General features: G+C 37.8%; 7 protein-coding genes and 1 long non-coding RNA gene across 12 annotated transcripts; 4 read left to right on the plus strand and 4 right to left on the minus strand.

Annotated features, from left to right (window-relative positions):
• Nucleotides 1-8873: 8873 nt before the first annotated feature.
• Nucleotides 8874-20735, minus strand: LOC579411 (serine/arginine-rich splicing factor 7). The gene is made up of 6 exons (XM_030979104.1): nt 20561-20735; nt 18047-18124; nt 17078-17188; nt 13827-14252; nt 12788-12964; nt 8874-11463 (listed from the first exon to the last, which is right to left on the minus strand). Exons 1-6 carry the CDS (start codon nt 20692-20694, stop codon nt 11364-11366), a joined length of 1026 nt encoding a protein of 341 aa, XP_030834964.1. The 5' UTR covers nt 20695-20735; the 3' UTR covers nt 8874-11363.
• Nucleotides 20736-22375: 1640 nt separating this feature from the next.
• Nucleotides 22376-36000, plus strand: LOC752743 (palmitoyltransferase AKR1). 2 transcript variants are annotated; one of them, XM_003724411.3, is made up of 11 exons: nt 22376-22592; nt 24345-24651; nt 25633-25879; nt 26754-26813; nt 27417-27489; nt 28138-28316; nt 29442-29681; nt 30711-30793; nt 31822-32027; nt 32558-33083; nt 35370-35450. In XM_003724411.3, the coding sequence occupies exons 2-10, from the start codon at nt 24483-24485 to the stop codon at nt 33056-33058; spliced, it is 1758 nt and encodes a 585-aa protein (XP_003724459.2). In that variant the 5' UTR covers nt 22376-22592; nt 24345-24482; the 3' UTR covers nt 33059-33083; nt 35370-35450. The 2 variants fall into 2 exon arrangements, with proteins under 2 accessions (XP_003724459.2, XP_001180028.3); XM_001180028.4 differs by lacking the exon at nt 32558-33083 and having other exon boundaries at nt 22380-22592; nt 35370-36000.
• Nucleotides 36001-36307: 307 nt separating this feature from the next.
• Nucleotides 36308-39607, plus strand: LOC105437749. Its single transcript, XR_004062994.1, has 2 exons — nt 36308-38232; nt 38299-39607. It is a non-coding gene; the product is annotated as an uncharacterized LOC105437749 (long non-coding RNA).
• Nucleotides 39608-44647: 5040 nt separating this feature from the next.
• On the minus strand, nt 44648-63643 carry LOC579280 (rap1 GTPase-GDP dissociation stimulator 1-B). 4 transcript variants are annotated; one of them, XM_030979106.1, is made up of 17 exons: nt 63515-63643; nt 59835-59881; nt 58915-59013; nt 56771-56905; nt 55691-55816; nt 54689-54841; nt 52711-52839; nt 51671-51796; nt 50836-50997; nt 49916-50050; nt 49060-49197; nt 48349-48474; nt 47692-47794; nt 46862-47025; nt 45979-46061; nt 45613-45818; nt 44864-44971 (listed from the first exon to the last, which is right to left on the minus strand). In XM_030979106.1, the coding sequence occupies exons 2-16, from the start codon at nt 59836-59838 to the stop codon at nt 45648-45650; spliced, it is 1854 nt and encodes a 617-aa protein (XP_030834966.1). In that variant the 5' UTR covers nt 59839-59881; nt 63515-63643; the 3' UTR covers nt 44864-44971; nt 45613-45647. The 4 variants fall into 4 exon arrangements, with proteins under 4 accessions (XP_030834968.1, XP_030834966.1, XP_030834967.1 ...); XM_030979107.1 differs by having other exon boundaries at nt 63511-63643; XM_030979108.1 differs by lacking the exon at nt 45613-45818 and having other exon boundaries at nt 44648-44971; nt 45933-46061; nt 63515-63642.
• Nucleotides 63644-76723: 13080 nt separating this feature from the next.
• Nucleotides 76724-79003, minus strand: LOC592736 (progestin and adipoQ receptor family member 3). Its single transcript, XM_030980050.1, has 3 exons — nt 78860-79003; nt 77845-77935; nt 76724-76899 (listed from the first exon to the last, which is right to left on the minus strand). The coding sequence occupies exons 1-3, from the start codon at nt 79001-79003 to the stop codon at nt 76724-76726; spliced, it is 411 nt and encodes a 136-aa protein (XP_030835910.1).
• Nucleotides 79004-81310: 2307 nt separating this feature from the next.
• LOC100888275 lies at nt 81311-86761 on the plus strand. The gene has a single exon (XM_003731204.2). It carries the CDS (start codon nt 81311-81313, stop codon nt 86759-86761), a length of 5451 nt encoding a protein of 1816 aa, XP_003731252.2.
• A 9321-nt stretch (nt 86762-96082) lies between these two features.
• On the minus strand, nt 96083-100661 carry LOC579219 (28S ribosomal protein S24-A, mitochondrial). The gene is made up of 3 exons (XM_779347.5): nt 100622-100661; nt 97780-97966; nt 96083-96622 (listed from the first exon to the last, which is right to left on the minus strand). The coding sequence occupies exons 1-3, from the start codon at nt 100646-100648 to the stop codon at nt 96339-96341; spliced, it is 498 nt and encodes a 165-aa protein (XP_784440.1). The 5' UTR covers nt 100649-100661; the 3' UTR covers nt 96083-96338.
• A 109-nt stretch (nt 100662-100770) lies between these two features.
• LOC100892778 (poly(ADP-ribose) glycohydrolase) lies at nt 100771-115469 on the plus strand. The gene is made up of 15 exons (XM_030979110.1): nt 100771-100921; nt 101095-101270; nt 103219-103324; nt 103888-104355; nt 104998-105151; nt 106794-106913; nt 107731-107814; nt 108443-108610; nt 109232-109392; nt 110631-110722; nt 111153-111289; nt 111869-112016; nt 113831-113909; nt 114419-114527; nt 115308-115469. The coding sequence occupies exons 2-15, from the start codon at nt 101129-101131 to the stop codon at nt 115452-115454; spliced, it is 2115 nt and encodes a 704-aa protein (XP_030834970.1). The 5' UTR covers nt 100771-100921; nt 101095-101128; the 3' UTR covers nt 115455-115469.
• The last annotated feature ends 28710 nt before the right edge of the window (nt 115470-144179 follow it).

Below are 144179 nucleotides of genomic sequence, written 5' to 3' on the forward strand. Positions count from 1 at the left end.
TCTCCTGACGACGTCAATCCGAACAAATGATATATCTAACGTGTTCAATTTCCCAAAACATAATTATCTGTTTGCACTCTAGCATCATATGCCGTGATGTTTCAATGGTGTTACAATCTTCACAAACATAATCTTCTTTAAATTTTCCATTAAAATATAGATTTTATATTTTGACTGTAAAAAACATATGCAAATGTAAAAAAATTAAATTGTGTTATTAAGACGGGTTATACATTCGAAAATGGGACGGGTATTAATATATTGGTAAAACTCCGTGTTAAAACTGGGATCATCAATAGTTTGAGATTGGAAATCATAAGAATATTTCAAGATTTGTATTCTTTTGTGGATGATTATAGTACTACCGGAATGCCAGCTAGAACATGTATCCCTACTGTAGGGCGGGTTTTTTAGGGGAGGGGGGGGGGGGGTAGAAATTAGGGTGACATGATGATCATCATCATGATTAAGTTTTAAATGTTCATACAAGGAACAAATCCCTCATATCTCTACTGTTGAAGACGGGAGCCACCCCCCTCCCCCATCTCAATTCGGATATAACCCCCAAATCAGCTTTGGAAGGGCATACAAATTATTTCAAACTTCTCCTTAACATTGGCAGGGATGACAGCAGATCTACTATGGAAGATGGGGAGGGATGTGAAAGAAGCAAGGATCACCAATAATAAGGCGGACAAATCATTATGAGGTAGGCCTATGTATATATATATATATATATATAGCGCCCAATTTATCTAAGCGTCTTACTGGAGCTAGGGAAAGTTAAGGCAAAAGGAAATGATGATAATTATAACTCTCCTCCACAGTCATGTCACTCGGTAATTCATTTTTCTCGATCTGTTAACTTAACCATGTTTATTGTTAGTTTTTATACTTGTTATCTTCTTTATTCGCGTCATACGCTAAAATGTTCAGAAACACAATCTTGAAGTAACCTTTTTTCGAATTTTGCGATAGAAAGAGATATTTCTTTTATAATATTTGTACAGTAATTAATGTAACACATAATAATCGTGAGTAATGATCTAATTTGTGGTTTCAATTTCAATTCTTACATGGAACTTTTGTTGTGCTTCTTCATGTTTCACTGCGGATATAGCCTGTTGATTATTCTAAGCCTGAAATTATCTACATTAGTCCCTCCTGTATTGTTTCCATAAAAAGAGTTTTTTTTGTTGTATGTACAAAACTAGGAGGCGCGCAGGTTCCTGCTTATTGTTTTGAATTAACTAATGAGAGTCTGATCTATACTTTCAGTTTAACTGGTCTAACTCAAACACATGGGCAATAGTATTGTTGAAAATGGAGTACAGCCATTGGTCAGTGTCTAATTGATCAGTTATTGTGACGACATCAAACGCGCGCGTCTTCCGGACCACTTTCCTTTAATGCATGCGTCCTGCTATTGTTGGGATGTTGCACGGTCATTCGCTGCAAGGTGTAGTCTGATTGGACATTGGGCATTCAACTATATTATGACGACATCAATCCGAACAAATGATTATCAAACGTGTACAATTTTTCCATAACACAATTATCTGTTTGCACTCTAACACCAAATGCCATGATGTTTCAATCGTATTACAATCTTCACATATATAATCGATTTTAAATTTTCCATTTAATTAGTTTTTATATTTAGACGGTAAAAAAACACATCCAAAGGTTTAAAATTGAATTGTTTAGAGTTATACATTTCGAAAATGGCACGGGTATTAATGGATTGGTGAAATTCCGTATTAAAACTGGGATCATCAATAGTTTGAGATTGTTAATCATAAGAATCTTCAAGATTTGTTTTCTTTTGTGGATGATTATAGTACAACCAGATTGCCAGCTAGAACATTCAATTCATTCAATTCAATTCAATTCATTTATTTTTTCCTCTTTCAATAGTTCATATTTACAATGATGGTATATTTTAACATATTCACATATTTATATACATATAGATCAATTTGCACAATACAATACATTAAAAAATAAACATGAAATTGAAAGGGAAGGAGGGCCGACTAAAAAGCAGAGCTTGTAGGGTGTAAGCCCCCCTGTAAAAGTAATTATCATGAATTATCATTTTATGAGAAAACAAAACAAAAACAACAATAATAACAGTAACTGATTCAGTAATACAAAAAAAATAAATAACTTTTAAACGCAAAACATTGATAAATACATACATGTTTATAAAAAGAAATAATCAAAGTTGCATAAAGTCACACTACAAATTATATTTGATTGGGGAATGCAATAGCCTAGTAACTATTCAGAAGAAAGCTTTTAAGTCTCCTTTTGAAAATTTGTATCGAATTACACTGTATAATATCATTTGAAAGAGAATTCCACAGTTTTGGACCTGTAAAAACAAATGTCTTTTGTGCAAAAGATGTTCTATTTAATGGTAAATGAAAAGAGCTCGCCTGGCGAGTGAGGTAACTATGAATCGAATCATTTCTTACGAACATATCATTAAAAGGCAAAGGTAATTGTTTAGTGTTGAGCTTGTACATTAACTGTCCAAGCTGAAAAATATACAAGTCTTTAATTTTCAAAATGTTATTATTCAGAAAAAGATTATTCGTGTGTGCCCGGAAATCTGCATTATTAATAATACGAATCGCTCTTTTTTGTAATATAAAGAGTCTATTAATTTGGGAAGTTGCTGCACTGCCCCAGGCAATAAGTCCGTAATTCAAGTAAGGAAGAATAAGCGTAGAATACAAGGATAACATAATATAATGGGGTAGGAAGTGTCTTAATTTACTAAGGATACCAGTGTTGCGAGCAATGATTTTGCAGATATTGTCAGTGTGCGCTTTCCAAGATAGTTTTTCATCAATAACTAGCCCCAAAAATTTAGTTGTTCGGGCCCTTTGAATGACAGTACCATCAAAAATTATACAATTAGGCAAAGTTGCAACCTTATTACTAAATAGCATGTAACTAGTTTTGTCTAAGTTAAGTGACAGTTTGTTTGCTTTTATCCAATTTGCCACACTTTTAAGTTCGTTATTTAGTATTTGCGTCAATTGCTCTGGATCGCGATGTGACAAAAAAATATTTGAGTCGTCAGCAAAAAGTATAAATTGAAGCAGACAAGATGACCTCTCGATGTAGGGCCTACTCCTACCGTGTAGGGCGTTTTTTTTAAGGGGGGGGGATAAAAATTATGGTGACTTGATGATCATCATCATGAGTTAGTTTTAAATCTTAATACAAGGAACACATCCCTCATATGTCATTTCTCTACTGTTGAAGTCGGGTGCACCCCCCCCCCCCCCCAGCATCTCAATTCGTATATAACCACCGAACCAGCTTAGTAAGGGCAAACAAACTATTTCAATTTTCACCTTAACATTATCAGGGTTGACAGCTTTGGCAGATCTACGATGAGGAGGGTGGTGAAAGAAGCAAGCATTCCCCCAAAAAGTCAAACAAATTATTATGATAATATTATTGGTCTGCGTATATCGCTTAAACTTGTCTTACTTGAGCTAGGGAAAGAGCGAAAGAAAGAGCAAGACAAAAGCAAATGATGATATAACACTCTTCCACAGTCATATCACTCGGTTATTCATTTCTTTTCTTTCGCTATGTTACCTTAACAACAACCCCCCCCCCCCCCCCACTCAGTGCTATTTAGGGTACGCGTATGCATGTTCCCTAATTTGAAAACACCCCCTGTCACATGGCTGTCAACATTTCTGAACCCCCCTTTCGCGGGGTTTTCCTGCCTTGGAGACCCCCTAAATCCGGAACACTACTCAATGTAACCCCCTATCTATGATATTCAAGATATTTTATAACCCCTTTTTTAATTTCTCAGGAGGCCAAAGAGAGAGAGAGAGAGAGAAAGAGAGAGAGAGAGAAAAAAAAAAACACCCCCTTTTTAAAGAAATCTCCAGGTGAAAAGTCAAATACACCCACTTTTTTTTTTACAATTCTCGCGCCGGACCTGTCGCGCGAAAAGTACCCCTTTACCAGGGATTTTGGGAACACGAATGCGATCCCTCCGACCCCGGAGTGGGGGCCGGGTCTTAACCATGTTGATTTGTTACTCTTTATACTTTGTATTAATTTCAATCGCGTCAAACGCCAACATGTTCAGAAAGACGATCTTGAAGTACTCATATTTTTTCGAATTTTCCGAAAAGAAAGAATATTTCTTTTGTAATATTTGCATAGTAATTAATGTGAGAATAAACGTGAGTAATGATCTAATTTGTGGTTTCAATTTCAATTCGTACATGGAACTTTTGTTGTGCTTCTTCATGTTCCACTGCGGAAATAGCCTGGTAATTATTCTAAACCTGAACTGTTACAACTCCCTCTTGTGTTCTTTCCATAAAGAGAGTTTTTGTTTGTATGTACAAAACTAAGAGGCGGGTCTGTTTCCTGCTCATTGTTTTGTAATAACTATTAGGAGTCTGATCTAATCTCAGTTTAACTGGTCTATTATAACTCAAACGCATGCACGATACTTTTGTTGAAAATGGAGTACAGCCATTGGTCAGTGTCTAATTGATCAGTTATTGTGACGACATCAAACGCGCGCGTCTTCCGGAACACTTTCCTTTAATGCATGCGCTCTGCTATTGTTGGAAAGTTGCACGGTCATTCGCCTGTGTCTGATAGGACATAGGGCATTCAACTATATTATGACGACATCAATCCGAACAAATTATTTTCAAACGTGATTGTCCAAAACACAATTATCTGTTTGCACCACATGCCGTGATGTTTCAATCGTATTACAATCTTCACATACATAATCGATTTTAAATTTTCCATTTATATAGGTTTTATATTTTGACGGTAAAAAAACATATTCAAAAGTTAAAAATTGACTCGTTTTATTAAGAAGGGTTATGCATTTCGAAAATGGCACGGGTATTAATGGATTGGTGAAATTCCGTATTAAAACTTGGATCATCAATAGTTTGAGATTGTTTATCATAAGAATCTTTCAAGATTTGTATTCTTTTGTGGATGATTATAGTACTACCGGATTGCCAGCTAGAACATGTAGGGCTCGAGGAGAGTACATGAATACAATCTTGAAACTTTAACAATGAAAATGAAATCATATAATTAAAAATAGTGGGGGAAAAGTAAATATGATGTGGAAAAAATTGCGTTGAGAATTACATAGAACTACAGAATTTGTTTATTAATTCGAACGTATAACGTGTAGTGTGATTAAAAATGAAAATGAAATTGGTATTAATTGATATCGTTCGGACTTGAACGCCTATTCATCAAATTATGTAGAACTTAGCAGTAATTATGAATATGTCACGTATGTCACGTACGACCATTAGGTTCAAGGGTCTAAAAATCTGACTCTATTCAATTTAACGAGCGCGCTCATTAAATTCGATTCGACAACTAACAGGCGTTATTTTCCAACAAAAAGACATTTTCAGGCCCTTCTGTTTTGAGGGAAGTTCTAAATTAGTATTATCTTTCAAATGCCATTGGAATTGAACCTTTTCATTTTTTTGGCCTACAAATGGGACAAACTACGTTTGAAATGTACGCTCCTATGACATTTTTGAGGAGGCGCGATAGCTTAGTTGGTAGAGCAGTGGTCTCGTAATCCGGTGACCCGGGTTCGAAACCAAGTCGATGCGCTAGTGCCCTTTGGTAAGGCATAAAGTACCATTACCAGGTCCCTCGGAGAGGACCTAAATACGTCGGCTGTCTGGTTGTTTACCAACAAGCATTTATGCTTTCTTAGGTAAAATAACCACCACCACCTTTAGACACAATCACAATCAAATGAAAATATGCCCGCTGCCGAACCAAAGTGTATATTTCCAGTAATCAACATACCAGGGTCAAATGTAAATAGGTAAACATTATAGAGGTAGCACTAACGAGAAGAAGTGTTAAATCAATAAGTGATTGATACACGGTATTAGGAGATACAAAGTAATGTCAGGGAGTGGTAATTAGTACACCTTTTGACGACCATGTAAATATGTTGCAAAAATGTATTACCTCTAATTTGTAGTTGATTGTTGTCTGAAATTAGTATTTAAATTAAACATTGTTTTAGAAAATAATATATTTGGATGTCATCCACAACTGGCAACAAATTTCTGTTTCCCCATCCATATCTCAATCACCATCATATTCATAAGGCCTAAAATAAAAACTTGTTGTATTGCCCTTTGCGACCGGCCCAAAAATCTGAAAATCTATGGTCGACATTTTAAAAAAGTTTTTTTTTTTAAACCGTTTTTTAGATTTTTTTTATTAATTAATAAAAAGACATGTATTTTGTTTGTTTAAATGATGGGATATAAACGCATAAAATCAAATTATTCCCAAATTCCTAGTTTCAAAATTTCTAAGTAGAACCCGGCCTCGTGTACGTGTTTACACCATGGATTATTATGAGGTGAAAAAGATATGAATGGAATGATGACGCTTAAACACATGTATTAAAGCATTACAAACTGAGAAATATCAGCCACTAAAGAGGGCGGGAAAAAAAAAATCAAAACGGAACAATATCGGGCCAAAGAGGGCGACAAAAAAAAGTTTAAAAAAAAAAAAAAAACTTTTCCGACCGACCGACCCATGTTTTGGCACCCAAAGGGCAATACAACAAGTTTTTATTTTAGGCCTAATCATGATGATCATCATCGCTTTCGCCATTCATTTAGCCGATTTGCTACGTTGCTTATTCATTCTATGGTATTGATGCTGGTAATTATAATGAGAGAGAGAGAGAGAGAGAGAGAGAGAGAGAGAGAGAGAAAGACACACAGAGTGTGAGAAAGACAGATGTAGAGAGAGAGACAGAGACAGAGAGACAGACAGAGAGAGAGAGAGAGAGAGAGAGAGACAGACAGACAGTCGAGAAAGTGTGAGAAAGACAGATGTATAGAGAGAGGGAGAATGCACCGGGTTGTAGTTCGGAGTAAGGATCCTCCCCTATGCATTCCCATTGTCAAATTTAATCATTACAAGTATTCAAAATCTGTAATAAAATCTCCTAAAAACTGACAACCCCTTTTTTTGAGGGGAGGGGGGTTGATTTTGTTTGGAGACTATGGATTGTCTTTTTGTGTTGACTTTGCAGAGATAGAGAGGGAGAGATGAACAGAGAGAATAGAGACAGCAACAGAGAGAAGAGCAAAGGGGATGGGATAGTCTGATACGGTCATCTGAAGGGGGTGGGGCTTATATCATTTGTATGATACTCTAATTATCTTTGTTAATTTACATTCTCTCAGATATTTTAACAGCAGAACAGAACGGGTAAGGCAATTGCATTTTTAATACAACTTTATTTTATAGCAGGCATTTATAAAATTAAATTCTTTATAAACATGCATGTATCACAGAAAAATATGAGACCATCGATATCACAATATGATTCCCTTTACACATATATTTAAGTTACTCATGATGAATATGGATCAAGAGTTTTTAGAAATATTATGAGCAGTGATTCCAATATAAGAGTAGACCAAACCTTGAAATATCGATGTACGAAGAAACTAAGTTTGATAAAGTGAAATAGGAATATTGCTCCTTTTCTTATACTTTGAGAATTCTTAAGATATCTTGGCATTTGAAACTGTTCACATATATATTACAATTACAAAACCTTATGTACATCAGTTCATGTCGTGGGTTCCTTAAAAGAGTTTTAATGGAAATACATCAACCCATTAATGTATCATCAGATTGAAATAAAGAGAAAGTTTCAAGGTTTCAGAGGAGCAATTACAGATGAATACTTACGAAAACAAAAATAGTTCAATTAAATTTAAAAACGTAGTACATTCTATGTCCAGACTTGTGTATTGTACAGCCATTATCTGCAAAAATATTTTGACTGTACATTGCAGTTAAGTAACTTAATTTCTATTTACCCTGGTAGTCAAAAGCCATGGTTTTCTTCCAAAAATTTTCAAAGGGAACCCAATATCTCATTATTACATTTAAAATGTATTTGTTTAAAAGATTTAGTTTAAAATGAAGAGAAACTTAAAGGGCCACTCTAACCCAACTAACATAGCTTTTCAAAACATGAATTCAACTCTACTTATTAATATTCCAGCCTCTGATTTTTCAGAAAATCTCAACATTAACCAAAAAATTATAATAGCCATCCATTTTTCACAGTTCTCACGCTTGCTAAGCTACGCCCCTCGAAAAAAGGTAATACGGTCACGTGGCTCGATGACGCATTTGACTAATTTGATAATTTCATAATTAGGAATGACGAAATTGCCAGAAACGTACTGGGATTATCATGTGCATATTATTTTTTGGATAAATGTCTTTTTTTTCTTCAAATATCATAGTTTGCCTTTTTAAAAGACATTTTAATGCCTACATCGCCCTCCTTTTCACTGGAGAGGCGTCTGCAGTGACGTCAAATGCGTCATCACGAAACTGGGCTTTTTTTTCCTGCGTGTTCTGAGTCGTCATTTTTAAAGCTAGATTCCAGAATTATTGATGATTTCCAAGAAAACTCATTGTCATGTTCGGAATCTCCGCCAAAAATTATTCTACATGTCTTTTTTTCATTTTTATCCCGTTTTGGTTAGAGTGGCCCTTTAAGAAGATGACCACCAATTTTACAGGAGGTGAAATGCCAATGTTAATATTAAGGACTTGTCCCCTCTACATCACATATCAAGAATAGTACATACATTTGGATACATTATCTGCCATTTGCAGGAATCTGCTTTGAAAGCGATATAAAAGGCAAAACAAATATTAAAAATAACATATTTAGCATCCTCCCTTTTTGAAAAAAGGGAAGGATGCCTTCTTTTTCTTCTTTCAAAATGGCCACTCGCCATAATAAAAAAATAATTAAAAAAAAAGGAAGCAGGCAGGGACGCTAAAAACAAAGTATTTAAATTTCGCCTAATGGCATTTAAAAACTTGAAATGATAACACTAACACGTCCTCAAGTACATGTTTATCACATGGAGTAGAAGGAGATGTGAGTACGAGGTAAAAAGAGTTTTTCCTCTTACCAGTAAATGCTGTCAACTATGTGTAATCTTTTCAAAGGAAATCATGTCCAAAGCTCAAAACTTCTATAAATGAACTGTGAACCTATACTCTGATACAACTATTATTTTAGTACTTCCAGGCTAACAAAACACTGTGGTTTTCCAAAAAGAAAGGAAAAAAGTTTGTATCTACCAAAGTTGCAACACGGAATGAGTGATTGCATAGAAAGCACAAGCATCAAGCACAAGCCTTTCATTTATGTTGGATTTAAGGTCTACATTTTCAATGAATCAACAGTTACGATTGATTTCAATACAATCATCAACATTCTATCATTGTTGACCTTGAGAGGTTGAAGCCTTGCTAGTCAAAGCCTTGACTACAACACTGCATTCTATCAAAGAAAATTCTGCAATTCTAGTATTCTACAACAGTGATGTACTTCAATTGATATGATCGTGCTAATCTTCAGAAACGGAAGTCATTAAGAATTTATTGGATCAATTAAATATCTATCATCAAAAGGTATCGATCCTAACTCGAAAGCAACAAGAATAAAACACTGAAAATGGTTGGTTGGTTTGAAGCCAGAGGGGCGTCAACTCTGTATATGACTGAATGCCCTATTGACATCAAACAGATGAAATAAACACAAAAACTAGAACTTAATTTGATAAAGAATGAAACTTGTATAAATGAATCAATTTTAACACCAAAAGCTACAGTTAACTCTGCATAAATCAAACTGTAAAAGTCTAATTTCCCCAAGTCAAATCACTTACTATACAAAACGTGTTAATTTACATTCCTTAAATGAAATTTTGCACAAGTCTGATTGAGTCCATTATTTTGTTGGCTACCCAATAGAATTGACCTATTACACATAGTCACCTGTACCTCATCATCAAATTTAGCTGAAACATGTTTATATAAAAATAGACAAATCTATTCATAACTCTTGGAGATCAAACGGTTAACAGTTCTGTTCCGTCTACATATCATTTCAAATAATTGGGAATTTATATAATAATACTAGTAGTCAATCTAATAGTACTCAATTCAATTTTTAGAAATCTTAAGTGTCTAACATCTATTTCCATTTTAACTCTGCCCCTGTACACCCATAAGGTAGAATGCTATTTCAACAATGAAATAATCTATTCTATACTAAATTATGAGAACTACATGTGATAAATGACATTGGATAAATGACAACTAGCCAAGACGAAGACAAGGAAAGCATCCACATCCAGAAAAAACATTTCTAAGAGAAGTTAGAGGCTAAGTTCTGTCACTGCTTCGCAATGGGTGCAGACATGTTTTCAATCATTACCACTGGCATAAGATTTAATCATCGGTACAGACACGTTTTCAATCATTACCACTGGCATAAGATTTAATCATCGATACAGACACGTTTTCAATCATTACCACTGGCAGAAGATTGAATTTAGACATGTTTTCAATCATTACCACTGGCAGAAGATTGAATTTAGACATGTTTTCAATCATTACCACTGGCAGAAGATTGAAATTAGACATGTTTTCAATCATTACCACTGGCAGAAGATTGAATTTAGACATGTTTTCAATCATTACCACTGGCAGAAGATTGAATTTAGACATGTTTTCAATCATTACCACTGGCATAAGATTGTATTCAGACATGTTTTCAATCATTACCACTGGCAGAAGATTGAATTCAGACATGTTTTCAATCATTACCACAGGCATAAGATTGAATTCATATACCACGGATCAAGGCTCTAGCTCGTTTTAAAATTCAATATTCCTGAATAAATTGTTTTCAGATCAATATTTATGCCTATAGCCATTTTATGTTATGACTGCAAAATCTGTTGAGATCAAGTACACCCCAATGCTTTCTGCACTTCAGCCAAATTAGGTTGGAATTATGTTACCGATTACAAGTACATGTATCTCTTTATGTTACAGAGGTGTTGTGGTGTAGTGAATCAATCACTTAACTATCTATCCAAGGGTTGAGGGTTCAAATCCCAGCCCGGCACTAACATCTTTTGGTAAGGCATTAATCCACATTTGAAGCTCTCCACCCAGGTGTACGATCATTAATTATTTATACATATCACATAGATAGATAGAGCACGGCACATAATTTTGAACATATTGAAGGGGGAAAAGGAGTAACTTACCACTTTTGTCTATGAGATCCAGGAGGATAATGTACTAAGTCTATGGAACTGATAGTATTCAGAAGCCATTAGGTTAACATTAGATATTGAAAGCATACAAACAAACATATACATATACATCTATTAGATCATGTACAGATATGTGACAAGTATTAGCTATGAGCAGGCTAAGGTGTTTTAGCTTTCTTCAATTTGTTGGCTAGGTTGTTCCTTCTCTTTATCCTGTTTCTCTGCCCTGTTTTCAGACTTATCTTCAGAGACTTGGTCCAATGGATTCCTGTCAAATAAGGAAGATAAATAGATATCAAATTCAAAGTTTGGTTCTGAAATTACACAAAATAAATCATCAGTGAATCAAATGAAACTTGAATGCTGAATGTTCATGAGGGCAACTCAATGATTTTCACTTCATTATTTTTGGGAGTACCATAGATGAATAACAGGGGATTAATGAGCACAAAAGGGTACCGAAAAAGAACTAGTGCTATGCCTGAATTACATGTTTATATATCAGTTGTGCTGTTTAGTGGTTGTGATTTTTTTTTAATTTTATTTTTTAGATTAATTTCTTTATATTTTGCTGGTCCAAATAACCTAATTCTTGCACACAAAAAAATTCTGAATACATCATAGCCCTTTCTTTCAAAATGACATTAAACAAAAAAAAGTAGACAATGGTGATAAATATTGACTAGAAAGTCACAAATGAGCCACAAAATGGATTTCTTCAAGTTCGTCATTTTCTGGTAGCACTGTTTTGAAATGACACGTACTTGTATGACATGTGCTCTAGCGACAGTTGAATTGTGATCCAGCGGTCATTTTCCTAACTCAGGACTGAAGCTATACTTGACCCTCACTTCGACCATAAACCTAACTTAAATGCAAACTGTATCTGCAACCCTAACCCTCCATCTATGACGAGATAAAGCCCTAGATAAAACAAGTAAAACACAACCTCATACAATTTGGCTCGGAATACCTATATTTATTATTTTTACAGAACAAAAAACTGTAAGCCAATTCAGAGATAGCACTTGTACAAATAACCCCCAAATATCCACAGATCTTTTACACGTGGAGACAACCCACTTTGTAGATTTCAGAACAGCCAACTGCTGCCAAAGTGATGGAAGTGCCTCATGAATTCCTTTTGTTTGCCCTCTTGAAAAGAATACTTCCGCCCATCTGTTTATCATAGAATGTACTGCCGGTTCATGAATTAATAATGATTGTAAACATTGATGAACACGTATCCAGCAGTCCTCTAGGGTTTTACAGTTTTGTACAAATCCTTAATCTACCCATGCGCATATGGAGGGTTCAGTGACACAAAGACGTAATTCAATATTTTGCCAAAAAGGGTATTTGATATCAAAATGTTCAAACAAATGTGGGCTTTCCAGGAAACACAAAGACTTAACTCTACCCAACACCCCATTAAAGTCAATGGCTAGTGAAACAAAGATTTAACTCCTTAAGGCCCAAGTGCTCAGTGACACATAATCCACTTTTTCTCAAAATGGCCAAAATGGAGTATACGTCTTTGTGTCACTAACCCCTCCATATATAGTACCTCCAAAGTGCCTTTGTTATCTTACCATTCTATGAGGTCTTCAACTTGTGGTTTGGCCATAGCTGCTTCGGTCATCTCCACACGTCCATTGTTCTCTTCCTCCTGTCCCGTCTCTCTGTCCCCTCCGCTACGATGACTACCGGTACTCTTCTCACTACCACGACGCCTCCGAGTACTTGACAGCTCCTGGGATAAGCTCTTCCTGAAAATGGAGAGATACAAGACAATAAGCCAGTTAATAGATACAACTGGCTCATACCATCTATATCCCATATAATTTTGCTTTCCATCGATTTGAGACTGACTTTTCAACTTGTATTAAAAAAAGTTTAAAAAAAATTTAATCATTGATAAATATTTAGAATAACCAATTAACAAATTAATTGCAACAATGCAGAACCCACAGGCAGATCAGTACTAGACAGATGGGTAATGATTGCGTGTTAAGTGTTAAAAGGCAATCCAACCCTTGTAATAAGTTGATTTGTATGAAAGTAGAAAATAACAAACAGAATGGCAAAAGTTTTAAATGAATCAGATCAATATTGAGGAAGTTATGAAAGTTTGTAAAATGAGAGATACTAAGCCTATGTGAAATCTCAAATTGGTAGTTTGATCAGTGGATTGTGACGTAGGATGAGGACAACTCTCCCATTTGCCGTGTACAAAATCATTCATTTATGTTTTTTCTTGTAAGTTCCTTCTCCCTTGGGGCTTTACTCAAAATATATCATAGGTCCTCTAAAAAGAATAGACCCTCCTGAGCGATGAATTTTTTAGTCACTTTATATGTTGGAACAGTTGGGAAAGTCGTCCGGCACTGCATCACATTTCCATTACCGCTTCAGCCAATTTGAAATGCCCATACGTATAGTGATTATTACTTTCTTATATTTAGTTGGATTTCATTGAAACTTTCATCAGTTTGCTTCTCTGATTTTTCTGCTTACTTTTAGAGTAGTTCTCTCTTTGGGTTGGATTTCCCTTTAACACAATGATCCAAAATAACCATCTTCATTTTGTTACTCGTATAGTCCCTTTACATCTAGAGTGACATTACTCACTTGTCTTCAGGAGAAGTTAATGGAGACTTGGATCTAGGTCTAGATCTAGCTGGAGACTTGGATGTGGACTTGGACTGTCTTTTCTCTGGTGTTCTGGATCTATGCGACTTGGACCTGGACCTGGACTTCCTAGGAGTCCGAGTCCTAGACCTAGACTTCCTAGGGGTCCGAGTTCTAGACCTAGACTTCCTAGGAGTCCTAGTCCTAGACCTCCTAGGGGACCTGGACTTGTCTCTAGACCTGTGTGGGGAGCGTGATCTCGTCCTGGACATATGACTATCCCTTCTCCTTCGGCTGGAACGCGACCTCGATCGGGTTCTCTTCCGTAACGGTGACCTCGATCTAGTTCTCTTTCGTAACGGTGACCTTGATCTGGATCTCTTTCGTAACGGTGACCTTGAACGCGATCTTCTCTTGTCCCTAGATCTAAAGTGATAAAGAATTCAAAGAAATAGAGACCATATTGATAAAAAGTAGACACTGATTCTAAAAGGTTTCAAAGAAGTGCAGGTGCAGAGCTTTTCCTATGGATAAAAGAGAGAAGGGTACATTATCAATGTTTAACAACCTGATAGTCTTTGTGTGTATTTTCTAAAATCATAATACCAAGATTTTCAAACTAAAATTGTGCAAAATTTGTAATTGCAATGAGTGTCGTATTGTTTGACTTAAAGGAAACCGAACCCCAAGTAATAACTTTACTCATACTGAGAGATTTATTATATTATTGCCCATAAATCTACAAGATTCCCCACCAAAGTTTATGAGAGAGGAATAAAGCAAAAATAAAGTACAGTTTCTCAGCAAGACATTTTCTTCATAATGTGACGTACTATGCGAAGTCGTTTATCAAGTAATGTATTCAAATTTATGGATGCTTCTTTCCCAGACGTGTGCGGTAATGAAGCATTTCATTCACCTGCTATTATCCTTTGTACTATAATTGCCAGAACGCAAATTGCATAAATAAGTTAGTGCTCTTCTGGGGTGAAGGTTTCTCATAAATGAAATAGATTTGTTAACTTCTATAGTGTAGTATTTATAAATGAATTTTGTTACAATTGTGCCCCTACTATTTATTTTTCACCTAATATAATTTCTATCATCTCATTTATTATTTTTTTAAATTGAAAAGTAAAGGTTTCGTTATTGATTTAAAAATTCTTTCCAACTAATGCTTGGTGCATGATACATGTACAACTTCAACAGGTACGTCACATTTTCAAGAAAATGGCTGCGCCCATATCATGCAGAAAGGCATCACATCATGCCAGGAATATCTTCATTTATATATATCTTGTATATTTTCGTAAGGAATATTGGACATCAAAGGGCAGGAATACATCTCATTTTTCAGAATACATACCCTTATTTTTGGGGTTTAGGTTTCCTTTAAACAGATGAAAAAGCTCTTTGTAGACAGAACTTTCATTGCCAGACCCCCTCCCCTTCAAATTGATATGAATACATTAGGACTTTTGTTAACATAAAACAATATTGTGTTGTTGATGCTCACTTTCATTTTTCGGCGCATCACTTACGTTTGCTGGAAAGACACTTACAGATACCGCCCGTCTTGTTTTTAAAGTCTTAAATCTCTTGAAAAAAACATCACAAGCATGATTTCAACATCTGAATGTTGACATTTGAGGTGAAGAAATATACAAGTAAAAACTAAGGTCATACGACATATATACACTCAGGTCAATAAATACCATGCACTGTATTTACCTACTCTGATCCTGCGGCTAGACAATATTAAATCAGCAGCCAGCACGAGTGGCTAGGTACAAATGTCAGAGGTTAAAGGTGACTTGAAGGTCGGTGCACTTTGGGTCATAATATAGCAGGGAAGCCCTAGCAGTGATTGGTCAAGTTTGATTGGTGGGAGATGTCGGGTCGCAGCAATGAGGCAAACTTGTGTAGGATCGAGGTAGGCTTGGTAAGACGATAGAGGTTGGGTTTGCGTGTAATTGGTTGGGATTGAGAGTGAGTGCGCCCTCTGTAGGCAGGCAGCTTGATTGTGTTGGAGGATGATGTCGCCGCTGCCAAGCCTTGCACCAGTTATTTCTCACCTGTCTACATGTTCATGTAGTGCATGCTCTTTGAAGCTGCAAGTCACTGATTGTGCAAATTTTTGAGTAAAATTGAGCACATTTTTTTCAAGTTAAAAATTAAGATTTACTCATATGGTTTGATGCCCAAGGACTTAATTTTCAATGAATATCTTGGTAAGCTATTTGCACTCCCAAAATAAATTGCAAAAATAAGTTTACTGCAAAAATGTTTTTTCAAATCCTGTACACATAACAGTTAACACACATATAAAGAGAAAAATAGCGGATAATCACAGCTTTAAAAAGAATTTAATTTTTTTTTTTTTAATTCTGTAACCGCGAATTAAGCTGGATGATATTTAATGAATTTGACATTTACTGTGTAATGGTTGTTCTATTCCAACACCCTGGGCAAGATACATCATAACAAGTAAGGGCTGTAAGGATAAATTATAATATGAATGCAGAATTCAAAACTGAATAAAATTTGAAATTAAAAAGCCTAAAATATAACACTGGGATGTTAGCTTTAATCATGTTTTGTTTACTGCATCTTAAATGTCAGGCTCAAAATATGTTTTACCATATGATGATATGCATCCATAGATTTAGTAAACATACCACTAGATGGGACCAATGCTGTAAAGTAAACGTCTGTGATGTTTCACCTAATGGCTCCTTTATTCATTAAAAAAAATCAGCGTCAAATTGTACCAAAATGCAAATTAATAGCAAATTTGAAGGAAAAGGACTAAAATTCTAAGTCCAAATGTCTTTAATATTATTCAAGCATGCCTAATTAGGAAAGTTTCATATGTTCAATATGTAATTGGGACTGGAGCTGCTAATACTAAACCCAAATACAGTCATCTCAACTGATTCCAAATGAGTAATGATGACAAATTTAAAGAAAAAGATCACTAGCACAGCATTGTGACAAAGGGCTGATAAATCTGTAATTCCTCAATTGCTTTATGTTTATCTGTCCCCTACAGTGATATGCCTTAATTGCAGCTGAGTTCTTAAGGCATTTTCATGATATATCCGATCTTTTTTGGGGGTGTTTCCCAGAGTATCATAAAAAGAAAGGCTTGCAGAGTAGACTGCTTCATGCCCCCAATTCTCTTTGTGAAAGAGTTAAAGTGGGGGGGGGGGGCACAAAGCTTATTTAAAAAGCATGACAGGGGTACATACCTGCTTCTGCGTCTGCCCATACTTCTGCTGGAGTCATAGCTTTTACGTGGCGGAGGCACGCCAGGGTAGGGGCGAGCGTGTTCAACACGAACCCTGCGGCCACACATCAGTCTGAAACAGCAAAACAAAATTATCAAGCCATCATGTATCTGTCCTGCATATTAAACGTACCATCAATAAGATGATCAATACTGCTTTTTAAGTGTGATCATGAGCACTAAAAAAAAAAGCTTGAGTAAAAATTAAACATCCCCCCCCCCCCTTTGAGTAAGAAAAATTGGGAAATAATAGGGAAAAATAGGGAAGAATGGAGAAAATTGGGATAAAATCAGGTTTACAAAATTTAAATAAAAAAAAAAAAATTGGGAAGAAAAATTTAAAAAATTGGGGGAAAAGAAAAAATCAGGAACAAATCGGGAAACTGATTTATATCAGGTTTTCATCAGGCCTGTTTTTATATGGGTAAATTTTTTACTCAAGAAAATTCTAGTCTGGCAATTACATTGTCTCAAAACAGTTGAGAAAGGTTGATGACGTAGTACTTTTATTTGATGTACATAAATGTGTGAATAAGTGATGCTTTGAAGTTTGGAACAATCCAAACACATTCTTCTCTCTAAGATTCTAAACTGAAATAAAAAGAATTAGATAGCTCACAAACAATTTCACATCTATACCAGAACTCAATCTTTATGATCCACTTTCCTTCTCTGAAATATAATAACTTTTTTTTTTTTGACAATCCATTTTACAATCCATTTTAGAAGTAACATATTGCTTTGTTTAACAATCCCACAGCAACAGAAAAAATGAAGTGTTTGCAAATTATTTGGGCACTGCTTTTTGTTGGTAAACTTGTACTATGAACGGTTCTGTGAAACGATGCCTAGATCAATAAAAATAGTAAAAGCTATATCATTCTAAGCTGACTTCAGAAAAAAAAGGTAAGTTAAGAATATTGGGACATACCTTCCATCCAGTGATCGGACTGCTTTGTCTGCATCTTCACGATACATGTAAACCACAAAGGCAAAACCGGGAGGATTCCTGTATTAAGAAACAATACCAATGACAAATTTTGATTAATAAATGGCAATTAAATGGATAATCAAATTTGGCACATGGAACGATAATGAAAATTTATGAAAACGTCTTTCACTGAATTGTAGCACTAACATAATTCTGGGATTTAATTTTTTTTGGTTTTTTTTTTTGTAGTAATGAGAATCTCATTCTAGATCTACATGTACTTGTCTTAATAAATGTGCCATATGCCAAAGCACTCATCAGCAAAAAAAAAACCCAAAAAAATGAAGAATACACATTCAATCAAATTCATGAAGGTTCTACTGTTCTAGTAGTAGTAAGCCTATTGAGGAAATATTAGACAATTCTGAGACTCTGAAAGAACCCCTGGAGATGGTGGAACCTGGGATAATAAGTGTCTTCAAAGTTCATCCAAGATTTTTTGAAATGCTATGCATGCAATATGATACAATTCAACCTGGGCAAAGACATGGGGAAATCAAGTTTTTGGGGATAAATAGTGAAATTAATGGGAAACAAATATATAAAGCAATTGTTGAATAGTGAGGCAATGACATCACAAACTGATAACCAAATTGGCAATTTGTTTAGTGATTTCCATTTTTCAATACTTTTCCAAGCTTAATCGTTAATGTGTTGCACCGTCTGCTTGAAAAGTTCCAAAGAGGTGCAATTGACGACAGCAGATGGTATTACTATTAGTGCCACTTCCACAGTCGGATAGTACCGATATGTTAAAAAAACATCAACAACAATTAAAAACTAGACATGTTTACATAGTCTAGGGCGCGGTAGACCGAAGTAAATGGAACCGACAAATAATAGCCTAGATTAGCTAGGCCTAATTTACAAATTAAATAAATCGGATATGCATCAGGTAAAATGCAATATTTTGGGCAAAGAATATGGACATAAATGGCCATAATTTTGCAAAATGTTTGAATATGAACGCCTATAAAGGTTAGCTTCTGTCTCTAAAGAGAGGAGCCGTAGCTCGTGCACAGTTTTTCCTTCATAATCATTTTGCCTTCGGCGTAGACTAGAAGGAATGAGATTTAGATGACGTCATGCGCAGCGAGAGTTAAAATACGGCTTGCAAGATTTTCAACATGGTTGTCGATTTTGACCCATAATTTCCTGAAAATGGACCATTAAACAGATTTATTCAGTCAAGTTGGTAAGTGGAACCGATGTATTATAGCCTAGGCCTAATTTACAATATAAAACATATTGGATATGCATCCGGTAAAATATAAAAATTAGGCATTAGTTTGGCCAAGTTTGGTGTAAAGAAACGTTACACCAAACATGAACACTAAAGCGTATGGGCCTGTTCTGTCTATAAAGAGAGGAGCCGACATAGACCGAATTTTTCTGTCTCACGAAAGAGACAGAAAAATTCGGTCTAGAGCCGACCCTACCCAAATCGGAGGCTAACGAACGAAAGACATGAAAGAGACAGAAAAATTCGGTCTAAGCGCGCGGTAGACCGAATTTTCCGTCTCTTTCGTTCGTTAGCCTCTTATTGGGGTAGGGTCGGCTCTCTCTTTAGAGACGGAAACCGTCTAGATCTATACACATTCCCTTGATAACGCCACGGCCATTTCAGGTCGTAGCGTTTTGCCCCCAAAATCCCCCAAAATGTCATTTTACCTCGTGCATGTTATATTGTAAATTAGGCCTAGACCTCTAGATCTAGGCTATAATAAATCAGTTCCACTTACCAACTTGACTGAAATAATCAGTTTAATACTAGTCCCTTTTTAGGAATTTATGGGTCAAAATCGAAATCCATGTTGAAAAAGATTTTCAAAATGGATTTCAATTTTGACCCATAATTTCCTAAAAAGGGACTATTAAACTGATTATTTCAGTCAAGTTGGTAAGTGGAACTGATTTATTATAGCCTAGAGTCTAGGCCTAATTTACATGTGGATATGCACGAGGTAAAATGACATTTTGGGGGATTTTGGGGCAAAACGCTACGACCTGAAATGGCCGTGGCGTTATCAAGGGAATGTGTATAGACGGTTTCCGTCTCTAAAGAGAGAGCCGGCCGACCCTACCCCAATAAGACTAAGAGGCTAACGAACGAAAGAGACGGAAAATTCGGTCTAAGCGCGCGGTAGCTAGCTCTAGACCTAGCTAGTCTGGTATCTAATTCTAATGTCATCATGCTCATGAGATTGTGGTAATGCTTGTATAGTCTCTGTCTCTCATCTAATCGCATATGTACCTCATAATCATATGCTTTCAGTTTCATGCCCAGGCATAATGGTGGTAATGCTTCCACATCCTACACGCACACCACACGTCGTCTACACATCTATTTGATCGAGTTGATTCATTCACACATGCACAAATTAACCAAACATGTCGCTCACGCAGTCACAGAATCATGACATTCCATTATTCGGGCTTTTCTTGAGAACATACCTTGCTACCCAGACATCAGTTATAGGGCCATAGCGATCAAATTCTCTCTCCAAATCATTTTTGCCAACTCTTGTTCCAATATCTCCAACAAACAGTCGATAACCACCAAAAGCTCTATCTGGTGGAGGAGCCATATTTGCTTCTCGAGCGAGAGCTAGAGATGCGCGCACTGAACAACTCGGCCGCTGAAAAGCTACCGATAGTCGACTCGCTCTACATGATGAGATACACTAGTAGTTTGTCACTTTGATGCGTCTCTAGCTCTTCATTCATCCAACCCCCCCCCCCCCCCCCCACTCAGTGTTATTTAGGGTACGCATATGCTTGTTCCCTCTTTTTGAAAGCACCCCCTATCTGAGGACTGCCAACATTTCCGAACCCCCCTTTCGCGGGCTTTTCCTGCCTTGGAGACCCCCTAAATCTGGAAAAATGCTCAATGTACCCCCTAAATTCGGAATATTTTCTCAGGAGTCCAAAGAGATGAGAGAATTGAAAAAATTCACCCCCTTTTTAAAGAAATCTCCGGTTGAAAAGTCAAATACACCCCTTTTTTCACAATTCTCGGGCCGGACTTTGTCTCACAAAAAGTACGTACCCTTTACCGGACATTTTGGTAACACGCATGCGGTCATTCCGACCCCGTGGGGGGGGGGGGGGCCAGGCATCCAACCCTTCCGCCAGGCGCGGATCCAAGATTTTTTTTCAACTTTTTTTTTTGCTCCCGAAAATTTGGAAATCGTGCCGGGTGAAAAGTCGCTCAGTGGGGGGGGGGGGGGGTGGGGGGGGGGGGGGGGGGGTAGTGAGCACATTTTTTTTGGTTTTGGTCCTCGAAAATTTAAAATTTGCACCCCCCCCCCCCACCAAAGGTAAAAATCATGTGTTTTTACATGATTTTTTTCTCAAGGGGGGGGGGGGCCAGGCCCTCCTGGATCCGCCACTGTCTTCGGCCCCATCTCTCTCTCTCTCTCTCTCTCTCTCTCTAGCTCTCTCTCTCTCTCTCTCTCTCTCTCGCTCTCTCCCTCTCTCCTCTAGCTCTCTCCCCCTTCTCTCATTTCCCTTCCCCAGCTTCCTCGATCTCTCATCTCTCCCCCTCGACATATCCCTTAATTTCCCATACTCTCCTTATTGTACCTTAATTGTGTTTGTCTCTTCCGAAAGGTCTGCTATATAGGAACTATAACCGGAAGTATAACTTGGTGTGACGAGAGTATAAATTTGTGTATTTCAGGGGTAATGCTATTTGGTTTAATTTTTGGGTTGCAGATTTGAAGACTGTGCTGGATTTGATGTCCATGTTAGGTCATTCGAGAGTTTTGCAACTTCCCTGGCTCTCTCTCTCTCTCTCTCTCTCTCTTATTTTCTGTCCACCTTTTAACATAAATACAGAGTTAATGGGCTACCAGATTACCAATAATATTTCAACAAACCAAAAACGAAAAAAACACAAAAAAATCATTCTTTTCACATTTGGCAATATGGGTGAAAATCAGATCAGCATTTCAAAACTTTTTTCCCTACAGAGGTTTGGTTTTTGATTCAAAAGTTAAAAACGAAGGAACTTGGTTTGAAATTTAACTTCAAACAATTATACAAATTTGCTGACCGATATAGTAATCGATCTACATATTTCTATATTACTATTTGTTTGTCTATTTATTCAAATTCAATACATCTATTTTTATTTTTATTTACAGCAAGAACGAGTCACCCGAAACTGTGTTAACGGTCGACTTTACGTTGATTGAGTTGCTTGTGGATGAGCTTGAAACCCATACAAGGTAAACACCGAAGTAGTTAGAGGTCGTGAAGCAGTGTTGGAGGCGATTAGCTAGCTAGCACTGCACTGCACTGTGCGCACAACTACTCGATCGACTGCATTGACAGGGTACGATTGTGGACTACGGACCGCACCCCCACGGCCTAGCGTTGACAGAGCAGTGTTGTCTGTCGGCAGCTAGCTCGGCAGGCAGGCCAGGCTAGGCGCAGGCACACGACGTATTCAGTACCCGGAAATTTTCAACCTGAGCATCAGGTAAACGTCTTTAATTATGTAAATAGAAAAGAGCTTTGAGACCGCCGATTTCCAGACTTCTCAATGTAGCACAGTATAATTTCTAAAATTGTTAGTAGATCTACCAGGTACCTTGTAAGTTGTAGACTCTAGATTTAGGGATGTTACAAAAAAATTAAATCTCAAAATTTAAGCTCTTGCTTTATTATGCTATCAAACAGAGCTTGATAGATCTAAGACCTTTTATTTGATGCCTCATTTATTCTTATAGCCCCAGACAGTAATACGAAAGTTATGCCAATTTTAAACGCCCGGAAATCATGTATTTAGACCTAGATGATAGATCTAGATCTAATTCTTTGTTTTCCTTTGTTTTTAAAACAAAAGTTGTGATCTCAAATAGGGTCTAGACTATGTGACCGAAAGATTCTATTATTACAAAAATCACCAAAAAATGTAGATCTATGTAAATACGTGAAAAACGCTAATCGGGCCGTCATTTTTTGCATGACATTTTCACATTCCTCATCCAAAAAACATAGACGATAGATTTTGCTGAAATTTCACCAAAAGCAAATTCACATGTTAATCCTAGATCTAACTTGTTAGATACCTTTTTTCAAATCCTGTTGGCGGGATAAGCTAGGTACAGAATGGCACTAAACACGGCTCCTGTGAAACAGTGCAGCAAAATAAACTGCCGAAAACATAAATCTTAGAAAGTTTAGTATGAAATGAAAGATAACAATGTCATTCTTCTCATCCGATAAAAATCATGAAACAAACATCTTATCAGCCCATCAAAAGATCACATTTGCGTAGGCTATCCAAATGGTCTCCAATAGTGCATAACAGCCCCATGGCAGAAACCTTCATGGCGACAGCGCACACATTGTAACGTACCTATAAACCTTGGCACGGTATTTTATTAACTTGTCATTAAAATACATCATTGACATAGATGTAGAGAAATCGGCGCTTGTTCAGAAACCTGTCCAAAATTTGACCCGTAACTCCGGCGTGAAGATACCCTACTAAAACATACCCAAAATTAATTAAATATTCATTAAATGTCCAAATAAAAATCATGAGTTAAAAGTTGTTATGTTTATTACCTGTCTCGTGTCAATTTTCTTGTTATTTTTGGAGTATTTTTCGGAAAAACATTGATATTAGTACATTTTTCACAGGTTTCACGGCAAACTGCTGCCCAATACAAGTACATACCGATGGTGGGTTGCGGGCGGGCGCACGCCTGTGTGAAGTTATCCACCGTTATGAGGATCGCTGAGACATTTACGTCCTGCTACCAATTTTTGATAGGACATGAAATGTGGAATATCTTAAGAAGTTTCAACATTGAGCTAACAGGGTTTTTTGGTTAATGCAAATTTAACCCCTATTTATTGGGGGGGGGGGGGAGCCTACATAATATAATGCATGGACAGATCTGTTTTTATCATGCAAAGAATATTTTGACATGGACCACATCACATGCCCAATTATATGTACAGGATACAGTATGTAACATATTACACTTTCCTTATTTTCAAACAGTTTCAGATGAGGAACTATATTTCCATTTTATATGGCCTTATCTTCAATTTGAAAGATAGTCTTCTCTTTAGGTAGGGTCACATTTCAGTATCTTAACCTAGATCTAGCACCACAGGCTCATTTCACTATAAAGCCAAATCATAATTGTATTCAAATCTACATGCTATTATTAAGCATGCACACTTGACAAGAAATGTCTCTGTTTCTTCATTCCAGATAAGAGTCACAGAACGAGAGTCAATCTTCTTCAAATTAGAAGATTTGGATCTGCAGCTTACACTCTGATGCTGTCAAAACTCAAAACTCGAGAGGATGGTTTAAACAAGACTTGAGAGATATTACCATCTACAAGAAATGGCTTCTCCAACAAACATGTTTGCTCCATTTGCTTCAAACGTTAATAAAAACTCTGTTGGAGTCAACTTTTTGACAACTAAAGTCGTTGATGCCATCCAGAATAACTGGGTCTACGAACAGATTGTCCAGGTTATTCAAGCACAACCGGATGGAATCAATGAAAAGGGTAAGTTTACCCCCAAAGGAGTAAAAAAAAAATACTAATCGGTTTGTGTAACCTCTTTCAGAATTTGGTGTTTTTTATTTTATTTTGGTGAAAAAAGTGTGATTTTCTCACATTGATAAAAAAATTGTTTTATTGGGTTTTTGTTACCAGAGCTCTTTTTCAATTTACCGATCACTTTTGGAGCTTCGAGAGCTAAAGTGCTCACCACTCCCGTTGTGTTTCTGGCTTTCCATTTAATATTCCAGGAACCATTCAAGCGGTATATACCGTTTGTTGACAATATTATAAATTAAGGCTGCGACGGGTTGTCGAATGCTCGAGTACCCGCACGGTTGACAATTACTCGGGTACGATTTCTCTTACCCGAATATTCAGCCGGAAAAAAACAAACTGTCCAGGCCAACGCTTACCCATGCCAGGGAGAGCGGCGGCCGCTGGCATGGTACCGTCTGTAAAAATGTTTCCCAACTCAAGCACTGTCAAACTCACCACTCAGAAACTGGGACCAAATGTCCGGATTTCTGTTTGGACTTGGAGGACAATGGATTATTCTGCCATCTTTGGTTTTTAAGACAGCATTGTTTACTGTTATTATTATTATTAAATCAGCGCCTTCAACTGCAACTCGAAGTAAAATTGCATGCGTTTTCGGCGATACTGGGATACTGCACCAGTGGTATGGTGGTGGCAAAAAAAAATTAAAAATTAAAAAAATAAAAAAATAAAAAAAATTCAAAACAATTATAAAAAAACATGGCGTCCGAATATTTGAGTATTTGCTTGTAAGCCTGGGAGTGTACTCGGGTACCTCATCACACTGTTGTGCACAGCCTTATTATATATGAAAGATGACTGTAATCAAAACTTTTAAACGTTAAATTATTATATGTAGTGGCACAATGTCTGGCATCGTTACTGAATCTCACAGTTTTCAGCAAATCAACCTAACTGGTGTTCAATGATTTTCTTCTTTTCATATAGGATGGCACGGTTTTACTGCCCTACATCGAGCTGCACTGAGAGGGGATCCTGCCATAATAGCACTTCTCTTAGAACATGGTGCAGACGTCAACCTGATCAATGACTATGGGGAAACACCTCTCATGTATGCTTGCAAACGAGGCAACCCTCAGAATGTGGACTTGTTTCTAGAGGCTGGTAGTAATCTAGATACAGAGGACCACCAGGGGCGTAAGCCTGTACACCATGCAGCTGCTGGAGGCAGTGTGTAAGTCCATCAACATAACATATTAATAATAGTAATAGGTCTATTTATGTAGCGCTGCCACTATATGAATACTCTACTGTGCTTAATACAATTACAAAGTATAATATTTCACATCAGATGTAGCTGACCTGCTGTTAGCGCCGTAATAAGTCGCTAAAGCATTTAAGGAATTTTTTCCTACCGGGGACAATTTCACTGGTATAATGATTGAATACCTCACCTGGGTGGAGAGTGGCAAATATAGATTAATGTCTTGCCAAAGGAGATTGGTGCCACATCAGGACTCAAACCACAAACCATGTGATCCAAAGTGTGATGACGTATCCACTAGAACACAACACCTCTACATTGTGGTATTGCAAACTAGAAAATCTTGTAGAAAAAGTCACATAACCAGTAGCTTTTGTGTAGATCCATAAACTCTACTTGAAAAGAGATTAAGTACCAACACTTGACATTGTTTCCATTTTAAGACTCTGAGTCTGAAGTCTTATGGCATTTTTGCTTTGAGATCTCATAGTCATTTGTATATTGAATCAGAAAATGTATATATTTCTGCAACATTATTTCTGATGTGTTTGAATAAACATTTTTTCTTTAAGGTATATTGTTGCAATGATATTGTAGATTAACAGGAAATAATTAGGACATTATGTCAATTGAAATTAGGAGAGTGAGCAAAACACTGAAATTTTGAATAATTCTACATGAATACTTTATACATGGCAGACCTAAATAATTTCATAAGCATTTAGAAATGGGATATAAAGATGTTTATTCATAACGTAATATGCATGATACAAAGCTACAAACACAGAAAATCATATTTGTTATTATCAAATCAATATTGATGTTTATTCTATTTCTTCCCCAGACATACGCTGCATTACTTGGAGCAAGTTCATGGAATTACATTCGACGAAAGAGACAAACAGTAAGTCCTTCATCCTCTCACATATCTTAAGATTTCCACCAAGTTTGACGCTAAGATGCTTTAAAAAGTAGAATATCTGCACAAAATATGTTATAAGCCACACTGTCCTACTGGTAGCTACTTGCTCCCTATATAGAAAACTTCCCCAATTGGTGCCTGTTGATCTCCCATGATCCTCTTTTTTTATGTTAATTGAGAGCTGAGTTAATGAGATAGCCACCTGTCACAGTGACCTCACTGGCTTGCTGGGTGGTCTAATTCCTTCTGGCTGAACTAGTACAGCCGTCCTTTAATCATGTATCGGTATGCTGATCCAACATTTTCTCTGCTAAATATTTGCTGTGTCAAAGGTGTAGGGTTAGTAGAGGTTTCTGTTACAATTCTGTTTAAAGGTAACGTCGAGTTCTGGTCATGCAATTGCATTGTGAAATAAACAAGAATTTTGCAATTGACAGGTATGTGGAGGAGTTTTAGAATCACAATAACATTGGCAACTGAATCAACTGAATCAACCATTATACATCAGTAAGGTACAAGTACATGTGTAGGTGATAATATTCTATTAATCAGTCTAATTCATCTATTATTCCATTTGTTTTACAGTGGTCAGACACCTCTCCATGTGACATGTTATCAAGGGTTTCAAGATGCTGTCAAATATCTTCTAAGGAAAGGGGTAAGTTCTGACTCTCTAGTTATCTCTGTTTTCACTAGGAGAATGCCAGTCTAATGTATACTTATGAGAAATTCTTTGTAATACAGACTTTGTTTCCATTTTATGTCCGAAAGACTACTCTCGGATCTTTGCTCTGTATTAAAAAGTCTGAGGATATATTGTGTTCTGGTGTAATGAGTGCAAGATATCACAAAAGCCATTTCATGAAAATTGATATAGCTTAGTTCAGAGCACACAGCTCAATTATATAACATGAAAATAAAATAACAGGTAACTTGTGACCTTGTTACCTTTACAAATCTAGAATTTAAAACTCATTGAATTACAGAGGAATACTGCTTCAATGCATTCATGATATCATAGAGTTGCCAATTTGGTAGGAGCAAAGACCAGTTATATTTGTTAATTAGAATATCAATTTTTTGTTGTCAATGTACGCAGACTTTGAAGCTTCAAACTCTATTGTACTTGGTATATCAGTTATCAGGGTTACTGATACCTACTTTGCCTTTGGCATATTTTTAAAAAGCAAGTTGTGCTGATATATGTTTTGTTTCTTGTTTTTGTCACTTGACAACGACACCTCTATTGTTAGTCAAGAATAATTTGGGGTACCGACTCTTACTTTGCCTTTCTTTTTGTTTGTAGCGGTCAGATGTAAAATTGCCAGACAGCCATGGAAACTTGCCAATCCACATAGCTTGCCTGAATGCTCTCTCTGAGACATGCTGGACACTGCTAGAGATTGGCTCTTGTCAAACTCTGCTTATCAAGAACAAAGAAGGAAAGACCGCCCTCGACGTGCTCAGAGAGGGCAGGGGCATGTCGTAAGTCAAGCTAAAACCCTCTTAAATTCTATACACCAGTTTACGGTTACAACAGTGCGCATGCACAGACATGTGCGCCATTTTAACTTGCGGGTAAACAAACCACTGACCTCCAGCTGAGGTCAGTGGTTTACGCGTAAAGTAAGACGGCGCCCATGCAAATACGATGTGAATGCACCGCGCAGGCAGTGACGCATCTGAAATAATGGATGACATCACTGCCTGCGCTGTGCGCTCACATCATATTTGCATGGGCGCTATCTTAATTTACGCATAAACCACTGACCTCTAGAGGTCAATGGTTTGTTTACCCATAAATTAAAATGGCACCCATAACCGTAAGCTGGTGTATTGTGAAGAATTTACCCATTAACACTTGTAAATACACTCAAAGCCGGGGTTTGTGCAAAATTGCACCTGTGGCAAAGAAGCGACTGTGCAGAGGGGCAAAGATAGCAACCTAAGTGTTCAATGTAATGCATGCAAGTTTGGACATTTCAATTTCATATTTTTTTTCATTTTCAATGTACAGTTGTGTAGAACCTTATCTCTCTCTCTATAATTGCCATATCGATTGACTTTGGCGATCATGCTGTTCCACAACCCTTGGTTCCTAGCCTTCTGTATTAGTACCACTCCCAGTTCTTTCACTCCTCTCTCTTCCAACAATTTCTGCAGACTGTCCATCCAAAGTATCCTCCTTCTTCCCCTACACAATTTTCCCTGTCAAAGCAAGATTCTCTAGGCCTTCTTTACGTGTAATGTGACCCATGAACTTCAACTGCCTAATCAACATCTCACGTATCATTTTCCTTTGCACTCCTGCTCGTGTAAGAACTTCCTCATTACTAACTCTGTCAGTCCAGGGGATTTTCATCATTCTTCTTAAGAACCACATTTCGCAACTTTCCAAACGCTTTTTAGTATCAGAGGCTAAAGTCCACGTTTCACTACCATACATAAGTACTGGGTATATGTAACAATTCAATACTCTTATTCTGCTCCTCACACTCATTGTTCGATTTGTCAGAACCATATAGCATGATAAATACTGGCAAGTATTTCAAATGACATAGTAAAGATATTCATTTTGAATTGGTCATTTTATTTTTTTTCTTTTAATAGACATCAGTACTTATTCAAGGAAATGGACTACTGGGCTCACTCTAAGGCACCGCACTTACCTCCGAAGGGACCCCTCTTATCGTGGTATACCCTCTTGCTTGGACCCTTTGTATACTTTGCTCTTATCATTGCCGTCGGAAGTCAGCTAAGGCAATACGGTGGTGTATTCATGGCCGTATTCACTGCTGTTCTAGTCTTTCTGGTCAGCAACCAGCAGCATAGAATCTCACATATCAGCAGGTAAGCAAATCATCATTTTGTTGTATCACTTTGTTGTCAGGTTAACTGAAGAACAGCCATCTGGCAGAAATTCAATTTGATTCAATTTTATTTGTCCAAGTTAAAAACATGGACATGTTACATGAGATTTTTACAAGCAATAACAAGCTCAGCAAAAAGAGTATTAATTGGAATTCATGAGTGACATCTTAGACAATAAAAAATAAAATTGCCCATGGCAGGAGCACTAAGAAATAGTAAGAGGAGAAAGAGGGTGAATAGACAAAGAAGGACAATAGATTGAGGTGGAGAGAGAAGGGAATGAGTCAGAAGAAGAGGAAAGATAGAGAGAGAGAGAAAGGGAACGACTTGATGGGAGGTAAAGGACAGAGAAGTATGTTTTAATGTGACAGAAAGACTAAAATGAAATAAAAACTATTTTCTTGTCTTGTAGTAAAAGGAGTAGGAAATAATTACTGGTAAGTGACATTATAAGCCATCAGCGAAAATAATTTAGACAAAGTAAAGAAATGTTCTGTGGAGATATAGTCAAAGAAAAGTCTAAACTTTTGGATTCCATATTTCTATAAATTACATTTTGTTGGTCATTCATCCATTCATGCATTTTGCTGGACATTCAGCAATATACATGCAAACATATGCTGAGCTGCCAACTCATTTAAGTAAATTAGCTGCCAATACAATAATAATTATAGTAAATTTGTAAAGCGCTTAGAGACATTTGTATTAAGCGCTATATAAAATATAAATATTATTATTATTATTATTAATAATACATTTTGACAAATGACTGATACATATATGTTTCTTTCAAAATGGGAATATAGTATGAACCTTCAGCATTTTCATATTTCAGTACAAGATATTTAGAATCATTAGTTCTTTGCAGCTCTCCATTCATCGTTCCAAAGTGAAAGTACTCTGTAACAAGTCAGAATGTTCCATTTCTTAGTTAACATACTATACAAGAATTTGTATATTGAATGACCCTGTGCTTTCTATCACTTGTTGACTTCTCTCACAATGTAGATGGGCCAATCCTGTACAAGCTGGAGCCTTCTTTGCTGGAATCAGTCACACGGCCATCTGCTATTTCTACAAAGTACTACCAGATATCCTTTTCAATAGGGCTGAGACGAGTAGTCGAATGCTCGAGTAACCGCACTGTTGACAACTGCTCGAGTACGATTTCTCGTACTCGAATATTCGGCCGGAAAAAAAATTCCGGTCACCTGGCACTGTCCAGGCCGACGCTTAGCCGTGCCAGGGTGAGCGCCGTCCGCTGGCATGGTACCGTCGGTAAAAATGTTTCCCAGCTCAATCACAGTCAAACTCACCACTCAGAAACTGGGACCAAATGTCCTGATTTCTGTTTGGACTCGGAGGAAAATGGATTATTCTGCCATCTTTGGTTTTTAAAACAGCATTGTTTACTGTTATTATTATTATTAAATCGGCGCCTTTAACTGAAACTCGAAGTAAAATTGCGTGAGTTTTCGGAGACGGACCTGGGAAACTGCTCCTGTGGTATGGTGGTGGCAACAAAAAAACAAAAACATGGGGTCCGAATATTCGCTTGTAAGCCTGGGAGTATACTCGGGTACCTCATTACACGGTTGTGCACAGCCTTATTTTTCAACGATCAAACTCCTGTTCATTTATTTTGTAAAACTGATTTGGAAAAGGCAACAAACAGGACGAGATGGAGAGCGGTAATGAGGAGACCCGACCCCCTCCCCCTCCTCCCATAGATGGGACCCACGGGATGATGAGGAGACCTGACCCCCTCCCCCTCCTCCCATAGATGGGACCCATGGGATGATGAGGAGACCTGACCCCCTCCCCCCTCCTCCCATAGATGGGACCCACAGGATGATGAGGAGACCTGACCCCCTCCCCCCTTCTCCCATAGATGGGACCCACGGGATGATGAGGAGACCTGACCCCCTCCCCCCTCCTCCCATAGATGGGACCCACGGGATGATGAGGAGACCTGACCCCCTCCCCCCTCCTCCCATAGATGGGACCCACGGGATGATGAGGAGACCTGACCCCCTCCCCCTCCTCACATAGATGGCAGTGCTGTAGAACCCTGCCCATATACATGTATGCTCAATTTCCTTGACTGTTTGTCTTTCACTGTTATGGCCTGAGACAGTCAACCTATCTCTTCTGATTCTAATCCCCTTGGCCTTCATCATGGTTACGCTCTACTACCGCCTCATCACGGGGGACCCTGGTACTTGCAAGACCTCGCAGCGGCACAGTCAAGATGGGTCAGTTTTGACCATCAAGGATATCGTCAAAGGGAGATGCAAGATAGACATCTTCTGTGTGCATTGCGAGGTAAGTTATGGAGGAGGAGGGAAGTGTATGTTGAAGGTATTGTTCAGTTGTGTTTCATGAAGCATACTCTGTATTCGTACCGATTCCTTTATGAGAAAGGTGATAGCAAAATATTGTGAACAAATATACAAAATTGATGAAGACGATTTATTTTTGTTTTATATGTATCATACTTTTCCTATGAGAAAGGTATTCAAAAATGATTTGTTCTATCTAGATAACACTTTCTCAAAAAAATAAAAATGAGTGCACATTTTGGTATGTTCTTTGATTATTTACAGTTTTTTAAAAATTAAAAAATGGTTAGGCGCAACTGTCAAAAAATGAAAGCTCTCGTGAAAGCATTGTTTACCAATACCTTAAACATGGCAAATATGTGTTTAGTCTCTGTCACTTATGATCTCTGTATTTTGAAGACCGAAGTATATCTTGTTTTATGTCATTGTGCCATGTAGTTTTGAGTTTTGTATGTTTAGCTAACCACTTGATTTAAAGGTAAACATCACTCTTTCTCTTCCATGATCCTCAAGCTGTTACCAGCGGAGAATGTGAAACACTGCAAGATGTGCAGGCGATGCGTGAACAACTTTGACCACCATTGCCAGTTCCTTCTGTCTTGCATCGGTCATCGAAACCATCGCACTTTTGTCATCTTCATCCTCATCACCACTCTCATGCATGTAACGTTTGTTATCCATGCTGTACGATACATCTTCCAGATCAATAGCGGTCTTGACTGGATACCGTTTCTCAAAGCTATTTTAATGTACGAAGGTTGGGTTTGCATGCTCATCATCATGAACGCTGTATCGTTCTTTGGGAATCTCAATCTGTCCCGTTTCCAGCTGAGTATGATATCGTACGGGTGGACGACCTTTGACATGATCCAGCGATCCAGGCGAACACGTTTCCGTTTGTCATCGATCAATATGAAGTGCAGCATCAGACTGAGGAATATTCAAGCGTTTTTCATGGGACAACCTTTCTTTGAATCCTACCAGGGAGGTCATTCAGGGTCATCTAGTGTGTAACCAGGGCAACCATCATCTTCATCATGTAATGAACGTCTGTATTTCATACATTTTGTGTAGTTAATTTTTAGCAATCTCATTTTGTGGATGGACGTAATGAAGACTCTGACTTTTCAACAAATCTTTTGAGTACTTTCAAGTTCTCATGCCTTCAGTAGCTTTTATTACTTGCAAAAGATCTTTAGTGGTATTGTTAACAGTGAGATGTACCAAGACTTGAAGATTTCTTGTGATAATTGTATCATTATGTGTTCTATCGAATATAAAGTAAATCCTCATTTATATAATGATAATACCAATAATAGCAAACTTTGTTTACCAAAGGAATGCTGAAAGTGCCTAACAAACAAACAGTCCAGAAAATTACGTATGAGGATTTTACCTACCGTATTTGCCGGCTTAAAGGCCGCAGCATTTTTGGAAGAAAAAATATCAAAAAGTCGGGGTGCGGCCTTTGCGGTGAGTAAAAAAAAACAAAAAAACGCAAGTCAAAACCATGAAAAAAACAGCACAAGTTTGCACATATGGGACTACAATAACTATACCACTATGGTACAGGACATTTCCACACATCTTACCGACAATTTTATCTTGCATTGTTGACATGAAGACGTAAATAAACTTCCTATAACAACATTTGCCGATAGATCTTGATCTAAGTTCGTGCCAATGCATGGCAAAAGTAAAAGAAGGGACCGTTACGGAGCTGCCGCGAACGCAACTGGACATCCAGCCGAAGTCACCATTTTGTATCCATTTCATGCAATTTCGCATTACACCGTACATTGTGGTAGGTGTATATATCGGACACCAAATCTGCCTGCGATCATTTTTTAGCTAAACTTCTGGTAATTTATAAGAATATTGATGAATTTGGTATAAGTTTGTAAAACAAAAATAGTGTTCTACGAGAAAATTACAATTATTTTGTTTTGTCCGTTTTTTTTTTCCTCTTTGAAATGTCATAAGTTGGGGGTGCGGCCTATGCGGCGCTGCGGCCTTATCGCCGGCAAATACGGTATTACTAAACTGCAAAATGTAAAGTTACATAGCAGTAGAGGAAAAAAATTGTTAACATACTAATAATCATAGTAGAAACGTACGTAAACGTAGAGTAGAAAAAGACTGTGTTATGGAGTTACAAAAATATAATACTATTCTATTGTGATCAATGGAATCTGTGTCTACCTAGTTTGTAATATTGTCATGAAGACACTGATGGAATTCCTAGGCTGCATGATATTTGGCCATTGAGAATTTTAATAATAATAACAATAATGATGATGATGATGACGACGACTCTATAGCGCATATTACTTTTAGTCCCTATGCATAGCTGCCAACTGTTACCAAAAAAAATTGTAATTGTTACGAATTTCCCACCCTCATTACGAATTACGAATACCCCTTCTATTACAATTTTTTTTTTAAAGAAGATTTTTGTTGTTGTTGTATTTTGTGTGTGTGTGTGCAAAATGCCCATTCTGTCCTGTAAAGTATCCTACAAGCATCTCACATTGGCAATTTGGGGATGTCTTTTGGTTCATCGCACACACCAGTCATGACAAAATCCTGCATATTTAACCAATGATCCATAAAAAAATTTCTTCCTGTATGTAGGATCTGTAAGAGGCATTGATCCATGTTTTTTTTCTTAATATAATTTTTGTCAGTAAAATACAACTTTGGGGATTGAAGAATACAGTTTTTGAACTCCAGAGGTTGGCAGGTCTGACATAGATGTGCGCTTCACGCACATGATATTCAGTTTTACTTAAATGTTACTAATTAAAATGTCCAAATGTTGGCAGCTATGTACAATTCAAATCAGAAGCCAACTAAATCTAAACTTTATAAAACTGCTCCTGAACAAATGGTTAGCTGTGACTGCCTTTAAGGGGCAGGGCCCCATTTCATAAAACTTTTCATCAATGACAAATGACAGTGTTTGTTATAGAAGCTAGTGAAATTCTTGCTTTTTATTTGTTATCAGCAGATATGTCATTGATTTTTGTCATTTGTCATTGAAAGAGGCTTTATGAAACGGGTCCCAGGTTTAATTGTCTACCCCAAACCGTAACTAGAAGCTGCCGTACGCTCAGAGCTTTCACATATTTCGCGCATCGTTTATACTGTAAAAACGATGAGTCACAACATCAAAATGTACCTTGCACACATTTCTTGTCATTTCATGGGTAATACTGCATTTACATTTACAATGCATAACAGTTTCTGGTTGTACAGTACTCATTTCCCCCCATCATTTCAAAGCTCATGAAAACTATCTCTTTCCTTCCATGATCTGTTTCAGATCATTCGGCCTGCCGGAACGAAGCACTGTCGGTTGTGCCATAGATGCGTCAGTAATCTTGATCACCACTGTCTCTTCATCGTCAACTGCGTGGGAGAACGCAACCATCGATCTTTCATCATCTTTCTCTGCGTCACATCTCTTGCTCATCTCGTCTTCATCTTCCACTCCTACCTGTTCCTCACCTCCCTGTACCCCGACGCCGACCTTTGGCCTCTCCTAGTACAGACGTTCTACGACCAGACGTGGGTTCTAATCCTCTGCTTCCTCAACACGTATACTGTCATATGGGAGATGTTTCTCATACAATACCAACTCCAATATATCTCTCGTGGTTTGACAACAGCGTACGACATCTCAAGGAGGAATCCAAACTATGCTCAGATCATGGAAGTCTCATTTCACGACAGATTGCGAAATATTAAGAACTTCTTGTTAGGAAGGAGGACAAAATCTGCATTTGAGTTGCGTAAATCCCGAATAGTGTAATACTGAACTGTTAAATAACAGTCACATTTTAAAGGCATAGTTGAGTTCTATTTTAGACCGCAAATGCCTTCAAAGTGCATGGTTATTGCTCTTGCTATGAAGGTAAATTCAGACCCCAAAATGTGAAAAATTTAGCCAATACGATCATACAAATTTAGCTCCACTTTCAAAAAAATATGGTGACTGTTAATTGATTATTTAATTAAAAATAACAATACATGGGCCGGCTGGTTGTGCGTAATACAAGCAACACAAAAATGCCAACAAAATAGACAACGTTGGCATTGGCTGAAATACGACGTAAAAGGCAGTATTTCATTTTTTCAACGGTTTTTTTCAAATTTGTCAAAATATCTTATATTTGTGGTGGTACACAAGTATTAGAAATCGTTATATTTTAGCTGTCTCTGAACCGATTTTGATCAAACAAAGATTTTTGTCATTGATATTGTTCTTTCAAATTTGACACTCAGTTTTTCATTATCTTACAAAAACATTATTTTGTGTAGCGCCCTCTGCAACAGAACTCAACTATCCCTTTAAGCGTAGTAAAGCATTGTATAGAGTGGAGAGGTACATTAATTCAAGGATTACAAGGTGCAGCCTCTTCGCAATGTGATGCAAGGGCTAAGAGTACATTTTATTGAATCTGTCCACAAAAAAGGGGCATAACAGAACACAGGCTTGGTGAATTATTGAATCTCACCTGAATCTCTACTGAACAAAATACCTTATGGTATATGCATTTCATTTTCAAAGTGGTTCTTTGAAATTGATGGAATCGATTGGTGGTGTGGCTTCAAGTCGTACATGTATGTGACACCACACATATGTACATTTAAAGTCACAGAGTCAGGCTATTACGAGTGGACAAATTTATGCAGAAAAGTCAAATTGGTTAGATAGTGATACAAATCAGTCGTCGGAAGAAAAGAAAAACCTGTGGTAATAGGCTTTAGACTTTAAAGCTTTGTTTAAAACTAGTATACAGATCAGGCTTACATTAGCTAGTGTAACATATATTTATGCCTATTTTCATCATAGAAATTGATATATGCCATGTATGTAATATTACATTTGATGAGTGTGTGTAGTTCTATTAAAAAGTACTACCAAAATTTATGTCAACAATTTAACACCAGTACATAGGAAAAAAGACCATTTGGGATTTTTTTTCCCAGACCAACATTGTAACAAAATTTAAATGATATTGCAATATTTATTTTAATATCTTTGTTTTGAGATTTGAGTAGAGAATTTTCTTTGTGTTCATGCAATGCATCTCCAATTTAATTTTCAAATAAGCCTGTTCTATTTCTACATTTATCAATGTAAGGCTTTTTTCTTTCCTTTTTAAATATTCTGGGATGAAAGCAGTTTATTCACTTGACCTCGATCAGAATGATAAGAATTTGAATCCTTATTGCCCTTGTAATAAACCAAGACTTGTTTTTGTCTTTCTCTCTCTCTCTGACTCTATCTATTCCTTCTCCCCCACCCTCTCTCTTTCCTAATAAACTTAGATGTAGTAAATAGGTACCTGGAAGGAAGGTTATCGATAACATATCTATAAAATTTGTTTTCTTGAATATAATATACATGTACATGTATTTTTTTCATTGAATACACTGACCGAGCACAAAAAGTCATTTTAGCCCAGCTAAAGCTTGGGTTGTGAATGGAGCGCCTCGTGGGGCCAACAATGTGAAATTAATTGACATATTTATATAATGAACTTGATCCTCTATTGTCATGTGTTAATGAGCTGTGAATAACAAATACTAGAACAAGCATTTTGATCAAAAATACTATGTTATATTGTATTGTAAATGATTTTAATTTTTTTTATTTTTTAGTTTGTTTGTATATTTGCTGAAATTTGTGATGAGATCAGTACTCTTCTATTTAATGAAAGTCAATTTGATGGACTGTGAATTTGATGGACTGTGAATTTGATGGACTGTGAATTTATATGACTAGGAAAGGTTCTCGCCCTGCAGGTATATATTTCCCCTTGGTGTTAATTGAACGAGCCACTTCAGAGATACTATTTGGGCATGGGCAGATAAAGGTCATTTGTTCATAACGAGATGACTGCTTGGTATGTGTTCATGAAAGTTATGCAATCATCATTCATTTATACACCGGCAGTACTTTCTATGATACACAGGTGTATCTTTTCAAGGGTGCAAATAAAAACTATTGATGAAGCACCTCCATGACTTTGGCAGTGATTATGCTATAATACATCAAGTGGGACGTCTCCATGTTTAAAAGGTCTGTGGATATTTGGGAGTCATGTGTACAGGTGCTATCCCCGTGGGACGTCTCCATGTTTAAAGGGTCTGTGGATATTTGGGAGTCATGTGTACAGGTGCTATCCCCGTGGGACGTCTCCATGTTTAAAGGGTCTGTGGATATTTGGGAGTCATGTGTACAGGTGCTATCCCCGAAGTGGTATGTTAAGAGGCCATGGTGCATTACAGTTTGAAGGGTTTAAAATGACTAAAGCCGCCTAGCATGTTGTTTGATAGTGTTGTTGTCAGATTTAGTACTGTTGATCTTGTATTTGACAAAGAGAATCCTCCATCTCTTTGTTGAGGTTGAAGTGTGTATGGAGGTGTCGGGTTTGAAGGTCATAGAAGGTAGCTAGAAAGGGAAAAACATCGAGGTCCTTTTTCTGAAAAGGAAAGTTTTTAATAGGAGCCTCTTTTTCAGATCTTGTCGTGACAGAGTAAAATTGCTGTTCCACCATATTTATTTTAATGACAAAGAAGTTGTAGGGATTGGTAATTTGTCTTTCAAATAGTTACGTGCCTCCTTTGCGGAAATGTGGCATGGTATTAATTTTGTTCAGTAGTTTCGCCAATTTATTCCTAATGCATATTTTTTTTTTTTATTAAAGTCTCTTTATTCTAATTTCTCGTGTTTGTATGCAATGATGTTAGAAAATTGTAGATACATGTATTTTCTATTTTCTATGAAATATTTGTTACTTTTAATGATTTCTACTTCTTACGTACGTGTACATACTCCACATGCTGTTTACAATCATTAGCTTTATATGCTAGTTAGGTTTACAAATGACAGATAGGTCAACAATCGATAGTTATTATTTCTAACTAGATAATAGATTTTCATTGTCGTCATAACCTTGTTTAAAACTGATTTCATGTTTTTCATTATTCAAAATTCACAATCCGTTCTTCTTCTTCTTCCATTAATCTTATAAGGGTAATGTAGCCCATCACAAAGACATGTAGAAAGATGTTTGTATGCAGGCACACTTAACACCGGATTTACACCCTGCTCCTTGCAAGAGCATATTAAAGTGTAGTGTATTAACGGGCAAAGGGTGTGACTCATCTACACACAGGGCCTCTAGTTAACGTTCTAGTCAGAGGAACAGAGTTTGTTTCCTCTGAACCCAAGCCTGCATCGATAAGAGAGGGAAGGGGCGCAGCGCACTTACACACTATGCAACAACAATCATATTTTCATTTTTGTCTGCTCGGCCAGCGTGGGACTCAAACCCTCGCATGCCAGAAGTCATGCATGAGAGACAGACCGCCTCGAGTAAACTATACACTCAATATTAATGGATTCACCTCAAATGTAAATGGCGATTAGTGTTTATTACAAGTAGCTTTCGATCTCTCAGTGCTATCTAAATGTATGGAAACTCTGATGATCTAATATATATTGAAGTTACAGTAAATAAAACCAGTAGAAATTTCAAAGTCATGTAACAAAAGAGCAAGGAGTTGATAGTTCCACTCATCAGATGATGCCTTGCGTGGCTCTCTAACCTGGATTTGAATTTTGCTGCATAACGTTGTTCGAAATAAGAAAAAGAAATTGTTATATATTATTAACGAAATATTTGTAATCATTTGGCAATTGTCCTTTAATAGTAGAACCTTGCAGCACATTTTCTTATTTATACCCTCCATCTCATGTGTGTTTTGCTTAATTTTTCAATGAAAATGATGCAATACAACAAATAATGTACCGTACTTAGTATATGTAGATCTCATCTTGATGTACAAATTGATGTCAGACACTATTCCTTCTTTATATTTTGTCGTTGTTAAAGATAAACTTTAGTACTGGTAATGCGATTGCATTGTGAAAGAAAAGGTGTGGAAACAGTTGATCATGTAGCATGTAAGTATTGGTGTGCACTGCAAGGTTCTGGAGTCATCAAAATCATAATAAATTTGACCGAGTCTTGGTAAAGTAACAAGCACTCACATAGAAAGCTATATATGGGACAACACACATGGTGTCGGGGCTAGTACTACCTTGATTTCCTTGTCTTTCTATGCTCATTACTCAGCCAGTATACATTTTCTTCCAAAATTGTTTGGCACATGTCATTTATTTGTAATCTTGAACATTCAGTGTAAGTTTCGTTTGATTCTGTGAGAATTTTTTTTTTTTTTTACCAGTACTGGAGTTTATCTTTAAGAATTAAGAGGTGTGAAATAAAACAAGAAATGAATGGCAATGATGCAAGTGAGTGTATTTTGTTTTGAGTACTTTTTATCTGCTATTTACCCTGGAGTCATGTATGTATGCCATTTATGAAGAAGCTTCATTGTGATAACTAAGTTGGAAAAAAACATGAAGAAGAAAGTTATGATTTATTTAGAACTTACATCACTTCAAATGCAGGATCTCTAATAGGATAGTTAGTCAATGGACTGCAACAGAACTGGGTGCATTTCTCCCAATATATTTGTACTCTGTGCGGATAGTCTATAGAATGAACTTCTTTCTAGTAATCATATTTTAATGCAGCCAGGGTTGTATTCATATAGATAATGAAGATTTAGTAAGATTGTTTTAATGTTCATTTTCAAAATGATATTTCAGTCATTTTGCATATTGGAACAATTATATTGTCCACACTTCATCACAGTGAAATTATGAATCCACAAGTTCCTAAATTCTCATAGTTACAGACAGACTTTCTCGTTGTTCATACAAATTTATTCAAACTTTCATCACGTTTATCTTTTTCTCTTCTGCTTTCTTTCAAAGCAACTTGATCAAGGTTGGGTTGCCCTTTGAATACAAAGTGCTTCATTTTTTTTCATTTTTTTTATCATTTTTTGAACATTTTATGCTGTATTTTCAAGAATTCACCAGGAAAACAAATTTGGTTGTTTCGAGCAGGTTTCTTGTTTTAATACAAACGAGTTATTGTTTACAATTACAGATAAAATCTTACAAGACAATGATATCAATAATACTTGTGACATTGAGATGAGTTTATGAAGCTGCAACACCACAATAATTTGCTTATAAATATTACTTTACAGATATCGGTGTCGAGCAATCAAATACACAACACAGAGTTTATTATCTAAAACATGTATAAATAGGGCATGCTCTTTAGCCATGTGGGTGTATAAATAGGGCATGCTCTGTAGCCATGTGGGGGAGAGGGCATCGGGACATTCAAATAGATCAAAAATCAGTTACGTGTATATTAATGATATGGCATTCTTTGAATGCTTTACTTAAAGCACCTTGGGGGAGCTGAACTCATGCTCTGATAATAATCATACTTTGTGCATTGAGCATCCACTGGGAAGAATATGTGTGCCATATAAATGTTACTATTATTATCAAGGCAGATTATTGGGTAGTATGTTGTAAAGGGGGAAAACTATACAAAATAATAAGTTCACAATATTATTCCCTCCCCCCCCCCCCCCCCCCCCCCCCAGATGCAAGAACATTAGGATTTTGACAATCTACATGAATACATTAAATTTGAGAGGTACTTAGGAATTTGAAACAAATAATTATTTCATAAAATGCCTTAATGCAACTGAGAACTAACCTCACCAGTCACACACACTCATACATATGTACCCACACACAAACAGTCTGGTCTCAAGAGGTCTTGAGCGGTTTTCCCAAAGACCTTGAGGTTCGAGACCGAAACCTACAAAACTATTAGAAATACTTTTACAAGATCAATTCATATATCATTGCTACATTTTCTAAATCTGAACCATGATTTTTGAAATTTGATATTGTATTTGTATTACAAATTCATTTTGAAAAGACAGTGCATGTTCTTAATAAAATTATTAAAAAAACATGAAACAAAACAAACAATATTCATTATTGAACATCCTAGGAGCCAATATTTTGCACTTCTGAAAGCATAGCGTAGTTGATCTATACAAGTCACAATATTCCTGCTGTCAAATCATATGCACTGGACATGGAACCCTAAAATGTCCGTACACAAAAAGTGAGCTCTCAGCCTTCTACATGCTCTGTCTTATAAACAGAATAACTTGTCAAGTTCAAGAGGTACTGATCATTTTTATTTAACATTTTTCTTGTTTTGGTCGACTTTCAGAACATTCAAAAGACTACTATAGTCATTTGTTTCTGTCAACCAGTCGCCCATATACAAAACAAACTTGGCAGTCTATGACTTCAGTTCTTGGCAAACAAAGGATAATCATTGTTGCATCTATAACTATACATGTATTGGTCATGAAGATGAGGAATGTTCTCTCTGTAATGTGACAACGACTGAATAGAGTCTATGCAAGGAGGTGCATGCCCTATTGCTGAGATAGCATTGTGTAGCTCAAGAAGTATGTTGAGTATCCTCAATCCAAACTCTCTCTTGTTCAAGAAAAACTTTGTTACATTACTAAGCAAAATATGTAAGTGAACCTTCTATTTTATTTTCCTTAATTAAGAAGACATTTCCTTCCAAGATTTTGATGATGTATGTATACACCAAGATGGGGTCATGTTTTGTGCATGTGTTACATCAGGCTCAATTCAAATACATAAATCCATAAAAAGTCAAACAATAAATCAAGGCAAATGACCAAAACTGAAAAATGTAGCATCAACCATTTGCATAGTGGATCAATGATTCTTAATAATGCCCTAAACTTTTCTGGAATTGCATGTTTCACCACAGGAAATATTTTGCAGCAAACAAGATATTGGAATTGGAATGCATTAAAAAATATAAGTTGAGAATTTGCAACAAACAGCATCAAAAGTGTTATTAAAAATGCATGACAGTTATGCACTTTTGTTCGGGGGGGGGGGGGGGGGGGGGGGGGGGGGGGGGGGGGCTGGATCAATAATCTTTGTTGTTGTTTTTGTTGCTTATTCTTAAACAAATATCACACCATAGTAACAAGTAACAAATTGCCTTAACCCTGTCCCCCTGCCTGGGGGAGGGGCTTAATAAGCTTAATAAGCCCCTCCTCCCCTATACATTTTTTGCAATAGTTTTTTAACGCAAATAAATCTTGCGCTGAAATTTTACAACTTTTTTTCTTTGGATCTTGCGCATCTTTTGAAACAAAATTTGTCAAAAATTGGACCTACCGTATTTGCATGTTAGCCCCCCCAAATCACTCATTTTCGTGATTTGAGTAACAAAACATGGAAATATCATTTTGCTTAAAAAGATATTAAAAAAAACATTGGTTAGTTAGTATTGTATATGGTTTAGGTGTTTGTTTTGGAGGTCAAATGAAATAAAACAACAAAAACAATAAAATACATAAGTAAAAGTAGTACATAAGGTTTCGTGGTCGAGTGGGCAAGTCACCGGACAGTGGATCACAAGATCCGCAGTTCAAGTCCCGCCGCGGCAAGAATGTCCTTTGGTAAGACATAAATCTACAGTTGCCACACTTGACCCAGGTAAGGTAAATGGGTACCTGGTAGGATTATTCCTTGAAATGCACTGTGACAATCGGCTGTTTCGAGGCCAAGATCTTATCTTAGGGCTTATTTGCCCCCCCCCCCCCCCAGGCTATATATCGGCTTCATCCATGTTTCAAAAGACCTTGGAAGAAAACCTGAAAATGCAGTAAAGGATTGTTGGCTCAGTCAGTAGAGCGTCCGCCTCACAACCGGGAGGTCGTCATACGTCATACTAAAAGACGTTAAAAGATGGGAGTTGTTGCTACCTTGTTTAGCGTTCAACAATAAGGGATAGAGCAACGTCGATCTGGCGCTGCTCAGTGGCTGCCGGGCTCACGATCAATTGGGCAAAAAGAATTTCCGTTTCTGTTTAATAAAATTTGGAGTGGACTATTATTATTATGAAGAAAAAAAAATGAAAAAACATAGGAAGAGGGGAACTAAGCGTTAAAAAGTTACAAGTTCTGTATTATATATGTGAAGATTATTGTGAAGATTGGTACGTTTCTTCAGACACGACTTTCAAGTGAGCCTGCAAATGATCGACACTACCTCCCAAGGAAGGAAAACAAGAAATCTAATTTCAATGAGCATTGTTTGCAGTGTAATGTACAAGACAATGCCATCTATCCTACTTTACATAGATTTGTGTACACACATAATACCACAAACAATACAGACAATTGTTATGCAGTTCCATATATCAAGATAGGACACATTGTTGACAAGACTCTTTGGTAGAACACGCTTATATAAAAAGGAACGTGGACAATACACCGACACAGTGATATCTTGTATAAATGCTTCAAATACTGCGATACATTTGCCATGCATAACCTATCTTATATCATGCTTTTCTCAAATTCCATGTTCTATTTGATTAACAAACTGCATCAAATAACAGAACCTTTCACTGGCAAGTCTTTCTCATTTGGCCCATATGTTTCCAATACATTCAGTAACGACTTTCTCCTCTCGCGACATCTAAACGCAAGTCAATTTGTTGTTTGCATGATCTTATAAAAGTGCCCTCTTTCTACAAGTGCATGTATAAATTCTTGCTTACTTTTGCATATACTGTTGACATCAGTTACTATTGCACATACAAGGGCTAAACCGACGGACAACGTCCTTTCCCTTTCTTATAAATAGTACCACATTTCTCAATATCATTGCCATGGCAATGTGATGCATCTGACCTTTGACCTGGAATCCAATCAACATCGCTGGCATGGCCAAAGCCTGTATAAGTACATGATCTGTGTAATTGAGTTGGAGCTTTGTTCAAGTGAAGTGCTGGCTGATGCTTGCTGCTTTGGCTCTCAGAGGCTCTTCCTTGCTGCGCTTCAGTGTCTCAATCGTCTCCGGTAGCTGCTGTTCAACCATGGCTTGCTTCAGAGAAGCTACAAAGTACACAAAGCAAAAAGAACACAGGTCTCAAATGTTGAGCTTCCCAGTTAAAGTAAATAGTACCCGGTGGCAAGAAATTGCTTAAGCGACTTTGCATGGCAGCTCAGCTACAGCAGGGGTTACAATGTGATGCTTTGTATTCAGTGCAGTAGCGTTTATTCATACAGCAGCTGTGCTATATAAAGTGACATATCATCATAATCTCTTTCTTTTGAGTTTGTGACTTGATGCTACATCTAGTGAAATACCTAACTTTGATTGTTTGACATGATCTTCATAGGGGTGGGCGATCCAACTTCACAGGTTTTCGCAACCTTCATGGAAAGCCCCGCATATAACCTTTGTAAACATAGTTAAAATTTACTGTTACTTTGTATATTTTGATTTTTATATTGCGAAATAAAATTGAATTGACTTGACATATTTCTTTCTACTGGGTACCCATTTACTTCACTTGGGTGGAGAGTGGCAAATGTAGATAAATGTATTGCCAAAAAGGATATTATTCTAGGGAACATTAGTGAAATAATGGACAGGACTGAATAAGAACATACCTGACTGCGTAAGAAAACCAGCCAATGTGAGGACATTACACTGGACCTCCACAGTGTAAGAGGACTGAATAAGTACATACCTGACTGTGTAAGAAAACCAGCCAATGTGAGGACATTACACTGGACCTCCACAGTGTAAGAGGACCGAATAAGAACATACCTGACTGTGTAAGAAAACCAGCCAATGTGAGGACATTACACTGGACCTCCACAGTGTAAGAGGACTGAATAAGTACATACCTGACTGTGTAAGAAAACCAGCCAATGTGAGGACATTACACTGGACCTCCACAGTGTAAGACGACTGAATAAGAACATACCTGACTGTGTAAGAAAACCAGCCAATGTGAGGACGTTACACTGGACCCCCACAGGGTTAGGGGACTGAATAAGAACATACCTGACTGTGTAAGAAAGCCAGCCAATGTGAGGACGTTACACTGGACCTCCACAGGGTAAGCCGTCTCTTGCAGTATGGTTTTGATTGTAGACAACAATTTAGATTCCAGTAATGTCGATTCAGCCGATTCTGGAGGAAAGAGAATTACGTTTTACAAAAATATGTGAAATAAGACCATCATGCGCACTAATGTACAAACAGATACATTGTAATTGCAAGCCAATGAGCATCCAATAAAATTGTACTTTATAATATCTTTTTCTTTGACGATACAACGCACTGTAACTATTCAATTGACACACTGATTAAAACACTGAATTCCCTAAGACATTTTAGGGATATTACATATAAGCACCATTAGCACTCAGGAGAGGCAGATACCTTTAGCTTGGAAGTTTCCTTGGTCTTAGTGAGTTTGTTATAACGAGGTTCCACTGTACATTTTAAGGAGTTCAGATATTGGTTTCAGTTGTGTGTTGATTTAATGCTAGAATATATCGAGCTTGAAGCAGATACATTTAATTTGGTGTAGGCTTTTAGCTTTTATTATCATAGTTGATATTTGGATGTAGAGTCCAAGTCATCATTTATTTGTGCAAACATTGTTCAAGTATTTATGATCCCTTTATTTCTCTTTTGTATTCGCAGTGGTGCTGCTGGGACAACAGCACCACTGCGCCTAGAAACAATGTATTAGGCGCGTTATAAATGTGATTTATTATTATTATTATTATTCACAGATTGAATAAAATTGCAGCTTGATTTTTCGAGCTCTACCTATGCAATTCCAAAGTGGCATTCCTGGTTCTGAATTCCTTATACTTCAGTGATCCAATAACCATCATCATCATTTCATTGTGTACATTGTCAACACAAACACAAACTATCCCCCCCCCCCCCAACAACAACATTTATGATGATCATCTTACCCAGATGGGATGCAGCTATCAGCGTTAGAGCAACCAGAGCCTCGTTCTGCATCAGCGGATGTTCTGACGTTGCCATGCCAACCAGACAAGGTAAACCTCCATGCTGGACGATGGTTTCCATCACTTTGGTGGAGCCAGAATGCTTGATCAATGATGCCAGAAGTCTGGTTTTTAAAGTATAGATCAAAAAATATGTTGGAGCTTAAAGCTAATCTTGAGCTCTGGTATGGGAATCATGTGTCGAGAGAACATGGTTATAATTCATTCTGGATTGTTTATCCTGCAGTAGATTAATTGTTTGAACCAGTTAAATACAAACAAACTCACAAAAACTTGCTAGAAATCATCTTCAATAAAAACCACAACTCTCCTTTGCAAATAGTGACCTTTGTTTATAAGCACATGGTGTCGGGCTTACTTACCTTGATTTCCTCCTCCTTTTTCAAGCTCATTACTAAGCCCCTGTACATTTTCTACCAAAATCGTTTAGCACATTTATTAGCAATCTTAAACATTCAGTGTGAACCTTGTTGGATTCTGTGAGAATTTATTTTCTTCCATTACCAGAACTCAAGCTTATCTCTAAGAGCTGTTTCCTCATAAGTCATGATTCATTCAAAAGACATGAGCAGTCAATAATTTTCCATCTTACAACTAAAGAAAATCTACCCCTAAATCAAAATCTTAGTAGTGAACTGACATATGAAATTCATCCATCCGGTCGAGTAGAAATGGTTTAAATCAAACACAATTGATTTAGTTATCAATTGCAACTCTGTACATGTAAAACTGAAGATTGATAGAAATCCAATCATTTTCAACAGACATACCTTGTTGCCTCTCCACTGACCCCAGGATGTATTTCACAGGCACAAAGCTCTACGACCCTTTGAATGAACTCTGACCTCTGACCTAGATCAACTGCTGTCTCAGCTGTAAAACAAAAGAGAAGCAACATTCAATTTTTTTTTTTTTTTACAAATTGGGAAATACCCCAGTTTAAAATTTCATTAAAACTGTTTTCACCAAGATTTTTTCATGGTGTGTTTCAGCCTGGAAAGTATTATCCGCCTTTTGGGTTTTACTGAGATTAAATCTATCCCCAAAAACATAGACAGTAGAATGGTATACGAACATATGTCAGAATGTAGAGGGTTATATGCAACCTGAATTTGTAATTCTTTACCAATAACAAAACAGCACAAAATTGTGAAAACTTGTAGCAATCTGCAGTGAGAAATGATGATTAGAATATTTCAATAACTGATGACAGAAATATATTGCTGTAAAGAGGTCTAGTGCATTACATCCCTAAGATGACAAACAGTTCAGAACTGTGTGAGAGATACCAATTTGGTAATTGGATATCCCAAGAAAAATTATGCTCTTTGTTTAGTAAAAGAAAAAAAAGTCATACACAAATTTTCCCTCAAACTTAAGCTTCCTAGGTAAAATTGAACACCAAACTGAGCACTACTCATGCTTACCCATGCTATCGACCAGCATCCTTGCAGTCCCAAGAAGTTTGAATTGCACAAAGAGCATCTCAGACTGAAGCAAAGGCAGAATCTCATCTAGTGTGTTACAGCTCAACATTATAGACTTGTTCACCTCTGTGACAAAAATTAAAATAATTTACTGCATGTAATATACAGTGGAACCTTGTATATATAAAGGCCGCTCAAAGGAGACAAGACAACTATTATATATGTACAGTGTATAAATCCTTTAACTCTTTGCCAGCTTCAGTCAACTAATAGAACAAAGAGTGGACCACCACAGTCAACTTTTGACCCACATAAAAATCATGTTAAACAGATACTCCTAAAAAGTGAGCTGTCTAGTACTTCAATCAGCAGTGGATAAAGTGCTAATACAGGTTTCAATGAGAAACACTATAATTGAAGGAAATTTTTATATGTTTTTTACAGATGGACTTTCAATTATCGAAGAAACAAACCATTAAGACAATCATAAAAACCAATTTGAGAATACCACCCATCTGGCCCTTGCCTTAAAATGATTTTTGATTGAACTAAATCACTCATGACTCCTTGAATCAAACACTAATTTACAAGCTCCAATCTCTTATACAAAATGCGATTGATATCAATCTACAGTTAAATTTTCATTGACTTGAATCGATTGCAACTCCTTATAAGCCAGGATTCAGGTATGAATTGTGAAGTGGATCTTACTTGGAATAGCAAGGTTTCTAAGAGCACTGAGTACAGCATGTGTCAACCTTGTGTCTACCTCCTTCCCTTCATATGGCTTGAGAAGTCTGAGTAGCTGGGGAACAATGCCACTCGAGACAAGCTTAATGCAGTTATGATCTGAAAAGGAATGTCAATAATAATAATAATAATCTTTTAAAGTCCACTCCAAATTTTATTAAACCGAAAATGGAAATTCTTTTTGCCCAATTGATCGTAACCCCGGCAGCCACTGAGCAGCGCCAGATCGACGTTGCTCTATCCCTTATTGTTGAACGCCAAAACAAGGTAGCAGCAACTCCCGTCTTTTAACGTCTTTTTGGTATGACGCAGCCGGGGTTCGAACCCACGACCTCCCGGTTGTGAGGCGGACGCTCTACTGACTGAGCCAACACACCGGAATGTCAATGTTTGCTCATTGATTCAGAATATTTTGATATCTGAAAGGAGACTTTCAACATTTTTAAGCTAAAACAAAAATGGTCTCACACTGTGTATGAATCTATAGTTTAATCCTTGAAAACATGTACCAGGAAGTTACATGCAAAGCAATAAAACATGTATCTATGCGTGTGTTAATAAGTATCCGCTCTTTGGGGATTTTTTCTTTATTTGTTTAGCAAGAGCAGATGAAAAAATAGTCCATTTATCTACTAATTTTGTTGGAAAATGCATCACTCACAGTTTGTAATTTTCTTAGCATTCTTGCCGTTTATAATTTGGGGTAACCTTATTTGTAACATTTATCGATAGCATTGATAATCTTGCATCACAGCCCTTACAAATTTTTAGATAGTATCAGTAATATCAATAATTCAATGACATTGAGCAAACTCACCATTACGAGCAAAGTTTCCTATAGCGAGGGCAGCAGATATGCGGAAGTATTCTACTTGAGATGCCATCCATGTATCCATGACATTCCTAAAGAATAAACCCTCTCCTTCCTGGAATATATACGCCATGCACTCATCTGTAGACAAAGAAGATAACTCAAAAATGAGACACACCGTGAAAGAGATTTTTGAAGTACAATTAAGAACATAAAATTTAAGCACTGGAACATCACACATAAGCTGCAGTTACACTGCAAGCAAGTATTCTGTTGTTTTTTGTCAATGTTTTGGTCACATGACTCTCCTACCTTCAGTGCTAATGCATGCAGGGCAGCTGGTGCATGTGCACAATTATCATACACTGACAGTTTCTTTTAGGTTTATGTAGTAGTGTAAAAGGCAGTAAACAAGAAAGAATGGTTTTTCAAAGGGGTGTTTGGGCTGTGTAAATGGGCCTATACTTGAGCCAATGTGATATGCGATTCTTGTAAACCATTCAAGTCCTCCACACGTGATGATTAAGGCGCACAAGCTTTCAAACAGCACATCAGCTTTCCTTAGGCTACTCACTTCTGGAGCTCACAAGATTCATGCAAGGTATTTCTTCCTATAAAGTTACCATTTACCAAACTTGGTGGAGGGTGGCAAATGTACATTAATATCCTGCAAAAGAATAACCCCAAAAGCGCGCACAGAGGCTTAAACCACCACACTTTACATTTGCATTCGATACCACACCACTTTAAAATACAATTTAACAAATAGTCCATAACCTGTGATGAAGTTACTTTAAAATACCATTAATCATGAAATGTATAGATAATTTCTGTGTATATGGTGTATGAAAAGTGAGATATGAAATTGATAAATAGAAACAATGTTTTCTTTGGGACTAAGAGCAATACAATCTTTATAAGCCTACCTCCAGTGAGTAGTAATACCAGTAGGTCAATGGAAACCCTTACTGCATCGAACTCCTCTATCTTAGGTGTGCTCTGTGACGTCCAGGATGCAGTACGAGCAGTCAACATATCCAACAGTGTGTCTAAGATTCCAGCCTTCGCAAACTCAAGTTTCATATCATCTGTATCATGTAGAGAAGATAAAGAATCAACTCATTCACTTTTAAGGTAATAATAATAATATCAGAAATGAAATGAGGTTCAACAGATTTTTTAGCAGGTTTAGACTATGGCATGGGTTTCAAATTCAAGAAAAGAATTTTAAAATCAGTTCTGATCATACATAACTACACTAAACTTTGTAAAACAAGATAATCAAGCATTTGGAGGCTCAAAAGCTATTTGACTTTACATACTCTACACAAATTTGCTTCTTCGTACTTGTTATCATTGGATAATGAAACAATTGATTATTGAACATTTGATGGGCTTTAAATGCTGTTCTGATTAAACTAATTCCATACAAGAATGATGTAAATGGTTACATCTTCTTTTTTTCCTTACAAAGCTGTTATATTAATAACAATTACAACAATATTAATAATAACAATAATATGACTTGTTTACCCAGGGTAGCCTAATCGGAATTAATGCGGTTCTCCCTGAGGGCCCTGCAATCATATCATTACCCCGGCTTCACCTGAGCTACCACAAGGCCCTCGAGCATTCATGGTATTTCTTCCTACCAGACACCCATTTACTACACCTGGGAGGAGAGCTGCAATTGTAGATTAAAATCTTGCCAAAGGACATTACCGCAAATTACACAGATAGAATGTATTTTTTTGTAGTCACCATTTTCTATGAGCGAAGCAATGATTTCCAGTATACCCTCCAGCTGGTCATCACCAGACACCTTCTCCAGGGCGTGTACCATGCACTTCGCTGCCTCTGTACCTACAAAGGCCGGTCGCGTATCAGCTAAAGAAGAAGAAAACAATATACAAATGATTGATGCAAATGAGCTCATTATACGATAGGTGCATACAGCCTCAACAAGAGCATGTGTCAGATAAAGTATAAAACAAAACAAAATTGTTTTTAATTTAACCAACGTTCAATATTAATTTTTCTAAGAACTTTGTTTCTACTTTTAAACAGCTAGGCTACCAAAAACTTTCTCACTAGATTTCATTTCTTGCCATGTGAGTAAGTGGCACTAGTAGAAAATGATCAATAGCTGAGAAAATGAGCTAGTAGTCCCATCTGTGTGTTAAAGGTAAAGACCAGTATTGGAAACGCCCCAATTTCAAAAAATGAAATGGAAGCTCTCATTACCAATCATGTGAAAGAATATGTTTTGACTAATACATGATGATAAAAAATTTGCCGGGAAACCGCCTACTAATTCATATATTTGGTAAATTTGTTTCTCTCATGGTCTGTGAGAGATATAGGGTAGTCCCATATACATCTTTCTGTGTATAGTGCTTGTAACTTTACGAAGAATGGGCCAAATTTCTTATCATTTTGATGATTCCGGAACCTTGCAGATGCTAGATGCTAGATGATCAACCTTTTCTGATCGATTCCACAACGTTTCTTTCACAATGCAATCGCATGACCATAACTGGTCTTTACCTTTAAGGACAAATTGTCTGTTTAGAACCAAAAGGGCATTAACACTGTGATAGCTCCAAACAAAGGAATGAGGGCATTGTACCTTTTACTGAAAATGTTTTTCTTCAAATTTTATCTGTATTTTTACCATTTTGCTCATTAAGAATCATGACAGGCAAATTTTTCTTGAAATCCATTTCCTTTACAACATCAAAATAACAATTTTTTTACGAAGTTGATCATGAAGAATTTGTTAAAACAGTTCCAATACCAACCTGGTTCTGCCAGATTACCAAAGCACATGACAGCTGTACCACACAGACCTATGTCAGATTCGTTTCTCTTCAGCAGTGTAATCAAGAGATCAATGGCTCCTAGAGATACCGCAGCCTTCTGGATATCCGCTGAATAATTCATGAGAAAAAAATAATCTTACAGGATTAACCATTCCCGCCACTCATCCTCTCCAAGCGCTATAGTTCTCCTTAGAACTAGAAGCTAAGAAAGACAACCAACAGTCTTTTTCAAGACTACACCAACAGTCCTTTTCAGGACTACAAACCCTCAAGAAAGATTACAGAGAGTCCTTTTCAGGACTCCTCAATCCTCCCTCTCTCTCACATGGTGCACCCGCAAGCCTACTGTATATAATTTACCAAGTGCTGCAGTTATACAAAGAACCATCAACTTATGGACAGTAAGATAAGGCTGCGACGGGTAGTCGAATGCTCGAGTACCCGCACGGTTGACAACTACTCGGGTACGATTTCTTGTATCCGAATATTCGGCCGCAAAAATTTTTTTTTTTTAAATGTCCAGGCCCACGCTTACCCCTGCCAGGGAGAGCGGCAGCCGCTGGCATGGTACCGTCGGTAAAAATGTTTCCCAACTCGAGCACAATCAAACTCACCACTCAGAAACTGGGACCAAATGTCCAGATTTCTGTTTGGACTCGGAGGACAATGGATTATTCTGCCATCTTTGGTTTTTAAAACAGCATTGTTTACTGTTAATATTATTTTTTAAATCGGCGCCTTCAACTGCAACTCGAAGTAAAATTGCATGCGTTTTTGGCGAGGGACCTGGGAAACTGCCGAGTGGTATGGTGGTGGCAAAAAAATCAAAAAAATCAAATAAAATCAAAAAATCAAAAATATCAAAAAAATTCAAAAAAATTCAAAAAAATTCAAAAAAATTCAAAAAAAATCAAAAAATTTCAAAAAATTATAAAAAATTATAAAAAAAACATGGCGTCCGAATATTCTAGTATTCGCTTATGAGCCTGGGAGTGTACTCGGGTACCTCATTACACTGTTGTGCACAGCCTTAATGGACAGCATTACGTTTGACCTGCCAGGTATTAAAAAAGAAACGCTAAACTCACATTCCCAATGATACATTGAATATTACTGTGCTTAATTATACCAATGATTGTGCTAAGATTTATCATATATAGATGATTTGACAATGAACAAGTTACTCAGAGCTCCCACCCCCCCCCCCCTCCCCGCAATCTTCGTACCCATCAACCCCACCTTAAAAGAGAGATATAAAATTACCATACAGTACACTATTTCACTAGCAGTCCTTTGTTTTGAAATATTCCAAAAAGAAAACTATGCAACAAATTAACAGTTAACACGATCACAAAGATTTTCAATAAAACTAATTCAAGGGCAATTCAATACCTTTTTGTGCTGCCTATAGAAACTATGATTATGTAATATGTCACTGTAATGTTTCAGTAGGTAAAGAACAAGGCTTTTGAAATTGAGGTTGATATTTTTGAAGTCTCTGTGATCATATTTTTATTCTAGCAATTAGTGTTTCACTAGTGCTATAAAGAGTATTCAATACAGAATTAAATGTTATCTTTTAAACTGCTATCGCAAGCATTCACGCAACAATTGGTACTAGTATTATGAAAACATGAACAAATATACAGACGTTGTATACAGTTAAAGACTAAATTATTCAAAACCTTTAATACCAAGTTTTGTAATTTTTAAGTATGTTAACAAATGATTTGTCCTATATATCTTGATAATGTGACATATTAAAGTTTACATGTAAAAATATTCACCAAAGGCCCTAATCCAATCAGTTCATCTTTGAATTCTTGAGTTACGAAAAACACACATTAAACAAAATTTAAAAATAAAAAATAAAAAATAAAAAATTACCAGGGGTATGAAAAATTTGGTTGTTACACTGTATAAAATGCGTTTAATTCCAATCATGCTAGAGACTTACATCTATCATAGGTGACATTCATTAAGCATCCACATGCAGCATTCCATAGAGCCTGGTTGTCATCATTGTCTTCAAGGTCTGATAGTCTTTCCTCAAGGAGTTTTATCAGATTGTCAAGACCTCCTCCTTGGAACAGAGCTTCCCGAGCCTTCTCTGAATAATCAATAAAAAATCATCAAAATATCAGCAATGACAACATCAACATGCATTAAGGAGCAAATATTCCTTGGTTTGATAAAATTCACATAATTGATCACCACTATATCTCATGCATGCATACAGTAAAATCATTTCACTTTTCTTAAAGGTAATACAAAGTTTTGGTATGGGTTCATGAATTTGGTTCAAATGAACATATTGGAAGCCTATGCGATCTTACAATATTCAGTGATCGTTGTCGCGGTTGAAATCGAGTCAAAAGATATGAAATTATAAATAATAAACTCTTTATGTTGTATAGCTCCCTCTGAAGGTCAAGATATTAATTTAGCTATGAAACAATATTTCTTTGCTAAAACTAACCGATAAGCTATTCCCGTTTGGAAATTATATATCCCAACTACATATTCTGAGATCGTCATGGTCGCAGCTACCAATGTACAGCCATAGGCGCTATTTGAAATTTATCAACATTTACCGGGAGCACCTGTAAATTTTTATATTCAATTTTTCTTGAAAACAGAAGTTTTTTAGTGCTTATAATACATCCACAGGGGCATCCAAATATATCAAAATTGTAAAGATTCACTATCCACCCAATTTTCAAAATTTCCCAAAACTTTGTATTACCTTTAATAAGCACATGTTGTCGGGCATACTTACCTTGACTTCCTTATCTCTCTGTGCTCATAACTCCGCCACTATAGATTTTCTACCAAAATCATTTGGCACATGTCATTTATTCGTAATCTTGACCATTTAGTGTAATTTTTCTTGGATTCTGTGAGAATTAATTTTTATCATTACCAGAATCATTTGCAATGTTTGTGAATGTTGACTTACCACAATCACAACAAAGGTTTCCAAGCGCTCTACAAGCCTGTACCACTACATCATAGTTCTTCCTTAGCAAGCAGGAGCAGAGGGGTGGAATGATGTTACCCTCCACAAATGGCTCTCTGATCTCCTCTGTATTAAAAACAAGACAAATTCTAAATAATATCACTTTGAAACAATCCAAAATAAAAATTTGTTTACGAAGTATGGGAGTTTCTAGCCTTATTTTGACCTTCACGAAAGAGAATGTTTAATCTCACAAAGGGAAGTTGAAAAGCAACATTTTTTTTTCTTTTCAAAAGGGAAAGTCTCTCGATAATAATCCAATAAGTTAATAAATATTCTGGGAGAAGAATGTAACAAAGAAAAAAAGAGGCCAACTTGAGGCAAAATGTTGATTTATCTTGACCATCAGATTGCCACTTACCAGGCTATTTCTGCTAAAGTCTTAAAGATAAAGACCAGTATTGGAAACGCCCCAATTTCAAAAAATGCAATGGAAGCTCTCATTACCAATCATGTGAAAGAATATGTTTTGACTAATACATGATGATAAAAAATTTGCCGGGAAACCGCCTACTAATTCATATATTTGGTAAATTTGTTTCTCTCATGGTCTGTGAGAGATATAAGGTAGTCCCATATACATCTTTCTGTGTATAGTGCTTGTAAATTTACAAAGAAAGGGCCAAATTTCTTATCATTTTGATGATTCCAGAACCTTGCAGATGCTAGATGCTAGATGATCAACCTTTTCTGATCGATTCCACAACGTTTCTTTCACAATGCAATCGCATGACCATAACTGGTCTTTACCTTTAAGAGCACTGGCATTGTTATAGTTTGTTAAAAAAATGTAACAGGGAAATATAATGAAGATGCTACTATGAGAGGAAAAGCCTGGTTTACTTACAGTCAATCATTATCCTTCTGTAGGATTTAAATGCTTGTGATTTGAGAAGCACAAATATACTTAATACCATGCTTGGCTATTATTACAATTTCAGTCAATTATATCATCCTTCACCTGTAGGATTTACATGTAAATGCTTGTGATTTGAGAATCAAAGACATGTACATCATTACCATGCTTGGCCATTTCTGCTACAATCTTAGCAGCATTGGCAAGAAGATTCGGTGCTGCTGACTCCGATCTTGATAGAATATCTTGAAGACATTTGACACCACCATTCTTTACCATCTCTGTAGTAGCACCAAGAGCTGCAAGACAGAAGAAAAAGAAGATAATTTGTGATGTGTATGTTGCTTTTAATAATATCAATTAAATTCAATAAATTTCATTTTTATTGCCCAATGGAAATTTGCTTTGTTCACATTTTACAAATAACTTTACATAATAAAATAAACATAGATATCACAGCAAATATAGATATCTAGGCATAGAATATAACATGACAGATATCCAAATCCAGTTGTATTCCCCCCCCCCCCCCCCCAAAAAAAAAAAAAAAAAAAAAAATTAAATAAATAAATAAATAAATTAAAAAAATCTAAAACTTGTTGTAAAGAAATGGGTCACTTTCTGAAATCAGTACCGGTATGCATGTACATGATCTTATCATCTTTCTTGGGGTTGAAAATGTATTGTCTTTCTCCACATTTACAGAATATTTTCACAAGGTAAACGATGCTAGATCGCAGTAACTGGATGAATTTACACCATCATCATGTACATGTCTCAAAGCAGGTGGTCACAATAATGATAAGATTTTTACCTCAAGAATGATGCTACATGTACATGTAAGTACATGCATACAGTGCGATTACTAGTATCCAAGTACTCATCGCAGCCTTACAATTAACCTTTTGCCTACAACACTCACTTACACATGATTTAGACAGAACAAATACGATGTCACATGGATATATACATGTAGGAATCTGTAACGATCCCAAGTGTGCAAAATATAATCCACACAAATCAAAGGTTCATGCTACATGTACATGTAGGAATGCATGCACAGTACCATCTAGCGGCTCAAAATGTGGTACAGTACTAGCAAAGAAGTATTAAAGCTCCAAAATAAATCCAAAAGAGTTCTGGGAAAAACAATATTTGCTGCATTGAAATTTCACTACTGGCAAATCCAAAAAGAACTCATGTGACGATTGAGCAGACTGCTGACTGGTCTTGTAACATACTTGTAACATATATAAATATCTCATCCAATACCAGCACTTTTCATTAAATTGGCAATAAATATTAAAGTACCACAAAATGTCGATATTTCTGGAGAAGCTTCGATGATAAAATACTTGTAACTGGTTTAAGCTGAACTCTTTTGACGTTTATTTCACAAACCACATAAATGTCCACTTTATCCAGAGAATACATGCTGGTATTACTTGCATGCAGAAGTAACGGATGTGGTTAAAGTGCAATAAACTTTCAAGGGTCTCATGAGTAGTATAGATAAAGACACATAAAACTTGACCCTCTACTACCTGGGACTTCTGTGAGTAACGAATATAGTTTCCATTGACCCCCCCCCCCCCCAAAAAAAAAATGGGGGGGGGGATTTCATCTCACTCATAAAATGTTTGCATGGACATCAAGATGTATGTACAGTACAATGTAATTGGGAGATTTTTGCCACTAAATGCTTCATACCCATTGAGAAAGAGAAATAGAATGAAGCAAAATATAGAGGAAGGAGAGAAAGAGATAGGAGAGAAAGGGGTAAGATATAAGAAGATAGAACAGGAGAGACGGAGAAAGGAAGAACGGAGAGAGGAAGAAAGGAGAGAGGAAGAAAGGAGAGAGGAAGAAAGGAGAGAGGAAGAACGGAGAGAGGAAGAAATGAGAGAGGAAGAACTGAGAGAGGAAGAACAGAGAGAGGAAGAAAGGAGAGAGGAAGAACGGAGAGAAGAAGAACAGAGAGAGGAAGAAAGGAGAGAGGAAGAACGGAGAGAAGAAGAAAGGAGAGAGGAAGAAAGGAGAGAGGAAGAAAGGAGAGAGGAAGAACGGAGAGAGGAAAAACAGAGAGAGGAAGAAAGGAGAGAGGAAGAACGGAGAGAAGAAGAAAGAAGAGAGGAAGAAAGGAGAGAGGAAGAACAGAGAGAGGAAGAAAGGAGAGAGGAAGAACGGAGAGAAGAAGAAAGAAGAGAGGAAGAAAGGAGAGAGGAAGGAAGGAGAGAGGAAAAGAACAAAAGAGAAAGAGAGATAGAGAGAGAGAGAGAAATACGTAATTTCCTGTATTTCTACTGACCATCTTCTTGCAGTGCCTGGAGCAAACAGTCTAGACATCCATTAGTAGTAGAACTGTCAGAGTCAACTTGCAGCTTCCGCAGGGCCTCTGTAACACCATCTACAAAATAATGGAGGGGGAAAATCCTTTGCATTTGCATTTACACTGATTTAAAAAATATATATTTAAACAAATTCTAAACCAGTACTGAAAAAGACATACCAGAATAGTTCTCCATGATTATACTAATCATAATGATTTAATGTGAGCAATTTTTTTGACAATTTCAATCAAATAATATTCTGGTTGGGATATACATGTACATGTAAATAAGTTTCATGTGCAACTGCTTGTTCAGTTATAAAAAAAATACTACTAATATTAATGTATGAATGAACAAGCTTCCGTCAGATTATTGCGCCACAAGCTACTGAGCTCCTATCTTGACAGAGTGAAGTAATGGACCTAATTCATCAGGTGAACGTATATTCACTGTAAAATCCTATGGAAATCATGGACAAGATATAAAATGTATCAAACCAAATGAATGAACCCAAGCATCTGTTGATACTCATGGATAAATATTACAAAACACTGTACTTTAATTAATCTCCTTTCTCACTTCCCTTTTGATTTGCAAACTTGATGTAATCTTCATGAGCAGACATGCAACATAAACAAACAAGTTACACTATGGAGATGTAAATTTGCCTTTAACTCAATAATTGTTAATGTTAATATATTCCTTGATATTTCTGTGTAATCGAAAAGCAGCAAAATACGAAATTGGAGAAGCACAGAGTCTGGATTATGGTGATTTCTACTGTGAAAGATCTTGGGCAGGAATTACTATTGAACGCCTCTGATAGCACTGTCTGTGTGTTGAGTGCATCTCTACCAGCTAAACTACTAGAGTCCATCATTCCACATTCATCACTTACCCATGATATCAATGATCTCCTTCAAATTGAAAATTCTGAATGAAGGTCTGTATGAGGAAAGAAATGGAGACAAAATTCCAACACTTGAGTACAAATTCATCATTCATAAAAAAAAGCCTTCAAACAGTCCACCTTTCATTCTTGAGTTACAAAAACATTAAAAAAACATCATACCGGTATTGAAGGAACTTATAAATAATGTAGTTACTGTATATCATTTTGACAGTGATATTAAAGCAGTTGAATTGTTAGCTACTTTTGATAAAAATGTAAAGAAAAAAAAATACATGAAATTTCTGAGAAAAAAATTAATCAACAATCATAAGGGAATATCAAACCTTTGAATCATCATCACAACAAAAGGAGTGATTTAACATTTTAAATGAGATCACATTATACACTCTGACTTCAGCATTCCCATCACCTTTTGCACTGTTTTTTTTTTTTCCATATACATTTTCAGAAGTAAAATAGTACCGGTAAGTACATGTACTTGAAAAGAACATGCACATGCAGATGAAGCAATTATTTATAAGGCTTCCAAGTGGTACAATAAATCAGTGTATTTGATATCTTTAGTGCAGTGCCAGTACCCGGATGACTGATCAATATTGTATTCGTATAGCTCAGTCATCCCGGAACTTCAACTATCGATATCGATATCAATCCAAAGGATTTACCTCTCACAAATTGGAAGGCTAATTTCTGCGCAACCTAATTTTTATACCCTTTACAACAGTGAGCAGTGCTCACCCAAGCATGAATAATTTTCAGACTTTCGGGTGTCATATGAAAGTTGAGTTTATGAGCTTTCCATAAATATAAATCTTTTCCCCCAGAATCATTTTATTCGGCAGCCATTTCAAAAGTGTATAGTTTTTTGGGGGACGCACGGTATATGGATTAAATAAAAACTATGCATCAAACAGCCCTTACATTCATGTACCATTACAATCATTCAGTAGGCCTATAGTCAAACAAGAGTCATGAAAGAATTATTGAAACTGTGCATGTGGTCTGAATGTCTACTTGTCTAGTTCTGCTTGAAATCAACTGTCCCGATAACCAATCTGTCCGGACACCGAACATGTGGGTACACCATGTTAGCCATCAATCTTGCTATGAAACTCTCACATACGTTTGAGCATACATGCTCACTTTAATTGCTTGTAGTCTCTATGAAACACTCACTAGTACAAACTACAGATTTTGAGGCTATCTTGCAAAGAACCTTGCAGGCTTGTACTTGTTGTCTGAGTGTTTCATAATTACCTTAATGACTTCCATGTTGCCTTTAAGGCTTTACAATCATCCATGTTTGCATCATTTATAATCAGTAGGGGCGGTGCCGCGCTGGTCCGAGAATGAGGATCGTCTGCGTAAACCAGGTTATCCTCATAGACGCGGACATGTGAAAATAAGGATCGTCCGGATCAGAATTTATCAGAATCGTCAGCGAAAATGACGACGATCGATCCTTATTTTAATTTTGAGGACGTGTCTGTCCACCTTTACTAGGGTGTCTGAACGATTTTTCAATTTTCAATTTGGGATCGTTTTTCACTATTTTTGTTTGATATTTGAATAAAAAATGTAATCAGAATAATACATTTCAAATTTCAAGTCTCACCGATGTTTCTATCAAAAGATACAGCCCTCCAAAACGCTGGTATATTCATATCATTTTGGTCAAAATCGACGAAAAAGACGTCCACGCAGAGTGATGTTGTTTTGCTAAATTCAGACAAACAGCTGTATCGCGCGATATGCAAGCATATGCATATAGTACGCATGTTGCTAAGCCAATGCGCGACTTGCAGCTTGAGCCACGCTGTCTCCGCGATATGTGCCATTGACTAGTATGGGTGGCCGTTCGCGCCATAGAACCCGGAAGTGAATACACGTTGTAGTCAAGGCAATATCGCGGAGACAACGTGCACGGAGATGTTACGCGATGTAACCATGGTTTGGACTGAGCGGAGCGCACGCCCCCTAATTAGCTGATCCACCAAATAGCGGGAAGGGTAATTTTAAACTGTTATCAGTTGTGATCCCTGGGGGCTAGCGAAAATATAAACACATAGAATTGTTCCTTAGGACTGGGACTACTTATTGATCGGGGCGTCATATCTCAAAAGTGACAAACCTCAGAGTTAGCCAGGACACAATGTTTAAATTGCTGTTTTGACCAAGATATTTTTAGAATTTCGGGGGCTATGCCCCTTTGGAAATATTGGAATTCACCTGCTCTTTCATATGACACCTCATTTATTGAGTATCACCTTCAGGATCACAACAGATAAAGGTTTGAATCTTGAATTGAAAAAAAAAACTTGACTTTTTTTGCATGGTTGCGCAATGCACGTAGACTGCATAGGGATGCGTGTAATCTCTATGGGAAGAATTTTAGCACACAACGTCGGGTGCGCGATCAGACACCCTACCTTTACGGAGACGATTCTCATTCTCGGACCAGCGCCCCTGGCATGGCCCTACTTTAGTTTCATCATTGCCTAACTCCAGGAAGCTCCAACACCGGTGTTGGAGCTTCCTGGAGTTAATCATTGCCTAGAATAGAGTCCATTGCCGTATTATTGGTCTATATTCTAGTAGTAGGGTGTCTGATCGCAACTGATAACAGTTTAAAATTACCCTTCCCGCTATTTGGTGGATCAGCTAATTAGGGGGCGTGCGCTCCGCTCAGTCCAAACCATGGTTACATCGCGTAACATCTTCGCGCACGAACGAAACCCCAAATTCAATTACACATTATAGTGAATGAAATTATGGTTGGCAATTCGCACGATAAACCCAGAAGTGAATACACGTTATAGTCAATGGCAATATCGCGGAGACAACTGTCTCCGCGATATTGCCATTGACTACAACGTGTATTCACTTCCGGGTTCTACGGCGGGAATTGCCAACCATACTAGTCAATGGCACATATCGCGGAGACAGCGTGGCTCAAGCTGCAAGTCGCGCATTGGCTTAGCAACATGCGTACTATATGCATACGCTTGCATATCGCGCGATACAGCTGTTTGTCTGAATTTAGCAAAACAACATCACTCTGCGTGGACGTCTTTTTCGTCGATTTTGACCAAAATGATATGAATATACCAGCGTTTTGGAGGGGCTGTAACTTTTGATAGAAACATCGGTGAGACTTGAAATTTGAAATGTATTATTCTGATAACATTTTTTATTTAAATATCAAACAAAAATGGTGAAAAACGATCCCAAATTGAAAATTGAAAAATCGTTCAGACACCCTACTAGTAGATTCTAGTACTAGATCTCACTGATCTAGACTAGAAATTCTTGGTCTAGACTTTTCTAGACAAGTTTACTGGCACTGGCATGATCATGACTGGCTGCAGTCTTTCGAAAGCCAAGCCAATCCCACTTAGCACAACTAAATGAATGCCATGCCGGCCCATCCCATCACATTGAATGAATGTTCATGATCAAACCGTCCTACACTGGATTCTGCATGTTCAGGATGCAGGCCTAGCCTGCGCCTGTAGCTGTGGCTGTGCTGTGCACTGAACTGAAAAGGTTGTATGAAAAATGAAGGCAGCAACAGCCCGTCCAAAGTCAAATTAAAAGACCGGAGCAACAACAGACAACTTTGTAACATATTCGTGACACCACAATTTAACAACTAACTTACTTACATTATTATCTGCTTGCAGATGAGATTCGCTATTTCTATAATTCCTGCTTATTCAGATACTGATGGTAGATTTTTAACTCCAGTCTGACTCTGATCATTGCAATGCACACAGTACTTCGGTAAAGGATACTCTCTTGAAAGATGACTTACACGCGTTCATTACTGTAGGCTGTGCAGACATTTTTTAGTGCTGTTATTCCCTTGCAGAGGATTTCAGTGATGGCTAGTCTTACATTACGATACAGACCTTGGCATCAACATGGCCATGGCATGATTTGACTGTTTAAAAATGAAGTTACATGCTTTACTTTAAACATTTAATTTCTACTTTTAATCACAATTAAAACAAAGTGCACCTAAAGTCCTAAATACTGCACACTAATGGATGAATTGCAACAAAATGCAGTCACAGATCATACTGTTCTCCGCTTGAGTGAGTCATCTTGCTAATCTTTGCTCTTTAGCTAAAAGAGGCTCGCAATCAAAACAGTGAAAAAAATACACGGGGGCTCGGGGCGAAATAGCCCCCGAAATGCCCCCAAAGCCCCCGAAAATCAGAAAAGAGCCCCCATAAATTTACATAGAGTTCAATGCAAATTAAATTTTAGAATGTTATTTTCAGGCAGGCAAGCTTGAAAAGTAGCCCCCGAAAAATAAATTTTACATTTTCCCTGCATCAAAATCCGACTCTAGGAATATAGGGATCCAATATAGTCCCTTCCTACAAGTACAACTCCAAAGTGATGGGAATTAAGTATTTTTTTTTAAAGTGATACGACGTCTCTCTCTTAAACGATAAAGTTCTTTTTGGACAACAATATATCCCAATATTGTGGATCAGAACCAAGAACAGAACAGATTCAGATGTGATCAATGTCATTGGCATCAATCATTTGATGATTTTGGTTGCCTCTCCTGATTCTCCTCTATACATGTCGCTCTCATCAAGTTTTCTTCTTCTTCATGTTGTGCATATCTATAAGTTCAAAGAAATACCATCGTTTCCTTTTCCACCCCATCCCTCTATCTCTTACTCAACTCTGATTAATTACAACGAAAAGGGGGAAGTTTATGATATGTAAATGAAATGGATTCTAAAATACATTACGACAGTATGAGGGCAAGTATTCCTCACTGACAAGGAGGCAATTATTTCTCCCCCCCCCCCCCGGCTCCCAGTGGCGGATCCAGGAGGGGGGAGGGCCCCGCCGCCCCCCCCCCCTTGTAACAAAAAAAAGGGGGGGAGGGAAAGATTTGTTGTTGTTGTTATAGTGAGAAGACATGAGCCCCTGAACGCTGGTGTACTGATGGGGGGGGGGGGGGGGGGTGGGTGGGTGTTATTTCTTATTCGATACCAGTGATTTACAAATTTTGCTGGAATGACATGATTTTTTCTCAATTTTTTTGGAAGTCATGCGTTTTTATGCGTTTGTTGGAAAATTAGAAATTCCAAAATATTTACCGTCGGGCAAAAATATGCCAACTTAGAAGCCTTTATGTCATGGTCTGCAAAACGGCTGAGCTCGGAGGCTCGAGCCCCTAACTTTTTGAAAAAGTATGTTACAGAGTGAGAAAGAAAGAGAGAGAGAAAAATAAGTGACCTGCCAATGTAATAAAGGTATCAAAATATGCTCATCTGACCGTAATTAAATGCCTAAAACCCCGAGCTTCCGGGGGCTCTGCCCCCTGGACCCTACCAAAGGCCCTAATGCTGGCCCCTGGATGCTCATCTTACCGTAATCAAATGCCTAAAACCCCCGAGCTTCCGGGGGCTCTGCCCCGTGGACCCTACCAAGTGCCCTAATGCTGGCCCCTGAATGCTCATCTGACCGTAATTAAATGCCTAAAACCCCCAAGCTTCCGGTGGCTCTGTCCCCCTGGAAAACAACTAAGGGCCCTATGGTGGCCCCTGAATGCTCATCTGACCGTAATTAAATACCTAAAACCCCTGAGCTTGCAGGCCTCTGTCCCCTGGACCCCCCCCCCCCCCCCCAAGGGCCCTAAGGCGGCCCCTGGATGCTCATCCGACCGTAATTAAATACCTAAAACCCCTGAGCTTCCGGGGGCTCTGCTCCCTGGACTCTCCGCCAATTAGTGACCTGTCAGTGTGATAAATAAGGTATCTAAATATGCTTATCTTTACCGTAATTTAATGCCAAAAACCCTGAGTTTCCGGGGCTCAGCCCCTTGACCCCCTGCCGAGGCTCAGGCCAATTTCCGCTCTACCTGATCGTTAATACTACACTTTGAAAAACGTTCCACGGGGCCTGCATGTAACGTGTAAGAGTGGTGATGATGAGGATTTTTCTTCTGCCCCCCCCCCTTCCAAACATTTTTGCTCATTACGTCACTGCCCCTGGAAGGTGAGCCCCCTAGAATGTTTGCTCCCCCCCCCCCCCCCCATCCCAAACTGCTTTCGGCGCGCCTGCCTGCCAGTGTCACAAATAGGTGTAAAATATGCTCATATGACCGTTATTTATTGCCCCAAACCCTCAGCTTCCGGAGGCTCCGCCCCTGGCCCCCACGCCAATTCGTGACCTGCCAGTGTCACAAATAAGTGTAAAAATATGCTCATCTGACGACAATTCAATGTATAAAACCCCTGAGCTTCTGGGGGCTTCGCCCCCTGGACCCAACACCAATTTTTGTCCTGCCAGTGTCACAAATAGGGTATCAAAATATGCTCATTTAAGGTATAAAACTCCCGAGCTTCTGGGGGCTCCGTCCCCTGGACCCCACACCAATTTCTGAACTGCCAGTGTCACAAATAAGGTATAAAAATATGCTCATCTGACAGTAATGTATTGCCAAAAACCCCTGAGCTTCCGGGGGCTCCGTCCCCTGGCCCCCATGCCAATTCGTGACCTGACAGTGTCACAAATAAGTGTAAAAATATGCTCATCTGACGCAACTTAAGGTATAAAACTCCTGAGCTTCTAGGGGCTCCGCCCCCTGGACCCAACATCAATTTGTGTCCTGCCAGTGTCACAAATAGGGTATCAAAATATGCTCATCTGGCAATAATGTATTGCCCAAAACCCCTGAGCTTCCGGGGGCTCCACCCCCTGGCCCCCACGCTAATTCGTGACCTGACAGTGTCACAAATAGGATATCAAAATATGCTCATCTGTCCGTAATGTTGTGCCCAAAATCCCTGAGCTTCCGGGGGCTTCGCCCCCTTGACCAAACACCAATTTGTGTCCTGCCAGTGTCACAAATAAGGTATCAAGATATATGCTCATCTGACCGTAATCTATTGCCCAAAACCCCTGAGCTTCTGGTAGTTCCGCCCCCTGGACCCCACGCAAATTCGTGACCTGTCAGTATCACAAATAGGGTATCAAAATATGCTCATCTGACGGTAATTTAAGGTATAAAACCCCTGAGCTTCTTGGGGCTCCGCCCCCTGGACCCAACATCAATTTGTGTCCTGCCAGTGTCACAAATAGGGTATCAAAATATGCTCATCTGGCAGTAATGTATTGCCCAAAACCCCTGAGCTTCCGGGGGCTCCGCCCCCTTGACCAAATACCAATTTCTTGTCCTGCCAGTGTCACAAATAAGGTATCAAGATTTATGCTCATCTGACGATAATTTAATGTTTAAACCACTGAGCTTCTGGGGGCTCCGGCCCCTGGACCCAATATCAATTTGTGTCCTGCCAGTGTCACAATATAGGGTATCAAAATATGCTCATCTGGCAGTAATGTATTGCCCAAAACCCCTGAGCTTCCGGGGGCTTCGCCCCCTGGATCCCACGTCAATTTTTGTCCTGCCAGTGTCACCAATAAGGTATAAAAATATGCTCATCTGGCAGTAATGTATTGCCCAAAACCCCTGAGCTTCCGGGGGCTCCACCCCCTGGCCCCCACGCTAATTCGTGACCTGACAGTGTCACAAATAGGATATCAAAATATGCTCATCATTCTGTCCGTAATGTTGTGCCCAAAATCCCTGAGCTTCCGGGGGCTTCGCCCCCTTGACCAAACACCAATTTGTGTCCTGCCAGTGTCACAAATAAGGTATCAAGATATATGCTCATCTGACCGTAATCTATTGCCCAAAACCCCTGAGCTTCTGGTAGTTCCGCCCCCTGGACCCCACGCAAATTCGTGACCTGTCAGTATCACAAATAGGGTATCAAAATATGCTCATCTGACGGTAATTTAAGGTATAAAACCCCTGAGCTTCTTGGGGCTCCGCCCCCTGGACCCAACATCGATTTGTGTCCTGCCAGTGTCACAAATAGGGTATCAAAATATGCTCACCTGGCAGTAATGTATTGCCCAAAACCCCTGAGCTTCCGGGGGCTTCGCCCCCTGGATCCCACGTCAATTTGTGTCATGCCAGTGTGACAAATAAGGTATAATAAGCTCATCTGACCAAAATTTATTGCCCAAAACCCCTGAGCTTCCGGGGGCTCCGCCCCCTTGACCAAATACCAATTTTTTGTCCTGCCAGTGTCACAAATAAGGTATCAAGATATATGCTCATCTGACGATAATTTAATGTTTAAACCACTGAGCTTCTGGGGGCTTCGCCCCCTGGATCCCACGTCAATTTTTGTCCTGCCAGTGTCACCAATAAGGTATAAAAATATGCTCATCTGACAGTAATGTATTGCCCAAAACCCCTGGGCTTCCGGGGGCTTCACCCCCTGGCCCCCACGCTAATTCGTGACCTGTCAGTATCACAAATAGGGTATCAAAATATGCTCATCTGACGGTAATTTAAGGTATAAAACCCCTGAGCTTCCGGAGGCTCCACCCCCTGGCCCCCACGCTAATTCGTAACCTGACAGTGTCACAAATAGGGTATCAAAATATGCTCATCTGTCCGTAATGTACGTTGTGCCCAATATCCCTGAGCTTCCGGGGGCTCCGCCCCCTTGACCAAACACCAATTTGTGTCCTGCCAGTGTCACAAATAAGGTATCAAGATATATGCTCATCTGACCGTAATCTATTGCCCAAAACCCCTGAGCTTCTGGTAGCTCCGCCCCCCTGGACCCCACGCAAATTCGTGACCTGCCAGTGTCACAGATAAGGTATAAAAATATGCCCATCGGACGATAATTTAATGTATAAAACCCCTGAGCTTCCGGGGGCTCCGCCCCTGGCCCCCACGCCAATTCGTGACCTGACAGTGTCACAAATAAGTGTAAAAATATGCTCATCTGACGGAATTTAAGGTATAATTAACACCTAAGCTTCTGAGGGCTGCGCCCCCTAGACCCAACACTAATTTGTGTCATGCCAGTGTGACAAATAAGGTATAATATGCTCATCAGATAGAAATTTATTGCCCAAAACCCCTGAGCTTCCGGGGGCTCCGCCCCCTGGACCGAACACCAATTTATGTCCTGCCAGTGTTACAAATAGGGTATCAAAATATGCTCATCTGTCGGTAATGTAGTGCCCAAAATCCCTGAGCTTCCGGGGGCTCTGCCCCCTTGACCAAACACCAATTTGTGTCCTGCCAGTGTCACAAATAAGGTATCAAGATATATGCTCATCTGACCGTAATTTATTGCCCAAACCCCTGAGCTTCTGGGAGCTCCGCCCCTGGACCCCACGCGAATTCGTGACCTGCCAGTGTCACAAATAAGGTATAAAAATATGCTCATCTGACGATAATTTAATGTATAAAACCCCTGAGCTTCTGGGTGCTCCGCCCCCTGGACCCAATATCAATTTGCGTCCTGCCAGTGTCACAAATAGAGTATCAAAATATGCTCATCTGACAGTAATGTATTGCCCAATACCCCTGAGCTCCAGGGGGCGAGCCCACGTCAATTCGTGACCCGTCAGTGTCACAAATAAGGTTTCAAAATATGCTCATCTGACTGAAATTTATTTCCTTAAAACCCCTGAGCTTCCAGGGCTTCGCCCCCTTCCAATTCGTGACCTGCCAGTGTCACGAGTAAGGTATAAAAATATGCTAATCTGATGATAATTTAATGTATAAAACCTCTAAGCTTCTGGGGGCTCTGCCCCCTGGTCCCAACACCAATTTGTGTCCTGCCAGTGTCACAAATAAGGTACCAAAATAATTAAATGCCTACATGTATACCCCCTGAGCTTCTGGGGGCTTCACCCCTTCAGCGGAGTCTGTATGTAAGAGTGGGGTGATGAGGATTTTTTTTGTCTACCCCCCCCCCCAAAAAAAAAAGTTTTTGCCACTGCCGGTGTCACCATTACGTACCAATATTTGGCTAGCATAATTTCAAATTTGGGCCCCCCCCCCCCAAGAAATCTAGGGTGGATCCGTGCCTGTCTCCTCCTCTCTCTCTCTCTCTCTCTCCCTCTCATCCATTCTCTCTCTCTCTCTTTCTCTCTCTATCTCTCTCTTTCTCACTCTCTTCTATCTTTTTTCTTCTTCTCAGCTTTGCCAAGAGTTACTCAGGAGATAAACTGTATGAAAAATCAACAAGCATTGATCAGAATCAGAAATAATTGATCATTTCAACCAAATATTAATCAAAGTACATCTAAAGGCAACAAATAAACAACGGCGCACACCTAATCCGCTCTTTACATTCAGTTGAAATAATTTATTACTGTCCAATTTAAATAAGAAAAGTTTACAAAATATTGCAAGTACCATTGGTAGACAAGGGGATATTTATTATTAAATTGTTTTTTTTTGTTTGTTCATCTGTAATATATTGTGCCCCCAGTAGCTAATTAGTACCTGCATGAAATACTCAATAATAGCAGAGGTCACGTAATGAAGAAACTATATCCTGTTCACATCAGATTAAAGATGTTCACTTACATTATGGACAAAATGTATAAACTTATAAAGATTAACTTGCACCACACATTTAGCAGCATTTCTTGCCACTTTTACAAAAAATTGAATACCCATAATTGATTCAAAATGAGCTAGACTGAATGGTAAAGTTAATGATACTAGATTCATCAGTTTGAAAAACTGCAAAGTGATGAAACACATCCGTCATCCCTTTTTAGTACCATATACAGAGATAGAGGGGTATATACCGTTACATGCACAACAAATTCTTGAGATACAGTGACTAATTGGGTATGCAATTATGAAATACATCACATATGTATATATAAACCATATCCCTATATCATACCATGAGTGTCACTTGACTACATTTTACCATCATGATATAATCTTTTAGTATTTTCAAAGGATGTGGTCTTAAAAGTACATGTACATCATTTAAAATTTAGTGTTGTATTCCCTATGTCTATGAAAGCATCACTGATCTGTAATTTGTTTAAGTAAACAAAATTATTAAATAATAAGGGATGGAAGTTATTCTTTAAATATAACAATTGACAGTCATGCACCATCTGTATTGAACTGTGAACAAGAAAATGCATAGGACATTTAATTTCCAGGGTGGAAACTGGAAAATATCTTTACTCTAAAGCAATGCACAAACAAAAAATATGCAGCTAAAATGACGCATATATACATGTATATCTATCAAATGGATCTTATCTAGAGACTAGGGCATTATCAATCTATTTCAGAATATGTTTTCTAAGCACCAGCAGACACTAAATCACATTTTGTAGAATAGATATATTCACCGTGCGACAATGTAGGGCCACAAAGAGTTGTATCACTATGTGTTGAGTTCAGAGGTACTGGAATCTTATTGTGAAATGAGATATCTTATTTGCATAATGGTATATGATAAAGAGACAAATTTTTGAAAATATTATGAAAAGCATATAAACAAATTCAAACATATACAATAAATGGTTCAGTTGTAAAAAGCATTTTGTTCTATCTTCCTTTTCCCCTTCTGTCTTCTTCTTCTTCTTCCTTTTTCTTTAATTTTTCTTTTCCCCTTCTTTCCTCTCACTATGAATATGACTGACAAAGAAAGCGGACAAAATATACGGTTCCTCAGGTAGACAAAGGAACATCCCTTCACTGCTATTATGTAAAAATGTGTAGAACAGGTGTCACATGCATATTCACCTTTTTAATTAATAGCAGTGAAGGGATGTTCCTTTGTCTGCCTGAGGAACTGTATATTTTGTCCGCTTTCTTTGTCTGTCATGTTCATAGTGTCTACTCCTCTACTTCTTTTTCACTTTCTCCTATTCTTCTTCTTTTTCTTCTCTGAATTAATAACAAATATCAGTTTGAGATGTGTAGTACTACCAGAGGACCAATGCAGCGGCATATAATGCACAACAAAAGTTATAATGGTCATACTGTCAACTGTATGTGCACTATTTGTGTAAAATGATAGTACCATTGGTAGAAAAAAGCTTAGTACAAGTCAATAGTATTTGAGTTGATTGACTAGGAGGTTCAGCCACCATATCTATTGCAGGATAATTCATAACATTCAATGAGATTACACAAAGGCAAAAGAGATATGGACACCAAGATAACCATCAAAAGACTGTCAAATATTTCTAACACAGACACAAAGCATAGACAATAAAACATCACAAATATATACAGTACTCACATCAAATGTCTAACACATCAAAGAAAAGTAGGTAGGTTTATCTTATAACACACTCAATGATTGACGTTTTTTTACAGTTGTTTCCTAAAAATTATAAATAGTTTTACACACTTTTGTCTGAATCAACAAACATTTTTTAAAGGTAAATAATATGTTTAACAAGGCTGTGAATCTTTGATTCAAAGAATTATTTTTTCACACACAAGTACATCATCATGGTTATGAATATGGCGGTGAAGTGTATGTAGGTAATGTGAAAATCAAAAGATCATTCATTATTCACTTCATTTCATAACATATTTAGAGTTCGGAAGAAACGTATTACATTGTTCTCTGGAAAGACATTTTTTGATTGGTTGCGAGTGATAGATGGCAATAATAAATACAGTGAAACAGGCTAAGGGTGATTTGCTCTTTTAAAATGTAAAGGAGGCAGAAGCAAAAGGGCATGTCAATAGACCAGTTTACTATCATTATTCAAATTGATACATGTTTCTTTCCTGAGGATCTAGTGATGATGTTTTCCATTAACCTCTTAAAAATGAATGAATTACAATACCCTTTTCCGCAATTTTTTTTTTTTTTTTTTTTTTAAATCGAAAGCCGGGGGTGCGTCTTATACACAGGAACAAGTTTTTATTTCTTTATTTTATTTTTTTTAAATGTTGATTTATGTCCCTTCACCTGGCACTGTGCCTGGCAATGTCCCCCAGCTCAGTCATACCACTCGGCAACTAGAATAACACTACCTGGATGTCCGGATTTCTGTTTGGACTTAAAGGAAAATTTGTCTGTCATCTTTAGTTTTAAAGGTGAAATTCAAAGAAAATCACAAATATGTCAACTAATGTATCACTAGAGACTGGTAAGCTAACAGATGGCCATCGTACAAGTTTTAGGTCAACTTCATATCGGGTGATTTATAAAAATACAAATACAACCACCTCCATAGCAGCTGGGATATACGAGAGATTCGCCGGAAAAATAACAATGTTTTAATGACGTCACTATATGGACCAATACTGCCCAAGCAGACGACATCCCATAAAGAATGAACATAATTGCAAAGCTATTATTTGTCAAATTATAATAATTTTAGTGTATATAAATGTAACGGCATGTCAAACCATTTAAAAGGGGATATGACCCGATTCTGATAACTAAAATCTTTCGCTTGCAAATACACAGGATAGGGGTTAATTAACAATCAAAGAAACCAGACTTTCAAATCGAAAACCCCCCGGAATGATATTAAGGACGGCATTTGTTCCCTCTTGAAGCGCCGAACATACCGCGGTGTGTACAGCTGAATATACAATGGCGTCTTATTTTGTTTACAAGCGACAGATTCCTTTATTTTTGTATCGGTGCATTTGTCATCAAAATAAAACCATGCGGGGGGTTTAGAGTGAGGCAGTAGATTATACATTTAGCCTGACGGTAGTGAAGTAAGAGAAAGAACTCAAGAGAAAATGTGTGAGATGTCATGGGACATCGTCTGCTAGTGCAAATTATGTCCATACTGTGATCTCACACATCTCAGCAGCGTTCGGTGAACTCTTCAGGTGCTATGCCGGGGCTGTATTTAAGCGTTTTGTAATTTATAATAATCATTACTTTGAATGTTTCCAAGCATTGAATTTTGATAACCTTGTCGAATCAAAGTTTCAACTTTGCAATAATGACAATAAAGTTAGTTTTTAAAATCAATGATTATCTACTTTAAAAACAAATGTTCATTATTCTGATAACTTCATTTTTGCTATTATTTGTGACAAGTTCATTATTCAGATAACTTCATTGCACTATTATTTGTGACAAGTTCATTATTCTGATAACTTCATTGCACTATTATTTGTGACAAGTTCATTATTCAGATATCTTACATTGTTATTATTATTTGTGACAAGTTCACAAGCAAAAATTGGCGCCTCCAACTGCACCTCGCAGTAAAATGAAGATCCTTCCCGCTTGGGTTTTTTAACATGGACCTGGCTTGCTGCTTACGGGGTCGGGCAATTTAAACAAAAATAAAAAAATTAATGATTTTTTTTTCTTTCTTGGCCCCCAAAATAGGCGTGTGTCTTATACACAGGTGGGTCTTATACACAGATATTTATGGTACTTAGAATCCAGTCTGCAAACATTACTTGCAAACAGGTCAGACAAGCCTTGGTAAGCTCTCATGTTGTCAAGAACAACATTTGTTTAAAAATTATGCATACAAATTGGATGTTAGTAAACCAGTATATTGGTTGTAATGGATAGAATCGCTGAGCACATCTAGTAGCAAAGTCAAAACTAGCTTCAGAGCAGCACTAGAAAATAGAGTCATGTAATATTTTTTTAAATCCTGTTTGAGAAAACCTATATTGGTAGTCATTATGGTTTCTCTTACTTCATGGTTTCCCCTATTGAGTTTTGAATTAACCATTGCTGGAACAATGAGTAGTATCCTTTAAGAAATTATACATCAAAATTCACCTATTGGAACAGAAAAGATAAAATATACTGGTAGAATACAGCAACAATTGTGAATTCTCCAGCCGGATATATTTCTTACTTACTTCATTGGCATTTTCTATCAATTTTCTATCAATACTGGCAATATTATTTCAAATATATGGGATTGCATAGGTGATATTCTTTGAATTGGCAATTGAGGTAACATTTGATACAAAAAATCAAATAAACTATAGAAAGAAAGACATTTTCTACCCCTTTCTCACAAAGCACCCAGTTTGCGATGAAAGATAACAAAAGCTATGAAGAACTGACTAGCTTGAGGAGAAGGTGGGATCAAGAGATGTTATCATACAACACACACACAGTGCATAGTGGAGGCCAAGACGCACAGGCTGCTATGAAAAGTCAAGAGGAGGTGTTGATCGTACACAACAGGCGTACTACAGTGCGTTCTTTAGAAAACGAGGGTCATGGCGCATTGGCCGTTAGTAAAAAAAGTAATGAAGAAAAGGCACCTATATCAGACAACACGTGCAAGAGCGTTTGTAAGAAAGAGAGGGTTATGATGCCAAAGGCGCAATGGGAAGTCACAAAGAGGAGTCCCCGGTTTCAGATAACACACGCATTAGGCGTTCAATAGATAATGATGTACGGTGAAAAAAGAAGGACACTCTGGGCGAAGTTCACAAGCTTGATACTTGATAGGGATACAAACGATGCTGCAAATAGAGAAATGGGGACGGAAAAGAATCCCAGACAACATTACTCCAATGTGGCAGCTTCGTCCAAGCCTGAATTGTCTCTGGACCAGAAGCATGACCAAGCAACACCACAATAAACCAGCAATGAGATGCTGCCAGGACATAGCAGACACCTACAAAAGCCACCTTCTCATTTTTAGTGAATTGTAGTTGATTTATTGCTGATGCTGCCTACCTCATTTCCACATAAGTATTATGTTTTCTATTGTTTCTTCCTCTTCTTCCTTTTGAGGGAATATCTGACTTGTACATCATGCCCAAAGCAAGTATAAAACGTGATATTTGGTTGGGATCTACGCAATGTCTTCGCCATTTCTCGACTTTGAGGGACCTGAGAGACCACATTCAAAGATTTCACACTTGCATCCTGTGCTCCTACAATAGCAATCGCCAATATGACGTCAAAAGACATTTCTGTAGAGTCATGAATCATAGCCAGAGAGGACAACACCCATTCATACAGTAGTACGAAGCATTACTACTCTGGTGCCTAGATCAGTAGTACGAAGCATTACTACTCTGGTGCCTAGATATGAAGAAAAGAAGAAAGGACATCAGAAAGCTCATTCGGAGACACCCTTGTTCATTTGTCCACAATCAGAGGATACGATTCTGAGATGCTTAAGAAAAATGATTGATAATCCAGCTTAAATGGTAATTAGAATTTGATTCATGATTATTGTTTTCAGAGTATGATAAATGTGTTGACAATTACTTAAGATTTTGTATGATGGACACACCTGGAGAGAAATAGAATCATTAATCATACTTTCCATCAGAGAGTTATGATTGCTGTGGGGACAGACAGTGAGTGTGCATGAGCTGTATATATGGGGGCTGGATCGGTCGAGTGTTGGAGTGCTTCAATATATATTACTGGTTCAAACACCCCAATCTCTGCCACTATAATTGATCACTTTGGGTTGTATGACACATGCTCCTACGACAACTGTACTGCTCTGCAGTCAAAATCTTACACTAACCAAACTTCTTACTTCAACACTGGACAAAACACTATACCTAACCCAGACCTGCCAACCTCTGGAGTTCAAAAACTGTATTCTTTAATCCCCAAAGTTGTATTTTACTGACAAAAGTTGTATTCTTAAATATAAACACGGACTTTTATGCGCAGCAATGCCTCGTACAGTTCCTACATTCAGGAAATTTTTTTTTAAGGATCATTGGTTGAATATGCATGATTTCGTCACGACTGGTGTGTTCGATGAACCAATGGACATCCCCAAATTGCCTATGTGAGATGCTTGTAGGATACTTTACAGGACAGAATTGGCATTTTACCATTGGAAATGGCATACACACACACACAAAATACTTCTTTCTTTTTTTAATTACAAAAAAAAAAAAAAAAAAAAAAAAATGTACTGGTTGCAACAGATCATTTCACTTTGAGCCATTTTCAATCAAAACACAATTCCGTTACCAGAACTCAAAATTAGTTTAAACATTTACAGATATTGCTTACATGACTTAAATGACTTAAACATGAACATCATGTTTCTAGAACAATATTCTGGTTGAGTAGTGATTCTTGCGCTGCATTTCTGCACGGGTCTGAGTTGTGTACAAACTCCATCATGATAACACCTGTTTGATGCCACCATAGGAATGCTATGACAACTAAAACATGCCACAGCTGATGGCTGCTTCCAACGTAGTCCAATCTACCTGTAAAAAAAACACAAGGACAATTTATTTTCATTATTCCTGTGGGAAGTACAACCAGTCAAACATGTATTCTTACTTCATGGCGTGGGTTCAAGAAGCCTTAGGGCTTTTTTTAATGTGTGAATGAATGGCAACTGTGCACAACAAAGGTCTTGTGCATTTTCACTGAACTCTGTGTTATAAAAATGTGACACGTGTTACAGTTTACATCAGCATAAAAAAAATGGTGCGGATTCGCTGCGTCATATCTAAACAAGACTCTGGGATAAAGTGTATATTCAAACTGGTATTCAATCGGATAGAATCCTGATTGTGTACATATGTCAAAGCTATGTCAGATAAACTTCTGGGGGTCAAAATCAAATCAGGTTGAAAACTATGTTGAAGACTCAATTCCCCCCCCCCCCCCCCCTATAATGGGGTACAGTCACAATTCAGACAGAATATTTGTCTAAGTTCTCTCTTCTTTTAGTTATGTCCCATTTGTATTAGAGTAAATACCCCAAATAATCTAACAATTTCATACCAAAATAATTTTTGATGACTAACAAGGAGTTCAAGGAGTTCATGATAACTCTTAAATATGCACTAGTTATCACACACAAAACCATTAAAACTAGGTTACTGGTAACTTCATGAAATTCTGCATAACTCAAAGTCGCACAAGTCAAATTTTGCCTACCGGTATTAAGTAGAATCAATGTTCTGGACCAAACTATGCAAATGTTATGCTATTACACTTCTTCAGTCGAACTTAGTACATGTATTAGTTTAATTATTTTGTTGCAGTCCTAACGGATTCAACTTATGCAGAGTTCACTGTATTTTGTTGAAAGATTCAGTATTCCTTAGGAAAGTTCAATACTACAAGTAAGTATCACAGTTTATAGCACCTACAAGAGATAAAAAGCAGAACAAGTTTTATTCTTCTTTCCACACACTCACCTGGACAACACACCTCAGGAAACATAGTTGCATAGAATATGAGTGCTGTGAATCCCATGAGATATAGTACAATGACCCTGGGTAATATAAGCTGCACGTAAAGAGAAAACAAAGAATGAAAGGATTGAATTAATGGTGGTTGGTTGTTTTTTTTGTTTACATATGTATGTGTGTAAGTAAGCAACCACCGACAGCTATAAGTCCGCTATGAGGGCCTTGGAAATGAAGATTAATGACTTACCTAAGGGCACCAGTGTATGGACATGGTTTCATTAAAGGAATTTCATTTTGAGCGACACATTCTGTGAGTAAATCTGAATTGTTTATTGGATAATACATGTAGGTGGTATATTTTCATCAGTAACATGTATCGGTAAACAAAAGAAAATGGGATTCACATTCACAATACTTGCACATATGGGACCATGTGTTCTAAGGCAACATTTGATCTGCAGTCGATACCCTAAACTTAATAACTTCAACCCTGGACCAAAGCTATACCTAACCCTAACCCTAATCTTTAATAACTCAACCCAATCACAACCATATTACCCTATCTTTGACAACATAAAGTCTGCAGCAACCGTTGCCACAGCCCGGCCCCCCACTCTGTGATCGGAGGGATACCATGCGTGTTACCAAAATGTCTGATAAAGGGGTACTTTTCACGCACCAAAGTCCGGCTCGTAGTACAAAAAAGCCTGTTTTACACACAGGACTTAGGGGGTGTTTTCAAAAGGAGGGAACATGCATATGCGTACCCTAACTAACACTGAGTGTGGGGGGGGGGGGGGCCGAGTGCCACAGCATATAAATCAAACCACTGACATGCTGTGTCTTCTATTAGAATAGCAAAGGTTTGACTTATTTAGCCTTAAAAGAGAAAACATAAAGGAACTTATACATTCTGTATACTATGAAGCATGAAAAATAAAAAATAAAAAGGTGAAAAGAGAGGTGACGAGGCCTAAAATTGGGCAAAGTCCTGAAAAAATGTCATCTCTGTATTACTTACCTTCACTATAGGGGTATTAACACCCCCATAAAGAAAGACCCAATGTATTGTGGGAGCTATGCCAAACCCGACCATGGCACAGAAGAGCATAATCCGACGATTGGCCCATTGAGCTGATAGGAATCGTGGATGTATCTGCGCCATGATTGTAACGAGGATGAGAGACGTTGCCAGGACTAGATACACATTCCTCCAAAACTGTAAAATTGGATGAAAATGGTATGTTGATTACCCTTAGGTTCTGGACTGAGAGGACAATAACCAAAAAAAAATCACTTAAATCCCTTATCAATATATATATGTTTTCTTTTATTTCCATATTATTCTAAGCATTGCATTATTGGTCCTTAGACTAATGCATTGTATTTCTATTCTAATTTCTAATGAACCAAAATTAATTGAGTGATTGACTGATTGAAGATAAAACATGCTACACAATATACACTTGGAAGAATTATTATGACAGAATCAATGAAAAGATGAAATTGTCCTACATATTGTATAATACTGGTTTAGAGGATAATTTAGAAACATGAAACATTGTCCTGATAATTTCCTAAATTATTCACTTACCTTGAAACAATAATAAGCATAGTATATCCCTGGTAGATAGCAGCCTAAGATTCCTACCGATATACCAGCCAAGTCTATACCAAACCAACGCTTGAATACTGTCTCATCACCACCAGAAAACAGATGAAAGGAAGCAGAAGCAAACATACAAAACTATCAGAAAGAAAAAAAGAAAATCATTCCAACTATTAGTTAATTTCTTCAGAATTACCCCTGTTTCTAATTTTAGCAATGATTAATGATTTGGGATATTTTCAAAAATCTTGATACATGATCAATGCAATTACCAGTATATTTTGAAATCTGATGGTCATACATGTACACTATGACTTTATAATAAACACAACTGCAAGGCCTCGTTTAGAAATGATGTGGTAAAACTGTAGCGACTTTCCTTCACAGTGACATAAATACGTATCACATTCATGTATCTTATAACTAAGAGCTCAGCGAATACATGCAAGATTTTTGTTGTGCACAGTTGCCATTTGTTTACATGTAAAATATAAGTGGCGTGTTTTTGTTTTTTGGGCAGTGGTTTACCACGTCATATCTGAACAAGCCTTTAAAGAGAAGGTTGAGTTCTGGGAAGAGGTGAAAAATAATTTGTGAGCGTTATCATTCTTATTATGCAAGTGTGGAAGAACATCAGATAAGACATGTTCCCTAAAAAGCATGGCTCTTTAAATGCCTTCATATTCTAAATATGTCATGTAACATCGTAAAAATCCAGGGTGGATTTTTACACCACATGTTTGTGTAGTCCCATATACATCTTTCTGAGTACAGTGTTTGTAACTTTACCAAGACTTGGCAAAATTTCTTATCATTTTGATGATTCCAGAACCTTGCAATACATGTACTGTTAATGTGATCGTTTATGAGAGTTAGTTTATCTGACAAAAAGGAGTATTCTGACTTACGTCATGGGCTGAAATAGCGCCATCTACGCTTTCCTAATTCCGACATAGCAGTAGCAACGAATTGGATGTTCGCACCGAAATCTTGTCCTAAATTACACCTGTTATTGATACGAAGCCAACCCGTTTGCAACAATAAGGAGGCAAGAAGGTTCGTTAATTCGATATATTAATGTATAACGAGTATAAATAGTATAAATAATGAGAAATGATGATATGAATGTAATCTAATATGCTTAAGTGATAATGAATGGTGTGTGTAGTATTAGTGTATGCACGGACACGTATGATACCGTATACGGCTGTAGTGGACGTTATATATATGCAAATTAGATGCACGTAAAACAGGTATACGATATATACGATATAGAGTGTAAGCTAGGGTGCTACGTAAGGCAATGTTAATTGTATGCACGTAAATAGGTATACGATATTAACGATACGAATGACGTGTCCGCTATAAGAAGGACGCAGTCATTGATATGCGTTATGCTAATAAGTCTTTGTGATTCAAACTATCTACCACGAATATTGGTCACGTGACTTGAGTGAAGGTATTGTTTATAGATAATTGCATATACACAAATGATAAGAGACAAAGAGAAGAAATTCATTTGTTATTAATCACTGCATTTAATAGGCGAACTGATGATATTATTTATACACATGTATTCGAAAATGCCTGTATGAACAATTACTTATAATCTGTTCTTTTTCTTTATCATGTTTTGTTCATACAGTTTTCAAGGAGCAAGTGTGATGGAATTAGTTGACATAGAATAAATTAGCAAGTCAACCCTACTACGACTTTTCATTGACTGTTTCTTCAGTGAAAACTTCACTTCATTAGTGATCCATTAGTGCTTGGCGTAGAGCGTCGAATAAGTTAAGAGCTACCTTGAGCGACATCAGTGATGTCAAAGTTATTCGACAAGGTAGGGACGCTCTGCAGCAGGTGATGGACAACGCCATATCCGCTCAAGAAGACCTTCAGATTCTATTGGAGTTGGCAGGAATCGACGATGACAGCCATGAAAGGCTCGACAACATCGAACAAGAACACTCAGAGCTGATGAAAGGAGTACAAGAACACCTCCTCGAACAAGAATCGTCAAGAAAATCTAAAGTTTCATCGAAAAGACTATCATCCTGTCAAAAATGGGTGAATGAATGCTCGTTTGAAAGCCAGGATGATGTGCCGACTAAAGATGTGCCGACCAAAGATGTGCCAACTGAAGATGTTCCGACTACAGCCATGCCGACTAAAGAACCCTTGTTAAATTTGCTGACTCAGCTACAGATTAGTCGCTTGCCACTGCCAGAACCAGATATCTTTTCTGGGGATCCACTGCAATACCCTAGTTGGAAACAGGCCTACGACATCTTAATGGAACATCAAGGTATTCCTGCAAGGGATCGATTCTTCTACTTAAAGAAGTATCTACGTGGCCCACCTCTCGAACTCGTGCAAGGATTTTCTCTGATACACAATGATATGGCATACAATCGAGCTACGAGTGAACTAGAACAGAGATATGGTGATCCATTCATCATTTCGAATGCATTTCGTGACCGACTGGATAACTGGCCAAAGATACCTACAAGGGATTCCAGAGGACTGCGTAGATTCTCTGATTACCTACGACAATGCCAAACAGCAATAGAAAAGATCGGCAACCTCCGACAGTTAGATGACGAACGTGAGAATAGGAAACTCCTATCCAAACTTCCCGATTGGCTTGTTACTAAATGGAGCCGACGAGTCTATGAGCATAGGAGGTCACATGGTACATTTCCTTCATTCGGTACCTTCTCATCATTCATTGAGGAAGAGAGTAACATTGCATGTGACCCAATCACGTCCATTGGTAGCCTGAAGGAGGACAAACCGAAACAGGACAGAGGAAAATCCATGAGAGCGTTAACTATGAGAACCAGCTCCATCCAAGATGAGACAAAGAGGCCAGAACGGAAATCATTCTGTATATTCTGTAGAAATCATCATCACCTTGAGGATTGTCAAGCCTTTGTCAATCAGCCTATGTCCGAGAGGAAGAAGTTCATAAGAGAAAAGGGCTTGTGTTACGGGTGTCTCAAGAGAGGTCATCTGACCAAAAAATGTCGAGTGAGAAGCACATGCAGAGAGTGCAACAAGCGTCATCCTACGCCACTACACTTTGACAGAAGACCTTCAGAAGAAAGGGAAAGGACATCGAACCAGGAAGAAATACAATCTTCAAATTCACATACACTTGTTAATTCTAACGCCACAAGTTATGTGAAAAGCGCGGCAATCGTGCCAGTCTGGCTGTCTCATGAGAATATGAAGGAAGAGAGGCTCGTATACGCACTATTAGATACTCAATCGGATACCACCTTCATATTGAATTCTACAAAGGATGCCTTAGGACTTCATGGACTGAGGGTTAACCTTCTTCTGTCTACAATGTCGACCAAGAACGAAAGGATTCCAAGTGAGAAGATTAAAGGACTCACAGCTCGAGCCTTTAACAGTGAAAAGGTGATACACCTTCCAGCTGCATACACTAGAGACATAATGCCAGCCAACAGAGAACACATCCCCACTCCTGAAGTAGCTCGCTCTTTCCCACATTTGGTTCCAATTGCTGACCAACTTCTGCCTCTGAAGCACTGTGAAATAGGATTGTTGATCGGCTATGATTGTGGAAGAGCTCTGACTCCTCGAGATGTGATTCCCTCCCAAGACGATGACGGTCCATTTGGAATGAAAACTGACTTGGGATGGAGCATAGTGGGTGTTACAAGTCAAGATGAACAGCACTACAACCCCGATGATCACGTTGGCCACAGTCATCGCTTGACAGCACGTGAAATACCCGCTGAACTAGCTGAAAGAGACATGTCCATCAAGAAGAGAGTAACGTTCACTCACAACGTTACAATCAAAGAAGAGATCAGCCCTTCGTCTGTGCTGAAGCTGATGGAAAGAGATTTCTCAGAGAGCAGAAGTGAGGTACCATTTTCGCAACATGATACAAGATTTATGAGAATCATGTCGGAGAATGTCCATATCACAGATGATGGTCATTACGAGACTCCTCTTCCCTTTAAAGAAGATGTCGTCAACCTTCCCAACAACAGATTCATGGCGGAAAGGAGATTGAGTCATCTAAAGAGAAAGTTTCAAAGAGACTCTGAGTATCATCAGAAATACTCGGAAAAGATGGATGCTCTCTTGGAGAAAGGATATGCTGAAAGTGTACCAGAATATGACAAGCAGAACGGCCAAGCATGGTACATTCCCCATCATGGGGTAGTACAACCCAACAAGTTACGAGTTGTGTTTGATTGCAGTGCAGAATTTGGAAAGGAATCTCTCAACAAGCAGCTTCTTTCTGGACCAGATCTGACTAACACACTAGTGGGAGTACTTTGCAGGTTCAGACTGGAACCAATCGCATTTTGTTGCGATATACGTGAGATGTTCTACCAATTCAAGGTGAAGGAAGATCATAGGAAATACCTACGGTATTTGTGGTGGAAGGATGGAGACTTTCTGCAACAGCCCCATGAGCTAAGAATGACTGTCCATTTGTTTGGGGCGACGTCGTCTCCAGGATGCTCAAACTTTTGTTTGAAACAGATTGCCAGCGACCATGCTATTGAATTTGGAGAGGATGTAAAGAACTTTGTACATCATAACTTCTACGTGGACGATGGGCTAATATCTGTTCCTACCAAAGAAGAGGCCAAGAATCTGATCTCGAGAACCAGAGAGATGTGCAAGAAAGGAGGCCTCCACTTGCACAAATTCATCTCAAACACCCAAGAAGTGCTGGAAACAGTTCCGGAAGAGGATAGAGCAAAGGGCACTACCAAGACTAATCTCCTACAGGATAAGCTTCCTTTGCAGAAGGCACTTGGGGTGCAATGGTGTGTGGAATCTGACACGTTCCAATTCAGAGTCACACTCGATGACAGACCTCTAACCAGGCGCGGAATACTGTCAACCGTGATGTCGATCTATGACCCTATGGGATTACTAGCCCCGATTGTCTTACCTGGTAAGCAGATTCTGCAAGAGCTGTGTAAGATGTCTGCTGATTGGGACGACCCCCTGCCAGATCATCTCAGAGAAAGATGGGAGAAATGGACAACTGATCTGCATAATCTTGACTCCCTATCAATACAGAGATGCTACAAACCTGCAGACTTCGGTGAGGTTACGACCATGCAGATGCACCACTTCTCCGATGCTAGTTCCGAGGGATACGGCCAATGCTCATACATGAGAATTAAGAATGGAGAGGGAAGAGTCCACTGTATCCTGGTGATGGCAAAGTCCAGGATTGCCCCGCTCAAGGCAGTAACAATACCCCGTTTGGAACTATCAGCTGCCGTTGTTTCCATTAGGGTGAGCACATTTCTTCAGCGAGAGTTAGCCTTGGAGGACATTGAGCATATCTACTGGACAGACAGCAATGTGGTACTTGGATACATAAACAATGAATCGAAGCGGTTCCATGTGTTCGTAGCAAATAGGATCTGTGAGATCAGACAACACTCAGAATCATCGCAGTGGAAGCACGTTCGAACACAGGACAATCCAGCAGATGGAGCTTCCAGAGGGTTTACCGTTGACCAACTCATCACTTCGAACTGGTTCACTGGCCCAGATTTTCTATGGGAAGAGACGGTTCCTCGCGCTGATGATCAGGAGGAATTCGAGGTTTCACCAGGTGACCCCGAGGTGAAGAAGTCTATGGTGAACGCGACTGTAATGGGTGACTCCAAGTTTGATCTGAGTCGCCTAGACCGATTCCCGACATGGTATAGAGCAAAGAGGGCGATGGCTTATTGTCTGCTGTTCATCACAAGACTGAAACAACGTTGTCAAAGAAAACGTACAAGACAGGCAAATGATGACTCAACTTCCCAAGGCAAAGTCTCGGTGCAGAATCTACAACAGGCAGAAACTGAGATACTGAGACACGTCCAGAGTGAAGCCTTTGGGGAAGAAATAAAAATCCTGAAGTCAATCCAGAGGAAACAGGATCTGAATGACAGGCAGAGAAGACGTCAAATAAAGAAAGAAAGTCGTCTCCATGGACTTGACACTTTCCTGGATAAAAAGGGAATTCTAAGAGTTGGAGGAAGAATTCGAAGGGGAGACGACTCATATGACAGAAAGCATCCCCTGATTCTCCCACAAAGAAGCCACGTAACGGACCTTGTGATACGTCACTGTCATGAGTTGACTGCTCATCAAGGAAGAGGCATGACATTGAACCAGATAAGAGAGAATGGATTTTGGGTTCTTGGAAGCAGTAATCGAGTGGCCAATTTCATACGAAAATGTGTCATATGCAATAGGCTACGTAGTCCCGCACAATTACAGAAGATGTCTGATCTACCGTCTGACCGTGTGTTACCTGCAGCACCTTTCACTTACTGTGGCATCGACTGCTTTGGCCCATGGGTGATAAAGGAAGGTAGAAAGGAGATGAAGCGATATGGACTCCTCTTCACATGCATGCCTTCGAGAGCCGTGCATATTGAGACACTCAATAGTCTGACTACAGACTCATTCATTCAGGGATATCGTCGCTTTGCTGCTCTGAGGGGTCCAATACGTCAACTGAGATGCGACAGGGGAACGAACTTCGTTGGCGCAGAAGCAGAGTTAAGGAAAGCGTGGTCAGAAATGAATCACGAACATGTCAAAGGCACTCTAATGAAAGAAGGATGTGACTACGTACAGTTCACTTTCAACGTCCCCGCGGCAAGCCATATGGGTGGAGTATGGGAGCGCCAAATAAGATCTGCCAGGAGAGTGCTTGAAACTTTGCTGTATCAATCGAGTAGACAACTCAATGATGAATCACTGAGAACACTGATGTATGAAGCGGCTGCAATTGTCAATAGCAGGCCGCTGACTGTGACTGACCTGAACGACCCAACATATTTGGCTCCTCTTACGCCAAATCATCTCATAACCATGAAGTCGAAAGTCTTACTTCCTCCACCAGGCAATTTTCAGGACGCTGATTTGTACTCCAGAAAGCGTTGGAGGAGGGTACAACATCTGATCAACGAGTTCTGGGATCGTTGGAGAAAGGAGTTTCTCCAGAACTTACAGACACGCCAGAAATGGACTCGGCCCCGACGGGATGCTAAGATTGGGGATATCGTCATCATGAAAGACGAGAACTTGCCACGAAATCAATGGTCCCTAGCAAGGATAAGCGAGGTCTTTCCTTCTACCGATGGACTCATTCGTAAAGTGAAGCTCGTAAAGGGTGACTCCGAACTAGACGACAGCGGTAAGCGTAAAGGACCTGTGAAAGAACTAGAGCGTCCGATACACAAACTGGTTTTGCTGCTTCCGCGTGAAGACCAGGACGGATTCCCGACCAAGGAGCCTTGAATACTGTAAGGTAATTAATATCCCTCACAAATAGGTTTTGATAGATTTAAGTAAATATAGAAGTCTGAACATAAGACTATCCAAAATTCGAATTACCCGCAAAATCTGAAAGTCTAGAATAAGACTAGTCAAATAATCTAATTGAAGTTTTAGAACCAAGAATATCTGTAATTGGTCTGTAACAAAGACTATGCTGGAACTGTAACTACAGACGCACATCAGCTGAAATGAAGTCTAATTGAACTGAGTAAACTCTTGAACTAATTGATCTGATTGAACAACAACAAGAACTCTTTTTGTGGATTGACGACATTTCCGAATGAGCTGTAATGACCTTTATTGCTGTTTGTTTTTTGTTCTCTGTTTGAAAAAATGTAATCTTATCAAATTGGAAGATCGAGCATATGAAAACTATATTTGTAGAAAACGGAAATTAAGTTGATATACCTCATTTTATCGCATTAATTACCTTGCAAAAAATTACAATGTGATTGCACTTATAAGAATGTATTTAAAGGGTATTTCAGTTCAATTTCATCATTATGCTTGTATGTATTGTATACATGAATGAGCATTAGATGTGAACCTGAATTGAAACCCCCTTTTTGCAACGTAAATTCATGCAGAGTATTTGAACTGAGAGTTGATCCAGGTTATTTTCTCGATTTCTAAATCCAGTACTTGCAAATACAGCAAATTGCTAGTCATAAATGGTGAGTTGCAAGGTCTGAGTGTTTGAGACTCGCGGTTAAATTTAATTTAACTCAGATGCTGTAATAAGATACTTGGTACAAGCTCTGTACTAGAGATGAAGTAATCTCACGATACAATTTGAACTGTAAATCTTGAATAAAGATTTGTTTTCCTGCATGCGCAATTGATCATGTACGTTTCAAGATAAGTAGAAATTGAAATTTTGAGATGTAGATCTATATGTATACATATATTGATATATTTTGAACTACTAATGTTGATAAGGAACAAATAATCCAAGTCATTTCTATGAAGCTAAAAAGGGGTAAATTAATTATTAATTTAAAGGAGCCATGTTAATGTGATCGTTTATGAGAGTTAGTTTATCTGACAAAAAGGAGTATTCTGACTTACGTCATGGGCTGAAATAGCGCCATCTACGCTTTCCTAATTCCGACATAGCAGTAGCAACGAATTGGATGTTCGCACCGAAATCTTGTCCTAAATTACACCTGTTATTGATACGAAGCCAACCCGTTTGCAACAATAAGGAGGCAAGAAGGTTCGTTAATTCGATATATTAATGTATAACGAGTATAAATAGTATAAATAATGAGAAATGATGATATGAATGTAATCTAATATGCTTAAGTGATAATGAATGGTGTGTGTAGTATTAGTGTATGCACGGACACGTATGATACCGTATACGGCTGTAGTGGACGTTATATATATGCAAATTAGATGCACGTAAAACAGGTATACGATATATACGATATAGAGTGTAAGCTAGGGTGCTACGTAAGGCAATGTTAATTGTATGCACGTAAATAGGTATACGATATTAACGATACGAATGACGTGTCCGCTATAAGAAGGACGCAGTCATTGATATGCGTTATGCTAATAAGTCTTTGTGATTCAAACTATCTACCACGAATATTGGTCACGTGACTTGAGTGAAGGTATTGTTTATAGATAATTGCATATACACAAATGATAAGAGACAAAGAGAAGAAATTCATTTGTTATTAATCACTGCATTTAATAGGCGAACTGATGATATTATTTATACACATGTATTCGAAAATGCCTGTATGAACAATTACTTATAATCTGTTCTTTTTCTTTATCATGTTTTGTTCATACAGTTTTCAAGGAGCAAGTGTGATGGAATTAGTTGACATAGAATAAATTAGCAAGTCAACCCTACTACGACTTTTCATTGACTGTTTCTTCATGTACACACAAATTCTTATATGCTAGATGATCAACCTTTTCTGGTCGATTCCACACCGTTTCTTTCACAATGCAATCGCATGACCAGAACTCAACTTCATCTTTAATTGTATCATTAAAGCTTCATTCACATATTATGCTGCACTAAACTGCTATGAGTAGAAGTGTAATCTTCGGCTGCCGGGAAGAAGGTCATTCATGCCATTGGCAATACACAGCTGTTATAGCCTTCTCATGGGCAACGGACGAAATGAACTTTCCATTTCTGTATCTTCCTAGTACTCCACATAGAGAATTGAGATGGCCTTTTTTTCAACCCTGCTTGCCATTCATCTACCGTATACAAATTTTAAAAACCCTGCCGCAGTTTTAAGCATCATGTAAATGATATATAAATATTAAACTATTCACTCTTAGATCCTAATCGAATGATTAAAATAATTATAGTGCTTATATAGCGCCGAACACTTACTTTGTCAGAAGTCTCTAAGCGCTCTACAATAATGCAGCATAATTACCCTGGCTTTAGCAGTGCAGCTGTTACGTTTTGGTCAAACGCTGCACGCAGTCACACATGATTTTTACTGAAACTATTCCATGTTTTTCATGAAACAGCATTCAATAGTTTCCATTACTATCCAACAATTTAACAGTACAAGATGCAAGGTTAGAAGTGCGCTTATACTGTGTGTGGACATATATTTGCATAGCACTGCATGTAAATGGGTACCGGTAGTGGTAATTGCCCTCATCTCTGTGTGTGCACTAAAGTTAGCCTATTAAACTTTGGGATTATTTGTCAATGATAATGATACAAAACTATCTTGAAATAAAATCTTTTTACATCATATAACAAGGATCTAGGAGTTTGTTGTATAAAACAAATGATTTATATGCTGCTTGTAAGTGTCGGCTTGCATGGTGATGTAGATATACAGTAGGCTTGCTGGCGCACCATGTGAGAGAGAGAGGGAGAGTATTGATGAGTCCTGAAAAGGACTCTGACTCGGTAATCTTTCTTGGTGGTGAGTATTCCTGAAAAGGACTGTTTGTTATCTTTCTTAGCTTAAAGTTCTAAGGAGAACTATAGCGCTATAGCGAGAACTATAGAACTCTCTAAGCGCTATAGTTCTCCTTCGAACTAAAGCTAAGCTAAGGACTCCTCAACCCTCTCTCTCTCTCTCTCTATCTCACATGGTGCACCTGTGAGCCTACTGTATAAATGATTTATATTTTCATTTGTTCATTACACGATATATCCGCTCTTGTTGAGGCTGTTTATGCACCTATCGTACTCAGCCTGACTTCTTTGTACGAAAGATGCATGCAGCCTCAACACGGGTGCGGATATATCATATGATGAACTCATTGGCATGCATCATGTATACTATAGATAAATATGTGGCATGCATGTTCACCTGGTAGCATGATAGGAAGCCTGTATAGATGACGTGATCAAAAAGAGATCCCTGGTAGAATGGGATCATGATGATGTTATCATAGATGGTCAAACCAAGGAAGAGAAAGAAACCCAGTAAGTGAGTCCATATGTTGATTGTCTCATTGGACCAGCTGCAAAAACTGTACCATAGTTAAGAAGCAAAAGAGAAAAACAAGAAGAATAGTAGATTAGCAGGAGAGGTCAAGTCAGGTCAGGTGGGAGGGAAATAGGGGTATATATATGTTTTACCACCAAAGTCAAGAAAAGAGACTTGTTGATTAGAATCTTCTTGCTAATTCTTTCCCATTCTTCTGATGATTTTACATGTATTTTCTTCTACCTGAGTCGAATCGCCCCGTTATTATTGGTTTATTATATTTTGTTAATAATTATCATTTATTCTTACATGTACATGTTTATCAAATCAGTACTTTATTTCAAGTTTTATTTGTCTGCATTTTACAAAAAATAAAGACATACCATACATATAAAACATAAATTATATATACCATAAATGTAGTATATATGAGCACGTCTCAGTGATTCTCAATTCATATGATAGATTACGTAGAATGTGAGGAACCTATTGAAAAGCTATTGTGCCTCACATGGCAACCAATTAATATTAAAGAATCAATTTACACCAGGAATAAATTAATCCAAGGCCATGGCCGTGGATGCCCCTTTGATTGGCCTCAATGCCCCTCTCATTGGCCTTGGAGATTTTTTGTGCCCTTTCCAATTCTTCCTATTTGTGCTGTAATATAGGAATGTGCCGTACAGAAAAGTGGCCTTGCCCTAAAAATAGTGAAATTTAAGGCCTGTTGCACTGTTCATCTTGATACGCACAGAAGTTGCTATGGTACCAAACTGTACAATTCAAAATAAGAGGCATGCTTTTAAAAATAAATTTCTCATTTAAACATATCAGATTCAATTGTTTATGGTTAGTAGTGGCAGTCAAAAGGTTCAATAAGAACTGTTATTGAACTTAAATCAATATTGCAATCTGACCTTCTCAAGCATTGTCCACTGGATAGGAAAGCTCTGTAGCCATGAGTGATGTATGGGTTCCCCTGCATGAAGTGAGGCACTTCAGCATACGAATAGAGAGGAAAACCTTTCTTCTCATTCCTGGGATCCACGGTGGTTATGTCACGCCAGTTCATCTTGAGACCTATACGGATAGTCTGGCCGCCTCACCTTAGGACTTCTCCTTCTTCTTCTTCCTTCGTTAGAGTCAGAGATCAGCAGTCAATTCCTACATGTATAAAATGGAGAAGAATGTTTGGTATGATGGGGGGTTGGGTGTCCGGACATTTAACAAACATAGATCCTTCCTTTTTGCCTTTGGATTGAATGAAATATATTCATCAAATTGCACTGACCATCATGAATATTTTTCCTTTATAATATTGTCCAACATGAGTCTTATGAATTATTGTTTGTAAACTTTTTCAAGTTGCTGTTTTAAAGCAAGTGTCCGGCCACACAACATCTAGAGTTCTAGACCTTATCTATCGATGTGGCCATTTTCATAAAAAGTCTTTTTACTTTTGTCTTTTTTCCACACTCATTTACTTTACTTTATAATTGTAGTGATCACAGGGTCATGAAAGAGAGCTCCTACCTATTTGCTCTGTAGTTACCACAAAAAACAACAACAGGAATCTGTATTTTTTGAATTCCCATTAGTTCTTAATCTTAACTCTAAAGAAGCTGTTCAAACATACATGCACCTTCTTTATTGCATGTGTGTATTTTTTATCAATAACTAAGTAAATGAAAGCTTACTTCAATTCAATTTATTGACTTATTAAAAACCACATAAAATACAAATGTTTTGTAATATTGCAAAGCACCAGCAAGGGGCGCATATATGGACGCAGTCTCACTTGACGCCGTGTCCTGTGACTCCTGTCACTGTGTGCGTTCATTGCTGGTGCTTTGCTTTAAATGTCTTATGCTCATATACATGTAGGTCTGTATAATGTTTTTCTTGTATATTTGTTTTCCCGTTAATATTGTTTTTGTTAATTTCTCGATATATATATATGTCATGGTTGGTGCCCCAACACAAGTTTGTATTCAAACTTCTAGCTACTAACCCCATGTTTGTATATTTCCATGAATTATTGTATTTTTATGGTTGAAATAAATTGAATTCGAATTGAATTGAAAATGCAAGTAAAAATGCAAAAATATGAAATTACAAACATGACAATAATTAAATACAAGTAGACGTCTAAAGATTTGTTATAAAATGAATTTGGACAAATGAAAGATTACAAATCTTGTAAATTTCATCCCTATACAAATACAATGAAAGTTTATGAAATAGTCTGTACACTGAGAGTGAGATCGAGGAGCTAGCTAGGATCAGAGCTTGCAAGATGTGTCATACACAATGCAGTGCTGCCAATTTTGTCACTCCTACCAAAGGCTACAATTCATGAAGTCTAACTAACCATTTGATTCATTGCAACTTTAAAAATTCATAAATTTCTTATCTTTAATCAGAATTTGCTCAAGGTTTCACTGACCCGTTCTAGCTCACTCACACTCGCAGTGATTATTCTGCTTCTAAATCTAATATTATTGAAACCAATGTAGATCTAGACTAGTCAGGGTGGACTTCCCATTTAACAGTTCAACTGCAATCGTGATTATAAAAAAGGAAACAAAAAATTAACAGCTAAAATAGTAAAGGTCAAAGTAAAAACTTTTAAGTGCCCCGTCACGGCACCCGTCACTCACTCTGGCCCGGCCCAATCCCCCCCCCCCCCTTATCACAATATCAGTCCGAACACACTGCATGCGGATAGTCGAGTCTCGTCTGCACTGCACTGCCACTCCAGCAAAGCATAGAGTCAATGCTAATGCGTACTGACCTCTAGCGCTGTAGATCTAGATCTATACTTACCGAGGCAAAAATTACACACAAATAGTCTACACACACCGCATACAATTGCACACTAGATCGACCCTCTAGTAAAATAATAGCAATTTTGGACTCACGATTTTGAATTTTCAAAATATTCTTTCTAAGAAATTGTCACTAGATTCTAGAGTAAAGTACCAATTTTGGGTGAACTCAGTTGACTTTTGTACAGTGGTGTTTGAAATGTAGACCCCTAGATACAGCTAATATCTAGCGCTAGCATAGACCGAATTTTCCGTCTCTTTCGTTTGTTAGCCTCTTATTGGGGTAGGGTCGGCCGGCTCTCTCTTTAGAGACGGAAACCGTCTATACACATTCCCTTGATAACGCCACGGCCATTTCAGGTCGTAGCGTTTTGCCCCCAAAATCCCCCAAAATGTCATTTTACCTCATGCATTGATTATTTAAAATTAGGAGAAGGTTATATTACATCGGTTCCACTTACCAACTTGACTGAAATAATCCGTTTAATGGTCCCTTTTAGGAAATTATGGGTCAAAATCGACATCCATGTTGAAATCTTGCAAGCCGTGTTAAACTGATTTCAGTCAAGTTGGTAAGTGGAACCGATGTAGTAGTCTACATAACCTTCTCCTAATTTTAAATAATCAATGCATGAGGTAAAATGACATTTTGGGGGATTTTGGGGGCAAAACGCTACGACCTGAAATGGCCGTGGCGTTATCAAGGGAATGTGTATAGACGGTTTCCGTCTCTAAAGAGAGAGCCGACCCTACCCCAATAAGAGGCTAACGAACGAAAGAGACGGAAAATTCGGTCTAGCGCTAGCACTGCAATCTTTTCTATAGGCCTACTAGGCCTAACAAAAAAACATCCCGAAAATGCACGGGTGGGGCTAAAGTACAAGCTAACAAAGCCTCGGCTAGCGCTACGCGCCGCAGAAACATACCTCAACAAAAGGACGCTAGGCCTAACCCCAGAATTATCTTCCCTTTCGATGAAAGAAAATATCCAATCTGTCTGAGTGCTTAAAATTGGTAAATTTTAGGTGCATATCATCTAGTTCTGGAGCTACTAGACCCTGTACTACACGAGTGGTCCCGTGTGTCCCTCTAGAGGGCGCTAAATACTATAGAGATCTCTCCGGCTAATTATTGTATAAATAAATATATTTTTCATTTTCTTTTATTTTCATTCTATTGCAAGCTTTTGCAACGACCCCCTCCACCCCCCCCCCCCGAAGAAAAGAAAAGAAAAGAAAAAAAGGGGGGAAAAGGGGCTACACAGGTTGATCTCTCAAAAATAAATAAATCAAAATCTCCTGGAAGAATCTAAAAATTATATTTGTATCTTTGGTAAATAATGTGAAAGAAAGGATAAAGAAAATATAAAGTTGATTGATATTGTGAAAATATATGTTTGTTCTGGCAGAAAACATGATGTGCAGTTTATAATGCAAGACTTGCATGACAAATAGCTTGCAAGTGATAACTACAAATAGGCCAATAATGCCAGACAACTTTCTCATTTGTTTCAACACACCAAATAATTAAAATGTTGAATTCTCAAAATGCCTCAGGTGGGTCTTTATATGCTATCCATATTATATGTCGAGTGGTACATGCCCCAATGAGAAAAACATAAATTAGTGAATTTGTGTACATGAAAAACTGGAGTGCTGTATGTGTTTACGTCACAACCCACCAACCAAATTGCCAATTTCAGATTTGCATAGATAAAGTGATTTCCATAGGTTAGACAATCCATATATTCTGAACTACAAATACATATATGTTTTCTCACCAGATCAACATAAAGAAGTCATGAGAGAACAGAGAAGTATAGAAGAAAAAGCTCTTTACACATATCTCAGGTTTATTTTCAGTTTATTGCATAGTTCATAATCATACAACCCACAAAACAATATTTTCAGGTAAATCATTACTCGGAAAATATGGTCTGAAATGGCATTACTGTTCTTTATAATTTACAATCCACTAATCAAATAAACTGAAATGTCTGAGGACAGTAACAATATTACTTTAATAGAAAAGCACCTTTTCCTTCTAATTACAAAGTGCTTCAAGTTCACAATTTTCTTCATTTTGTATGGGCCATGTAAACAATAATTGTCATTTTTCATAAACACCTCCCTTCAGTAAATGTATTGAGGAATACACATTATTGAACAGTAGCTTCTAATGGCAACAGCCTATAACAACAATGTAGACCTTTTTGTATTTGTTGCATGAGGATTATTAATCATGATAAAACTCATGTTAACAGGATACAAATGCAATAGCCCCCATTTGTCTTCCCAGGGAGCTGAAATTAAGTTTTAGGTCCCTGGTCTTCCAAATATAAGACAATTTCATGAACTAATTTACTCATAAACCAATTTCAAAACACATGACAGGAGTCACAAATAAAATAAAACAAAAACAATCAAGATTGTAGTAAGACGATACTATTTGCTCATTTTCAGTCCCAGCTGCCCATACATTACCAAGTAGCAGGGCTCGACATTAACAGGCACCCGGGATACATAGGCATCTAAAATCTAATACTAGACACACTCCTGCCCCACCCCCCCCCCCCCCCCCCCAAAAAAAAAATGAAGCTTTTACTCATGCACACCAAATGTTTTGTTTTTTCTCGATCCGGACCCCCTTAAATAAAAAGTTAGCCCTGCCAAGTAAAATTGAAATTAATACCGGTAGTACAATCATCAAAATCATTGATAATGTTGGTATGAGGATAAAATGCCATGAACTGGCCCAAATTTTCCCACTATTGGAGTTATTATAATCATCGTAAATACAGTGGTCGGAAAAGCATATGAGAGAGTTTAAACTTCTGGCCCATGTCTATAAAAGCAGTTGCAATTAATCTAATATGATTAAAAGTCCTCCCATTAATCAACAACTTACATACACCTATCCTATATGTATAAAGTTGTGAAGTCGTGATTGAATCCCGATTAAATAAATTGTAGGATTAATTGCAACTCTTTATATGATAGCGCACGGATTGCCCTTTTCTTTTCCCTCTAAAGATGAATGGAAAGAATCCTCCTTATGACATGCCTTGTAATAATGGTTGGTTATTTACATGTATAGCAAAGTCATTTTGTAATTATATAGTCAAGACATGTTCATGTTAGCATAGAAGTTTAATGCAGAGAATGACAAAATAGCCGTATAGTCCATCCCTCCCGAGTAATGTTCCAAGTCACACTTGTGGATATCTCTTCATAGTAAAGACCTCTTCATTGACACAGCCTATAGTTTGTAGCTCATAGTTCATATCCACTTATACACTGGCCTGTCCTCTACGATCTGAACTTCTAATTTCACTGGACACTTGAACCAATGAGAGAGCAGTTCCTCCGTATATCCAATCAGAAAGTAATACTTCTGCGGGGCTTGATTTCGAAGCATGATAGCGGCAATGAAGATTTGATTGGCTCTTCGCTTTATGACAAGTTCTGTTGCCATACAATTGTGAAATGTCCCATACATGAATTTCCGAATGAAGAGGTCTTCGAGGACGCGGTCTGCGGTGCCAATTTCTCCTTCCAGATTCGCTGTATAAGTTTAAAAAAATGAAGTATTGGTATATCTATTTAACTGGTTTTCAGTTGGGTAAGTCAACTAAACGATATACTATATCAAACACAATCGTTTCTCAATCCAGTATTGTATAACAGTAGTAGAAGTATTGTTATCAATATTGTTATTATTATTATCATTATCATTATTATCATCATTATTATCTTATGAGGCCTCATTGACCATACAATGAGATCAATTACCGGTACCTAAATTATCAAAAGAAATTGTATGAAAATCCACCATTTATATTACATTGCAAGGGGAAAAATTGTGAAAAGTTTTAAGGAAAAAAGGTGAACAATGAGAGAGTTTTGATTATTTAAACTATGTACTTTATATAAATAGTTTATCAAAATTCACATTTTTCATAATTCAACTGGAAAAAATTACTCTATTTTAGTGCATCCACACAAAAACATATTATCAATATAACTTGAATTCTGGTGTGAGGAAATACGATTCTCATGGGGGAAATGGGAAATTTATATTATCAATATAAAGAAAACAATTAGTGGATAGAGAGGCAATAACGTCACAGACTCATGAATGAGTTGACAATTTGTCTTGTGATTTTCAAAGTTTTTCATGCCATTAAAATTTCATAACTTTCTTATTGATTATCTGATTTTGCTCAAACCTTTTTTGATTGGTTTGTCTGATTGTTCAGCTTCTATTGAAAGTAAGTAATAATTGGAGTGGACTTGCCCTTTAAGTTCACATATTGATTAATTTCTTTTTTTATAAAGAAAAAAGTCAATACCTTTTTTTTGGTTTATTATTTGCTACAGAACAGACTCTACTCTTATAACATGTGAGTAATCAACATGTCATCAACATCCTTACCATATTCCATATCATGAGAAAAGCCCCGAGGATAAATTTACTCTAAAGATGAATGTAAATTCATATATTTTATTGTAAAGGCTTAAGTAAATAGTTGTCCCCAATGTTTCAGCTGAAAGACCAATTCATTAATTTGCAATTCACATGAATTTAATCATGATCTCAGCTTTCCAACTTTCATATCATCCTTTACTTTTTTCAAACCTGTATCTCAAGTTTTTCTGCTATTACATAATTAAAACTGTTACAAACAGATGACATGCTCCTACTTGCAACACAAACTTACCTGTATGTTTGGAGTTCCAACCCTTCCTTACACCAATGTAATGTGGTGGGTTGGACTGTTCGTAAGTGACTGGTTTCTCTCCTTTACTAACTCTTACTCTCCCAGCGACAACCTTGTGACATACTGCTGTTGTCTGCAAAAGCCGAAACGACGACCTCTGAATACCCAGTGCCCCTCTCAGCATATTCTGAAACAGAGGATAAATGAATAACAAAAATTATTATCGGTTAAATGTCATTCAAGTTAAGACCCAGTATCCCTCCTAAAATATGAAACAGAGAAGTAACAATAACAACAAAACTACTATTTAAGCTATGAGAATGACCCATTACGCCACATTCCAGTAAATTATCAACAACAAATTTTATCATTTAAGTTGTGAGCAAACAGCAATATGCCATATATGATAGCAATTAAAAGACAGAGAAGTGGGATTCCATTCGTAGGCTGCAGAAAACCAATTTGTCAAAAACAAATGCAAAGGAAAATCAAGTTGTAAATGTGATGCATGTAAAATAAATTATAAATATACTATATACAATGTACACATGAACGAGTCTGACCAGGCTATTAAAATATCAGGTTTATGCTTTGTTGTACATTTCTAGATCCTATTGAGTTCAATACTTCAACTGAAAATAATATACCCCCGGTAGTTAAAATACACAGGAGTGGCAAGCAAGAAATTACTCTGGACAGCTCTATTCTAAAGGAGATCTAGAAAATGAAAGCGAGCATTCTGGTTTAAAAATTTTAACAAATGACTAAAGACGTGAAGTAAAAATGAATACATATCTATATCTGATAAATAAATAAACCAAAATAAAGAACACCTAAATAGCTGGATGGAAATCTAACTTTCACAACAACAAACCCCAAATAGCAATTTTTGCAAATTATAATTATATTCAAATTATAACACTGAATTCAAACTTTAGTCTTGTCAATTACACTTTTAACAGAGCCTCAGAGTCAGATGTCAGCGTTTTTGACAGCAAATCGCATATATGCGCTTGTTAACTCGCGCACGTGTGTGTGAAGTAAGCGACCAAAATCTCATATCCTCATTAAATCAATGCCAGTAATTCCTCATTACGGTCGTTCTCTTCACGCACGCGAGCCCGATCCGCACCCCATTATCGGTACGCTATGCGGTATGAAATTGAATTGTGCAGCAGTTTGCTGTTAAACCTGTGACTTATGTGAGAATGTAAATGAATTATTGTCTTCATTTTTAAGAGAATTGACACAAAAGGGGTAAGAAACATAACGACTAATAATAATGACCATTATTTGAACAAATTGATGAAGAATTGGTTGATTTTGGGGTATGTTTTAATAATCTACACACCGGAGTTAATAATACAAGTCCAAGTCTAGATACGAAAGTACACTAGCGCCGAAATAAGAGCCCAGTACTAGTAGTAGTAGTAGTAGGGACTTTTAGATTTGCACGTCAACAGCTTTGACTGCAACGTGTGACGTCATTTTAAGGCACTGCGCATGCGTTACGTCGTCTCAGTCGGCGATCGAGAATGCGTCAACCTTGATTTTCCTAAATCTAGTACATACACATACATACATATTGATATTTATATAGCGCCTTTACATGCTCAAGGTACTAGAATGCCGCATGCGCATAAAATATACAGTTCCTCAGGTAGACAAAGGAACATCCCTTCCCTGCTAAGTGCTATGTAAAAATGTGTAGAACAGGTGTCACATGCATATTCACCTGTTCTACACATTTTTACATATTAATAGCATTGAAGGGATGTTCTTTTGTTGAGGGTAATGAGGAACTGTATATTTTGTCCTCTTTCTTTGTCTGTGATGTTCATAGTGTTACTTCCTGCATGCATGTATATCGTCGAGTGCAATCTAAAAGATTTCTAATTGTAGTCAACATGGGCAGTTAAGTACGTTGACACGCATGAACAGTCGGTGTTTTTCGTGTTCTCATCCACTCAATCTAAAAGTCCCTAATAGTACTACCAATCTTGACTCTAGCAAATAGAGTCTAGTCAATGCTAATGCGTATTGACCGCCTCTACTATGTCTATGTAGGCCTACTAGCACTGCACTCATAACACACAGATGCACACAATCATGCTGATCGGCAATTTTGACAGTGGACTAACAATTTGAATTTTTAATCTTCACTAAAGAAAGTACCGATTTGCGAAATCAGTTGAGTTTTGTACAGTGGTGTTTGAAAATGTTGAGGATCAATAGCACAGCTTTTAATACACAGCCAGAATACTTAGTAATGCACCTAGATCTATGTGTGCCTATAATCTACTGAGTACTACTACTACCAGCGATGATGCCCTAGCCGCGCCGCGAGGTCATAGTCAGTGCAGTGAAAAAAATACACGGGGGCTCAGGGCGAAATAGCCCCCGAAATGCCCAAAAGAGCCCTCGAAGATCAGAAAAGAGCCCCCATAAATTTGCATAGAGTTCAATGGCATGCAAAACAAATTTTAGAGTGTTATTTTTATGCAGGCAAGCTTGAAAAGTAGCCCCCGAAAAATAATTTTTTCCCTGAGTCAGTGTAGATCTAGTCATAACGATTGCGAGAAACGGTAGGCGCTAGGAGTAGAGCAGGAGCGCGCGCCGAGCCGCCGACTACTGCTGCAGTGCACGCTGTATTTTATCGTAAAACCAAACACTAAATTCAGTTAGTGGGGCCGTAACAATGTACGTTGAGCGTTATATCACCGTAAAATTCATACTTTAATTATCAATAGCACTGTCATTTAACCTTAATAAAAATAGGGAATAATGAAAAATGTATGATTATAATGTATGATCATGCAATGGCATCCGAAAATAGTCTTACAACACAATTAATCCCGGGCAATGTCATGATTCTACCCTCTTTTCTTTCCAACCGGCTGGCATTGGTCAATGTTAACCGCAGATGGCGGTTGTATTTAAAAATAACTGGTTTGATTTACCTTCTTGATTGTACTACTACTAGGGTCTACAGTACATGTATCGACTTGCACCAACGTTCTTGTAGATTTGGATTGCGAAAGTACAACAACAAGTAGAAGATCTAGCCAGCAGAGAAAATATAAAGGAAGAGGCCTAAGTTAGCAATATGCACTGATACTCCCGCACCACCAGTCGATAATTTGTAAGTTTTTTCTTCAATCATGAAAAAGAATTATGCAGCTAAGCCGGGAGCTGTATTGACAATACAATACTATTGTATCTCTAGGCTAGACCTCCTAGTAGAGTCCTAGATCTAGACTCTATATAAACTGTTCCTGCTTTCTTCTCTCCCTTTCTGTTATATTTACGATCCAGGCCAGGCAACTAGGAGCTGTTGATTTTCAGATGGATGGTTTTGATTGAAGCTGTTATTCAACACCATCTGATAATGCCCAAGAGGAGGGAGAGAGAGTTGGACGATTCAGCCCAAAAGAGATTTCGGCAGTCCACGTTGGACTTCCGTGTTAAAGCAAAAGACGAGGGAAAGAAAGGTTTGTGTTTCTTCTTGTCACTTTTTTGTTGAATGAAGGCTGATTTACATGTACATTGTTTGCATGGCTTATTACTAAATATGGGGTACCAAGGAGGTTTCGAACGAAGAAAGACCTAGCACATGCAGTACTAGACCGAATTTTCCGTCTCTTTCGTTCGTTAGCCTCTTATTGGGGTAGGGTCGGCTCTCTCTTTAGAGACGGAAGCCGTTTATACACATGTCCTTGCTAACGCCACGGCCAGTCCTGGTCGTAGCGTTTTGCCCCCAAAATCCCCCAAAATGTCATTTTACCTCGAGCATGTTATATTGTAAATTAGGCCTAGGCTATAATAAATCAGTTCCACTTACCAACTTGACTGAAATAATCAGTTTAATAGTCCCTTTTTAGGAAATTATGGGTCAAAATCGATTTTCAAAATGGATTTCGATTTTGACCCATAATTTCCTAAAAAGGGACTATTAAACTGATTATTTCAGTCAAGTTGGTAAGTGGAACTGATTTATTATAGCCTAGGCCTAATTTACAATATAACATGCTCGAGGTAAAATGACATTTTGGGGGATTTTGGGGGCAAAACGCTACGACCAGGACTGGCCGTGGCGTTAGCAAGGACATGTGTATAAACGGCTTCCGTCTCTAAAGAGAGAGCCGGCCGACCCTACCCCAATAAGAGGCTAACGAACGAAAGAGACGGAAAATTCGGTCTAATGCAGTACCAGTTGCATGTTTTCATGGACAAAAAGATCAGTCTCTTTTGTTGATTGTTGTTTCAGTCACTGAGATTAAATATGACTCTATCATTAACCATCTTTACACTGATGGGTGGAAGGTTAAGAAATCAAATGTAATTTTTTATCAAGGAATTCCACATAGCAGACGATTTTTTGTGTGTATATTTTTCATTGTTGTGTGATAAATTCATATTTGTACTACTATTTGTGGTCACATGGGCAGCATACGTTTCAAGAAACTGTCATAAGTACACGGTCGCCGACATCTCATTCATTGAAACTCATATAATATTAAAATTAACACATGTTTGAATGGGATGTTGGTGAATTTGTATAATGGGGGGGGGGGGGGTGTACAGACACTTAAAAAATATTCATCAAATAGCAATTTACCATCATGAACAAAATTAATTGTCTGTTATAATAATTGTCCAACATATTAGTCTTAGATGATATTTGAAATATTGCTTGAAAACTTCTTCAAATTGCTGTTTTAAAGGTAGTGTATCCCATTTGCAGCCAAAATCAAATCTTGTAGAACTTTGCAGGAATCATGAGTCACGTAACTATACAGTACAGTATGTCCTATCTGTGAAATTTAAACGTTTAGCGGTTAGCAGTTACCTAGTTATGCAAGGGATACCGTTTACTCTCTAGACTTAACTGTCAGACACTCTTGAGTGAGTGAGTGACTGACTTTCTTGTTGTTGTAATAACATAGATAAAATTAGCTGTAAAGGGTACATTATTATTTGTACACATCAATGACCCGTTTCTGATGATGACCAAAATTAAACTTCTTGAGTCTTTACTCAGCACTAAACGTACGACTATGCTTACAAGAGTCTGAAAATCAGAATACGTACCTTCTAGGCATATTTTTTGCAACTCATTTTGAAAATTCTTAACGGTTGATATCATTCCACATCGAGGGAATTACCAGTAAGTTAATTACCAGTTCTAATCTTTAAGAGGGGTTTTTAGTTGGTATTATTTGTTGTTGTCTTGTTGACCATAGGATTGACATAATATATTTTCAGCCTGCAAAAAGGACAGACTACCTTTAAATCTACTGTCCGGATGCACAACCTCTCTAGACACACAAGGTCTGGGTATACTTTTGATGGTTTAGTGAAACAGTGTTCATAACTCTATTGGGTCACACAAACTATTTACTCAAGGGAAACCTTCTTTATTTTCATTTGCATTCGCAGGTGCATTTGAAGCAGACCTTGACGAGGAGGCAACGATGAGTGCAGAAGAGAGAGCCGAGATGCAGAGGAGGAGAGACCTCATAGCAGCAGCTGCTGAAAAGAGAAAGTAAGTCATCCATGCTCAATTTTAGAATTTCAATTGTGAGGGCTACCTTATGAAGGGAAATTCAATATTGATCCAGTTAATACATGGATGTACATTATAAAAGCAAAACATACATGTAATCAGTAAAACAGGTTGGGTAATGTCTGAATGAAATCAATTATAAACAATAGGAAACTTTAGAACTTTTAAGATTTGGAATTGCTGCACAATTAATTTCTTCAAATGGGCTAGTTTTTAATTTCTCTATGATGTCATGTTAGATGGCTGTTCAATTTGCTCAAAGACACAAAATAAGCTAATTATAATATTCCTAAATTTGTTGACGTTTATTACACCCATAGCTGTAACTCCTGTTAGATAATATAATTTCTGTTTGATTGTTTGGTATCATGTGTGCCTGGAAGGAGGAAAATTGTTCTCAAGATATGATGATTTGGATGTGCTGGTGTACTACTTATTCCCATGAATGCAATATAGTATGCCTTTCCTGAAGTGTGTAAATGTGTACATCGATTGAAATCATTGTTAAGTTTTTTTCTTTCTTTCTATATCACAATTACCAGGCAATCAGGTTCACCATGGAAAACACCACCAGATAGCCCCGAGAATCCGGAAGACAATGATAGCAATCTCATGCAACGATCTTCACCCTCAAAGACATCAGAACTACCTACAGAAGCTGGTGTCAATTCAAGAACTAAAAGTAAAAGGATAGCTGCATTATCAGAAGCTAGTGATGGGGCTTTGCAAGAAAGGACTAGCACCCCCAAACAGGACCCAGAAAACAGTGTGTATCGGAGGACAGATAGGTTTGATTATGTTGAGGAGAGTGCAAATAAAGGACTATCTGCCGATGAGCTTGAACGACCTTCAACCTCGAAGGATGGTCGGAAAGTGACAAGAAATTCTGGTAATGGAGAAGATGAGGATGAAGTGAAAAGGTCGGAGGTGAATTATTCTCAGATGGAACCAGCAAGTCCCACGTTGGAATACATGTATGATGGAGATGGATCGCAGCCATTGTTTACTGAGTAAGCTGTCTTCTTATATTATTTTTTATTCACTCAGTATTTTTCTTTTGATGTCTTTTTACTCTCTTTCTCTTTCTGGTTTGATTGGATTTCTAGTCTTTCTTTGTATCTCTGTCTCTCTCTGTCTCTCTCTTTTGCAGCTCTACCTCTCTCTCTCTCTGTTTCTCTTTCATTCTCTCTCCCTACCTCCCTCCCTCCCTCTTTCTCTTTACTTATAACTGCAAGTCAGAAAGTTGCATACATGTGCTACATCCAACAAGTAGCATTTGGCATAGTCTGTTTGGAAACAAATTGTATGACTACGGACTACGGTATTCATGGATATTTATCAATGGAGAATGCAATCTTTTAACAGCTTTCATAGTTGCTGCATGTACCTTATTTAAATAATCCAATATTCTTTGTCTATTGTGTTGAATGATTTCCTGACCTTACAAAAACAGCCCTTTTACATAAACTTTCATTAGAGTTACTTTGACAAAGTACTTTATTACCCTCGATCTTCTGAATTTTTCAAAAAATGTGAATGTTCTTGCAGAGCTTATTATTCTATACATGTACCAAACATTGACATTTGTACTTGACCTATGGAACTTATTCTGTTTCTTTTTTTCTTCTTTTCTTTTCTTCTGACCTAAACAGTTCAGAACCTTTGGAAGAAGAGGAAGTCAACTCCAAAGATGTGCCAACCTCATATTGGAAGGGTTCTCCTATCTCAGAGCTACACAGGGCACCAGCCTGTACAGAAGTATTACCTGAGATGAGACCATCCCAAGACCACACCATTCTGTTCACAGTAAGAGGCTATTTTATGTTTCTTTCTATGTCTCTGACCAGACAATCATTAGTTTTCTTTTTTGTGTATGTTTGGGGGGGGGGGGTTACACACAATCATGCTCTCTTTGTGATTTAAAAGATAGCATGATCTCAACATAGGAAAATGCAAACATATTGCTACTGGTTTTGTGCATGATAGCAACACATTGCAAAAACACACAACAATTGAATGTGACTCACAGAAGACAACTATTCAACTCAATTTGCAGATGATTGTGTTACAGTTCTCTACTGGAAACTAGGAACATTCAATCACAGTAAGCAGCAGTAAAACACTGGTTGGGTTTTGCAAAGAAATTGTTCCTAGTGCAGTCATCCTGAAACCTGTATGCGATAAGTTTGCATCCTTTTGTCTGCGTTCGTGTGTGTTTTAAACTATTTTCTTCAGCACAGGCAACCAGGTCAACTTTAAGGGGGATATTGCTAAAATAGGCTCTGTTGATAATTTAATGCAGTTTTCATCTTGCTAAAGTTAATTACTACAAATTTGTTTGTGTTTTTGTTAATGTTTTTTATATTTAAACTAGATGGAACTTCGACTGCGCGCAGTCGAAAATGATGCCTCCGTCATAGAGCAATTTTACAAACCAAAACAGAAGAAATTTTTCGAATTCAAGTTCAATTGTAATCCATTAACAGGTTTTCAGAATATTGTGATTACAAGCTATTTTTGCATACATAATGAGCCCATGACCTTTGACCTTATGAACCAAGAATCTACTCAGTTCATTGGCTCTGCAAGAAACATACATGACCTAAGTTGGCAGGAATCCATCAATCGGTTCTTGAGATAACGCGATCACGAGCTGTTTTTGCATACATAATGTGCCCTGTGATCTTTGAACTTTGACCTTGTGACCCCTACATCTAATCAGTTCATCGGCTCTGCAAGTAACATACATGACCTAAGTTTGGCAGCAATCCATCAATCGGTTCTTCAGATAACGCGATCACAAGCTCGTTTTGCATACATAATGAGCCCTGTGGCCTTTGACCTTTGACCTCGTGACCTCAAAATCTAATCAGTTTTTTGGCTTTGCAAGTAACATACATGACCTAAGTTTGGCAGCAATCCATCAATCGGTTCTTCAGATAATGCGATCACGAGCTCGTTTTGCATACATAATGAGCCCTGTGACCTTTGACCTTTGACCTCGTGACCCCAAAATCTAATCAGTTCATCGGCTCTACAAGATACATACATGACCAAAGTTTGGCAGGAATCCATCAACCAGTTCTTCAGATAACGCGATCACGAGCTCGTTTTGCATACATAATGAGCCCTGTGACCTTTGACCTTTGACCTGGTAACCCCAAAATCTAATCAGTTCATCGGCTCTACAAGATACATACATGACCAAAGTTTGGCAGGAATCCATCAACCAGTTCTTCAGATAACGCGATCACGAGAACGGGACGTACGTACGTACAGACGTACGTACGTACGTACGTACGTACGGACGTACGGACGGACGGACAACCCGAAAACATAATGCCTCCGGCTACTTCGTAACGGAGGCATAAAAAAAAATAGTATAGAGCTAGTGCTTGCAGACTACTGTAAGTTTGCATTACTATATAATATAATTTACCTTTAACAGACCCCAATGAAGTTGGATGTTCCTCCAGCTGCCTTTCCTGATGATTACCAAGACAAGTGGGATGGTGATCATGTGAGGATGCCCTGCTCTCCAGACAACCTCTACCCTGTTGAGGATCAGGTAAGTTAGATAGTTTGCTATTTACTTAGTTAATTACTCAGTTAGTTATTACTAATAGTGAGTGAAGGAGTTATTTTTGTTTGTTTGTTTTTCTTGTGTGTGTTTTGTTTGTTTGTATGTTTTTTATCCTGTTGAGGATCAGGTAAGTTAGATAGTTTGCTATTTAGTTAGTTAATTACTCAGTTAGTTATTACTTAGTGAGTGAGGGAGTTGGCTTGTTTTTTGTTTGTTTATGTCTTTGTTTGTTTGTTTTGCTTTTGTGTGTGTTTAAAAAAAATCCTGTTGAGGATCAGGTAAGTTAGTTAATTAGTTAAGTTAGATATTTAGTTGGTTAGTGAGTGAGTGAATGAGTTAGTTGGTTACTTAGTTTAGTTAAAGGTATAGACCAGTTTTGGAAGCGCCCCCCTCTCAAAAAATGAAATGGAAGCTCTTATTATACCAATCATGTGAAAGAATATGTTTTGACTAATATGTGGTGATACAATTTTGCCGGGAAACTGCCTACTAATTGATAGATTTGGTAAATTATTATATCTATCCGGACTGGATAGATATCGCGTAGTCCCATATACATCTTTCTATGTACAGTGCTTGTAACTTTACCAAGACTGGGCCAAATTCAGAACCTTGCAGTACACACCAATACTTATATGCTAGATGATCAACCTTTTCTGATCGATTCCACATACCTTTAACTTTTTGTTTGTTTGTGTGTTTGTTTCTTCCGTTGTCTTTCCTGTTGACTACCAAGACAAATGGGATGGTCATATTCTTTTTGCAACAAACTCTGTTTCATCTTTATTTCAATTTTCCACAGGCTGGCAGAAAGAAGGTTCAGAGTAGATGGGAGCTGATAGAAGCAACACTACTTGGAGGAATAAAGAACTCCATAGATTTAGAAGTAAGTGTGCATTTCAAGTAATGCTGTGTTCGCATTCTATTTATCAACAGTGTTTGATTAAGGGTTTGATAAATAGTACAACTTGCTTCACTGTCGATTATTTTGTTGAAGGGTGAAGTTTGGTTGGTTTGTTTGTCTTTACCTGACTGCTAAAAAAAGCATACGTATGCTTTGTAGCCTTTTAAGTAAGCAACCACGGGCCAACATCTTTAAGTCCTCTGTGAGAGACTTGGTGTTGAGAATTAATGCCTTACAAAAGAGCACTTACCCATCAAATTGGTTTCAAATCCGGGACCTCCTGGTTACAAGATCACTGCTCTACCACTGAACCATTGCTCCTCATATTTGACAAGTATTGCATAATACCTGTCACATTCCTAACCTCAACTGTAGATCAAATTTCATACTCAACACTAACCTGAAATCTAATCTTAACTCAAAAAAGGCTTACCCTCTTTCTTTGATGACGCAAAGCCTGGAGTAAATTTCAGATCACTTTAGTTCTGCAAAAAGCACTATAACTACAATCAGTACTTGTAGTTGATGTTCTTTATACTTCATTGTTTATTACAGACACAGATCTGTTCAATTCACCTCAGTGTGATAAATTACTTTCTTTTCTACCTAGGAAGCCATTTTGACGTACAACGCCCGCTACAGCCAGCGATGGAATTTCAGAGCCCTGCACACGCTTTTCACAGAAGTACTGGATGCAGAAGAAACCATGTACTTCTTTGATAAGATACTCCCAGAGATGGTTAATCTTGCTCTTCAGTTGCCCAAACTATGTACACAGGTAGGACAGAAGTAGTAGGGGAGGAAATCGACTTGGCTTGTTAGAAAGTGTACATGTGATATACTATGCATGGCTTGTGAAAGCATCATTTAAGAATATACAGGGTTGATGTTTGATTGCTTTACCTGACGGCTAACAAAGCATTGTAGCAAGCAACCCGGGGATGAACAACTTTTAAGAACTTGGTAATGAAGATTAATTAATGCCTTACCATCCAGACCTTCAAAACTGCACTTAAGACATATCTTTTTAAGAATTAAATTTTGTCATGCTTTGTTATCTATAATTTTTAATTGGAATTGTATATACCTATAACTTGTAATATACAAATATATTTTTGCACCAGAATTGTTGTACATGTATCATTATTTAAGAATTAATTATAATATTGTTCTATTTAGTCAAGATTTTGTTAGAATTTTTGTTTCAGGATTATTCAACAGTAGATAATTAATTAAGCTTTTACATAATACAATTTAAAGCCCATAGAGACATATTTTGTATAATGTGCTATAGAAATATAATTCATTATTATTGTTATTATTACCAAAGGGCTTTAGGGCATCGAATTGGTCTTTAAACCATTAGTATAATTGGACTGTATGTGTCATGAATTTTCAGGCTATTCCTCTACTAAGGAGACAGATAACACACTGTGTTACCATGTCCCAGCAACAGATAGCCAGCCTGCTTGCCAATGCCTTCTTCTGCACCTTCCCCAGACGTAACGCTCAGCAAAAGAAATCGGAGTACTCAAGGTTCCCTGACATCAATTTCAACAGGTACATTGATAATCATTTGTTCGTGTCTCCTAAAGGCCCGGTCCCACTGCACTTACGGATGCAAAGAGGATGTAAAACATAAAAAAAATTGCCATCCGTTGGAAAACGCTATGCGTCTTGTGTACTCATTGCATACGTGTTTCATACGCTCTATCCATCGAGCATCCGTCCACTGTGATTTCATCCGCGCAAAAAGTTTTGAGCTGCACAAAACTTTTAGAATGGATGAACTTCCGCCGTGTACGATGTAAATCCGCGACAAATACGAGCAACAAACGTTCTTTGTCCGTTATCATTTGTTAAACGTCCGCTGTATCCTCTCGGCATTCTCTGGGCATCCTCGCTACTCACATCCGCTGCAGCTGAAAACGGAAAGAGGGAGGAAAGATAAGGTACATGGAACGTCTATACATCGTTAGTAGCACGGAAATAGAAAGGATGTAAGCGTATGCATCTCGTATATAAAGTATTCAAAGCTGTCATCCACTTCCATCCGCTTTCATCCGCTAGGCTTCCGATGAACATCCGTTTAACATCCCCGCTACATACTACCCACGTCCGTTATTTTCCGTTCTGTTTTTGCAGATTTTCGCATATTTTGTCCATTTCTGGAGCGGATGAAAACGGATGGAGCCACCCCCGAAATTTTGCTCATCCGCTGTGTCCTTTATGCATACATCTTGTGTCCATCGGCCAGTGGGACCGGGCCATTAGATCAAGATTAATGTAAAGTTTCTAAATTAAATTAAATCAAATTAGGTTCTTCCATTGCTCGATCATAATAATAATACTCTATCATATGTATTCTTGTATTACACATGCAGGATAGTCAACTAGGGATTTAACATGTTACAGCAACAGGTATAAACTTTCAACTTACAAGTTTGAAAATCAGCTGCAGGTTTTAATTTTGAAATCGCAATAATTAAATCTCTTGCCAGGTACCCACTTTCATTTGTTTTGCTTTTACACCTCTCCACCAACGACAGTATTTAGCTTGGGCTTGGGCCTGGGGTTTGATGACCTTCTGATATGTTGCAGCCTTTTTTGTATTATGTCATCTCTTGGGCATCCAACCCATCTCTCTCTCTCATTTGCCCATCCACTCTTTGGAAAAAATTCTCCTTCAGTTTTAGGCTAATCTATATGTTTGTTTTATTTCTGAATTATTCTATCCTTCTTTTTTGTTAATGAACAACATTCTTCTCAATTTTTTGTTTGTTACATGAATCCATCAGGTTATTTGAGATGGGCAAAGGCTACAAAAATCACAGGAAGATTGAGAAGTTAAAGTGTATTTTAAACTACTTCCGCAGAGTTACCGAAAGTGGTAAGTAAACTGGCATTTGCCATCTAAGTTTGCATGTAGGTTAAACACATGGCCGGGTCTGTTTTCTGCTACAATCCAGACCCTCGATCTAAGATCACATAAATGTTTAAGCCCAGTGTCAGGTTTAATTTTGAATCGAATGAAGAATACAGGCTGTAATATTCACTCATGATTATGTCCCCCCCCCCCCCCCCCCCCCCGCGAAAAAAGAATAGAAAGTTGTATAGTAAGGTAAATTTGCTATCATAGCATGGGTACCGGTAGACTAAAAAGATCTTCTATTATGTTTAGAGCAAGCTTTGATAGTGGAGAGTGAAGATTTTAATAGCAAGTAAATGCTTGCATGTTATTGTTACCCTCCTCTTCCTGCAAAAGATTGAGAGATATAATGCTTGTGTTTTTATAGCTGTTTTTCCTGTTCCTTATTCAGTACCTACTGGAACTGTTACAATCAGCCGCAGGGCTTTGTCAGATCTACCCAGATGGGATAAGAGTACAGCACAACTCACTAGACTTCATATGGCTGCATCAGGAATGATAGAGAAGGAAGGACATGGCATGCTACAGGTTAGTTAATAATGGAGATGATGATGATGATGATGGTACTAGTGATGATGATGATGATGATGGTACTAGTGATGATGATGATGATGATGATGGTACTAGTGATGATGATGATGGTACTAGTGATGGCTGTGATGATGGTGGTGGTGGTGGTGGTGGTGATGATTGTGGTGGTGGTGTTGGTGGTGGTGATGCTGATGATGATGGTACTAGTGATGATGGCTGTGATGATGATGGTGGTGGTGGTGATGCAAGTGGTGGTACTAGTGATGATGATAATAGTTGTGGTGGTGATGATAGTGATGGTACTAGTGATGATAATCATGGTGGTGGTGATGATGATGAGGATGGTGATGATGATGACCATGCAATGATGATGGCGTTGGTGGTGATGATGATAATGACCATGATGATGATGGTGATGATGACAATTATTATAATTATTATGGTGGTGATAATGTGTTCATGTTTACAGTACCATAATGTTGATGATTTGAAACTCACTATGACTGCTATTGTGCATACCATATATCTATATTCCTCATCTGAGTAAAAACTATCATGTATTCTTGATCCTTCTAGATGGACTTTGCCAATAAGTACATTGGTGGCGGAGCATTAGGTTTTGGTTGCGTTCAAGAGGAGATACGCTTCATGATTAACCCTGAGCTCATAGTAACAAGGCTTATTACAGAGGTTCTTGATGACAATGAGTGTGTCATCATTAAAGGTTAGTACCTCATAGTAACAAGGCTTATTACAGAGGTTCTTGATGATAATGAGTGTGTCATCATTAAAGGTTAGTACCTCATAGTGACAAGGCTTATTACAGAGGTTCTTGATGATAATGAGTGTGTCATCATTAAAGGTTAGTAGCTCATAGTAACAAGGCTTATTACAGAGGTTCTTGATGACAATGAGTGTGTCATCATTAAAGGTTAGTATCTCATAGTAACAAGGCTTATTACAGAGGTTCTTGATGACAATGAGTGTGTCATCATTAAAGGTTAGTATCTCATAGTAACAAGGCTTATTACAGAGGTTCTTGATGACAATGAGTGTGTCATCATTAAAGGTTAGTATCTCATAGTGACAAGGCTTATTACAGAGGTTCTTGATGATAATGAGTGTGTCATCATTAAAGGTTAGTCAACCAAGCAGTAAGAATCTTATCAAATTCTTGGGATTATAACTTGCTTATATCCACACAGAATTTAAAGGGGGCATTGCTCCATGATGAATAATTCCAGCCAGCATGCCTCAGGTCTTATAAATACCTAGAGGCTGCTTCAAATATCAAATTGAAAAGCAGGAGAGGTTTGGCTGCGTTGGAGTATCTTGTATGTTCTGTGATATAGTTTTCTTTGGTCCTCTAGATTAAAGTGTGTCATTTGTAGAAAAGGTTTACAGTATATTATAAGATGGTATAAATTTGAGAAGTCTTTAAAAAGATGTGGTGTGGAGTTGTATTATAGTATACAAATAACGCACGGCCCAGAGTGCAATAGCGGTGAATGCAGTACGCGCGAGGTTTCTTTAGATTGGTGCCGCTCCGTGCAACGAGCCGCTTGCGGCGAGTTGACAGTGAGCACCATCTGAAGAAACTGAGTGTACACTGCATTTACGTTTCGCACAACAGGGTTAAGTGCGTTATTTGTTTTATAAAATAGCGACACAAATGCAAAACAAACAAAAGTTTAGATTTTAAGTATTAAGTTAGAGTCTACGACAGTTAGATCTAGAGTTATGTTGGTTCTACTAGAGTAAGACCTTGCAGGCTTACCAAAAAGTTCACGGGATTCATTGCCTTGAGTAAAAAATAAAATCCATAGGGGGTTTCCTGGCTTCGTTATAAAATCCCAAAGTCAAAACAAGCCTAAATCCAAGGCAAAAGTAAAATAAAAATTTGCTTTCTAATAATACCCGCTCTAGCTAGCTAGCTAGAGCTAAGCTACGCGTACGCTGCGCTGGGGATCATGGTGGAGCGTACAATATTAGCTACGCGTAGCCTATATAATTAAAGCACTCGAGGCCGAGAGAGCGTACTACACGTACTCCATGGTAACGTGTATTATAACCTTTTTTGCGCTTTTTTCTGCAAAATCGTGCTTGCATCTAAAATTTGTACATGTCATGTGATGTGTATTGACCAATCACGATGCTTAAAATACTAGAGCCATTTTATAATAGTATTCATCTTATTACTAATTGGAATGTACATTGAACTGTAATGGTGAGAACAAAAAATATAATAAAAGGAAGTATACTTTCATTGTATACATGTTAATGAAATATATATGTCTTTCATCTGTTTTGAGTATTTACTGTTTTGTTATCTTCTGTCTCTTTTTGTCTTTCTCTCTCCTTTCTATATCCCCTCTCTCTCCTTTATATACCCCCTTCTCTCTGTCTCTCTGTCTCCTTTCTATACCCCTCTCTCTCTCTCTCTCTCTATCTCTCTCTCCCTCTAACTAGTACATGAATCTCGTACCCTTTTGTCTATCTATCACTTTAATCTCTCTAAACCTTTTTTTCTTTTTCCAGGTGCTGAACAGTTCAGTGACTACTCAGGATATGCCAACTCATTCAAATGGAAAGGAATCTTCAAAGACTCCACCCCAAGGTAAGTCAATGCCTAGATGGTTTGATACACAACAACTACAAACAACAAGTAAAACATTTAGGATAAGTAACACGAATAGGTCATACAATATGTCACATCTAACAATAGCAAGATGTTCTTGGTTTAAATGATTTTTCATGGTCAAACTAAGGATTCCAATTCTTGTAAAAACGTGTATAACTTCTAATTATGAACATGTAGTATCAAAACATCTACAAAATACATTGATGGAGATAATACAAACAAATATTAAATCAAATCCAACATGAGAATCGGTAGAGCACTTATGTCTAGTTGCCGAGTGAAATATGCTGTGAAGACTGAAGAACAAAGTCCCTGATTCATTTGGGTATAAAGGAGTAGTAGATCACTGTATTCCATTCTGAATGAGAAATAATTCTAGTTGTCCTTAGCAAGAGAGTCTTGGCTATAAAGATATCATGCCCTTCTCTCTTCATGTTGTAACATAACAAATTAACACTATCATATCATTTGAACTTACCTTACAGGGATGCATGGGGAAGAAGAGAGACAGAGATAGTTGCCATTGATGCCCTTGTCATTCAGCGCTATGAAGATCAGTTCAGACCCGATTGCCTTCGGAGAGAGCTAAATAAGGTATGTAGTTACTTCCTTTAAGGTTTTGTTGAAATTTTAACTACTTTTAAAAGCTGCAAAAGTTTTCCACTGTTGAATGAGAGATATATCTCCAACATACCTCTATGATTATATTTCAGCGCTAAGATCCCTTTAGGTAGCTCACTTCTGTAACAAAGATTGGTTTTACAGTAGGCTTGCGGGTGCCCGATGTGAGAGAGAGGGAGGATTGAGGAGTCCTGAAAAGATTAGTTTGTTACCCATAGGTTCTGAGAAGAGACGCACTCAAATATCAGATACCTTAAAGGGAGATGGTCATCAGTTTCTATGTGCAGTAGGTCATAATTCGCTGACACCAGACTTAGTGGAAAATACCCTTCATGCGTGTACAAGTCTCGCACACAGCAAACCCGTAGTCCCATCAAGAAATATCACTAGTCTCTCAGAGATTCTTCAGGTAAGGGAAATGTAAGATAGTGAATTTTCCATGTAGGGCGATGGGTGGAAAATGCAGAGCACATAACTAAGGCCCTTTGGTCATAAAACTGAAGGCTCATCCTGGTGACTGACAGCACCTGTTATTGGTTAAACACCTGAATGATGTCGTATTCCCCATGAGAGCCCACTACTATGTGTCTGTAATGACTACTTTATTCTAAACTGTTTTATATAACTAATTCAACCTGGCTCCAAACATATATGTACAATTTAAGTATTTCTATTCAAATGGTTAGAAGTATTCAATGAAAACTGCAACAACCATCTGATCCACTTGATTATTTATTTTCTCATCTTCACTAGGCCTACTGTGGTTTCCATGGTGATACATCATCAGAGCATCTGCCTGCCATAGCGTCGGGTAACTGGGGATGTGGAGCGTTTGGAGGAGACAAGAGAGTGAAAGGTATGTGGATATATTGCTTATTAATTCAGAGTCCTCTTGCATGAAGAATTACAATGATAGTTTGCTCAAGAAATAATGAAATGCAGAGCCAATATCCCCTATCATGGCAAGCTGGATTAAAGATAAGAAATCTCTTGTTTTAGCCAATCCCATTTCAATGCTGTACACATAATTTCTTGTCCCTGCTTGGCCAGTAGGGGAGATGTAGAAGTGATTTATAATTGTTACTTTTGATGGATTGCATAACAGCAATATGAATATGCTCAAGTCATTTAATGCTGATGAATTTGAACTCTTTTTTTATTACTTAATGTGAAACATATTTGTTTAGTTAAAGATATCTCTTGGCTCTTGATCCATTGTAGGCATGACAGTTTGATTGTTATTCTATTTGTCCACTGTTGTACATTTTCAAAATAGAGAAATGACACTTACTTTCGATGGATATACAGTTCCGCCTGCGATCAACGTCACACTGATCGCACGCAATTGATCGCGCTCAAAATGCGCGACTATGAGCGCGATCGCGCGCTCTTGTTATGCGTTATCACTGAATGCGCATACTGTCCTCTACGGCAGAAAAGAGGCGCGATATTCTGTACGGCAGTATTACAAAAGCGCTCGATTCCGTTCAAAACGGCAGTAAAAAGCGGGGGTGTTTTAAAAATATCTCTCCCGTTTCAATTTTGTTTTCCTCATTAATACGTTGATTGTTTTCCCTTTTTAAAGATTATCTAGATCATGAATGCCTGCTTTTTTTAATTTTCTACTTCTAAAAACAATAATTATCAGCAAGGTTTTGTTGCCCCTACGGAGATCTAAAAACGATAATTATCGGCAATACTTTGTTGCCCCTACGGTGATCTAAAAACAATAATTATCGGCAAGGTTTTGTTGCCCCTACGGAGATCTAAAAACAATAATTATCGGCAAGGCTTTGTTGCCCCTACGAAGATCTAAAAACAATAATTATCAGCAAGGTTTTGTTGCCCCTACGGATATCTAAAAACAATAATTATCGGCAAGGTTTTGTTGCCCCTACGAAGATCTAAAAACAATAATTATCGGCAAGACTTTGTGGCCCCTACGGAGATCTGAAAACTATAAATATCGGCAAGGTTTTGTTGACCCTCCGGAGATCTAAAAACAATAATTATCGGCAAGACTTTGTTGCCCCTACGGAGATCTAAAAACAATAATTATCAGCAAGGTTTTGTTGCCCCTACGGAGATCTAAAAACAATAATTATCGGCAAGGTTTTGTTGCTCCTACGGAGATCTAAAAACAATAATAATCGGCAAGACTTAGGTGCCCCTACGGAGATCTAAAAACAATAATTATCGGCAAGACTTTGTTGCTCCTACGGAGGTCTAAAAACAATAATTATCGGCAAGGTTTTGTTGCCCCTCCGGAGATCTAAAAACAAAAATTATCGGCAAGGTTTAGTTGCCCCTCCGGAGATCTAAAAACAATAATTATCTGCAACGTTTTGTTGCCCCTATGGAGATCTAAAAACAATAATTATCGGCAAGGTTTTGTTGCCCCTACGGAAATCTAAAAACAATAATTATCGACAAGACTTTGTTGCCCCTACGGAGACAATTAGTTGTCGCTGATATTACCGGCTTTGTGACATAAATTAAGCCGACGGAAAGAAAGAAATGAATAAAAGAAAATTAATTCAAATACCACTTGCGCTAGAGAAACAAAAAGTGAGAGAGATAGAAGCGAAAACGATTAAATATCGCTGATTTTACCGGCTTTCATGATAAAACTTAAGCCGTCGGAAATAAATAGAGAAAATGAATTGCAATATCACTGACACTAGAGAAATAAAAAGTGAGAGAAAGAGATTGGTGAAAACAATGAAGTGTCGCTGATATTACCGGCTTTCATGACAAAAATTAAGCCGACGGAAAGAAAGAAACGAATAAAGAAAATATCACTTGCGCTAGAGAAATAAAAAGTGAGATTTTTTTCTTCTTCTCCACCTCACTTTGTCACTATGATTCTATTTTGTACTTAAATTTTTGTAAATAATTATGGGTTCACTTATTAAAACTTGCATATTTGTTTGTAAAGTGTATTTTCATTGTTTTATATTCTGTTCTAACAAAACAATGGATTCTGAGTGGGGCATTCTGGCGACATTCCGAATGCCAATTGTATAAATCCGTGACGTAATTACAGGCCTGATAAAAACCCGATTTAAATCGGTTTCCCGATTTTTTTTATTTTTCCCGATTTTTTCCCGATTTTTTTTTTCTTCCCGATTTAAAAAAAAAAAAAAAAAAAAAAAAAAAAAAAAATCATTTTTTTTTTTTTTTTTTTTTTTTTTTACCAATTTTTTTTTCCTTCCCTATTTTATCCTGATTTTCCCGATTTCCCTCTTATTATCTCTATTCTTCCCTATTTTTCTCCCAATTTTCCCCCCAATTTTCCCAAGTTTGTCTCAATTTTCTTACTCGAAAGGGGGGAATGTTGTTAGATGCCATTTTTTCCCCGCGAATCGTCTTTTTTTTTTTTTTACTCAAGGGGGGCGTGGTTGAGGGGAAAACAAAAAACCTATTTTTTTTTTAGTGCTCACTATCACCCCTGTAATTAACTATGAGGCCTAAAAAATAAAAAATATATTGTGCCTTAGGTGCTAAAACATGGGTCGGTCGGAAAATAATCATCTTTTTTCTTTTTTCTTTTTTTTCTCGCCCTTTTTGGGCTGATATTTTTCAGTTTTTAATGTTTTTTTTTCTTCTTTTTTTTCTCGCCCTCTTTGGCCTGCTATTTTTCAGTTTTTAATGCTTTAATACATGTGTTTCAGCGACATCATTCCATTCATATCTTTTCACCTTATACTAATCCATGGTTTACAATGTTGTGTTGAGACAACACTCTCTGCTTCCCAGCTGATGAGGTTTTTCAACTGCCTGTAAAACTTGCTAGCAATGTGAAGATTGTTGACAAATTGTACAGGTAGTCCCGGGCACAAAGTGGTCTCTTTACTAACCAAAGAAGGGACCGAAACTGACACAGGAAAAGACAGCCAGACAGTTTTGCATGCAAGAGGTTCAAATCATAGCCTATCACAAAATTTGTATCTAAACTGGCCCGCTTCATAAAATATGCTCTTCATTCCTGTTTCAGTCCTGGGGATTGTTCCAAGTGTTTGTTTGTATCCGTTTGTTGAGTCTGAAATGAGTCAAATCTGACCCCAAAAAACAAACAATAATCAAATACATGAATGTTTGAACTCACTGTATCTCCATGTTTTAATCTGAGTTGTACAATTTACAAAGTTACAAACCAACTTACACTTTGTCTTGCTGGAAAACTTTAATAAAGAAACAATATTTGAATAAATAAACACAAATACATGTGTGTTTTCTCGCTCACATGAGTTTCATGGAACAGAGCGCATACGATCCCTTTTGATTGCAACAGTACTGATCGCAGACAATTACTGCGTGTTCTGGTAACGTAGAGGCTTGTGGATAGTTCTCAATGTTGTAGGGTAAGTTTGAAGGAAAGAAAAAGACAAAACTCTAACGTTTGAGATTCGAGGAAGCATAATATGGGGATGTATGAGTAGTTTCTGTCATGGGCGGAGATTCCTTTTCGAAAGGTTTACAAACGTGTATAGTCTCATAGCAACAGCATTCATTTGCGATCAGATGCAATCGCGTGAAGAAAAAAAGGTCTTTAGCGGTAAAAGGCACGACAATTATAATTTTGATGTAGAAAGCCCGGTCGACAAAGCCTATTCAAATTTTACAAGCAGGTAGATAAAACACAAATTATGTTCTTTGTAAAAATTATATTGCTATGGTGTCCTTTGAAAATCAATCAACGGATCATTCTCATGGCTCCTCTTTGAAAAGACATAACGGAAAAATATGAACTCATCATACCAGGTGTTTCGGGATTAAGTTAAACATTTTATGCATCCTCTAAAGATTCCCCTTTTCTTTCAAACACAATTCTTGTCGTTAAGGAATATCCATATTTCTGTGAGAGCATTCGCACTCAAGCAGACTATGAATCTTAATTTTGTTATGTCTCTCCAATGTATATAATAGTTTAAATAAAACGACTATCAATCGATCTTTCCGTACTGTAGCTTTATGCTTGAATTTCATTTTAATTATCCACCCCGACTGGCGCCTTTATATTAAGAGCACACTGTTCAGCTATCGCATCCAAAACAGTTTAATCCGGCCCAGCAAAGATTAAAAAATTATAAATGTGGATGGGAGAGAGAGATGCGGAAAGCTTGATAATCTTCTATACAAGGAACAGAGCGCATACGATCCCATTTGATTGCAACTGATCGCAGCTGATCGCAGACAATAACTGTGTGTTCTGGTTACGTAGAGGTTTGTGGATAGTTCTCAATAGTTTGAAGAAAAGAAGAAAAAAAAAAAACCCTAACGTTTGAGATTCGAGGAAACATAATATGGGGACGTATGAGTAGATTCTGTCATGGGCGGAGATTCCTTTTCGAAAGGTTTACAAACGTGTATAGTCTCATTGCAACAGCATTCATTTGCGATCTGATGCAATCACGTGAAGAAAAAAGGGTCTAGCAGTAAAAGGCACAGCAATTATAATTTTGGTGTAGAAAGCCCGGTCGACAAAGCCTATTCAAATTTTACAAGCAGGTAGATAAAACACAAATTATGTTCTTTGTAAACTTTATAGTGCTATGGGGTACTTTGAAAATCAATCGACGGATCATTCTCATGGCTCCTCTTTGAAAAGACATAACGGAAGAATGTAGGCTACTCTCACCTTACCAGGTGTTTCGGGGTCGAGTTAAACATTTTATGCATCCTCCAAAGATTCCCTTTTTCTTTCAAACACAATTCTTGACGTTAAGGAATATCCCTATTTCTGTGAGAGCATTCGCACTTAAGCAGACTATGAATCGTAATTTTGTTATGTCTCTCCAATGTATATAATAGTTTAAATCAAACGACTATCAATCGATCTTTCCGTACTGTAGCTTTATGCTTGAAATTCATTTTAATTATCCACCCCGACCGCCGCCTATATTATTAAGTGGACACTGTTCAGCTATCGCATCCAAAACAGTTTAATCCGGCCCAGCAAAGATTAAAAAAATATAAATGTGGCTGGGGAGAGAGATGCGGAAAGCTTGATAATCTTCTATACAAGGAACAGCGCATACGATCCCATTTGATTGCAACTGATCGCAGCTGATCGCAGACAATAACTGTGTGTTCTGGTTTCCTAGAGGTTTGTGGATAGTTCTCAATAGTTTGAAGAAAAGAAAGAAAAAAAAGAACCCTAACGTTTGAGATTCGAGGAAACATAATATGGGGATGTATGAGTAGATTCTGTCATGGGCGGAGATTCCTTTTCGAAAGGTTTACAAACATGTATAGTCTCATTTCAACAGCATTCATTTGCGATCTGATGCAATCACGTGAAGAAAAAAGGGTCTAGCAGTAAAAGGCACAGCAATTATAATTTTGGTGTAGAAAGCCCGGTCGACAAAGCCTATTCAAATTTTACAAGCAGGTAGATAAAACACAAATTATGTTCTTTGTAAACTTTATAGTGCTATGGGGTACTTTGAAAATCAATCGACGGATCATTCTCATGGCTCCTCTTTGAAAAGACATAACGGAAGAATGTAGGCTACTCTCACCTTACCAGGTGTTTCGGGGTCGAGTTAAACATTTTATGCATCCTCCAAAGAATCCCTTTTTCTTTCAAACACAATTCTTGACGTTAAGGAATATCCCTATTTCTGTGAGAGCATTCGCACTTAAGCAGACTATGAATCGTAATTTTGTTATGTCTCTCCAATGTATATAATAGTTTAAATCAAACGACTATCAATCGATCTTTCCGTACTGTAGCTTTATGCTTGAAATTCATTTTAATTATCCACCCCGACCGCCGCCTATAATTAAGTGGACACTGTTCAGCTATCGCATCCAAAACAGTTTAATCCAGCCCAGCAAAGATGAAAAATTATAAATGTGGCTGGGGAGAGAGATGCGGAAAGCTTGATAATCTTCTATACAAGGAACAGAGCGCATACGATCCCATTTGATTGCAACTGATCGCAGCTGATCGCAGACAATAACTGTGTGTTCTGGTTTCCTAGAGGTTTGTGGATAGTTCTCAATAGTTTGAAGAAAAGAAAGAAAAAAAAGAACCCTAACGTTTGAGATTCGAGGAAACATAATATGGGGATGTATGAGTAGATTCTGTCATGGGCGGAGATTCCTTTTCGAAAGGTTTACAAACGTGTATAGTCTCATTGCAACAGCATTCATTTGCGATCAGATGCAATCACGTGAAGAAAAAAGGGTCTAGCGGTAAAAGGCACAACAATTATAATTTTGGTGTAGAAAGCCCGGTCGACAAAGCCTATTCAAATTTTACAAGCAGGTAGATAAAACACAAATTATGTTCTTTGTAAACTTTATAGTGCTATGGGGTACTTTGAAAATCAATCGACGGATCATTCTCATGGCTCCTCTTTGAAAAGACATAACGGAAGAATGTACTCTCACCGTAGCAGGTGTTTCGGGGTCAAGTTAAACATTTTATGCGTCCTCCAAAGATTCCCTTTTTCTTTCAAACACAATTCTTGTCGTTAAGCAATATCCCTATTTCTGTGAGAGCATTCGCACTCAAGCAGACTATGAATCTTAATTTTGTTATGTCTCTCCAATGTATATAATACTTTAAATAAAACGACTATCAATCGATCTTTCCGTACTGTAGCTTTATGCTTGAATTTCATTTTAATTATCCACCCCGACTGGCGCCTTTATATTAAGAGCACACTGTTCAGCTATCGCATCCAAAACAGTTTAATCCGGCCCAGCAAAGATTAAAAAATTATAAATGTGGATGGGAGAGAGAGATGCGGAAAGCTTGATAATCTTCTATACAAGGAACAGAGCGCATACGATCCCATTTGATTGCAACTGATCGCAGCTGATCGCAGACAATAACTGTGTGTTCTGGTTACGTAGAGGTTTGTGGATAGTTCTCAATAGTTTGAAGAAAAGAAAAAAAAACAGAACCCTAACGTTTGAGATTCGAGGAAACATAATATGGGGACGTATGAGTAGATTCTGTCATGGGCGGAGATTCCTTTTCGAAAGGTTTACAAACGTGTATAGTCTCATTGCAACAGCATTCATTTGCAATCTGATGCAATCACGTGAAGAAAAAAGGGTCTAGCAGTAAAAGGCACAGCAATTATAATTTTGGTGTAGAAAGCCCGGTTGACAAAGCCTATTCAAATTTTACAAGCAGGTAGATAAAACACAAATTATGTTCTTTGTAAACTTTATAGTGCTATGGGGTACTTTGAAAATCAATCGACGGATCATTCTCATGGCTCCTCTTTGAAAAGACATAACGGAAGAATGTAGGCTACTCTCACCTTACCAGGTGTTTCGGGGTCGAGTTAAACATTTTATGCATCCTCCAAAGATTCCCTTTTTCTTTCAAACACAATTCTTGACGTTAAAGGTAAAGACCAGTAATGGTCATGCGATTGCATTGTGAAAGAAACGTTGTGGAATCGATCAGAAAAGGTTGATCATCTAGCATCTAGCATCTGCAAGGTTCTGGAATCATCAAAATGATAAGAAATTTGGCCCATTCTTCGTAAAGTTACAAGCACTATACACAGAAAGATGTATATGGGACTACCCTATCTCTCTCACACGACCATGAGAGAGATAAATTTACCAAATATATGAATTAGTAGGCGGTTTCCCGGCAAATTTTTTATCATCATGTATTAGTCAAAACATATTCTTTCACATGATTGGTAATGAGAGCTTCCATTTCATTTTTTGAAATTGGGGCGTGACCAATACTGGTCTTTACCTTTAAGGAATATCCCTATTTCTGTGAGAGCATTCGCACTTAAGCAGACTATGAATCGTAATTTTGTTATGTCTCTCCAATGTATATAATAGTTTAAATCAAACGACTATCAATCGATCTTTCCGTACTGTAGCTTTATGCTTGAAATTCTTTTTAATTATCCACCCCGACCGCCGCCTATATTATTAAGTGGACACTGTTCAGCTATCGCATCCAAAACAGTTTAATCCGGCCCAGCAAAGATTAAAAAATTATAAATGTGGCTGGGGAGAGAGATGCGGAAAGCTTGATAATCTTCTATACAAGGAACAGAGCGCATACGATCCCATTTGATTGCAACTGATCGCAGCTGATCGCAGACAATAACTGTGTGTTCTGGTTTCCTAGAGGTTTGTGGATAGTTCTCAATAGTTTGAAGAAAAGAAAGAAAAAAAAGAACCCTAACGTTTGAGATTCGAGGAAACATAATATGGGGATGTATGAGTAGATTCTGTCATGGGCGGAGATTCCTTTTCGAAAGGTTTACAAACATGTATAGTCTCATTTCAACAGCATTCATTTGCGATCTGATGCAATCACGTGAAGAAAAAAGGGTCTAGCAGTAAAAGGCACAGCAATTATAATTTTGGTGTAGAAAGCCCGGTCGACAAAGCCTATTCAAATTTTACAAGCAGGTAGATAAAACACAAATTATGTTCTTTGTAAAGTTTATAGTGCTATGGGGTACTTTGAAAATCAATCGACGGATCATTCTCATGGCTCCTCTTTGAAAAGACATAACGGAAGAATGTACTCTCACCGTAGCAGGTGTTTCGGGGTCAAGTTAAACATTTTATGCGTCCTCCAAAGATTCCCTTTTTCTTTCAAACACAATTCTTGTCGTTAAGCAATATCCCTATTTCTGTGAGAGCATTCGCACTCAAGCAGACTATGAATCTTAATTTTGTTATGTCTCTCCAATGTAAATAATACTTTAAATAAAACGACTATCAATCGATCTTTCCGTACTGTAGCTTTATGCTTGAATTTCATTTTAATTATCCACCCCGACTGGCGCCTTTATATTAAGAGCACACTGTTCAGCTATCGCATCCAAAACAGTTTAATCCGGCCCAGCAAAGATTAAAAAATTATAAATGTGGATGGGAGAGAGAGATGCGGAAAGCTTGATAATCTTCTATACAAGGAACATAGCGCATACGATCCCATTTGATTGCAACTGATCGCAGCTGATCGCAGACAATTACTGTGTGTTCTGGTTACGTAGAGGTTTGTGGATAGTTCTCAATAGTTTGAAGAAAAGAAGAAAAAAACAGAACCCTAACGTTTGAGATTCGAGGAAACATAATATGGGGACGTATGAGTAGATTCTGTCATGGGCGGAGATTCCTTTTCGAAAGGTTTACAAACGTGTATAGTCTCATTGCAACAGCATTCATTTGCAATCTGATGCAATCACGTGAAGAAAAAAGGGTCTAGCAGTAAAAGGCACAGCAATTATAATTTTGGTGTAGAAAGCCCGGTCGACAAAGCCTATTCAAATTTTACAAGCAGGTAGATAAAACACAAATTATGTTCTTTGTAAACTTTATAGTGCTATGGGGTACTTTGAAAATCAATCGACGGATCATTCTCATGGCTCCTCTTTGAAAAGACATAACGGAAGAATGTAGGCTACTCTCACCTTACCAGGTGTTTCGGGGTCGAGTTAAACATTTTATGCATCCTCCAAAGATTCCCTTTTTCTTTCAAACACAATTCTTGACGTTAAGGAATATCTCTATTTCTGTGAGAGCATTCGCACTTAAGCAGACTATAAATCGTAATTTTGTTATGTCTCTCCAATGTATATAATAGTTTAAATCAAACGACTATCAATCGATCTTTCCGTACTGTAGCTTTATGCTTGAAATTCATTTTAATTATCCACCCCGACCGCCGCCTATATTATTAAGTGGACACTGTTAAGCTATCGCATCCAAAACAGTTTAATCCGGCCCAGCAAAGATTAAAAAATTATAAATGTGGCTGGGGAGAGAGATGCGGAAAGCTTGAAATCTTCTATACAAGGAACAGAGCGCATACGATCCCATTTGATTGCAAATGATCGCAGCTGATCGCAGACAATATTACTGTGTGTTCTGGTTTCCTAGAGGTTTGTGGATAGTTCTCAATAGTTTGAAGAAAAGAAGAAAAAAAACAACAGAACCCTAACGTTTGAGATTCGAGGAAACATAATATGGGGATGTATGAGTAGATTCTGTCATGGGCGGAGATCCCTTTTCGAAAGGTTTACAAACGTGTATAGTCTCATTGCAACAGCATTCATTTGCGATCAGATGCAATCACGTGAAGAAAAAAGGGTCTAGCGGTAAAAGGCACAACAATTATAATTTTGGTGTAGAAAGCCCGGTCGACAAAGCCTATTCAAATTTTACAAGCAGGTAGATAAAACACAAATTATGTTCTTTGTAAACTTTATAGTGCTATGGGGTACTTTGAAAATCAATCGACGGATCATTCTCATGGCTCCTCTTTGAAAAGACATAACGGAAGAATGTACTCTCACCGTAGCAGGTGTTTCGGGGTCAAGTTAAACATTTGATGCGTCCTCCAAAGATTCCCTTTTTCTTTAAAACACAATTCTTGTCGTTAAGCAATATCCCTATTTCTGTGAGAGCATTCGCACTCAAGCAGACTATGAATCTTAATTTTGTTATGTCTCTCCAATGTATATAATAGTTTAAATAAAACGACTATCAATCGATCTTTCCGTACTGTAGCTTTATGCTTGAATTTCATTTTAATTATCCACCCCGACTGCCGCCTATATTATTAAGTGGACACTGTTCAGCTATCGCATCCAAAACAGTTTAATCCAGCCCAGCAAAGATGAAAAATTATAAATGTGGCTGGGGAGAGAGATGCGGAAAGCTTGAAAATCTTCTATACAAGGAACAGAGCGCATACGATCCCATTTGATTGCAACTGATCGCAGCTGATCGCAGACAATAACTGTGTGTTCTGGTTACGTAGAGGCTTGTGGATGGTTCTCAATAGTTTGAAGAAAAGAAAGAAAAAAAAGAACCCTAACGTTTGAGATTCGAGGAAACATAATATGGGGATGTATGAGTAGATTCTGTCATGGGCGGAGATTCCTTTTCGAAAGGTTTACAAACGTGTATAGTCTCATTGCAACAGCATTCATTTGCGATCAGATGCAATCGCGTGAAGAAAAAAGGGTCTAGCGGTAAAAGGCACAACAATTATAACTTTGGTGTAGAAAGCCCGGTTGACAAAGCCTATTCAAATTTTACAAGCAGGTAGATAAAACACAAATTATGTTCTTTGTAAACTTTATAGTGCTATGGGGTACTTTGAAAATCAATCGACGGATCATTCTCATGGCTCCTCTTTGAAAAGACATAACGGAAGAATGTACTCTCACCGTATAGCAGGTGTTTCGGGGTCAAGTTAAACATTTTTATGCGTCCTCCAAAGATTCCCTTTTTCTTTCAAACACAATTCTTGTCGTTAAGCAATATCCCTATTTCTGTGAGAGCATTCGCACTCAAGCAGACTATGAATCTTAATTTTGTTATGTCTCTCCAATGTATATAATAGTTTAAATAAAACGACTATCAATCGATCTTTCCGTACTGTAGCTTTATGCTTGAATTTCATTTTAATTATCCACCCCGACCGCCGCCTATATTATTAAGTGGACACTGTTCAGCTATCGCATCCAAAACAGTTTAATCCAGCTCAGCAAAGATGAAAAATTATAAATGTGGCTGGGGAGAGAGATGCGGAAAGCTTGATAATCTTCTATACAAGGAACAGAGCGCATACGATCCCATTTGATTACAAATGATCGCAGCTGATCGCAGACAATAACTGTGTGTTCTGGTTTCCTAGAGGTTTGTGGATAGTTCTCAATAGTTTGAAGAAAAGAAAGAAAAAAAAGAACCCTAACGTTTGAGATTCGAGGAAACATAATATGGGGATGTATGAGTAGATTCTGTCATGGGCGGAGATTCCTTTTCGAAAGGTTTACAAACGTGTATAGTCTCATTTCAACAGCATTCATTTGCGATCAGATGCAATCACGTGAAGAAAAAAGGGTCTAGCGGTAAAAGGCACAACAATTATAATTTTGGTGTAGAAAGCCCGGTCGACAAAGCCTATTCAAATTTTACAAGCAGGTAGATAAAACACAAATTATGTTCTTTGTAAACTTTATAGTGCTATGGGGTACTTTGAAAATCAATCGACGGATCATTCTCATGGCTCCTCTTTGAAAAGACATAACGGAAGAATGTAGGCTACTCTCACCTTACCAGGTGTTTCGGGGTCGAGTTAAACATTTCATGCATCCTCCAAAGATTCCCTTTTTCTTTCAAACACAATTCTTGACGTTAAGGAATATCCCTATTTCTGTGAGAGCATTCGCACTTAAGCAGACTATGAATCGTAATTTTGTTATGTCTCTCCAATGTATATAATAGTTTAAATCAAACGACTATCAATCGATCTTTCCGTACTGTAGCTTTATGCTTGAATTTCATTTTAATTATCCACCCCGACCGCCGCCTATATTATTAAGTGGACACTGTTCAGCTATCGCATCCAAAACAGTTTAATCCGGCCCAGCAAAGATTAAAAAATTATAAATGTGGCTGGGGAGAGAGATGCGGAAAGCTTGAAATCTTCTATACAAGGAACAGAGCGCATACGATCCCATTTTGATTGCAAATGATCGCAGCTGATCGCAGACAATAACTGTGTGTTCTGGTAGGCTTGAGGATAGTTCTCAATAGTTTGAAGAAAAGAAGAAAAAAAACAACAGAACCCTAACGTTTGAGATTCGAGGAAACATAATATGGGGATGTATGAGTAGATTCTGTCATGGGCGGAGATTCCTTTTCGAAAGGTTTACAAACGTGTATAGTCTCATTTCAACAGCATTCATTTGCGATCAGATGCAATCACGTGAAGAAAAAAGGGTCTAGCGGTAAAAGGCACAACAATTATAATTTTGGTGTAGAAAGCCCGGTCGACAAAGCCTATTCAAATTTTACAAGCAGGTAGATAAAACACAAATTATGTTCTTTGTAAACTTTATAGTGCTATGGGGTACTTTGAAAATCAATCGACGGATCATTCTCATGGCTCCTCTTTGAAAAGACATAACGGAAGAATGTACTCTCACCGTAGCAGGTGTTTCGGGGTCAAGTTAAACATTTTATGCGTCCTCCAAAGATTCCCTTTTTCTTTCAAACACAATTCTTGTCGTTAAGCAATATCCCTATTTCTGTGAGAGCATTCGCACTCAAGCAGACTATGAATCTTAATTTTGTTATGTCTCTCCAATGTATATAATACTTTAAATAAAACGACTATCAATCGATCTTTCCGTACTGTAGCTTTATGCTTGAATTTCATTTTAATTATCCACCCCGACTGGCGCCTTTATATTAAGAGCACACTGTTCAGCTATCGCATCCAAAACAGTTTAATCCGGCCCAGCAAAGATTAAAAAATTATAAATGTGGATGGGAGAGAGAGATGCGGAAAGCTTGATAATCTTCTATACAAGGAACATAGCGCATACGATCCCATTTGATTGCAACTGATCGCAGCTGATCGCAGACAATTACTGTGTGTTCTGGTTACGTAGAGGTTTGTGGATAGTTCTCAATAGTTTGAAGAAAAGAAGAAAAAAACAGAACCCTAACGTTTGAGATTCGAGGAAACATAATATGGGGACGTATGAGTAGATTCTGTCATGGGCGGAGATTCCTTTTCGAAAGGTTTACAAACGTGTATAGTCTCATTGCAACAGCATTCATTTGCAATCTGATGCAATCACGTGAAGAAAAAAGGGTCTAGCAGTAAAAGGCACAGCAATTATAATTTTGGTGTAGAAAGCCCGGTCGACAAAGCCTATTCAAATTTTACAAGCAGGTAGATAAAACACAAATTATGTTCTTTGTAAACTTTATAGTGCTATGGGGTACTTTGAAAATCAATCGACGGATCATTCTCATGGCTCCTCTTTGAAAAGACATAACGGAAGAATGTAGGCTACTCTCACCTTACCAGGTGTTTCGGGGTCGAGTTAAACATTTTATGCATCCTCCAAAGATTCCCTTTTTCTTTCAAACACAATTCTTGACGTTAAGGAATATCCCTATTTCTGTGAGAGCATTCGCACTTAAGCAGACTATAAATCGTAATTTTGTTATGTCTCTCCAATGTATATAATAGTTTAAATCAAACGACTATCAATCGATCTTTCCGTACTGTAGCTTTATGCTTGAAATTCATTTTAATTATCCACCCCGACCGCCGCCTATATTATTAAGTGGACACTGTTAAGCTATCGCATCCAAAACAGTTTAATCCGGCCCAGCAAAGATTAAAAAATTATAAATGTGGCTGGGGAGAGAGATGCGGAAAGCTTGAAATCTTCTATACAAGGAACAGAGCGCATACGATCCCATTTGATTGCAAATGATCGCAGCTGATCGCAGACAATAACTGTGTGTTCTGGTTTCCTAGAGGTTTGTGGATAGTTCTCAATAGTTTGAAGAAAAGAAAGAAAAAAAAGAACCCTAACGTTTGAGATTCGAGGAAACATAATATGGGGATGTATGAGTAGATTCTGTCATGGGCGGAGATCCCTTTTCGAAAGGTTTACAAACGTGTATAGTCTCATTGCAACAGCATTCATTTGCGATCAGATGCAATCACGTGAAGAAAAAAGGGTCTAGCGGTAAAAGGCACAACAATTATAATTTTGGTGTAGAAAGCCCGGTCGACAAAGCCTATTCAAATTTTACAAGCAGGTAGATAAAACACAAATTATGTTCTTTGTAAACTTTATAGTGCTATGGGGTACTTTGAAAATCAATCGACGGATCATTCTCATGGCTCCTCTTTGAAAAGACATAACGGAAGAATGTACTCTCACCGTAGCAGGTGTTTCGGGGTCAAGTTAAACATTTGATGCGTCCTCCAAAGATTCCCTTTTTCTTTAAAACACAATTCTTGTCGTTAAGCAATATCCCTATTTCTGTGAGAGCATTCGCACTCAAGCAGACTATGAATCTTAATTTTGTTATGTCTCTCCAATGTATATAATAGTTTAAATAAAACGACTATCAATCGATCTTTCCGTACTGTAGCTTTATGCTTGAATTTCATTTTAATTATCCACCCCGACCGCCGCCTATATTATTAAGTGGACACTGTTCAGCTATCGCATCCAAAACAGTTTAATCCAGCCCAGCAAAGATGAAAAATTATAAATGTGGCTGGGGAGAGAGATGCGGAAAGCTTGAAAATCTTCTATACAAGGAACAGAGCGCATACGATCCCATTTGATTGCAACTGATCGCAGCTGATCGCAGACAATAACTGTGTGTTCTGGTTACGTAGAGGCTTGTGGATGGTTCTCAATAGTTTGAAGAAAAGAAAGAAAAAAAAGAACCCTAACGTTTGAGATTCGAGGAAACATAATATGGGGATGTATGAGTAGATTCTGTCATGGGCGGAGATTCCTTTTCGAAAGGTTTACAAACGTGTATAGTCTCATTGCAACAGCATTCATTTGCGATCAGATGCAATCGCGTGAAGAAAAAAGGGTCTAGCGGTAAAAGGCACAACAATTATAACTTTGGTGTAGAAAGCCCGGTTGACAAAGCCTATTCAAATTTTACAAGCAGGTAGATAAAACACAAATTATGTTCTTTGTAAACTTTATAGTGCTATGGGGTACTTTGAAAATCAATCGACGGATCATTCTCATGGCTCCTCTTTGAAAAGACATAACGGAAGAATGTACTCTCACCGTAGCAGGTGTTTCGGGGTCAAGTTAAACATTTTTATGCGTCCTCCAAAGATTCCCTTTTTCTTTCAAACACAATTCTTGTCGTTAAGCAATATCCCTATTTCTGTGAGAGCATTCGCACTCAAGCAGACTATGAATCTTAATTTTGTTATGTCTCTCCAATGTATATAATACTTTAAATAAAACGACTATCAATCGATCTTTCCGTACTGTAGCTTTATGCTTGAATTTCATTTTAATTATCCACCCCGACCGCCGCCTATATTATTAAGTGGACACTGTTCAGCTATCGCATCCAAAACAGTTTAATCCAGCCCAGCAAAGATGAAAAATTATAAATGTGGCTGGGGAGAGAGATGCGGAAAGCTTGATAATCTTCTATACAAGGAACAGAGCGCATACGATCCCATTTTATTGCAAATGATCGCAGCTGATCGCAGACAATAACTGTGTGTTCTGGTTTCCTAGAGGTTTGTGGATAGTTCTCAATAGTTTGAAGAAAAGAAAGAAAAAAAAAGAACCCTAACGTTTGAGATTCGAGGAAACATAATATGGGGATGTATGAGTAGATTCTGTCATGGGCGGAGATTCCTTTTCGAAAGGTTTACAAACGTGTATAGTCTCATTGCAACAGCATTCATTTGCGATCAGATGCAATCACGTGAAGAAAAAGGGGTCTAGCGGTAAAAGGCACAACAATTATAATTTTGGTGTAGAAAGCCCGGTCGACAAAGCCTATTCAAATTTTACAAGCAGGTAGATAAAACACAAATTATGTTCTTTGTAAACTTTATAGTGCTATGGGGTACTTTGAAAATCAATCGACGGATCATTCTCATGGCTCCTCTTTGAAAAGACATAACGGAAGAATGTAGGCTACTCTCACCTTACCAGGTGTTTCGGGGTCGAGTTAAACATTTTATGCATCCTCCAAAGATTCCCTTTTTCTTTCAAACACAATTCTTGACGTTAAGGAATATCCCTATTTCTGTGAGAGCATTCGCACTTAAGCAGACTATGAATCGTAATTTTGTTATGTCTCTCCAATGTATATAATAGTTTAAATCAAACGACTATCAATCGATCTTTCCGTACTGTAGCTTTATGCTTGAATTTCATTTCAATTATCCACCCCGACCGCCGCCTATATTATTAAGTGGACACTGTTCAGCTATCGCATCCAAAACAGTTTAATCCGGCCCAGCAAAGATTAAAAAATTATAAATGTGGCTGGGGAGAGAGATGCGGAAAGCTTGAAATCTTCTATACAAGGAACAGAGCGCATACGATCCCATTTGATTGCAAATGATCGCAGCTGATCGCAGACAATAACTGTGTGTTCTGGTTACCTAGAGGTTTGTGGATAGTTCTCAATAGTTTGAAGAAAAGAAAGAAAAAAAAGAACCCTAACGTTTGAGATTCGAGGAAACATAATATGGGGATGTATGAGTAGATTCTGTCATGGGCGGAGATTCCTTTTCGAAAGGTTTACAAACGTGTATAGTCTCATTGCAACAGCATTCATTTGCGATCAGATGCAATCACGTGAAGAAAAAAGGGTCTAGCGGTAAAAGGCACAACAATTATAATTTTGGTGTAGAAAGCCCGGTCGACAAAGCCTATTCAAATTTTACAAGCAGGTAGATATAACACAAATTATGTTCTTTGTAAACTTTATAGTGCTATGGGGTACTTTGAAAATCAATCGACGGATCATTCTCATGGCTCCTCTTTGAAAAGACATAACGGAAGAATGTACTCTCACCGTAGCAGGTGTTTCGGGGTCAAGTTTAACATTTTATGCGTCCTCCAAAGATTCCCTTTTTCTTTCAAACACAATTCTTGTCGTTAAGCAATATCCCTATTTCTGTGAGAGCATTCGCACTCAAGCAGACTATGAATCTTAATTTTGTTATGTCTCTCCAATGTATATAATACTTTAAATAAAACGACTATCAATCGATCTTTCCGTACTGTAGCTTTATGCTTGAATTTCATTTTAATTATCCACCCCGACCGCCGCCTATATTATTAAGTGGACACTGTTCAGCTATCGCATCCAAAACAGTTTAATCCAGCCCAGCAAAGATGAAAAATTATAAATGTGGCTGGGGAGAGAGATGCGGAAAGCTTGAAAATCTTCTATACAAGGAACAGAGCGCATACGATCCCATTTGATTGCAACTGATCGCAGCTGATCGCAGACAATAACTGTGTGTTCTGGTTACGTAGAGGTTTGTGGATGGTTCTCAATAGTTTGAAGAAAAGAAAGAAAAAAAAGAACCCTAACGTTTGAGATTCGAGGAAACATAATATGGGGATGTATGAGTAGATTCTGTCATGGGCGGAGATTCCTTTTCGAAAGGTTTACAAACGTGTATAGTCTCATTGCAACAGCATTCATTTGCGATCAGATGCAATCGCGTGAAGAAAAAAGGGTCTAGCGGTAAAAGGCACAACAATTATAATTTGGTGTAGAAAGCCCGGTCGACAAAGCCTATTCAAATTTTACAAGCAGGTAGATAAAACACAAATTATGTTCTTTGTAAACTTTATAGTGCTATGGGGTACTTTGAAAATCAATCGACGGATCATTCTCATGGCTCCTCTTTGAAAAGACATAACGGAAGAATGTACTCTCACCGTAGCAGGTGTTTCGGGGTCAAGTTAAACATTTTATGCGTCCTCCAAAGATTCCCTTTTTCTTTCAAACACAATTCTTGTCGTTAAGCAATATCCCTATTTCTGTGAGAGCATTCGCACTCAAGCAGACTATGAATCTTAATTTTGTTATGTCTCTCCAATGTATATAATAGTTTAAATCAAACGACTATCAATCGATCTTTCCGTACTGTAGCTTTATGCTTGAATTTCATTTTAATTATCCACCCCGACCGCCGCCTATATTATTAAGTGGACACTGTTCAGCTATCGCATCCAAAACAGTTTAATCCAGCCCAGCAAAGATGAAAAATTATAAATGTGGCTGGAGAGAGAGATGCGGAAAGCTTGAAAATCTTCTATACAAGGAACAGAGCGCATACGATCCCATTTGATTGCAAATGATCGCAGCTGATCGCAGACAATAACTGTGTGTTCTGGTTTCCTAGAGGTTTGTGGATAGTTCTCAATAGTTTGAAGAAAAGAAAGAAAAAAAAGAACCCTAACGTTTGAGATTCGAGGAAACATAATATGGGGATGTATGAGTAGATTCTGTCATGGGCGGAGATTCCTTTTCGAAAGGTTTACAAACGTGTATAGTCTCATTGCAACAGCATTCATTTGCGATCAGATGCAATCACGTGAAGAAAAAAGGGTCTAGCGGTAAAAGGCACAACAATTATAATTTTGGTGTAGAAAGCCCGGTCGACAAAGCCTATTCAAATTTTACAAGCAGGTAGATAAAACACAAATTATGTTCTTTGTAAACTTTATAGTGCTATGGGGTACTTTGAAAATCAATCGACGGATCATTCTCATGGCTCCTCTTTGAAAAGACATAACGGAAGAATGTACTCTCACCGTAGCAGGTGTTTCGGGGTCAAGTTAAACATTTGATGCGTCCTCCAAAGATTCCCTTTTTCTTTAAAACACAATTCTTGTCGTTAAGCAATATCCCTATTTCTGTGAGAGCATTCGCACTCAAGCAGACTATGAATCTTAATTTTGTTATGTCTCTCCAATGTATATAATAGTTTAAATCAAACGACTATCAATCGATCTTTCCGTACTGTAGCTTTATGCTTGAATTTCATTTTAATTATCCACCCCGACCGCCGCCTATATTATTAAGTGGACACTGTTCAGCTATCGCATCCAAAACAGTTTAATCCAGCCCAGCAAAGATGAAAAATTATAAATGTGGCTGGGGAGAGAGATGCGGAAAGCTTGAAAATCTTCTATACAAGGAACAGAGCGCATACGATCCCATTTGATTGCAACTGATCGCAGCTGATCGCAGACAATAACTGTGTGTTCTGGTTACGTAGAGGCTTGTGGATGGTTCTCAATAGTTTGAAGAAAAGAAAGAAAAAAAAGAACCCTAACGTTTGAGATTCGAGGAAACATAATATGGGGATGTATGAGTAGATTCTGTCATGGGCGGAGATTCCTTTTCGAAAGGTTTACAAACGTGTATAGTCTCATTGCAACAGCATTCATTTGCGATCAGATGCAATCGCGTGAAGAAAAAAGGGTCTAGCGGTAAAAGGCACAACAATTATAATTTGGTGTAGAAAGCCCGGTCGACAAAGCCTATTCAAATTTTACAAGCAGGTAGATAAAACACAAATTATGTTCTTTGTAAACTTTATAGTGCTATGGGGTACTTTGAAAATCAATCGACGGATCATTCTCATGGCTCCTCTTTGAAAAGACATAACGGAAGAATGTACTCTCACCGTATAGCAGGTGTTTCGGGGTCAAGTTAAACATTTTTATGCGTCCTCCAAAGATTCCCTTTTTCTTTCAAACACAATTCTTGTCGTTAAGCAATATCCCTATTTCTGTGAGAGCATTCGCACTCAAGCAGACTATGAATCTTAATTTTGTTATGTCTCTCCAATGTATATAATACTTTAAATAAAACGACTATCAATCGATCTTTCCGTACTGTAGCTTTATGCTTGAATTTCATTTTAATTATCCACCCCGACCGCCGCCTATATTATTAAGTGGACACTGTTCAGCTATCGCATCCAAAACAGTTTAATCCAGCTCAGCAAAGATGAAAAATTATAAATGTGGCTGGGGAGAGAGATGCGGAAAGCTTGATAATCTTCTATACAAGGAACAGAGCGCATACGATCCCATTTGATTACAAATGATCGCAGCTGATCGCAGACAATAACTGTGTGTTCTGGTTTCGTAGAGGTTTGTGGATAGTTCTCAATAGTTTGAAGAAAAGAAAGAAAAAAAAGAACCCTAACGTTTGAGATTCGAGGAAACATAATATGGGGATGTATGAGTAGATTCTGTCATGGGCGGAGATTCCTTTTCGAAAGGTTTACAAACGTGTATAGTCTCATTGCAACAGCATTCATTTGCGATCAGATGCAATCACGTGAAGAAAAAAGGGTCTAGCGGTAAAAGGCACAACAATTATAATTTTGGTGTAGAAAGCCCGGTCGACAAAGCCTATTCAAATTTTACAAGCAGGTAGATAAAACACAAATTATGTTCTTTGTAAACTTTATAGTGCTATGGGGTACTTTGAAAATCAATCGACGGATCATTCTCATGGCTCCTCTTTGAAAAGACATAACGGAAGAATGTACTACTCTCACCTTACCAGGTGTTTCGGGGTCGAGTTAAACATTTCATGCATCCTCCAAAGATTCCCTTTTTCTTTCAAACACAATTCTTGACGTTAAGGAATATCCCTATTTCTGTAAGAGCATTCGCACTTAAGCAGACTATGAATCGTAATTTTGTTATGTCTCTCCAATGTATATAATAGTTTAAATCAAACGACTATCAATCGATCTTTCCGTACTGTAGCTTTATGCTTGAATTTCATTTTAATTATCCACCCCGACCGCCGCCTATATTATTAAGTGGACACTGTTCAGCTATCGCATCCAAAACAGTTTAATCCGGCCCAGCAAAGATTAAAAAATTATAAATGTGGCTGGGGAGAGAGATGCGGAAAGCTTGAAATCTTCTATACAAGGAACAGAGCGCATACGATCCCATTTGATTGCAAATGATCGCAGCTGATCGCAGACAATAACTGTGTGTTCTGGTAGGCTTGAGGATAGTTCTCAATAGTTTGAAGAAAAGAAGAAAAAAAAAACAGAACCCTAACGTTTGAGATTCGAGGAAACATAATATGGGGATGTATGAGTAGATTCTGTCATGGGCGGAGATTCCTTTTCGAAAGGTTTACAAACGTGTATAGTCTCATTTCAACAGCATTCATTTGCGATCAGATGCAATCACGTGAAGAAAAAAGGGTCTAGCGGTAAAAGGCACAACAATTATAATTTTGGTGTAGAAAGCCCGGTCGACAAAGCCTATTCAAATTTTACAAGCAGGTAGATAAAACACAAATTATGTTCTTTGTAAACTTTATAGTGCTATGGGGTACTTTGAAAATCAATCGACGGATCATTCTCATGGCTCCTCTTTGAAAAGACATAACGGAAGAATGTACTCTCACCGTAGCAGGTGTTTCGGGGTCAAGTTAAACATTTTATGCGTCCTCCAAAGATTCCCTTTTTCTTTCAAACACAATTCTTGTCGTTAAGCAATATCCCTATTTCTGTGAGAGCATTCGCACTCAAGCAGACTATGAATCTTAATTTTGTTATGTCTCTCCAATGTATATAATACTTTAAATAAAACGACTATCAATCGATCTTTCCGTACTGTAGCTTTATGCTTGAATTTCATTTTAATTATCCACCCCGACCGCCGCCTATATTATTAAGTGGACACTGTTCAGCTATCGCATCCAAAACAGTTTAATCCAGCCCAGCAAAGATGAAAAATTATAAATGTGGCTGGGGAGAGAGATGCGGAAAGCTTGAAAATCTTCTATACAAGGAACAGAGCGCATACGATCCCATTTGATTGCAACTGATCGCAGCTGATCGCAGACAATAACTGTGTGTTCTGGTTACGTAGAGGCTTGTGGATGGTTCTCAATAGTTTGAAGAAAAGAAAGAAAAAAAGAACCCTAACGTTTGAGATTCGAGGAAACATAATATGGGGATGTATGAGTAGATTCTGTCATGGGCGGAGATTCCTTTTCGAAAGGTTTACAAACGTGTATAGTCTCATTGCAACAGCATTCATTTGCGATCAGATGCAATCGCGTGAAGAAAAAAGGGTCTAGCGGTAAAAGGCACAACAATTATAACTTTGGTGTAGAAAGCCCGGTCGACAAAGCCTATTCAAATTTTACAAGCAGGTAGATAAAACACAAATTATGTTCTTTGTAAACTTTATAGTGCTATGGGGTACTTTGAAAATCAATCGACGGATCATTCTCATGGCTCCTCTTTGAAAAGACATAACGGAAGAATGTACTCTCACCGTATAGCAGGTGTTTCGGGGTCAAGTTAAACATTTTTATGCGTCCTCCAAAGATTCCCTTTTTCTTTCAAACACAATTCTTGTCGTTAAGCAATATCCCTATTTCTGTGAGAGCATTCGCACTCAAGCAGACTATGAATCTTAATTTTGTTATGTCTCTCCAATGTATATAATACTTTAAATAAAACGACTATCAATCGATCTTTCCGTACTGTAGCTTTATGCTTGAATTTCATTTTAATTATCCACCCCGACCGCCGCCTATATTATTAAGTGGACACTGTTCAGCTATCGCATCCAAAACAGTTTAATCCAGCTCAGCAAAGATGAAAAATTATAAATGTGGCTGGGGAGAGAGATGCGGAAAGCTTGAAAATCTTCTATACAAGGAACAGAGCGCATACGATCCCATTTGATTACAAATGATCGCAGCTGATCGCAGACAATAACTGTGTGTTCTGGTTTCCTAGAGGTTTGTGGATAGTTCTCAATAGTTTGAAGAAAAGAAAGAAAAAAAAGAACCCTAACGTTTGAGATTCGAGGAAACATAATATGGGGATGTATGAGTAGATTCTGTCATGGGCGGAGATTCCTTTTCGAAAGGTTTACAAACGTGTATAGTCTCATTTCAACAGCATTCATTTGCGATCAGATGCAATCACGTGAAGAAAAAAGGGTCTAGCGGTAAAAGGCACAACAATTATAATTTTGGTGTAGAAAGCCCGGTCGACAAAGCCTATTCAAATTTTACAAGCAGGTAGATAAAACACAAATTATGTTCTTTGTAAACTTTATAGTGCTATGGGGTACTTTGAAAATCAATCGACGGATCATTCTCATGGCTCCTCTTTGAAAAGACATAACGGAAGAATGTAGGCTACTCTCACCTTACCAGGTGTTTCGGGGTCGAGTTAAACATTTCATGCATCCTCCAAAGATTCCCTTTTTCTTTCAAACACAATTCTTGACGTTAAGGAATATCCCTATTTCTGTGAGAGCATTCGCACTTAAGCAGACTATGAATCTTAATTTTGTTATGTCTCTCCAATGTATATAATAGTTTAAATCAAACGACTATCAATCGATCTTTCCGTACTGTAGCTTTATGCTTGAATTTCATTTTAATTATCCACCCCGACCGCCGCCTATATTATTAAGTGGACACTGTTCAGCTATCGCATCCAAAACAGTTTAATCCGGCCCAGCAAAGATTAAAAAATTATAAATGTGGCTGGGGAGAGAGATGCGGAAAGCTTGAAATCTTCTATACAAGGAACAGAGCGCATACGATCCCATTTGATTGCAAATGATCGCAGCTGATCGCAGACAATAACTGTGTGTTCTGGTAGGCTTGAGGATAGTTCTCAATAGTTTGAAGAAAAGAAGAAAAAAAACAACAGAACCCTAACGTTTGAGATTCGAGGAAACATAATATGGGGATGTATGAGTAGATTCTGTCATGGGCGGAGATTCCTTTTCGAAAGGTTTACAAACGTGTATAGTCTCATTTCAACAGCATTCATTTGCGATCAGATGCAATCACGTGAAGAAAAAAGGGTCTAGCGGTAAAAGGCACAACAATTATAATTTTGGTGTAGAAAGCCCGGTCGACAAAGCCTATTCAAATTTTACAAGCAGGTAGATAAAACACAAATTATGTTCTTTGTAAACTTTATAGTGCTATGGGGTACTTTGAAAATCAATCGACGGATCATTCTCATGGCTCCTCTTTGAAAAGACATAACGGAAGAATGTACTCTCACCGTAGCAGGTGTTTCGGGGTCAAGTTAAACATTTTATGCGTCCTCCAAAGATTCCCTTTTTCTTTCAAACACAATTCTTGTCGTTAAGCAATATCCCTATTTCTGTGAGAGCATTCGCACTCAAGCAGACTATGAATCTTAATTTTGTTATGTCTCTCCAATGTATATAATACTTTAAATAAAACGACTATCAATCGATCTTTCCGTACTGTAGCTTTATGCTTGAATTTCATTTTAATTATCCACCCCGACCGCCGCCTATATTATTAAGTGGACACTGTTCAGCTATCGCATCCAAAACAGTTTAATCCAGCCCAGCAAAGATGAAAAATTATAAATGTGGCTGGGGAGAGAGATGCGGAAAGCTTGATAATCTTCTATACAAGGAACAGAGCGCATACGATCCCATTTGATTGCAACTGATCGCAGCTGATCGCAGACAATAACTGTGTGTTCTGGTTACGTAGAGGCTTGTGGATAGTTCTCGATAGTTTGAAGAAAAGAAAAAAAACAGAACCCTAACGTTTGAGATTCGAGGAAACATAATATGGGGATGTATGAGTAGATTCTGTCATGGGCGGAGATTCCTTTTCGAAAGGTTTACAAACGTGTATAGTCTCATTTCAACAGCATTCATTTGCGATCAGATGCAATCACGTGAAGAAAAAAGGGTCTAGCGGTAAAATGCACAACAATTATAATTTTGGTGTAGAAAGCCCGGTCGACAAAGCCTATTCAAATTTTACAAGCAGATAGATGAAACACAAATTATGTTCTTTGTAAACTTTATAGTGCTAAAGGGTACTTTGAAAATCAATCGACGGATCATTCTCATGGCTCCTCTTTGAAAAGCGTAATGGAAGAATGTACACTCACCGTACCAGGTGTTTCGGTGTTGAGTTAAACATTCATGCATCCTCCAAAGATTCCCCTTTTCTTTCAAACACAATTCTTGTCGTTAAGCAATATCCCTATTTCTGTGAGAGCATTCGCACTCAAGCAGACTATGAATCTTAATTTTGTTATGTCTCTCCAATGTATATAATACTTTAAATAAAACGACTATCAATCGATCTTTCCGTACTGTAGCTTTATGCTTGAATTTCATTTTAATTATCCACCCCGACCGCCGCCTATATTATTAAGTGGACACTGTTCAGCTATCGCATCCAAAACAGTTTAATCCAGCCCAGCAAAGATGAAAAATTATAAATGTGGCTGGGGAGAGAGATGCGGAAAGCTTGATAATCTTCTATACAAGGAACAGAGCGCATACGATCCCATTTGATTGCAACTGATCGCAGCTGATCGCAGACAATAACTGTGTGTTCTGGTTATGTAGAGGCTTGTGGATAGTTCTCAATAGTTTGAAGAAAAGAAAAAAAACAGAACCCTAACGTTTGAGATTCGAGGAAACATAATATGGGGATGTATGAGTAGATTCTGTCATGGGCGGAGATTCCTTTTCGAAAGGTTTACAAACGTGTATAGTCTCATTTCAACAGCATTCATTTGCGATCAGATGCAATCACGTGAAGAAAAAAGGGTCTAGCGGTAAAAGGCACAACAATTATAATTTTGGTGTAGAAAGCCCGGTCGACAAAGCCTATTCAAATTTTACAAGCAGATAGATGAAACACAAATTATGTTCTTTGTAAACTTTATAGTGCTAAAGGGTACTTTGAAAATCAATCGACGGATCATTCTCATGGCTCCTCTTTGAAAAGCGTAATGGAAGAATGTACACTCACCGTACCAGGTGTTTCGGTGTTGAGTTAAACATTCATGCATCCTCCAAAGATTCCCTTTTTCTTTCAAACACAATTCTTGTCGTTAAGCAATATCCCTATTTCTGTGAGAGCATTCGAACTCAAGCAGACTATGAATATACATTTTGTGTAGAAAGCCCGGCCGACAAAGCCTATTCAAATTAATTGCAGTATCGTTTTTTTCTGGGAGGCACTGCAAAGGCCGATAGCTTATCTGAAATGAGGTGTCATGTCGATCAACACCAAAGTTCAAAATACCGCATATTATACGCGCCTTTGTTCTAAGAGCGCCGACTCAGGACATACTTGTGGTTGGAATGTATTAAATCTGTCATTATTTTTAAGTCGTTGTTGTGACTGGACAACGATACAGAGTGGCATGAGAACAGCATTGTTCAATCGTTAGAGCATACGGACCATTTAGATAGGAAATTAACAAAATTGAGGAAGCAGTGGCGGATCCAGGATTTTCCAATAGAGGAGTGGGGGTGGGGGGCAACGGGGCCGGGCCGGGCCCCTTCATTTTCTTAATTCATTTCTTTCTTTCCGTTGGCTTACTTTTTGTATAGCCGGTAACATCAGCGATATTTAATAGTTTTCGCTTCGCTCTCTCCCGCGATCTGTCTCTCTTTATATTGCTCAAACGCTGTATTGTGATATTGGCATTCATTTCTTTCATTTATTTCTTTCTTTCCGTTGGTGTACTTAATGATAATGACTTTATCAAAGTGCTAAAGCCCAAATTAAAAATGAGACAATAATTTCACTGATTTTTCTCTAATGGAGAGTTTTCTACATTATCGATCGTGGTTTGACTGACTTGGAAGTTGCTGATAAAATGCTCAGAAACCAGATGGTTAATATCATATCCAAATTTTAAGTCTATTGCTTTTGTAACTAAAAAGTTATAGCACTCTAAAGTTGACACTTTGTTGTGAGCCAAAATAGCAAATTTGGTTGCTAAGGGCCTTCTCCTTAGCAACGGTAACATAGTGCCGTGAAAAATAGAATATATCGCGAGAAGATGCTATCACCAAGCAGATGAATATTTTGATACGAAGTGTGATGTCAGATGATGCATTTTCATCATACTTTAATGATATATATTGCTTAGTTCATGTTGCTATGATAATAATATGCCTAACAACCGATATATAATGTGTTCTCAGAGTCAATTCAGGATATAGGTCAAATACTATATAAAATAAGACCTGTACCAAGTGACAGACATAATTTGCCGTCTTAAATAATTATGTTCGTGCATGGTGTGGTTCAGAACTTTCGCCCTACCCCCTCCCTCGCTTGAAATGCCCCCCCCCCCCCACCACCAATAAAATCAAGAATAATTTTGGGATGGGGGCAGTATGTTGTGTAGGACATGATGTGTGATCGGAAATGATGCAGGCTAAGAGTCTGTCAATAACTAAGTGACACATAAATTGAGATGTGGATCCAGGTGATAGTCATGATTTTCAGTCCAAATCATTAAGACAATGAATGGAGGGGTTCAGAATGTGCACCCTCCCCCTTCTGTGACCCCCCCCCCCCCCCCCCGAGTATGCAGCTAGGTGCCGGAATACATCTTATACCTGGAGTATTTTTCATGACAAAATGACATTTCTACCATATAAACTAGGTGTACTTTCTAAAAAAAATTACAATTTGGAGTTACATCATAATGGGGGAGAAGGGGTCTCGTCAAATTATATAAATCTTTAAAAGGGAATATAAATGCCAATGAAATTTAAGCACAAAGCTACAATACGGAAAGATCGATCGATAGTCGTTTTATTTAAACTATACATTAGAGAGGCTTAACCTATAGCCCCCGACTATACACGTTTGTAAACCTTTCGAAAAGGAATCTCCACCCATAACAGATACTTCTCATACATCCCCATAATGTCTCCCCAAATCTCAAACGTTAGGGTTCTGTTTTTTTTTCTTCTTCAAACTTACCCTACAACATTGAGAACTATCCACAAGCCTCAATGTTACCAGAACACACAGTCATTGTCTGCGATCAACTGCGATCAGCTGCAATCAGATGGGATCGTATGCGATCTATTCCTTGCATAATTTTGTCAAATAATTATATCCGACGTGAGAAGTAATGCTTAATAAAAAGTTGTTGGGGGGGGGGGGAGCACTTTTTTGTTGGGGGGGGGGGGGAGTCCAAGATTTATTCAAATATTGTTTCTTTATTAAAGTTTCCCAGAAAGTGTAAGTGTAAATTGTACAACTCGGATTAAAACATGGAGATACAGTATATGAATGTATATGAATTGTTAAATTTTGGGGGGTCAGATTTGACTCATTTCAAACTCAAAAAACGGATACAAACATACACTTGGAACAATCCCCAGGACTGAAACAGGAATGAAGAGCATATTTTATGAATTGGGCCAGTTTAGATACAAATTTTGTGATAGGCTATGATTTGAACCTCTTGCATGCAAAACT

This window comes from Strongylocentrotus purpuratus, unplaced genomic scaffold, assembly GCF_000002235.5.
Source record: "Strongylocentrotus purpuratus isolate Spur 01 unplaced genomic scaffold, Spur_5.0 spur5_scaffold_10, whole genome shotgun sequence".
NCBI lineage: Eukaryota > Metazoa > Echinodermata > Echinoidea > Camarodonta > Strongylocentrotidae > Strongylocentrotus > Strongylocentrotus purpuratus.

Coding starts and splice junctions, on each gene's coding strand:
- LOC100888275 (XM_003731204.2), top strand. CDS start 81,311: ATGGACAACGCCATATCCGCTCAAGAAGACCTTCAGATTCTATTGGAG.
- LOC579411 (XM_030979104.1), bottom strand. CDS start 20,694: ATGGCTCCTCCACCAGATAGAGCTTTTGGTGGTTATCGACTGTTTGTT. Junction 17,189..18,046: donor GTCCGATCACTGGATGGAAG/GTATGTCCCAAT, acceptor TTGCTGTTTCAG/ACTGATGTGTGGCCGCAGGG. Junction 11,464..12,787: donor GTTGAAGACCTCATAGAATG/GTAAGATAACAA, acceptor CTTATTTGACAG/GAATCCATTGGACCAAGTCT.
- LOC579219 (XM_779347.5), bottom strand. CDS start 100,648: ATGACATTGCCCGGGATTAATTGTGTT. Junction 97,967..100,621: donor TGCCCGGGATTAATTGTGTT/GTAAGACTATTT, acceptor CCTCTGTTTCAG/AATATGCTGAGAGGGGCACT. Junction 96,623..97,779: donor TTGGAACTCCAAACATACAG/GTAAGTTTGTGT, acceptor AAACTTATACAG/CGAATCTGGAAGGAGAAATT.
- LOC100892778 (XM_030979110.1), top strand. CDS start 101,129: ATGGTTTTGATTGAAGCTGTTATTCAACACCATCTGATAATGCCCAAG. Junction 101,271..103,218: donor AAAAGACGAGGGAAAGAAAG/GTTTGTGTTTCT, acceptor TTGCATTCGCAG/GTGCATTTGAAGCAGACCTT. Junction 113,910..114,418: donor TTCAAAGACTCCACCCCAAG/GTAAGTCAATGC, acceptor CTTACCTTACAG/GGATGCATGGGGAAGAAGAG.
- LOC592736 (XM_030980050.1), bottom strand. CDS start 79,003: ATGGCGCAGATACATCCACGATTCCTATCAGCTCAATGGGCCAATCGT. Junction 77,936..78,859: donor TTAATACCCCTATAGTGAAG/GTAAGTAATACA, acceptor CTTTACGTGCAG/CTTATATTACCCAGGGTCAT. Junction 76,900..77,844: donor TCCTGAGGTGTGTTGTCCAG/GTGAGTGTGTGG, acceptor TTTTTTTTACAG/GTAGATTGGACTACGTTGGA.
- LOC579280 (XM_030979106.1), bottom strand. Junction 56,906..58,914: donor CCAGGCACTGCAAGAAGATG/GTCAGTAGAAAT, acceptor TCTGTCTTGCAG/CTCTTGGTGCTACTACAGAG. Junction 51,797..52,710: donor TGGTAATCTGGCAGAACCAG/GTTGGTATTGGA, acceptor CTTCTTCTTTAG/CTGATACGCGACCGGCCTTT.
- LOC752743 (XM_003724411.3), top strand. CDS start 24,483: ATGGCTTCTCCAACAAACATGTTTGCTCCATTTGCTTCAAACGTTAAT. Junction 29,682..30,710: donor AGAATCTCACATATCAGCAG/GTAAGCAAATCA, acceptor CTCACAATGTAG/ATGGGCCAATCCTGTACAAG. Junction 32,028..32,557: donor TCTTCTGTGTGCATTGCGAG/GTAAGTTATGGA, acceptor ATGATCCTCAAG/CTGTTACCAGCGGAGAATGT.